General features: G+C 35.1%; 10 protein-coding genes and 3 long non-coding RNA genes across 19 annotated transcripts; 7 read left to right on the top strand and 6 right to left on the bottom strand.

Annotated features, from left to right (window-relative positions):
• Positions 1-4,731: 4,731 nt before the first annotated feature.
• Positions 4,732-8,616, bottom strand: LOC144562226 (receptor kinase-like protein Xa21). 2 transcript variants are annotated; one of them, XM_078311420.1, is made up of 3 exons: positions 5,854-8,616; positions 5,108-5,492; positions 4,732-4,861 (listed from the first exon to the last, which is right to left on the bottom strand). In XM_078311420.1, exons 1-2 carry the CDS (start codon positions 8,588-8,590, stop codon positions 5,140-5,142), a joined length of 3,090 nt encoding a protein of 1,029 aa, XP_078167546.1. In that variant the 5' UTR covers positions 8,591-8,616; the 3' UTR covers positions 4,732-4,861; positions 5,108-5,139. The 2 variants fall into 2 exon arrangements, with proteins under 2 accessions (XP_078167546.1, XP_078167538.1); XM_078311412.1 differs by lacking the exon at positions 4,732-4,861 and having other exon boundaries at positions 4,888-5,492.
• A 20,341-nt stretch (positions 8,617-28,957) lies between these two features.
• Positions 28,958-34,292, top strand: LOC144562205 (E3 ubiquitin-protein ligase RGLG1-like). Of its 3 annotated transcripts, none has more exons than XM_078311401.1 (10): positions 28,958-29,104; positions 29,302-29,386; positions 29,702-29,834; positions 30,174-30,287; positions 30,644-30,741; positions 31,060-31,130; positions 31,212-31,317; positions 32,245-32,472; positions 33,308-33,444; positions 34,020-34,292. In XM_078311401.1, the coding sequence occupies exons 2-10, from the start codon at positions 29,375-29,377 to the stop codon at positions 34,072-34,074; spliced, it is 954 nt and encodes a 317-aa protein (XP_078167527.1). In that variant the 5' UTR covers positions 28,958-29,104; positions 29,302-29,374; the 3' UTR covers positions 34,075-34,292. The 3 variants fall into 3 exon arrangements, with proteins under 3 accessions (XP_078167527.1, XP_078167513.1, XP_078167522.1); XM_078311387.1 differs by having other exon boundaries at positions 29,694-29,834; XM_078311396.1 differs by lacking the exon at positions 29,702-29,834.
• Positions 34,293-40,372: 6,080 nt separating this feature from the next.
• Positions 40,373-41,917, top strand: LOC144544254 (uncharacterized). The gene is made up of 3 exons (XR_013508194.1): positions 40,373-40,922; positions 41,099-41,304; positions 41,686-41,917. It is a non-coding gene; the product is annotated as an uncharacterized LOC144544254 (long non-coding RNA).
• Positions 41,918-42,498: 581 nt separating this feature from the next.
• On the top strand, positions 42,499-43,771 carry LOC144544210 (uncharacterized). The gene is made up of 3 exons (XR_013508179.1): positions 42,499-42,843; positions 43,077-43,170; positions 43,391-43,771. It is a non-coding gene; the product is annotated as an uncharacterized LOC144544210 (long non-coding RNA).
• Positions 43,772-75,205: 31,434 nt separating this feature from the next.
• LOC144544120 (uncharacterized) lies at positions 75,206-76,659 on the top strand. Its single transcript, XM_078292555.1, has 2 exons — positions 75,206-75,646; positions 75,954-76,659. The coding sequence occupies exons 1-2, from the start codon at positions 75,315-75,317 to the stop codon at positions 76,429-76,431; spliced, it is 810 nt and encodes a 269-aa protein (XP_078148681.1). The 5' UTR covers positions 75,206-75,314; the 3' UTR covers positions 76,432-76,659.
• Positions 76,660-77,291: 632 nt separating this feature from the next.
• Positions 77,292-78,841, bottom strand: LOC144544063 (uncharacterized). The gene is made up of 4 exons (XR_013508147.1): positions 78,667-78,841; positions 78,141-78,244; positions 77,889-78,047; positions 77,292-77,606 (listed from the first exon to the last, which is right to left on the bottom strand). It is a non-coding gene; the product is annotated as an uncharacterized LOC144544063 (long non-coding RNA).
• Positions 78,842-80,990: 2,149 nt separating this feature from the next.
• On the bottom strand, positions 80,991-92,214 carry CLUB (TRAPP II complex TRAPPC10/CLUB). The gene is made up of 21 exons (XM_078311201.1): positions 92,018-92,214; positions 91,693-91,922; positions 91,072-91,253; positions 90,493-90,676; positions 89,968-90,058; positions 89,425-89,585; positions 89,010-89,099; positions 88,164-88,325; positions 87,654-87,715; positions 87,458-87,548; positions 87,102-87,259; positions 86,513-86,714; positions 85,493-86,038; positions 84,570-84,782; positions 83,819-84,146; positions 83,338-83,428; positions 82,927-83,011; positions 82,448-82,631; positions 81,854-82,134; positions 81,490-81,580; positions 80,991-81,397 (listed from the first exon to the last, which is right to left on the bottom strand). The coding sequence occupies exons 1-21, from the start codon at positions 92,079-92,081 to the stop codon at positions 81,222-81,224; spliced, it is 3,672 nt and encodes a 1,223-aa protein (XP_078167327.1). The 5' UTR covers positions 92,082-92,214; the 3' UTR covers positions 80,991-81,221.
• Positions 92,215-97,369: 5,155 nt separating this feature from the next.
• On the top strand, positions 97,370-101,629 carry LOC144543966 (putative disease resistance protein RGA3). The gene is made up of 3 exons (XM_078292434.1): positions 97,370-101,027; positions 101,144-101,202; positions 101,363-101,629. The coding sequence occupies exon 1, from the start codon at positions 97,391-97,393 to the stop codon at positions 99,386-99,388; it is 1,998 nt and encodes a 665-aa protein (XP_078148560.1). The 5' UTR covers positions 97,370-97,390; the 3' UTR covers positions 99,389-101,027; positions 101,144-101,202; positions 101,363-101,629.
• Positions 99,408-101,015, top strand: LOC144569904 (putative disease resistance RPP13-like protein 1). The gene has a single exon (XM_078320399.1). It carries the CDS (start codon positions 99,408-99,410, stop codon positions 101,013-101,015), a length of 1,608 nt encoding a protein of 535 aa, XP_078176525.1.
• Positions 101,630-103,635: 2,006 nt separating the features above from the next.
• LOC144543883 (NDR1/HIN1-like protein 1) lies at positions 103,636-104,910 on the bottom strand. Its single transcript, XM_078292363.1, has 2 exons — positions 104,422-104,910; positions 103,636-104,067 (listed from the first exon to the last, which is right to left on the bottom strand). The coding sequence occupies exons 1-2, from the start codon at positions 104,803-104,805 to the stop codon at positions 103,798-103,800; spliced, it is 654 nt and encodes a 217-aa protein (XP_078148489.1). The 5' UTR covers positions 104,806-104,910; the 3' UTR covers positions 103,636-103,797.
• Positions 104,911-109,923: 5,013 nt separating this feature from the next.
• On the top strand, positions 109,924-122,647 carry LOC144562171 (MAP3K epsilon protein kinase 1-like). The gene is made up of 25 exons (XM_078311345.1): positions 109,924-110,233; positions 110,921-111,153; positions 111,241-111,375; positions 112,814-112,834; positions 112,955-113,028; positions 113,378-113,468; positions 113,650-113,733; positions 113,815-113,916; positions 114,125-114,256; positions 115,121-115,192; positions 115,517-115,620; positions 115,778-115,880; positions 116,139-116,495; positions 116,995-117,279; positions 117,370-117,414; positions 117,559-117,738; positions 118,081-118,164; positions 118,252-118,343; positions 118,488-118,571; positions 118,785-119,413; positions 119,855-120,267; positions 120,545-120,679; positions 120,966-121,372; positions 121,911-122,025; positions 122,205-122,647. The coding sequence occupies exons 2-25, from the start codon at positions 111,091-111,093 to the stop codon at positions 122,379-122,381; spliced, it is 3,984 nt and encodes a 1,327-aa protein (XP_078167471.1). The 5' UTR covers positions 109,924-110,233; positions 110,921-111,090; the 3' UTR covers positions 122,382-122,647.
• Positions 122,648-125,274: 2,627 nt separating this feature from the next.
• On the bottom strand, positions 125,275-131,967 carry LOC144562179 (chitin elicitor receptor kinase 1-like). 4 transcript variants are annotated; one of them, XM_078311366.1, is made up of 12 exons: positions 131,643-131,967; positions 130,657-131,059; positions 130,143-130,176; positions 129,591-129,748; positions 128,820-128,926; positions 128,409-128,498; positions 128,024-128,117; positions 127,434-127,585; positions 126,854-126,945; positions 126,494-126,692; positions 125,754-125,852; positions 125,275-125,618 (listed from the first exon to the last, which is right to left on the bottom strand). In XM_078311366.1, the coding sequence occupies exons 1-12, from the start codon at positions 131,874-131,876 to the stop codon at positions 125,511-125,513; spliced, it is 1,770 nt and encodes a 589-aa protein (XP_078167492.1). In that variant the 5' UTR covers positions 131,877-131,967; the 3' UTR covers positions 125,275-125,510. The 4 variants fall into 4 exon arrangements, with proteins under 4 accessions (XP_078167492.1, XP_078167487.1, XP_078167479.1 ...); XM_078311361.1 differs by having other exon boundaries at positions 128,820-128,956; positions 130,146-130,176; positions 131,643-131,966; XM_078311353.1 differs by having other exon boundaries at positions 128,820-128,956; positions 131,643-131,965.
• A 9,963-nt stretch (positions 131,968-141,930) lies between these two features.
• Positions 141,931-143,196, bottom strand: LOC144562056 (transcription factor IBH1-like). The gene has a single exon (XM_078311189.1). It carries the CDS (start codon positions 142,800-142,802, stop codon positions 142,320-142,322), a length of 483 nt encoding a protein of 160 aa, XP_078167315.1. The 5' UTR covers positions 142,803-143,196; the 3' UTR covers positions 141,931-142,319.
• Positions 143,197-144,179: the final 983 nt, after the last annotated feature.

Here is a 144,179-nt window from a genome sequence, read left to right as displayed (position 1 = left end):
TTAGGGGTGGTATATGTAAAACTACGAACAAAATAAAGCAGGAAAGAAATGCAAAAATAAGTACATATTTGGCTGAAGCAAGTTGGTTCCCTGATTCATCAGATCATTGCCATTTAGAGGTCCCGGATCGATGGTTCATCGCTGAATGTTGAACGACACTGGTACTGGCACTGGTACCGGCATTGGTACTGGCACTGGCTGTGTCTCTGAGCCTAGACATCTGTGCCTGATTATCCAAATTAAAAAAGAAGAAAGAATCAATCTCAAGTGTAAGTTAGTAGTTTTAATTATAGAAATAAATTAAAGATGATTTGTGTAATTTCATTTAAAATGTATGAACCTTCTTCTTTTCGATTAGGTAGATTGCAGTTTTGTAGGCAGCTTTCAGGAATTTCAATTGTTCTATGTACCTGTACATACAGAGAATTCACAAAAAAAAATGTTCAAATAATTAAGTATTTTCTTAACCACAGCTCTCCACTTTCAAGCAGAGGAGGTAAAAGTGGAGAGCGGAGGAGATTTCGGGTTTTACCATTTCGGGTTTGCAATTTTAATTGGAATAACTGTTTTTATTTATTTTTGGACCCGTTAAAGGAAAGCTACCGGTGGTGGGTTACGCAGAGGGAGAGACACGCACAGCGGGCAGCGGCACTGTAGAAAGTAGAAACAGAGACGATCTAGAAAGTGAGAAATGATAAATTTATTATGGGCTCTAATTTGGGCTTGGTCTGGGCCTTTTTGTTCTAGATTGAAGAGTAAATTATTTCTGTTGGCATCAAAATCTGTGCTCATTTCTGTGTAGATTGAAAATTGAATTGTTCCCGTCTTTACAGTAAATTACTATGCTATAAATCAAGCACTGTGGTCTCCATTTTCCTTTCCGTCATTAATTAATCGTTAAAGAAAGCCCAAATAAAATCCCATATCTTCCTTTCCTTTCTCTTGTATTTTTTTTTTTTTTTTTTTGAATTTCCGTCTCTTCATGAGGTTTTTTTTTTTTTTCTTTTTTTAATGTATTGATGGTATGACCTAACAAACTTCACACTTTGCAAATGACTGTTATATTTCTATTACATTTTTCATATTTTATGTTTTGTTTTAGAGTGAGTCTATGGTAATATGCATATCACGGGTTGTTACCGTTCTACGGCTCTATATTCGAGTTTTCAAATCTTAACGGTCGATCCGAACCGTTCATCTTGTTCTCCATATTAATATGTGTTTGGAGACGAAATTTTATATTTTTTGAAATTTTTTTACTATTTTTTTAGATATTTAGAAAATCACTTGATCTGAAAATTCTGGACCATCCAAAAACAGTGATTTTCAATAAATCTAAAAAAATAGTAAAAAAATTTCAAAAAATGTAAAATTTCGTCTCCAAATACATATTAATATGGAGAACAAGATGAACGGTTCGGATCGACCGTTAGAATTTGAAAACTCAAATATAGAGCCGTAGCACGGTAACAACCCGTGATATGCATATTACCATAGACTCACTCTTTGTTTTAATATAAACTCACAATATATAAGTGCTTTAGGTTTATTGCACTTCAAGAAAAATAAATTCATAAATTGAAAGAATATTGATATATAATTTATTGGATGTCCACAATTCTATGCTTATTCTAACGTTTTTTGGAAAAAAAAAATTTGAGATTTTGGAGAAAACTAATAAATGGACTACATAATAATATGGTGCCTCAGAGATCCATCACGGCCGCTTGGGTTGAGGCTCAGCAATTATCACCGTTGACATGTCTCTGTTACACCTCTTAACCACATAATGTTAGCATTAGTGGAAGGGGTGGAGGCAGAGATGGAGAAAAACGACGACAACCAAACTAGCATCTTTTTCCGAACAATTGATCGGAATAATTCTATGCTCCTCCTGCTCCTCCTTAGATAATCACATGTAGTTTCCTGACTGCAAGAAACTAGCATCTGTTTTCAACCGTTGCTATTTGTAGTTAATTGAGACTTCATTTCAAATCAAAAGATAATAAGATATACAAATACAAATAATTATTTTGTAAATATTATTGACAATTTGCTGAAATAACTTATTAATTTGTCCCAGGCATGGGAATGAATTTTCTTCGTGTGGCGCATCCTGAGCATACTTCATGATCTTCTTTAGCGCACCTTAATTTTATTTTAGAACTAGCGACTTACAATAAAAAAAAATTAACATTTTTATTATACACAAGATAACAATGGAAACATTTTTTAATTTAAATCTTGGTTAAACTAGATCAAATTTTTAATTCAATTAAACATTCTACAAAACAACTTTTATAAAGAAAGCAAGTTAATTATAAATATTAATAATGATGAAGAGAATTTAAGTTAAACTGCTCTTAATTAAAAATTAAGACAAGACATTAAGAATAATTAAGTTAAGAAATGTTGTCTTAATTTTATTTTAGTTGGACTTAAGAAAATGACAAAAATTTCATAAAGAAAGTTTGGTCCAAATTAATTAGGAGCGGAGTTATATTATATTATCAGTCAGGGGTGAAACATTTACTATAGCAGAGTTTTAATTAAAATTCAGTTGGCAACATATATATATATATGTGTTAGTGCATTATGTACGTACATAATATATATACCTGGAGCACTTTTACATATCATTGCATGTATAATAGCATTATTTGAGATGTAGATAGATATACCTGACCATCTGCAATTATAAGGAAAACATGGTATTGCCACCACTACTACTTTCAACAACTGTCGTTGCCATTTCAATTACTGGAGCAAAGGAAGTAGGACCTGTAGAATTAAACAGCACAAAATAATAATTAATATAAAATACATACAGAAACAATCAATCAATATATTTTTATTTTTTTGACAATATACCAGCTAATCGTATGTGCGGTATGATTCCGGTTTCGCTTTAGCGCCTCAGCGCGCAGTTCAAGGAAACAAACTGAAGGCTCTGCTGCTGTTATGGTGAATCTGGATGTGCCTTAGCCCTTAGTTTCATTTTTTAAAATATATTTTCTTAACATTTTTATTTGAATGGTGCCACAAATAAATAAAAGCAAAGAACCAAACTAATCAGACGGAAATTAAACAATGTCCATAGATAAAATAATCTTGTATCAGATAATTTAACATCTACTTGTTTTTGTATTTCTTGCAGTGTGACAACTCATCACTTGGTGTTTTCAAGGTTGATGATAGATTATTTTATTTGCTAACAGAAAAGATGGAGACGAGGTTTTGCATATATTTTTTTTTTTTTTCACAGACCCAATTTTCTTTTTCTTTTCCTTGTAAAGAAGACTAGGTGTAAGAGCAGGCTTCTTATTTGTAAGATACTGTCATATTCTGGTAAGATACTATAGTCAGGTTTTATTTCATGTATGCGAAGCGACAAAATTTCCATTGCTGGTGTTTATATTCTTCTCCAATTGGCACCACTAAGGTCAATCTAGTTTGACAATTGTCAAGCAAAAGTTTCCATTGCTATCCTTTGCGCAACCTAATAAATTGGTACTCTTTTAATTTTAAACATAGTAGGAATTATCGGTATCGGGATTGGGATCGGTCCTGGCCAATACCGATACGGGGTCGGGGTATCGGCCGGTATCGGTCAATTTGGATCAAAAAATCAGACTTTTTGGCTGGAAGCTTGTTTTACACTAAAAAAATAGAAAAAAATTGATAAGAAATTAATTTATTTGTCAATAATTTATGTTTAGATAAATGATTACAATCAAATAATCCACTAATACAATGTAATATAAGTATTAAAATTATAAACACACTCTTTCACTGCCAGAAACTATGTCGTGCTGGCTGGATCACTTTATCGTTGTTTGTATTATAATAAAAATGAGGATATTGTCGTCCGGAACAAAAAAAAAATATTGTAGAACCAAATGAAAGATTATTAATATCTTTAATCACGGGTTCATATTTCTCTATTTCAGCATAGTTGATACTTGATATTCTATTTAATCAATGAATGTGACGAGTTTTCAGCATGTGCATAGTTTATACTCTATCTAATCAATCACGGATTCAAGTTTTCAGATGAATAATGACCAAAATTGGACCAAAATAGCAGAAATTGGACGAAAAACAGAAATCCGTGAGTATCGGCTCAGTATCGGATCGGTGTCGGCCGATACCGATATGTATCGGCCGATAATTCCTACTATGGTTTTAAAAGCTATCTGTGATAATACTTGTGCAAATTGTACTTTTTCTCAAAAGATGGGACGGAATCCAAACATTGGAAAGCAGTATCTAAATTTAAAAGTTAGAGAGGAGGATCCAAATTTAGCAGCCTACTTGTCAAACTCAATTAAAAATCTCCAGCAATAATTTTTTATATATACAAAAAGAGAGTAAAAATATTATTCATATGGTGTCACCACGATAAATTAATGGTAAAACCAAGTAGTAGTCAGACCAATATACCATATATATATACCATTGGTTATAATAATATTAATTGAATAATTTAAAACCCTAAATAACCGTGCTACCTTGGTAACTGTAGGTCTATATAAGTGTAATATTTTTATTTGCCTCAAGGTAAAAACTTTCTTTACATTGATTACTTTTGTGTGCTGTTGGTTCAAGAGATCAGATAATCTGATCAGGCACAGTACTGAACAACTTTTATGTGACATCTGAACCTGGACTGGACATTGAGTACTATACTAAGTAGGGATATATATATATCACTGTTGGGTTTACCGGTAGCCGTCCATTATCAATTACTGTATCCAAATTTCCATCAATAGGTTCATATACAAATATAGACATCATTTGTGCATAACAGCAAGTTAATGTTAATAACAGTACTAAAGATGAATTCCATAGCTCGTGAACTCTTTTTTTTTTTTGAAACCTTGGCAGTGGCTGCTAAATATAATTTTTTATTAAATAAAAATAAAATTACATCCATCACCGCAACATCACAACATCATCACAATATTGTCTAAACAACATAACAAATATAAAACACACAACAACATCTAAAAAACACAACACAACCACTAACAACATAACAATAACATCTAACGAATCGACTTCAAGCGATCATCAATCTCCTCTCTCACCTTCATAGCTCGTGAACTCAGTTTTTCGATTTGTCACTTTTGATCCCTCTCATCTCAGTAGCTTCACTCGAGCCAAATTCAACTCCTTGGTAACTTCTTTGATCCCAATGCGCTCTTTTGGAGACATCATGGAGCACAGGAGACCGCATCGAATCACTGAAACCAAGCAACTGCGAACGTCCTCTGCATTTGCATTCTCTCCTCCATCATTGACTGGGAACAATTTGCAGTCGATAATCTCAGTAAAACGGTTAGAGAAAGCCATCTCAACATGTTTGTGGAGACTCAATCCGTCTCTGAATCTTTCATCAGTGGGGCTTATGCCAGTAAACATCTCAAGCAGAAGAATGCCAAAACTATATGCATCTCCTTCAACCGATGCCTGACCTCCCATGCCATATTCTAAAAAAATGACAAATTACAATCATACACTTCTACAAATTATGCAGCAAGATAAAAAATATAGTGTTGTTTTTCTTTTCAATTCAAACATACGAGCCGTGCCAAGGTTAATCATATGCATTGATTAAATTTGGCCTCCTGAAAGCTGGTGCTCACTTACTATTCACATATATCAATTTAGCAGCTACTAGGTTTGGTACCATGATATAGGGTAAAAGCAAATTATGTTGAAGCCATTCTTTCTGTACCATGCTACGGTAAAAAAAAGTTAAAATATATAATAAACAGAGACACTTCTGTAAACTGGTACTTAACTACTTACTAAATACAAAATTAATTTATAATAGGATTAAGTTTGAACCTGGGGGAATATAACCGATGGAACCTCTAAGTCCAACTGTACTGCCAGTCAACAGAGAAGACATAGAATCAGGTTGAACCAGAAATCTGGCAAGCCCGAAATCACCCACATGTGCAGTCATGTCATCATCCAAAAGCACATTGCTAGGTTTAAGATCACAATGTACAATTGGAGCTGGCCCATGGTTATGAAGATAGTCCAAAGCTGTGGCGACATCGATTGCTATATTCAGCCTCTGGATGAGGCTGAGACTCCTAAATGGCCTATTTGTACATGCGTCGGGATGGAACCATGTTTCTAAGCTTCCATTAGGCATGAACTCAAAAATCAAAGCTTTAAAATCATTACCATGGTGGTCTGTGCTAGAGCATGAACTCAAAACTTTGAGGAGATTTCTGTGTCTGACTTTTTTTAATACCTCACATTCAGAGAAGAAACTTCGAGAAGCACCATGTTGCTTGAGATTTAGCACTTTCACAGCAACAGTTGTCATGTTCTCAAATTTCATCGGGGCTTTGTAAACAACTCCAAAAGTACCACTTCCAATTAGATTCTCTGAGGAAAAATTATCTGTAGCCCTGAGAATATCATTGTATGATACTTTTTTATACTCAGATCTTTTGCCCACAAGTGGTAGGGGATTATTCTGAGATCCTTTTTTCCAACAATAATGGGCTATCAAAAACATGGTTATAAACCAGCATATAATACCACATATGCAACAAATTATTACAATGATAATTTTGGAATAGTGCTTCTTCTTTTGGTTATCTAAAACACATTTGGGTAGATGCATTTCAGGTACTCCGCCACAAAGTTCTGAATTTCCTCTTATGTCTACTGCACTAGCATTCCTGAAAACCCCATCTTTCGGCAATTCCCCCTCAAAATTGTTGAAAGAAATATTCAAATGCTGAAGTTTCATCTGACCAACAAATTCAGGTACTGGACCAGATAAAGCATTGTTAGAGATATCAAGATCTTGCAACCCTATCATGTTGTTCATAGAGAAGGGAATAGACCCATTCAACTGGTTTCCATCAAGATGAAATATTTGAAGTAGTTGGCAGCCGTCGATGGTGCTAGGAATTGGACCAGTTAATTTGTTATTTGATAGGTGAACTTTTTCTACATTGTTTAAATGACCAATTTGTAGTGGGATTGATCCATTCAAATAGTTATTTGACAAGTCAAGGCTGATAGAAAGTGAATGAAGATTGAAGAGTTTGTTTGGGATAGGGCCTATCAATTTATTATTTGAAAGATTCAAGGTATTTAGTACTTGCATATTGCTTAATTCCTCTGGTATACTTCCAGTGAATGCATTGTTATCGAGACGGAGCACATTCATCTGGATGAGATTACCTAAAGTTGATGGGATTTCACCTGATAACATGTTTCCCTCTAGGCCTAACCATCCCAAATTCCAAAGATTGCCGATTTCTTTTGGGATATTGCCTTCAATAGATGTTAGACCTAGTAGTAAGGTAGTAAGGTTGGTTAGTTTTCCTACCTCTGCAGGAATATTTCCTGAGATTGGATTCATGTCAAGTCCTAAATAGAAAAGACTAGTAGATAGATTTGCTATAGAACCAGGGAGCATGCCTTGGAGTTGGTTGTCCCCAAGATCCAATACTTGTAGAAATGTACAGTTGATTAGAGAATCAAAGAATCTCCAATTGTCACTGGTGGCCTTAATTTGATTTTCAGCCATGGTAATCCAAGAAAGGTTTTGTAAGGTTCCTATACTTTCTGGTATTGTGCCTCTGAAATTGTTTGAGCCTAACTCAATCTTAATCAGGGCTGAACAATTGGATATGGATATTGGAATCTGCCCATTAAGTTGATTTTTTGTCACCAATAGATACTCTAGATTCTGAAATGCATCACAAAAGTTAGAAGGAAGATTTCCATTAAGCTGATTTGCACTGAAACGCATCACAAGCAAGGCTGAGAGGTTGTAAATGGAATGTGGTATCTTGCCTGACAAATTGTTTTGACTGAGGGAAAGGTACTTGAGAGCCTTTAGTTGACCGAGTGAAGGCGGTATGAAACCATCCAAATTATTTTGAAAAAGATGAAGAAGATGTAGATGTGTAAGGTTGCCTAAGGTGCCTGGGATAGATTTTGTAAGATAATTTCTACTTAGTTCCAATACTTCGAGTAGTTCTAGGAAACCAAACTGTGGTGGTATGCCTCCTTCAAGAAAGTTATTTCTCAAATTGATAGTTATCAAGTGTTTACATTGCATTAGATTGGAAGGGATGGTTCCTTGGAGATGATTATTTCTCAGTGAAAGAAATTCTAAATTGGAACAATTACCAAGAGTTAATGGAATGTTTCCGACAAAGTTATTCACACTCAAATTGAGAAATTGCAATCTACTCAAATGACCAAGCTCTACTGGGATGTTTCCAGAAAGCTGGTTATCTGAAAGATTCAAACTTTTGAGAAATGTGAGGTTTGCCAAAGATGGTGATATACGACCTGACAAACTTAATGAAACCAGAGAGAGAGTAATTACTCTGTCAGGATGGCGATTTCCACACCTTACGCCTTGCCACTGACAATAATGAAGAGAATCATTCCATGATAATAATTCCCCATATGAGCCATTAGACACGAGAGACTTGAAGGAGAGAAGTGCAAACTTGTCAGTTTCATTTGTGGCAATGTTGTTCGATGGAAAATGGAAGGAGAAGAGGCATATGAGAAGTAAGAGATGTAAACCTCCCATTTTATTTTGATGGTGTGAAGTGTTGTGAGAGGATATCTCTAATTCATGGCTATTTTATATAATCCTATTTGAAAGAAGGGGGAATTTCACATATACCCCTCTAAAACCTCTAAATTACGTATTTTATCATCTAAAATTCATAATGTCATATTTATCCTTCGAAATCTTAAAAACTCACAAATTTAGTATTTTTTATTAAAATTCATTTTAATATATAAATTTATCAATATATTGTTTATTGAAAAATAAAACTGAGGATAATAGTAATTGGATAAATTTGTGAGTTTTTGAAAATAGTTGCATAAAGGATAATACTGAGGTTTCATATTTCTAAATTCAGACACAACATTTCAGACTTATCAAAATTTATCTTCAAACCTGATATATATGTCCAAAACCTACTAAAGCCCATTTTAAAAGATCCATTTTTTTCCTCCTCCCATTTAAAATCCGGCTATTTTAGTTTTGGTGGAAAGGAAAAAATAAACTATTGCAATTCTTAACTGGCCGTTTGGTCCCTCTAAAATTCTTCCTGCAAAAGGAGCACATCCGGTGGATCCTTTATCTTTCATTTCAGGTAAATGTTTCGTCTTGATTGATATGGTTGATTTGTTATTATTCTGACCAGATAGATCAAACCTACCCCACAAACTGATAACAGAGGCTAATCCAATCTGATTAGATTTCGTTGGCTACAATACAAACAATTCCAATTTCATTGTTTTTTTTTTTATACGTGTCCGGATAGCAAATTTCTGTAGCTCTTGGTCGTTGTCAATTTGGAAGTTCCCTCCTGTCTATTATTTTCCAAAGAAATTTCCTTTTCGCGACTACTTTTTTCTCTCCGTTTTCTACTGCTCGGTCGAACTTTAGCTATTAAAGTCCTGCCAGTGCCCACAGGGCTTGGAAAGGTTCCCTGCATTGGACGCGCGTCTCTAATTAATTTGAATTTCAAAAGTTTGATCACGATGTGACTTGATCACGGTCATGTTGTGATCGCTTACCGCGATTATTTCTGCTATTTTGGTCACACTGAAAATTAAATTTGATCACAATATAACATGTGATTCACGACGTGCCACAGCATGATACAAATTCACTTTAATTTCCCTATCGGCTGTGTCCAGACATTATTATTTTTCTTCTTTTTAAAATTAGTGTTTTTAAATACATACTTACAAATTTATTGATAAAAAACGTATTTACAATAAATTAAATGACTATATTCTTAAATCTACTGTTTTATTCTCATAAAATCATCTAAACTACTCTCATATTCTAATTCTATTGGTCATGTTTGGTTGTGGACTAAAGTTAATGAGGCCTAACTTACTTATTTCAACTTAAGTCGATCTAAATTATTCATGTTTGGTTGATATCTAAAGTTATAACTTGACTTAAATTATTTCTTGTTTGATAGGAATTTGATGACTTAAGGCATGATTTGATATTAATTACAAATTATTTTGTCCTACAAAATTTGTAATAACAAAAATAAAACTATTCTTTTTATTTTTTTTCTTTTCATTTTGATTGAAAGAAATTGTACAAGAAAACAAGTTACGTATAAATTAATTCTATATCTTAGAGAAGCATATTATATTTAATGAATCTTATTTAATTAAAGTTATGTGTACTAATTTATTTGTCAAAAATGTGTTAGGTTGATGAACAAAAAAAGTATTATTTTGTAGTATAATTTTAAAAATATTTTATTTAATTATTTTCTAGATTGCATATTTTGTTGATTTAAAAAGTTATGTCATTTTAAAAAAATATTAATTCTATAATTGATAAAGTTATAATTTTCCTTATACGTAAATGAAAAAAATTTGCTTATTTTATATTTCTTAAAAAGTAATTAAAAATAATAGAAATAATGAAAAGTTAGGCCTCATACTCAATTAAAATTAAACCACCTAGAAAGGGTTTAGTTTAGACCAATCTAGTCCGGCCTAAGTATCGGCTTATTCCGTCTTAGTCCAGCTCAATTAAACCACGTTTGGTGGAATAAGTGAGGCCTAAAGCCCTTATTCCACTCTTTAGTCCACAGCCAAACATGAACATTTATATTACTCTTAATCACTCTAATACCTTAATACCCATATCGCTCCACGACCGGATTCGCTTCTTCGACAGCCAACGTTCTCCAACAACCACCAAATCTACTCATCGTCACGTTCCAAAAAAGATGTTGATCAATCTAACACTATAATCGCCATCTCACTGCACGACCGGATCCGCTTCTTCGACTGTCGCCGCATTCCAACAACAATCAGATCTACTCACCATCACGCTCCAATCGAGATTTTGATCACCCTAACACTTTAATAGCTATTTCGCTCCATGACCAGATCCACTTCTTCGACTGCCGCCACACTCTGCCAACGACCAGATCTATCTAGTGGAAAAACTAGAATCAGGATTGGCCTATCTGGATCGGCTATATGAAACAACTGATCCTAATACCTATCTGGATCCTAAAAACTATTCAGATCGGGTTTTATGGTCAACTGATCCTAATTTATGAACTATTAGGATCGGTTCTCCCCTCTCTTAATTAGCGCAACAGCTATCTCGCCCTACATTAATTCAGCTATCTCGGCTCTCTTTTCTCCGGTATACTAATTGATTATTTTTTTTCTCAAGTTTGCTATTGATGGTCTTAATCAGTCTCCAAGCTGCTTATTTGGAACAAGTATCATAAGGGCATAATGGTCATATTTTAAATAAAAAGAAGGTAAAACTAAAAGTTACTCCAAAGTATTTCTTCTCTATTTTTTTCATGTTTTCTTGCAAAGGTGTTGCTAAGGGATCCGACTCAAGAGAATGTACGTAGTACTAGTGGTGGAGGAGTTTAGGAGAAGATTAACACTTTCTGCTGGCAAAATGATGCAGACGCCTCCGAAGAATATGGTTAGTGATTACCAACAACAAAATGCTTCTGTTTTCTGGTAATGATTATTTAGTCCTCAGTTCTCATTTTGTTGTTTGTAACTTTTAGGATTGCATTCTGTGCCCTACTGGATATGAGGTGAACATGGCATTCATGACAGATATGAGGTGAACATGGCATTCATGACAGCATTGGGAAGCATCGTCCCACTGTTGTCTCCACTTGAGAAGGCAACTGGAGGTGACAAGATAGCTATATTTTCTGACGAGAAGAATCATGCATTGATCATGGATGGCATGCGCTTAGCTGAGAGACACAGGGAGGTCAAAGTATTTGTTTTTGAAAAAAAAATCTAAGTCCTGATCATGAAATTAAGCCCATTTGTGACCCAATTTTGTCTTAGCAGAGTTATTAATTACCTTGTTCGTGATATTCACACAAGAAAAAAAATTGAATGTCCAATTCACACCAATTCCCAACAAATTAGCCTGAAAAAACTGTCAAATGTGCAATTAAATTTCATTTTAATTTAACAGAACTAGAAGTTACAGTTGTCAATTTGATTATATTTCTTAATACAATTATAAAAGCTTTAGGTAATTTCATTGTTTGATTCCGTTTGTGATATGTTATTTGAATGGAAAGGTCTAGTTGTTCACTTATAATATGTCCCCGTCGCAACGCACAGATACGATACTAGTATATATATATGTATAGACACAAACTCTTGTCCATTTTATTGAATATGTTACGAATCGAGTAAATGAATGCAAAACAAACCATTTAATTATGAAAATAACAGTATGTTGAAACATTAAACGCTGAGTTGTTGGGAATCTCCTTGACCTCCAAGTACACTGTTCAAGTCTTCCACATTTGTCAATTTGCCCATCGAAAAGGACATTAATTTGTTAATTAGCGCTGAAGTTCTTATCATAGCTAGTCAAATTATTTTCAATCAGTTTGAAACATTCAATGTTGTATATGGTTTTGTTCAGTTTTAAATTAATTTGACGAATTTAGATTTCAATTAATTGTGTGGGTTTTACAGTGACAAGTGGTCTAAATTCAATTGTGTGGGTTTTACAGTGACAAGTGGAGGTAAAATGAAGAGATAAAAGTAGGAGCTATATATATGAACACGTACTATATATGTACAACTAAGTGTTTCTTTAGTTCGAAATCCGAATGGAAGAAATTATTTGTTGTAATAACATGGGTATTAAATAGTGGGGTGACTTGATCTCAAAAATTTACTCAAAAAAATCAAATGTTTCTTTAGGTACAAATTCACAAAACAAGCACAATGGGAGGATTTTTTTGGAGATTATCCATGAGCATTTTGGTCCTTGCAGCCTCTAAGTTCAACGTTTGGCGCTCTTTTGTTTCATTGTTTTAGGTAGGTTTGTGTAGGAGTGTTTGATGTCTTTAGCTTGAATAATTACCATGTTTTGTAAGTAAACTTATATACTGCTGGCCATGTTTTGCTACCTTTATAGTTTATTCGGTACTGCGACTTGGTTATGATTGATTTCTAATAGAAATCGATAAATTTATTCCACTATTAAAAAAAATTAATAATAATAAAACTTTAAGTGGATTCAAGTCTGCTCATTTTTTCAAGAAAAGGAGCACTATCTTATTCTTCCATCCGAACTGTTCAAATGAAAGAATGAGAGAAGACAGAAATAGAGAGAAAGAGATTTTGTGATAGAATGAATAATGATTTCATTAACCTCAACAGTTTACAATCATCTGGTTTATATAGCCAGTGTACTCCTATGCTATCCACTATAAGAGACATAACATCACAGCAATGTAACTAACAGTCGGTTATCTTGTTCTATTAATTACACATATGACACTAAGTCATCTAACTAATCTGGAGATTCTAATACCCTCCCGCAAGCTGAGCCAGGGAGAGCATGTAGGGTCAGCTTGGATCTCAGGAACTCAAGTCGAGTAGAGGACATGGATTTGGTGAAGAGGTCGGCCAGCTGGTCCTTGGTGGAAATGAAGCGAACATCCAATTGCTTGTTTGCGACCTTTTCACGAACAAAGTGGAAATCAATTTCGATGTGCTTTGTGCGCGCATGAAACACTGGATTGGAGGCAAGAAACGTGGCACCCAAGTTGTCGCACCAAAGAATCGGATTGGAGGTTAGAGGCACATGAAGTTCTCGAAGAAGTTGCTGAAGCCAGACCAACTCGGTGCATGCACCTGCCATGCTGCGGTACTCAGCCTCTGTGCTGGACTTAGAGACAGTCGTTTGTTTCTTAGAGCCCCACGAAAGCAAGTTGGAGCCAAGGAATACGCAGAACCCTGAAGTAGAACGCCTGTCATCTGGGCAACCTGCCCAATCAGCGTCGGAATACGCATGGAGCTCAAAAGAGGAATGTGCTCGAATGGAAAGGCCATGAGATAAGGTACCTTTTAGGTACCTTAAAATGCGCTTGACGGCATTCCAATGCTCGTCAGTCGGAGCGTGCATGAATTGAGATGCTTTGTTGACGGCATACGAGATATCAGGTCGAGTGATCGTGGCATATTGGAGAGCACCAACTATGCTGCGGTATGTGTGAGGATCAGCCATAGGGTTGCCAGCAAATTTAGAAAGAGGATCACCAGGAGAGAAAGGAGTAGAGCACGGTTTGGCGCCATCCATCTTGGAGCGAATGAGGAGATCTCGAAGGTATTGAGGCTGAGAGAGATGAATGCCATCGGATTGAGGATTGACTTGGATACCCAAAAAGAAATGCAAGGGACCAAGGTCTTTGAGAGAGAATTGGGTGCCAAGAGAGGCAATGAGAGATGTCACAAGAGAGGCATCGGACCCTGTCACTATAATGTCATCAACATAAACTAATACGATAGTAATAGAGGAAGAATCACCACGTATAAAGAGTGAGGAATCCGATTGCGAGGCCTTGAAGTCAAGCTTGGTGAGAGCGGAAGCTAACTTGTGGAACCAAGCACGTGGAGCTTGCTTGAGGCCGTAAATAGCCTTTTTGAGAAGGCATACATGGTCCGGAAAAGAAGAATCCACGAAGCCCGGAGGTTGAGCCATAAAGACTTGCTCTTGAAGGTCACCATGAAGAAACGCGTTATTGACATCCAATTGGCGAATCGTCCAACATCGCGACGTGGCAAGAGAGAGAACGACACGAATGGTGGTTGGTTTGACAACAGGGCTAAATGTCTCATGATAGTCGATACCCGCCTCTTGATTGTAACCCTTAGCAACTAAACGAGCCTTATAACGTTCAATTGAACCATCGGACTTCCTCTTGATCTTAAAGATCCATTTGCATCCAATGACATTTTGGTCGGGAGTAGAAGGAACGAGGATCCATGTGCCGTTCTTAGCAAGAGCATTCAACTCGTGAGACATCGCTTCACGCCACTCGGGTTGTTTATTGGCCAATGTGAAGGAGGTCGGTTCATCACAAGAAATAGAAGGAAGGGGGTGTTTGGTGGTAAGAAGTATCGCATGATGTGAGGAATTGTTGACCCGACTTGCATGAGCACGTGTACGAGTTGTCATTGGATGAATAGAACCCGAGAGAGCAGGAAGTGTAGAAGGCGCTGATGGGCTCGGATCAGCAACACTGGAGGAAACAGTGTTGGGTCGGACTGTAGAGGCAGGAGGGCGCCGCTGATAGGTCTTCAAGGTTGGAGTAGGCTCGGGCTGTGAAGTGAAAACAGGCGGCCTGTGCTGGGAAGAATCAGCCAAAACGGGCTGTACAGTAGCTGGGCCTGTGGCACTAACTATTGGATCAGATAAAGGAGATGGGCCGTTGTCACAAGATGCTGGATCAGGTAAAGGTGAAGGAGGCCGAACAGGAGCAGAAGAGGAGTGTTGCGCTGAGGAGAGAAGTGGCAGAAAGGTAGGAAATTGGGAATCAGCTGTAGGCAGAGCCGAATTGAGGGTATTGGTTGAGGCAAAGGGAAAAGTTGTTTCATCGAATCGAACATTTCGACTAATGTAGATTTTGTTGGATGGGATATGAAGGCACTTGTACCCTTTTTGAGTTTGACAATAACCCAAGAACACACAAGGTAAGGATCTAAATTGGAGTTTGTGAGAGGTGTAAGGTCGAATCAAAGGATAGCAAAGACATCCAATAACTCGAAAGAACGTGTAATCGGGATTTTTGTTGAAGAGAAGAGTAAATGGAGACATATGAGGCGCGGAGGTGGGAGGAAGCCGATTTATGATGAAGACCACACTTTGAAAAATATGATCCCAATACTCAAGTGGAATGGAAGAATGTGAGAGAATGGCTAAGCTAAGTTCAATCACATGGCGATGCTTGCGTTCCGCTAAACCGTTTTGTTGTGGTGTGTATGGGCACGAAGTTTGATGAAGAATTTGAGGAAAGAGGCGAGTAATGGGTTTAAACTCCGTGCCACCATCCGTTTGTAGAATCTTGATGGTGGTATTGAAAAGATTCTCAACTTGGCATTTAAATTGAGTGAAGGCCTTCACAACTTCATCCTTTGTACAAAGAAAATAAATCCAAGAAAATCTCGAATACTCATCAATAAAGTGCACATAATAACGAAAACCGTTTTTAGAAACAATTGGGGATGGCCCCCACAAGTCCGAATGTACCACATGTAAAGGAGAAGTAGCATAAGATGTAGAGGGAGTAAAAGGCAAAACATGTGCCTTAGATTTACAACAATCATCACAAATTCCCAATTTATTTGAAGAAGTAGGTAAAAAATGAGAATGAATGATAAAACGGGTAGTTGAGGGAGAAGGATGCCCCAATCTCTTGTGCCATAGAGAAGCCGACACACGTTCTCCAATCAATGCTTGAGGGGAAGAAGTAAGAATGTAAAGACCATTAGTTTGGGTAGCTTGAAGAAGTGGCCGCTTCGTGCGGCGGTCCTTCACAATGCAAAACAATGGGTGAAATTCTAATATAACATCATTGTCTCGAGTCAATTTAGAGATGCTAATTAGATTCTTGGTTATATGTGGTACATGAAGGACACCATTCAAATTCAAAGAACCATTGGTAGAAGAGAGAGAGCAATGGCCTAGATTTTGAATAAGTAGGTGAGAGCCATTACCAACTTGGAGACGATCTTGACCCTCGTAGGCATGGTAGGAGGTAAGGTTGTTCAAATCGGACGTGACATGGTGAGTCGCGCCGGAGTCAAGAAACCAACCTTCATCCGGATTGGAAGTGGTGATGTTGACGAATGCTTGAGGTGGCGAAGCATAGGCCTCATTGTCGAACCGGTACCAACACTCAAGGGCTTCATGACCTCTCTTTTTGCAGATCTGACACTGGGGCTTGTCTCCATTGTATTGGGCTGACTGGGAATTTGTCACAACAGGGGCTGCTCGGCCAGAGAAGGTTGCAGAATTTCTGCTTTGAGTTGGGCCTGAAGTGGGACGATTTGGGCCCAAATTGGAGGAGCCACGGCCTGGAGTGGGAAGTAACGGTCCATGAGAAGGATTAGAGTGAACACCTGGAGAAGAATGTGGACCCCTGCCACGGCGCCCCTTTCCTCTACCACGCCCCGCATAGAAAGCCGTAGGATCAGCTGAGGTGGAGGAGAGTGTGGTCTGAGAAGTGAGCAGGGACTCGTGAGAGAGAAGAAACGCGTGTAGATCCACCAGAGAGACAGGAACGGCACGAGTGGTGATGGCAACGACAAAGGAGTTATACTCCGGACCAAGGCCAGTCAGAATCGAGCGAACGAGATCAGAATCCGGTACTGGATCACCGGCCGCCGCCAGTTGATCAGCCACCCGCTTCATGTGTTCAAAATACTCACCACACTTCTGATTGCCACGAATCGAGGTTTGGAGAGCTCGCCGTAACTCCATGATGCGTGCAGTAGAGATGGCAGAGAAGGTCTGATGAATAGCTTGCCAAAGTTCGCGAGAGGTTTGGCATTTGACGTGCTGAGAGAGAATACCTTCAGTGATGGTTGTGCGGAGCCAACCGAGCAAGAACCTGTCTTGCTTATACCATGCCGAGGAAAGAGGATTGATAGAGGAAACACCATTAACAAGCAGAATCTTCTCAGGAGGTGACACCGCGAGATCAAGAAACTGGGAGAGGCCAAATCCATCAAGGATTGGTTCGATCTGAGATCGCCACGTCAAGAAATTCTCACGTGTGAGCTTGGTGGAGACAGGTAATGTGATTTGAATCACTGGATCAATAGGGTTGGGAGGAGAGGGATTGGAAATGGCACTGGACGCCATTAGAGTTAGGGAAGTTTTGGATCAGCACTTGGATGCTCTGATACCATGAGAGAAGACAGAAATAGAGAGAAAGAGATTTTGTGATAGAATGAATAATGATTTCATTAACCTCAACAGTTTACAATCATCTGGTTTATATAGCCAGTGTACTCCTATGCTATCCACTATAAGAGACATAACATCAAACAGCAATGTAACTAACAGTCGGTTATCTTGTTCTATTAATTACACATATGACACTAAGTCATCTAACTAATCTGGAGATTCTAATAAAGAATAAACGGGTGCTCCTTGAATCCACTCAGAGTAAACTCCTATTGGTCTTCGCCGAGGAATGCTAGTGTAGTACTTGATTTGAGTTTTCAATGAAAATCGAGTAGGACAAATCAAGAACAGTAAATGAAAATATTGTTTTTGTCCTTATAAGAAATCAATTCTTCCTTGAAACAAATCAAATGCATGTACTCAGTCTAAGATTCTTAATTACCTACTAGAATTCTTCGTGTTCATATATCTACAGATTGTGAGAATGAAGTAGAGGTTTAATGGGCGGGCGGGTACGGGTACCCCGGGTATATCCGGGACGGGTACGGGTACGTCTCGGGTACGGGTACGTCTCGTGTACGGGTAGGACGGGTACAAGGGTATACGGGTACGGGTATGGTCGGGTATATTTTTCAAAAATCATACCCTACCCGTCCTATACCCGTACCCGTGTACCCTTGACGGGTAGGGCGGGTACGGGTACGGGTATTTATTTTTTATTTTTTGCTGTTTTTTTTTTTCTGGTTTTTTTTTTCTTTTTTTTTTTTCTGGTTTTTTTTTCTGGTTTTTTGTTGGTTTTTTTCTGGTTTTTTGTTGGTTTTTTCTGTTTTTTTTGGGAGGGAAAAACAGAATTTTTGAATTTTGAATTCGGATGAACAGTACTCGGGTATCGGGTACGGGTACTCGGGTACTAGGGTATGGGTATAGTCGGGTACGGGTAAACTCGGGTAGGGTATGGTCGGGTATTGGTCCAAAAAAACGGGTCCGGTCCGGTTTATGCCCGTACCCGCGTACCCGACCCATACCCGGGCTCGGGCACGGGTACCCCGGGCGGCGGGCACGGGCGGGTATGGTCGGGTATACCCGACCCGGGTATTGTTAATCCACTAGAATGAAGAATTGTCAAATTATTCTAGCTTAGAAAACTCACGGTATCTTTCATAATTTAAGAGCGCGCAACAAATTAATTAATAGCTACTTGAGAAGTATTTTTTCTCTGACCATTTAACATTAATTTTTCCCAATAAACTAAAAAAAAACGCTTCCAAAATGTACAATTAACTTGTAGTGCAGTGCCTTGATTAGTACTTAATTTTATTTTTGAGGAATTAAACAGGCTTAATTAAGACTACTAATTTTCATTAATAACCGAAAAAAATATTTACATCATAACTTAAGTGCAATTCTGAATTTACGACAAGGACCATTAAAAGAGAAAGAAACTAAATTACTACTATATTTTCAGTTTCGGAACATTTGGAAGTAACTAATTTTCTCTCTCTGTTACTTGATTATAATTTGTTGATTGTGTTGATAATTTATTCTTCTTTCGCTTGTGGTGCTAATTTTGCCCCTTTCTTTTTTACCCTCGAAATTGGCAGATAATTTCGATCTGAATTACGTCCTCTATACGCACATGACATGCATTTTTCTAGGTAAATCAAACAAATCAATTAATATTGGTTTAAATAATCGCTATTACCGACAAGCTTTAATCAATTTAGGCCACAATTATTATAATTTATTTACATATATTCTTTACATGTGCATAATTTTATTCAAGGTCAATCAAATATTTACAGAAAATATTATTTCGATAACTATGTAAAAATATGGTTATATTATATATATACATGTGTGCGTATTGATGTTTTTAATCAAGTTAATTAGACAACCTTTGTGATTTTAAGAAAGTTATAATTTCGTTTCATCCAACTTAAGAAAGTTCTTTCTTAATAAGTTAAAATAAATATTTAGTAAAACCTCAAAAATATGCTACAGATCGGGATTCAAATATGATGCTATTCTCTTTTTGTGAACAGTAATCTTGCTATTTTTGTTTTTTCAAATCTAGCTGTTCAATTTTTTTTTTATAAGGTATCTCAAAGCATTTTTTTTTAGAAATGTCCTATGAACGCATCTCAAAATAATTTGACCATTGAATTTTAAAAAACAGAGATAACAATGTTACTGTTCATGCACGGAAATAATAGTAAATTGAGCCCCCCGATGCCACGGAGAATCTTAAAATTAAGGTCATCGAACATAAGCCCTGCTGCGTCAGAAGTGGGACCCACTATGATATAACATAATATACCATTTTCCAGTACTGATGTATTATTTGGATGTTGAACTTAAAATCTCTTATAGAAAAGATATTATTTTTACTATTAGATTACCAAAAACTAATTCTTTATCAGAAGAAGAATTAAAAGAGAAAGAAACTAAATTAGTACTATATTTTCGGTTTTGGAAAATATATAAATTTTGCCCCATTCTTTTTACCCTCAATACAGTTTTCAGACGGACCATTAACTTAACATTTTAAGTTAGCTTATTTTTCATATAACATGCTTTTTTTTATATATATATTCCAATAAAATTATAGCAAGATACATATCTGCACAACAGGTTAAAAAACATATACAGTTAGCGGTCACATGCTACAAAATAAATTTTCAATTATATAATACAACCATATTTTAAAATTGAGTAATTATAATTTCCCCCACCTATTCATCCCCCATTTCATCCCCCAACTAACTTTCTATTTTAACTATAACTATAACTACTATTTTTAGCAACCTTTTATTTCTTTCCTCTTTCTCACTTTCTCTTCCACCTCCATTTTTCTCTTTCACCTCCGCCTCCGCCTCCCACATTCTTCTCCCATCTCCGCCTCCGCCTCCCGCCTCCCTCTCCCACCTCCGCCTCCTACACCTCACCTCACCTCCGCCTCTACCTCCCTCTCCCACCTCCACATCTCACATCCTCATCCGCCTCCGTTTTTCCTTCGATAAGCTCCCCTCCCTCTCCCACCTCGAAATGGTAAATACAATAAGCTCCCTCCCTCTTACACTTTCGCCTCGGTTTTTTCCCTCTACGCCTACTACTCCTGCTCCAGCGAACGTTCTGTCAGAGATCATCCGTCACTCCATCCCAATCAAGCACGCCTCTGCCAGGAATGAATACTTCAATGTATATGAATGAATACTTCAATGTGTATGAATGAATACTAGAGCACGTCTCTACCGGGTCAGATCCGTCACTGTCGATCGTATCAAAATAATTTTGTATATGTATATGCAATTAATCCCTTTCATGTTTATATTCTCCTTCCTCATGAAGTAGCGAGTTTTGCAAAGAACAAAGCTTTATTAATGGTGAATTAGGCCACTGCGTATTAAATAAATGACATAAAAACAAATTTTGAAAAAAAAATAGAGATATATGAATGAATACTTGATGTCTTAGAATGAATACTTCAATGTGTATAAATGAATACTTAATATCTTAGGTATGAATACTTGCGTGACAAGATATTAATACTTGTGCAACGGACAACTCGAAAGTATGTTATCATGGATCTCATTTGAAAGATAAAATTGTGTAGAAAACGTTTGTGGTTTTAGATTTGCAAAATTCTTCATAGATCGTTAGAAATATTGGTTAGATTGAACGAAGAAAAAAAATCCAGATCTAAAAACATGTAAAAGATGTATGAGTGATGTGTCCAGTTTTTATATTTGCATTTACACGACGATGATGAATACTTTCTCAATAAGAGATGAATACTTGTGCAACGGACAACTCGAAAGTATGTCATCATGTATCTCATTTGAAAGATAAAATTGTGTAGAAAACGTTCGTGGTTTTAGATTTGCAAAATTCTTCACAGATCATCATAAATATTGGTTAGATTGAACGGAGAAAAAAAACCACCTCTAAAAATGTGTAAAAGATGGATGAGTGATGTGTCCAGTTTTTATATTTGCACTTGCACGACGAGGATGAATACTTTCTCGATAAGGATGAATACTTGTACAACGGACAACTCGAAAGTATGTCATCATGGATCTCATTTTAAAGATAAAATTATGTCAAAAACATTTGTGGTTTTAGATTTGCAAAATTTCTCACCGATTGTCAGAAATATTGATTAGATTGAACGAATAAAAAAAATCCACCTCTAAAAACGTGTCCAGTTTTTTTTTTAAATACTTGATATATTAGGCATGAATACTTGATGTTTTATATATGAATACTTGATGCATTATAGATGAATACTAGCGCGCCAGTTGTAAAATCTTTCAAATATTATGTGGTCCCCAAATAGTAAGTGGTCCCCCTAAGTAGTTAGTAGTTATTGAAGTAGTTAATGACTGGGGGATGAAATGGGGGATTGTTACGGGGGGATAGCTAGGTGCTCCCTTTAAAATTTATTGCATGTTTTATACAGCTATCAGCAGTGGCTGTCAATGATGACTTTTTAACCATTTGCCATATCTATACCGTATTTGATAAGACAAGTGTGGCTAAAAAAAATTTCATTAACTTATCGGATATGAGTAAGAATTATTTTTCGTTAGCTAAACAGATAAAAGTATGGATAAAATCTATTTCACACCCAACACTAGAAGAAATTGGAGTTAATTAGTTGAATAGTTTACTAGGACAATCACTAGTACAAAAAATCCTTTCACTGACCCCAATCACCGACGGTTTTAACGTGTAACAGTCATTGTAGAGACTACGTGGTAAAATTGTAAATAAGAAGAATTTCAACATTGATTGTTAAATTGTAAAAAACCGTCAGTGAATCAACACTGACTGTTTTTTTTTTTATAACCGTCAGTGTTAATCACAGCCTACACCGACACTTTTATTAAAAAACAGTCAGTGTTGAGATGTACACCAACACTGACTGTTTTTTTTAATAAAAGGGTCAGTGTTGCCTCACTCTACAGTGACTGTTTTTTTTAATAAAAGGGTCAGTGTTGATAGTATATATACTCTATAATGACTGTTTTTTTTAATAAAAGAGTCAATGTTGCCTCACCCCAAAGACTATAAATTATACTCTCTCCCGCGCCTCTGACGGCGGGTCCAGTTCTTACCACATTTAATCAATTATATGACGAAATAATTACTAGGTTCTTAAGTATTGTTGTTCACAAGGCATATGGTTAGTTTCAATTTCTCTTCTCTCTTATTATACTGGTTGCCTTTTTATTTATTATTTGAATTTAAAACCGTCTCTTTTAATATATCATTAATATATTGATATATATTGTTGAATAATTGTTTTATTGTTGTACTTTTTTTTATGAAAATATATTATTTTGTATGAGAATATTTTTATTTATGTTTACTTATAATATGTCTCCGTTACAACACGCAGAAACGATACTAGTATTAATTGAAGCACAGTTGCACAATTTATGAATCTCTCAGCTCTCTCGATCGTGCATTTATTATATTTGTATCCTATAAAGAATGAGACTAGTTAATACAAATCGACAAAACCAAAAAAAAAAAATCTAGTATATTCCTTTAAAACAAACTACTTAACAAGTTTTTGTAACTTGTAATAAATAATTTACATATTGCAGTATCATTCTTAACATCAGTTTCAGTACCAATAATATTACACATTCTGCTACCAGTTTCAGTACCAATCTACATATTTCCCTTTTCCTTTTCGTCATTAATTAATCGTTTTTGAAAGCCCAAAATGAAAATCCCATGGAGCCCAGCCCATATATCCCTTTCCTTCCTCTTGCTTAATTAACTATCTCGCGACTCGTTTCAGTCTAATTAATACAGCTCAAATGTTTTAAAAACAATTCTAATAAAGTGGTGAAATGAAGTGTGTTCAAACTGTCAAAATCGATCCTAAGCCTAGAAGATAAATAGTATTTTTCATGGTTTGACCCTTCATGAGTTTTAGATGTTTTGTTACCTACTGATGGTATGACCTAACAAACTTGGCAAATGGTGGTTCTATATATTACTACTTCATTTTTTATTTTATTTTATGTTTTGTTTATATATACACTCACAATTAATAAGTGCTTTAGGTTTATTGAACGCAGAATTAGAAAGCAAGTCCATAAATAATCAATTATTTTTGTTGAAAGATTGATATATATATATTTGGTTGTCTACAAAAATATATGCTTATTCTAACATTTTTTGGAAATAAAAAAAAAAGTTGAGATTTTGGAGGAAACTAATTATTGGGCTATATTACTTAATTGAACAATTCTTATGTAGTTCTCACGCAGTCAGTATACCAGTACCAATGAGGGAGGGACAAGACAATTGCTGCAGCACCAACAGGCCTATCAGGTTGGAGTTTAGAGGAGGCGATGTCCCGATTTTTTTATTAATAGAAAATAAATAAATAAAATATCGAAATACAGCATAACTTTTGAATTTTGTCGAAAACTGAGTAGAACGGGTTGTGTAAACCCGTCCCACCGGACGGATCTAATTATCCCGTCCGGTTAATTAATAGTTAGCGTTAAACTCAGCGGAAGAAAGGAAAAAAAAACAAAAAAACAAAAAAACAAAAGAAAAACAAAATCCGGACGGTATGCTTCAACCCGTTCCAGATCAAAAAAAAAAAAAAAGAAGAAGAAGAAGAAATCCGGACGGGTTATGTAACCCCATCCAGGACTTGAAAGCTTTTTCTATATATTATATTATTATATTATATTATGATTTTATATATATTATATTATTTTTTGTTTTTTATATTATATTATATTTTTTGTTTTTTTATATTATATTATTATTAATATACTTATATATATATATTATGTTATGAATAGAATTAGTTTAGTTGTGCTTAAGCTCACCAAAGTGTTTGGTGAGCTTAACTCCAAAACTTATTAAATCGGTTTCAAATGACGAATCCAAACCGTTAGAACCTGCCTATCTTGCGAGTGATGCGTCTACATGTGAAAATTTTAAACATTTGAATTAATTTAGTATAAAGTCAATCGGTCAAAATTACAAGGTTAATAAATTAATTTTAGTGCATTTATTTTTTGAACGCTTTTTTACCGCTTGACTTTATACTAAATTAATTCGAACGTTTAAAATTTTCACATGTAGATGCATCACTCGTAAGATAGGCGGATTTCAACTGTTCGAATTTGTCATTTGAAACCGATTTGATGGATTTTGAAGTTAAGCTCACCAAACACTTTGGGGAGCTTAAGAACACCCTAGTTTTGTGAGCTTAACTTCAAAATCCATCAAATCGGTTTCAAATGACGAATTCGAACCGTTGAAATCCGCCTATCTTACAAGTGATGCACTACATGTGAAAATTTTAAACATTCTAATTAATTTAGTATAAAGTCAAGCGGTAAAAAAACGTTCAAAAAATAAATGCACTAAAATTAATTTATTAAGCTTTTAATTTTGACATATTGACTTTATACTAAATTAATTCAAATGTTTAAAATTTTCACATGTAGACGCATCACTCGCAAGATAGGCAGGTTCTAACGGTTTGGATTCGTCATTTGAAACCGATTTAATAAGTTTTGAAGTTAAGCTCACCAAACACTTTGGTGAGCTTAAGCACAACTAAACTAGTTCTATTCATAATATAATATATATATAAGTATATTAATATAATAATAAAATATAAAAAACAAAAAATATAATATATATAAAATCATAATATAATATAATATAATATAATATAAAAAATAATATAATATATATAAAATCATAATATAATAATATAATATAATATAATATAATATAATAATATAATATATGGAAAAAGATTTCAAATCCTGGACGGGGTTACATAACCCGTCCGGATTTTTTTTTTTTTTTCTGATCCGGGACGGGTTGAAGCATACCGTCCGGATTTTGTTTTTTTGTTTTTTTCTTTCCTTCGCTGAGTTTAACGCTAACTGATATCTCCATATTTGATCTATTGTTCCGACCAATTCTTGTACCAAAATCTGCTTTTTAAACCACCAAATCGCGTATTTTACATTGAATATCCATAGAATGTGGTACTGCTGCGATTTCATTCTTATGTTGCAGAAAACGGGCGAAATCAGGGAAGTTACTGAATTCTGAGACATCTGATGCGACCCTCATCACATCTGACGCGACCCTCATCACATCTGACGCGACCCTCATCAGGGTCGATGCGGGTAGCATCAGGGTCGATGCGGGTAGCATCAGGGTCGATGCGGGTAGCATCAGGGTCGATGCGGGTAGCATCAGACCTGACGCTGGTCGCATCGCGAGCTTCCAGAGCAGACAGCAAAGGCCCAATAAGGGCCCAGAATTGAAGCAAATGTTTTGAAAAGTCTATAAATAGCCCGCCTCGGTCACCAGAGAGGGAGTTCCGAAATTTGAAGATTCAAAGCCTCAAGAATTGGAGTGTTGATCAAGAAAGAGAGAAAGGAGGGAAGATCCTTGCAAGATTGCTTCAATTGGTTCTATCATGATCCTATCTCTTCTCTCTTCTTTTATGATGTTGTTTGAGTAGATCCTTCTTTGTTTCTAGGGTTGATGTAGTCTAAAGCTTTGATTGTGTGTATTTCACTTGAATTTGAGTTGTTCTTGTGATCAATTGATTGTGTATCTTTCTTTTAAAGCTTGATTGAGATTGTGTGATTGCATTTTGTTGACTATTGTTGAATGAATCTTTCATCTCTTCTAATATCTTGATCTAGATCTTTCTTGCAATTTAATCAAGCACTTGAGGTAGATTAGAAATCTGAAAAGATAGATCAATTGAACCGAAAGGTGAGATTTCCATTTATTGAGAGATAGTGGATACCTTTAGCAAACCGATCAATTGACTTAGATTGAATACAAATAAACGAGAGTTGAAAGTTGTAGATCTAAGAAGGTGAAATTGCAATTCCCTACTAGGTTACTGGTGCTAATAAACGAGAGTTGAGGCTCAGGAATCGTGGGTAGGGTCAGTAGAACCTTGCACAATCGAATAACTCAGAAACAGGTGAAATGCTGCATTCACTCGATGGCCATGCGAGTCGCATGAGAGACCATGCGGGTCGCATCACTAGGGTCGCATCAGAGATGATGCGAGTCGAGTGAAGGTCCAGAGAGGCAAAGCTGAGGATGAAATCTGAAACCCTGGAAACATCCTTTTAAACTTGACTGAAACAAACATTTACTTTCTTTTGCAATCTTTTGTTATTGAATTGAGAAATTGAAACGAATTCAAACCAAACCTTTCACACTTCTAGTACTTAACTCGGATTTGTAGAAATTTAGAATCGAATTAAACCGTCCCTGAGGATCGATACCTTATTATGCTATACGGATAGGGTTGTGCACTTGCAACCTTAGACGAGAGTAGATTCAAGGTTTAAACTGGTACAACTTGTTGTACCTGAGACTTTGTAGCATACCTTTGTAAGCGAACACTAACCATTAATTAACCGGACGGGATAATTAGACCCGTCCGGTGGGACGGGTTTACACAACCCGTTCTACTCAGTTTTCGACAAAATCCAAAAGTTACGTTATATTTCAATATTTTATTTTCTATTAATAAAAAAATCGGGGCGATGTCCTCCAATTCCTCATCGGATACCGGGACCTTTAAGCACATGATGGCCGTTTTAAAGTGTGCTGTGGACAGGCAATTATTCTGTGCGGTGTTCTGGAGCATGATGTCAGTATCTCCGTGCGGTCGGTCATAGAATCAGAGGAGGGCCGACAAAAGAACCACGGCTCTACAAAAGTATCAGATGAGCTATTCTTCCCTGCCTCTGGTGATGGGACCATCTTCCCCTAGGTTGACTGCTGACTGCAAAATGTGGCAACTTATTTGATCATTACCTCAAATTTAGGACTTTAATAGTGATCTCAGGAAATTAAAGGGAAATTATGAAATTTTTTGCACCAACATTAAAATTATTAAAATTATTCTGTGCAATTTAGAAAAGAAAAATCTAATTTGATAGTACCCAAGCTAAGGTACCTATCTCAATGATGCCTATCTGAGTCTGATGAGATTCTGATCACAATGGTATCATGAGAAGATGCCATCCTAAAAACGAAAGAAAACGAAAGCATCCGCTTTGCATATGAAAGAAAACTAAACCTTTTCGTTACTCGTCAACAAGAAAAAGAGAGAATGAGAGCATCAGAGTGTGTGTATATATATATAGATAGTAAGACTACCATGTTTTGCAAATTAAAGTGAGTGTTTTAATTTGTACTTATATCTTTAGTTTCAAAGTTAAAATAGTTAATTTGAATTTCTCAACATGTTCTTCATATTGAAATGTGCTGAGAGACCAAATTTTATATTTTTTCGAAATTTTTGACTAGTTTTTTAGAATTGTTCAAATTTAGTGTTTTTCTGAATTCTTTATTTATTTTTTATTTAATGAGAAACACTGATTTTGAAAAATTCTAAAAAAATAGTAAAAAAAAAAAATGTAAATTTTGGTCTCCAAATACATTTCAATAAGAAAAACATGTTGAGAAGTTCATATTAAAATTAATTAAAATATTGTCAGAGGGATAAGGGCATTAATTGAAACATTTTCAGTGGCAGAATTCGGATCTAATAAAGACGAGTAAACTAGCCTAGTAGCCTAGCATCTCTTTCCCTCTAATTGGAATTTGGATAACACGGTTTCTCCTACACAACTACACATTCCTTTCTTTGCCCTCCTTTATCTTTTATTTTATGTTTATATTTAATTAATTATCTTTATCTTTTATTTGTCTCCTCTCCAATTATATCAAATTCATTGGATGAACTCTGTCGGATCTCCACTGTCCATTTCGAACCTGACGTTCGAGATCAAACCTAATCAACTAATTGCGCTGTCCCCTGCCGAGTCCAGTTGCTTTAGAAGTTGTAGTTGGTGGGGACTTGGAGAAGAGAAAGACAGGGTCGGGATTTTCTATTAAAGTAACCCAAATTTTGAATTTGAATCCGGATCGTCAGATCAGAATCCGAGCCAATCCGATGGAATTCACGGTCCAGATCCAAACTCAAAATTTGGACTACTTTAGGTATCTGAAATTCGAGAGGGAAGAGGAGAGAAATCGCTTGGCGCGCAATGCCTTCTTTTCTATTAGATTGACCTCGCGATGATAGGGATGGAATGCTTTCACGCGCTTAGCTTCTTATTACTACGCTTTTATATACGGAGGAGGTATGATCCATTGCTTTCTTCTCAGCTAAGTATCATTCAGTTTCTTCTTTACTTGTGTTGATTTCAACTGACAATGAACTACTTTCTCAGGAACACACTACCTAGTAACCCATACTCCAGGATTCCGGATAATTACACAAGCCGGGAGCAGGTATTTGCTTCAATTTCTTTACTTACTTTGGATTTTGTTTTTTTCTTAATTGATTGAGATTTTTGAAATGATCACTGTTAGGGTTTTAATTAACCCCTAATTTGACCTGGTTTGTTAATTAGAGATTAATCAGATGATTAAAATTTGTTGTATGGATGCTTCTTCCTAAAACTTTTCTTCTTTGTTTTGCTTCCCAGGTGGTAGAGGCTTTGCAGAAAGCAAATCTGGAGTCATCAAATCTTATTATCGGCATTGATTTCACAAAGAGCAATGAGTGGACAGGTTGTTATCTTTTTTTTGCTTTTACTGGTTATCTCTTCAATTAATCTAAGATTACAATATGTGCCAGCTACCCTTGGCAAAATTTGGTGAAATATATCAAATTTGGTTAGGCTTATGAGATTCAATTGTGTATACTTATCTTAATTTAATAGAAATAAGCTAATTAACTCTCAATTGTTTAATAATCAAAGCATGCCTGATTTGCATTTGTCAGTTTTTGACCTGATTAGTATAGCAATCGTTGATTATATTACAATTGTTTTCATTTTATTTTATTTTGGATTAATTGGTACATTAAAATGGGCAGGAAAACAGTCATTTAATGGACTAAGCTTGCATCATATTGGCGAGACTAAAAACCCATATGAACAAGCAATATCTTGCATCGGTAACACCTTGTCGAATTTTGATGAAGACAACAAAATACCATGTTTCGGATTTGGAGATGGTATGTAAATGTCATATTTGGGGTTTTGCAATTTCGAAAATTTCTGTGTTCTTACTGTCATAGCAGATTCATTTGCTTTGATTTGATGGGGTAAAATTAAGAAAGGCAAGTCAATTGCATCTGAACACTGATCAACTGAGATACTTGATGAATATATATCAACTATAAGGGAAGTTCAAAGAAGAAGCAAAATTGGAATAAAAAATTATATTTGTAGTTTTTTTGCCATTGTGATGAACTCAAATCTTTTTGTGTGCTTTTTTTTTTTTTTTCAAATGCTTCATTCCACTATCTGTTAATATACTTTAAATTGATGTTGGTTTAATTTGTTGTTAACAGCATCAACAAAAGACAAAGATGTGTTCAGCTTTTATCAAGACGGCAGGGCTTGCAATGGGATTGGTGAAGTTAAGGCACGATATAGGGAGCTTGTACCTAATAAGAAGTTGTCTGGTAAATGCATTCACCAAAAAGACTATTATACCCATCCCTCTCAGGAATTGTTTATCCTGCTAGATTGGTTACTTATTGCCATAGTTCAATTTGTTTTATTTCTTTGTTGTTGATCCTTGCTTAGTTGATTGCTTAATCATGACTTTTTTTTTTTTGTGAGCTCAATTAAGGGATATATAAAGCTGTGGTAAAGTGTTTTTAAATACTGTAAGGCAAATAGAGATACCCATTTACACAAATTACTTGAAAATCAAAAGAATTAAATTCAAGTAAAATGCAACTTTTGTTTCAGTATTGCTAGCAATTTTATCATTATTTTACTTTAAAACCCATTGTTTTCCTTAATGTTCTTGTAGGGCCCACATCCTTCGCTCCTATAATAGACAAGGCTGTGGATATTGTTAGAAGGAGTGGATATCTCTACCATGTTTTACTTATAATTGCTGATGGACAGGTATATTGAAGCATTGCTACTTGGCATGCAGATATTGTATGACTGTATGTGTGTGTGTATATATATATATATATACTGTTGCGTGTTGTGTACCAGCCTTTGGGGACAAACTTTGGTTTTTTAATATTTAGGGTTTATTTTTTTATGGATAACCTTTCTACTTTATTTTATTTAAAAAATATTTTACTATGCTTCCTCCTTTTGTTTGAGAAAGTGGGGAAGGGATCAGTATTTTTAGATTTGTTGTGGATACATATATTCTGTAATTTTCTTGGGCTAGGGAATTAACTTTATACATATTTCTACTGACACACACAGGTCACTGCCAGTGGAAGTGAGAACTTAAGCTACCAAGAGGAATGTACAAAAGCGGCTATACAGAGGGCAAGGTAATTATTCTCAGTGATTGTTTTCATTAAAATTATGTTAATTTGGGTGAGGTTGTGTTATGTTCATTTTTATGTTTTCAGCAATTTCCCGCTGTCAATAGTACTAGTTGGAGTAGGTGATGGCCCCTGGGATCTTGCAAACAATTATGATAACATTTTACGTTCACGCCACTTTGATAATTTCCAGGTTTTGTACTACCTTCACATTTCTCTATGTTCTTAAAGCGAGAAATTTTAATTTATGTCGTTTTCAGCCTAAATTTAAGTGCTTGGTTGAATTGCAATTATTCAGTTACACCAATCTGATAAAGGTGTATGCCCTAAAATTGGGGGAGATGGTAAAAAACACCAACAGGTACCAAATTACCAGCATGTGCTGGTTGTGGTACAAAGCCGGTGCTGCAGCAGATCGCTGCCTTACAAGTGCAATTTTCTTTTTGTGTGCCTTTTGTTCTAGATTTACTAATCAATACTGAGTTGAGCGTCAACTGTTCTTGAAAGTCAAAGTAAAGATGCCAATACACCCCCTCCCCACCTCCAAACCCCTACTCCAAAAAGTTTTCCCTCGTAAACAAATAAATTGAAGGGTAAGAAAATAAAATTCTGGATTGATACAGTGATTTTTAGTTTAGCAAGATTGTGATCTTATTTCATAGTTTCGAGTGAGGCTATGGTACTATGCATAGTGTGGATTGGTCCATACTATGGATCAATATCTCTGCTTTCAAAAAGTCGATCTGAACCGTTTAACATGATCTCCATATAACAATGTATTTGTACATCACATTTTACATTTTTTTTCAATTTTTCTACTATTTTTTAGATAGGTAGAAAATCACTTGATCAATAAATTCTAGACAATTCAAAGTCGTGATTTTCTACCTATATAAAAAAATTGTAAAAAAAATTAAAAAAATGTAAATTTTTTTCAGGAAGTACATTTTCATATGGAGATTATGTTGAACGGTTCAGATCGACGAGTTGGACTTTGAAAACAAAGATATTCATCTGTAGTACAGACCAATCTGCGCTATGCATGGTACCATAGGCCATAGCCTCACTTTTCATAGTTCTTATGAACCTGTAATCACCAAGATCATGTTATTATTTTCAGTTTGTAAATTTCACTGAGATAATGTCAAGGAACATGCCTGATTCTGCAAAGGAGGCACAATTTGCTCTACAAGCACTCATGGAAATACCATTGCAGTATGCTGCAATTCAGGGACTCGGCATTTTAGGGACCCCACCTAGACGCTCCATTCCACAAATTTCTAGTGGGGCTGGCTTCGAATCAGTGGTCGAGACATTTGACCATCCCGTTGTGTATGATGCTAACCAGGTAAAGCTGTCTAACCAACTTATAATTTTGCACAAGTCAGGATAGCACTACTATGCATAGCGCATATGGGCCCGTACTATATATGGATAATTATCTTCGTTTAAAAGTTCAAATAGTTGATCAGGACCATTCAACACGACCTTTATATAGGAAAGTACTTTCAGACTAAATTTTACATGGTTTAGAATTTTTTTACTATATTTTAACTAAGTAGAAAATCACTGCTTTTGAATGGTCTAGAATCTTTAGATCAAGTGATTTTCTACCTATCTGAGCAAATAGTAAAAAAATTGTAAAAAATAGAAAATTTGATCTACAAGTACATTTTCATATGGAGATTATGTTGATTGATTTGGATTGATTGTTTGAACCTCAAAATTGAGATATCGATCCGTAGTACAGAGCAATATGTGCTATGCATAGTACCGTAGCCTCACTCTATAATTTTTCTGATAATTCATTAGTAGTCAGGTGTGATACTGGTATTGGTCAGATCCAAAAAAAAAAAAAAAAAATTTTGTTTTATAGTACTTGTCTTTTCTTGCTTGTTGACTGTTGTTTGAATGGTAGTTTCGGGCAATAACTAACCTCTGTTATTATCATTTTCAATTGTCATAGTTAACCATGATTAGATTATGTATCAGATCTGTGAAAGTCCAAAATCTTTAACAAACAACATTAATTCAAAATGCAGCAAATTAAAATCTTTAATCATCGCACTGAAAATACAGATAAATTAATTAAATATTTTAATCATCTCATATAAGTTTATATAGCACTGTATAGAAACACTAAATCACTAGATAATTAGTGTCGGTTATGTTGTGAATAATAGGAGATCAGGTCTATGCCACTACTTGCCCGCATACAAGGAGGCCTACACCGAGTACAAAGCAACCGGTTCAGGCAAGGATCTGGCAGGATATCCAGAGCAGTATATTCATTCTCTCGCTTGCTTGGCCTTAATTTCAGGTGTGGCATTTTTGTAGCATTCTTTTTAGATTTAATTAATCTTAATTAGGATATTAATTGTTTGTGCACAAATGCATTTTATAAATTTATTTCATTCATTTTCAACTGTTTTGTATTTAATGATTTGCAAATCCCAAAAACTCAAATAAATTAGTTTTTTTTTTGAAGGACAGTGTACCAAAGGCACTGTCAATTCATTGATATAAAAAAGTTATTTACATACAAATAAATTAGTTTATAATAGTAGTAGCTTAATTAATTATTACTGTTAGTGTAAATTTGTTTTATTATATTATTATATTATTTTCATTATATTTTTCTTTTGTGTAAATTTATACTCATTGTATTTTTCTTTTGGTAAATTTGCATGTTTGCATGCCTTTTTAAAGCAAATGACAGGGTAGATGTACTTATTTAAAAATTTGTTTATTATTTTATTATTTTTATAAAACCTGAAATATTATTTTATACTTTTAAAAAAAAAAAACTTGCATATAGACTTGAGAAGTTAATTTCTATGTTCAATTGTGAATAAAATGTTTCTGTTATGAGAGATTTGACATTTTGGTTTGTAGGTTCTTAGGTACGGAGACAAATGACTTAGAAGAGACTGATGAGTTGGAGAGATGACTCAGCTAGGATTTTTGTTGATGCCATGATTTTTATCCTTTTTTTTTTGTTAGGATCGTTTATTAATTTGTTCTAACAAGTACTGGTACTTTTGCATATTAGATTCATTCAAAATATAGATTCCTCTTTCATGGCTGTTGTATTCATTTATTTTATTTTGGTGACAAATATTATATGGATATTTTAATATTTTTTATTTAAATGGATGACTTATATTATTAGTTGGCTTATTTTGTTATTTGTGTTTTTTTAGCTTTCACATATATGATAAATTTTTAAGCTACGAAATTTGCTACAACATATAGTCAAGATCATTTCACTGTAATAATTTAAATGATTCGAACTAAGATATATATTTGAACAGAATATTTAGGAACAAAAATTATACATCTCACTCAAATTAGGCTTAAATACTGTTGATTCCTCAAAAATTTAGGCTTAAATAAACAAATTTTTTAACTTCAAAATATGTTAACTTCATATATCATTTACACGGCTATATCATTCCACCATAATGATTGAATTTGGATCTGGTTTAAAGGAATCTGGCTCCCTTTGAATTCGGTTTTGGTTTGATTGATTTCTAGGAGCTTCCTGGGTTTTAATTGAAATTCTTAGGGCTTACATTTGAGGTTCCATGATTTTTTTTTGGAATTTTTTTTGGTTTATTTGAACCATTTTGTGGAGCTTATAATGTTTATATAGATGTATTGGAATTAATTGAGCTTTAGAGGAAATTATTTGGATTTTCTGGGTTTTATAGGATTTATTTGGATTTATCTGAAGGTCAGAAGGGTATTTTTGGAATTGTAAAACCTTCTAAGGAGCTTGTAGGTAAGTTTCTGACGGGCAATAGCTAATCAAAGAGTTCTTTAGGGGTCAATTGGTCATTTTTCATCTCCTAAGGTCCTCTTCGCGAGGATTGTAAACCTAAAAGGTTTTATGTGCATATTTCAAGGAAAAAGAGCGGTTGACATTCTTAAAGTTTCTTGGGGTTATTTTGCAAACATTCCTTCTAAGATGAAATCGGATCTTTCCAAAACTTTTGTTTCTTGATGGACCTTAGGGTTGAGAACCCGATTAGGGATGAGATCCGATAACAGATATAATTGCCTTGTACCGGGGATTGGATTGGTATAGTCATAATATGATAATAAGGCCTCTTTTCCCGATTGAGCTGAGAATCAATTTCCCAATTTTAGCTAATTCCTTGTGCACAGAGTATCGTAAGGTCATGTAGAACGAATTACTGACATTAATTTCAAAAAATCACCATAATAAGAAAATCGAAAGTTAGAAGCTTTTATTGCTCTGATTTAAATTTTTTTTATTTTTTTCCCCATTAATTTTGTTCTAAATTTTTTCACTGTGAAACAAAAAGGAAACATTATATATGGATTGAACTCATCAAGGCTAACACAATGTTTAAATAAATTACACAAATCTCAATACACAGTATTAATCAATCAAATCTTACAAGTTTGGAAGAATAAAATAAAATAATATGAGCAAACCCATTAAAGAAACATCTCACATTTCAAATGAATATCTTTCCATTGTCTAATATTGAATAAATAATTGGGCTAGTGCATGCACATATGAAAAACCTTTAAATTATGACATCTTATAAAACATTTTGAATTTAATACAACTTGACTCTTATTTTAATTGCAATATGACAAATAGGACACTTTTCCAAGGTGTTGCCACAATTACAGCATGTCTAATTAAGAAAAAAAAACATAAAATCAAACTTGTTAGTGAAAATTACTTTCAATGTAAAGATATAAATCACCAAATAAATATTGCTCAATTTCACAAAACAGTGAAGTTATATATCTAGATGATTTATTTTGGATTAACATTCAAAGAGAGGCTAAGGCACTATGTATAGGCACAGATTGGTCTGTACTATGGATCAATATCTTTGTTTTAAAAGTTCAAACCGTCAATTTTATATTTTTTTAGAAATTTTGTACTAATTTTTAGATAGGTATAATATCACTCTTTTGAATGGTCTTGAATATTTAGATCGAGTGGTCTTCTACTTATTTAAAAAAAAAAATTAAAATATAAAATTCAGTCTGAAAATACATTTTCATATGGAGATCAGGTTGAACGGTTCATATCGATTTTTTGGAATTTCATAAAATCTTGATCCATAATATGGATCGATGTGTGCTACACATAGTACCATAGCCTCACTCATATTTGAATTCTAAGTCAAAATATTAAATGTTGATCTGATATGAGATTATGAGTTTATGACAGTAGATAAATTTGATAACATAAAAAGAACACAGAAGTACCTGGTGACCACATCCAAAAGCCATATCCTTTGGATTTACAAGGCAGATGGAACATACATTCTGTTGAATATTAATTAGCAAAACCAAACTAGATTAATGAAATATTATAATAAATTTTTTGAGAAACCAATTAAAATTAAATAGGAAATTCGGCACAGCGAGTTTATATTTTAATCAATTATACAAACCGGTATCACCCATGTGTCATTTTAATTTTTCCTTTCAAAAGTAGTGTCATTATTTTAAGTAGCATGTTTAGTATCTATCTTAATTTATAAAAGAAATTACCATCACCATGAGATACGCACAAATAATATTTGTAATAAGTTTGTGATGGCAATTGGCACGCATGATCAAGTGGTTGGATTTTGTATTTTCGATTTATAAATTCAGGCCTGTGAAAAAGCTTGCAATTGATGTGTGGGTTTTTGTGAAGCGGGTCAAGTGAAGGACCGAAGGACTTCAAGATTTCATGGACACAAACTTCCTTTCCTTTTTACTTGTGCCATTGGGTCAACTGATATTCTTATTCTTTTTCTTGATTTTTTTTTTTTGCATATCGAAAAATTAACGGTCCAACTCAATTTAGTATGTATCCTTAATTTATTTTATTTATATTAAAAATTATTATTTTTATTTTATTTATGTTTAAAATTAACGGTTCAACTCAAGCGATTTGTGATACATAACAATTCTGGGTGTATTTTGGGTACAAAGTAGAATAACGAAATAAAAGGTAAACCAGACTTGAATTCTTTTAGAAATGTTTGTTTCGATACCAGCTGTCGGATATAGATCATCAACTCAAAGACATTAGAAACAAAACCATGATCCGTGGACTACGATGTCGGCCAATGATATACCAATACCGCGACATGATCATACGCCATTTTTATTTATATCCAATATTAAATATATTTTACCACAAATAACCAAGATTTTGATTTTTTTTTTAAATACCCAAACCGCAAGAAATTCTTGCGATTTTGGGATTTTTTTTTTTTTAACTATAAAACACTGTTGCACTATATCTCTTTGAATTTTAAAAATAATAATAATTATCTTGTAAATGAGATATATTGAACAATCATAGTAATTTTAATGATCTTTGAATAATAAATGAAACCGTAATCCATTAAAAAAAAAAAAGCAAACGCACACAATAAATAGTAAATATATTTTAAAATAATTATACGGGTAATTCTTGAATAAACTCTTAGGCTTTTGAAAAAAACTAACCTCGGTCGTTGTATGTCTACCGTTGATAGAAAACTTAAACTGAATTTTTGAAGCACTAAATGATGTATTTTTGCAATTATGATTCCGTCGGATGCCCGGGGATCATGTCATACCCGAGCAAAATTCGGATCCGTATCTTCTCCCCCTTTCCAAATTGTGGTCATATGCGCAAATCTAACTTTCCTAGCCAAAGTTATGACTGTGTTAATGTTCTTTGAAAAAAAACGATGCTGCCGTGCAAAGACATCGATAACGCACCGATGCTTTATGCCCGGCTTAACGACAGCAGAAGTGTATCGATGTTTTATTGTCAAAACATCGATGACGCGCCCATACTCTCTAAACGGCCAAAAACATCGATAACGTCAAAACATCGATAACGCACCTATACAGATTGGCCATAACCGGTATTAATGTTTTTCAAAAGTCTAAGAGATTATTCAAGAATTACCCATATAATTATTTTAAAATTCATTTACTATTTATTGTATGTGTTTGCTTATTTTTTTTAATGGAATACGATTTCATTTATTATTCAAAGGTCATTAAAATGATCTATTTCAATATACGTCCTTTATATAATAATTTTTTTTTTTCAAAATTCAAAGAAATATAGTGCAACGGGATTTTTATAGTACAAAAAAAATTAAATCCCAAACCACAAGAATTTTGTGCAGTTTGAAATAAAAATTGCAAACAGCAAGAAATGGAATTTTTTAAAAAACTTCAAAACTTAAGTTTTGAATTATTTGTGATAAAATATGTTTAATATTGAATATAAATAAAAATGACGGCATGATCATCATCATTTATTGTTTTCATTTCGAGCGTAGCTGATCCCCTTCGAGAAGCTTAAGCTTCTGGCAACACCTGGCCCAGAGCCTCGTTTTAATTTGAATGAATATATACATCGATTGGGTCCCAGTTGTCTTCAGTGAAGATGAAGCATGTCCTGTACTCTTGGACCATCCACGATATTTCTTACCTCAGGTCCAGATCCAGTACGGATACAGATTTTAATTACCAGTGCTACATTTATAGTTTTTCATAAATCCATTAAACTTTCAAGCTTTTGTAGGAAAAGAAATTAAAAATAAGAGGTTAAGTGTTTCAAGATCATGAATTATTATGGAACGAGTTAGTATTGGTGAGAAAAATATTAAACAAGGTAAATATGATATAAGTTTTGTTTAATCCGGTGTCATAAAAAAAATGTAAGTAGATCCCTACTATACTATCGCAATCTATTTTAAAAAATGCAATGAATGTGAAAAAATATATGGACTTTAATGTACTTAATTATGTATCTTTTTGCATAATTATTTTGTCTATCTAGTTGTTATCAGTTTTTTTTATTGCTGCAAATTGTGTTTTTTTTTATAGTAAAATTCTAGTCGAAATCTTTTATTTCGTATTAACAATCAATAAATAATGAACGAAATAAAATTTCAGAACAACAGACTGGAATAATTTTTGAATTTTTTTGGGTTCAATTAGAAAAATATACTGACTTGAAGTCTTAAACTCAGAACGACTGAACAACCGAGTCTATTTATTTATCTTTCGATACGAATGAGAATCCAGATCAAGTGGAATGCACGTGTCAAAGCTGCAGCATATCGAACGGTGTAGATCTAAACTCAAAATTTCTTAAACCCTCACCCCTTCCTTTTTTTTCTCTCGATTCCATTCAGCTCATAATTTCTACCTCTTCTGAGTATATCGCCCCTTTCTTCCTCTCCAAGTTCGCCCCTTTCTTCCTCTCCAAGTTCCTCTCCAAGTTCATTAATTCGGTATCTCCATTATTCCGATCTTGCATCTTTTCCAACGGCTCTTTGTAGCCTAAAATTTCAGCCCTAGCTCTTTATAAAGCACTGTAATTTTCCACCCCTAGCTCTTTGTAACCAGTCGGAGAACGCCTCCCGACCCAGACCATAACCCTCCAGCGCCAGATGCAAAACCCTCTCCGCCTCAAGCCACACACCACGGCTTTCTCCCCTGCCTCCAACCCTCGATTCAATAATCACAACTCGCAACTCCGCTTGTTGCCATTTAGTAATTCAAGTACGCACGATCTTCCCTTTTCAGCGTTGTTTACTGCTCCGCTTCTAATTGGTACGCCTCCCGACCCAAATCCTAACCCTCCGGCGCCAGATGCAAAACCCTCTCCGCCTCGAGCCACACACCACGACTTTTCTCCTCCGTCCAGCCACGCCTTTCTCCCCTGCCTGCCTCCAATCCTCGATTCAATAATCACAGCTCGCAACTCCGCTTGTTGCCATTTAGTAATTCAGGTACGCACGATCTTCCCTTTTCAACGTTGTTTACTACTCCGCTTCTAATTGGTACAATAAGGATCTGTCACCTTTGTTTCTCAGGACTGTCAGTACAAGAAAACTTAGATATACTAGCGCTAAACAACTCTAATCAACCGGCGCTGAGTAAAAATGCCACCAGATGCTCCAGATCTTAATGGATCCTCCGATTGGTAAGTTTTTCCCAAATTGATGTGCCGTGACACTTCCTAGTAGGCATATTCTCTGTTGCCTTTCTTCAATCCTTGCATCACCTTCGTGTCGTAGGTCCATAATCGCTTCAATTTCATTCATTATTTTCGTTTGATTTTTAACTGGTGGCACCTCCAATTTAGCAGCTTACTGGTGTTATAACTGACAGTACCCCTGAGTTCTAGATTCTTTTTGTTAACTTGTAAGTCAATGTGTTTATGGTTCTAATCCTTTACATGTAGCATCAGACCACAGAGGGAGCTTTTCAATCCTGTCATGTCTAAAGAACTTGGAAGATACTTAATCATGATAAACAAATAAGTAGTATTAAACTAACTAATTCATGCCAGTACTGAATACTGTTGATATGGTAAAACCTTGTTTATTTGAGGAAAATACCTGTTGTTGCTATGGTATGAGAGCAATTGGAAAATAGGATTTTGGATTTTAGTACCCTAGTACTCAGTATCCTGAAAAAAGTTAAAGCCCAGAGAAGAACTTAAACATAAATTGTTCATTCTATATGGAGAAACAGTCATGAGCATCCAGAAGGTACTTCTATTCCCATTAATGCTTGTCATCTATTTGAGATAATATAAGTAAAAAAAAAATATATATATATATATACATATGCTGGATTAACTTTTTCGCTTCTTTTGTTACATAGTATTTTCAGCAAGAGTGAGGCTACGGTACTGAACACCATCTAGACAGTGGATCTAGTCTGTTACCGATTGCCTATTATTGCAAGTACATTATTCGGAAGTATGTTCATTCTTATCCCACTTACTAGGTGAGTTGCATATTCGGCCATCTTTGATTTTTGTTTGTTTATATTGCATTTTGTTTATATTCAATGTTATTTTAAAATAGCAAACTTAGTAGGGGGCTGTCATGGTAAAACACATTGTCTAGCATGTTTTCTTTTGTTATGATTATGATTATTTGCTTTTTTATTTTTCTTGACAGTCTCGTTAGGTTATGATTGACCTTTGTAAGTGTCCCTGGTATCGCTGGTACGATTTCTGTTACGGAAGTGTTGCTGAGGAGGACCAACAAAGATAGTCAACAGCATTGCTGATGGTACCGCTGAGCGGTTACTGGTACAAAAATATTTGCAAGGATGAACAACAAAAATAGGAACAACATTGGGCGGCTGAACCTGGCGCTACAAGGTTTCACTTGACTTCTGTTTTTAATTTGTGTATACTTATATCTTCATTTCACTTTTTGATGGTCAACTGTTTTTCATTGTCTTCTATTTCACTTCTAATTTGTGTTTTCTCCCAAGTGGTCACAGCATTATTACAAAAGAAAGAAAAGAAAAGGAAAGGAGTAATTTTGTCTATTATTTTTTTTAATTAGAATTCAATCAAGAGTTATTATAATTTAACTAGAGATAATTTAGAATTGATTAAGTGATGGGTAAATAAAAAATTATTGCAAGAGTTAAGGACGATATTAACAGATGGATCTATTATTCATACAAATACAAGGTCTAGTATTTTAATTGTCAATTTGTTAAATGAGATTATATTTTTGTTTTGTTCTTCTAGGCTTTCAGCTATCTTGACTACACTGCTCCTGAGAAGGTAATTAAATTGTAAAGGTCACGGGCTGCTCTTATCCTTCTGTAGATCAGGTGCTTTAATTGTAAACTCCTCTCTCTGATTCTTTAGACTTGACCTGAGCTCTCTCACTCCAGTAGCAGATTTCTTGTTTATTTGCAAAATAACAGTACTAGATTCAAAATTAAAAAATTACCTAAGTCCGATATCTATCTTAAAATAACAGTACTAGATTCATCTTATACCATAGTCGAGTTTTTTAATACTTCACTTAGGCAAACGTTTTGTAAGATATCGGACTAAGCTCTACCATTGCTTAAGTCACCTAATTTTATGAAACTGAGGTGAAGTTGTTTGTCTTTCAGCATTCTGCACAGTTTTGAATTTATTTGTCTCAAATTCCAGGGTCTTTCCAGGACAAATTAAGTACTGGGGACTGTTAGGACAGAATTTTGGTAAATTTTAGTGACTTTTCTGCAAATTTATGTGTTCTGACAGGGTTTAGAGGCTTATTTCTGTGTTTTGAACTCTTGTACTGAATTCAGGTAAAATTCAGGGGCTTTCCTGCAGGTTTCAGGGATCTTTATGTGAGGAAAAATCTTTTATGTCACACCCACAGTATGTTTTTCATTATATATGCCTAACACACCACAGATAAAAGGTGATTAGATTCATTGAATAAGCCATTTCTTCTGATTTTACAAGGTTTTTCTTGTTATTTCTTACCTTTGTTAATTCATGATTAGTAGTTAACATACTTACACTTCAGAGTTCCATATGAAGTGCAAAGATTTTCTCCTGAAATGCCAAATGATGTTCTTTATATAGCTTAATCTTGATCTACAAGTACATTTTCATATGGAGATCATTTGAACGGTTCAGATAGATTGTTTGGATATATTGATCTGTAGTATGGACCAATATGCACTATGCATACTAGCCTCACTCATGTTGCTATGTTTATTTGGTTGTACTTGATTAGGTTTTGGTATGTCCGATCCATTAAATTTGTATATTAATTTTCAGAAATTGACGGTGACTGGTTCTTTCTGTCAATGCTGCCAAGGATGCAACCGAACTTGTTGTAAAGCTTCGGGCTTACCACCACACTGCCCAAACAAAGGCTGATAAACAACATTATTCAAGGTTAATAATTCAATTTAAATGTTCTTCTTCCTTCTCATTAGAAAATTTCTTGCATGTTGGAGAAATTTGACTGTCGTAGTAAAAGTCTATATAACATTAAAATCTTTCCTTAAAATATTCTAACATGTGGAAAATTCATGAGTCAATCATTCCTATTTGAGTACTTTGATTTGTTGATGTTCGGGGAAACACTGATTTACCCATTATATTAAAATTTAAAATATTCTATGCAGCATGGGTCTTGATCTTATAAGAGGTACAATCTGCAACAACCTAGAAGCTGGAGTTATGGAGCCAGCTATTATGAGCAAAGTAAAAGTTATTCAGGTCGGTTTTCCTTCAGCTTTAATCTATCTTTTTTTTTTGGTGCAAACACATATCTATAGATTTCAATTTGGATGGTAGAGGACTATCAATTGGAGAAAGAAAATTGTAAATATACCATGCGGTAGAAATGTACTACTTAACATTTACTGGGACGTTTATGAAGAAAATTTTGAACTTAATTTTAGCTGTCTAATAATCCCCCTTTTCTTTGGTGACACAGTTTGCCACCGAAGCAGCCATAACAATTCTTAGGATAGATGATATGATCAAGCTTGCCAAGTAGGATCATGGTCCTGATGATAATAAGATATTACTAATTTACGGTTTGCATTTTTTTTTTTAAATCTTCGAATGGAATGTACCTCTTGATTTCGAAACAATATGATTTGCCTTTTTGAGAGGTTCTTATTTTAGCCTAGTTCAGAGTGCTTCTGTTTTGTTGCCCTTTTTGTGGTCTGAAGGCCATGTAGTTGTTCATTTTTATATTTGCTTTCTGTTTATAGTGGAATTTTGTACACTGCCATCTGTTTTAATTTATTCCTTTATCCTCTGACAGCAACTGGTAACATACATCAAGATTGTGATAACGTGGAAGTTTTTGAATCAGTCTGTTTGTGGAAGTATAGGATACTGGTACAGCATATTGCGTAAAACAACACTTAAGATCAAATCAGATAGAAATTCTGATTATAGGTTGAATTAAGCCAAGCCATTGCCCAGGCATATTGACAACACTTCCATGAACATCCCAGAACAATAATTTCCATTTTTTGTATTTTCTATGATATATAGCGAATTTTTGAATTTTTTTTTTTATTACCGAGCACTTTTGGCGGCGCTTTAGAAACGCTAAGAAAGGCATAATTTTTTTTTAAAAATGGCAAGACATTTATTACCCTGCTAACATGAGAAGTATATTCCACCAAATGGCCTTTTTTATTTGAAAAACCCTGATAATTATTTTCGTTATTTTGAAATAGAACCACATTTCTGACTATTTTTTTTCTTCTCTTGAAGCTGAAGGATGGAATGAATTCCACATGGATTGTTTGATGCCAATCGGCAAGAGCAACACTGATGACGTCGCAAGTGGGAGGGTAAGGCATCCGTCTTCTTGGGTTGTGTGAAGTTGAGTTTCCTTCTCTTTTATGCATCAAGTTGAGTTTCCTTCTCTTTTATTCTTAACTCGTGTTCTGGCTAGGTTTTTGTAACAAACAGGTTTCTTGGATGTTGGGACCCACCTAGCTTCTCTGTGTTCCTGTCTCTAAAGCATACCACAGAACAGAGATAAGCTTCAGAACCAGAGCATATACTCGAGATAAGTTTTCTGTTTATATTTTTCTTTTCCTAACCCTTCTAGTTAGATGACTTTGAATTTGAAACCATTCATGCTTCCTGCCTGTGCATATCATATTATGGCATGTATTGTTTGGAGTCTTGTTGTTCTCTCGAGAACTGAACTAAGTTAGCAAGTCTGTAGAGACCCATATTCTCATTGCGGTGCTACTCTGGATGCCATTTGGATAAATTAGTCATGATAAAGACTTTAGTTTCTTTAAATATGCCATACGTTGTATCAATTGGATAGTAAAATGGGCCACTCTGTTCTGAGTAGTGCGTACCTGCTAACTTTGTTGCATGCTAGCACGGGAAGTATATTGCACTAAATGGCTTCTTTTTCGCTGAAAAACCCTGATAATTAGTTTTGTTATTTTGAAATAAAACTACACTTCTGACCATTTATTTTTTCTTCTCTTGAAGCTAGAAGATGGAATGAATTCAACTTGGATTGGTTGATGCCAACGGGCAAGGGCAACTGTTGGGGTGTTATTTTGTGCTAGAAGAAGTGGGAAGGGAAGGCATCCTTCTTCTTCGGCTGCATTAAGTTAAGTTTTCTTCTCTTATCCAATCTGTTGGGGTGTTATTTTGTGCTAGAAGAATAATAGTTGGTATCATCAAGGTGCGTTGTCTATTGCTGAAAAGGTTCACATTAGCCACTCTGCTTCCGTCCCATGCATATAATATTCTGGTATGTATAGTTCGGAGTTTAATTGTTCTCTCGAACTGAATTGAGTTACCAAGTCTTCGTGATGATTAATTTGTCCAAGTGGCATCCGGAGTAGCACCGCATTGAGAACAAATTAATCACCATAAAGACTTTGGTTTCTTTAAATATGCCGTACCTTGTATCAATTGGATATTAATATGTTCCTATCTGTTCTGGGCAGCGCCTACCTAATAACTAAATAGCATGCTAACATGAGAAGTATATTCCACCAAATGGCCTTTTTTCTTTGAAAAACCCTGATAATTATTTTCGTTATTTTGAAATAGAACCACATTTCTGACTATTTTTTTTCTTCTCTTGAAGCTGAAGGATGAAATGAATTCCACATGGATTGTTTGATGCCAATCGGCAAGAGCAACACTGATGACGTCGCAAGTGGGAGGGTAAGTCCTCCGTCTTCTTGGGTTGTGTGAAGTTGAGTTTCCTTCTCTTTTATGCATCAAGTTGAGTTTCCTTCTCTTTTATTCTTAACTCGTGTTCTGGCTAGGTTTTTGTAACAACCAGGTTTCTTGGATGTTGGGACCCACCTAGCTTCTCTGCGTTGCTGTCTCTAAAGCATACCACAGAACAGAGATAAGCTTCAGAACCAGAGCATATACTCGAGATAAGTTTTCTGTTTATATTTTTCTTTTCCTAACCCTTCTAGTTAGATGACTTTGAATTTGAAACCATTCATGCTTCCTGCCTGTGCATATCATATTATGGCATGTATTGTTTGGAGTCTTGTTGTTCTCTCGAGAACTGAACTAAGTTAGCAAGTCTGTAGAGACCCATATTCTCATTGCGGTGCTACTCTGGATGCCATTTAGATAAATTAGTCATCATAAAGACTTTAGTTTCTTTAAATATGCCATACGTTGTATCAATTGGATAGTAAAATGGGCCACTCTGTTCTGAGTACTGCGTACCTGCTAACTTTGTTGCATGCTAGCACGGGAAGTATATTGCACTGAATGGCTTCTTTTTCGCTGAAAAACCCTGATAATTAGTTTTTGTTATTTTGAAATAAAACTACACTTCTGACCATTTATTTTTTCTTCTCTTGAAGCTAGAAGATGGAATGAATTCAACTTGGATTGGTTGATGCCAACGGGCAAGGGCAACTGTTGGGGTGTTATTTTGTGCTAGAAGAAGTGGGAAGGGAAGGCATCCTTCTTCTTGGGCTGCATTAAGTTAAGTTTTCTTCTCTTATCCAATCTGTTGGGGTGTTATTTTGTGCTAGAAGAATAATAGTTGGTATCATCAAGGTGCATTGTCTATTGCTGAAAAGGTTCACATTAGCCACTCTGCTTCCGTCCCATGCATATAATATTCTGGTATGTATAGTTCGGAGTTTAATTGTTCTCTCGAACTGAATTGAGTTACCAAGTCTTCGCGATGATTAATTTGTCCAAGTGGCATCCGGAGTAGCACCGCATTGAGAACAAATTAATCACCATAAAGACTTTGGTTTCTTTAAATATGCCGTACCTTGTATCAATTGGATATTAATATGTTCCTATCTGTTCTGGGCAGCGCCTACCTAATAACTAAATAGCATGCTAACATGAGAAGTATATTCCCCCAAATGGCCTTTTTTCTTTGAAAAACCCTGATAATTATTTTCGTTATTTTGAAATAAAACCACATTTCTGACTATTTTTTTTCTTCTCTTGAAGCTAAAGGATGGAATGAATTCCACATGGATTGTTTGATTGCAATCGGCAAGAGCAACACTGATGACGTCGCAAGTTCATCCGTCTTCTTGGGTTGTGTGAAGTTGAGTTTCCTTCTCTTTTATGCATCAAGTTGAGTTTCCTTCTCTTTTATTCTTAACTCGTGTTCTGGCTAGGTTTTTGTAACAAACAGGTTTCTTGGATGTTGGGACCCACCTAGCTTCTCTGTGTTGCTGTCTCTAAAGCATACCACAGAACAGAGATAAGCTTCAGAACCAGAGCATATACTCGAGATAAGTTTTCTGTTTATATTTTTCTTTTCCTAACCCTTCTAGTTAGATGACTTTGAATTTGAAACCATTCATGCTTCCTGCCTGTGCATATCATATTATGGCATGTATTGTTTCGAGTCTTGTTGTTCTCTCGAGAACTGAACTAAGTTAGCAAGTCTGTAGAGACCCATATTCTCAATGCGGTGCTACTCTGGATGCCATTCGGATAAATTAGTCATCATAAAGACTTTAGTTTCTTTAAATATGCCATACGTTGTATCAATTGGATAGTAAAATGGGCCACTCTGTTCTGAGTGGTGCGTACCTGCTAACTTTGTTGCATGCTAGCACGGGAAGTATATTGCAATGAATGGCTTCTTTTTCGCTGAAAAACCCTGATAATTAGTTTTGTTATTTTGAAATAAAACTACACTTCTGACCATTTTTTTTTTCTTCTCTTGAAGCTAGAAGATGGAATGAATTCAACTTGGATTGGTTGATGCCAACCGGCAAGAGCAACAGTTGGGGTGTTATTTTGTGGTAGAAGAAGTGGGAAGGGAAGGCATCCTTCTTCTTGGGTTGCATTAAGTTAAGTTTTCTTCTCTTATCCAATCTGTTGGGGTGTTATTTTGGGCTAGAAGAATAATAGTTGGTATCATCAAGGTGCATTGTCTATTGCTGAAAAGGTTCACATTAGCCACTCTGCTTCATTCCCATGCATATAATATTCTGCTATTTATAGTTCGGAGTTTAATTGTTCTCTCGAACTGAACTGAGTTACCAAGTCTTCGTGATGATTAATTTGTCCAAGTGGCATCCGGAGTAGCACCGCATTGAGAACAAATTAATCACCATAAAGACTTTGGTTTCTTTAAATATGCCGTACCTTGTATCAATTGGATATTAATATGTTCCTATCTGTTCTGGGCAGTGCCTACCTAATAACTAAATAGCATGCTAACATGAGAAGTATATTCCACCAAATGGCCTTTTTTCTTTGAAAAACCCTGATAATTATTTTCGTTATTTTGAAATAAAACCACATTTCTGACTATTTTTTTTCTTCTCTTGAAGCTAAAGGATGGAATGAATTCCACATGGATTGTTTGATGCCAATCGGCAAGAGCAACACTGATGACGTCGCAAGTGGGAGGGTAAGGCATCCGTCTTCTTGGGTTGTGTGAAGTTGAGTTTCCTTCTCTTTTATGCATCAAGTTGAGTTTCCTTCTCTTTTATTCTTAACTCGTGTTCTGGCTAGGTTTTTGTAACAAACAGGTTTCTTGGATGTTGGGACCCACCTAGCTTCTCTGTGTTGCTGTCTCTAAAGCATACCACAGAACAGAGATAAGCTTCAGAACCAGAGCATATACTCGAGATAAGTTTTCTGTTTATATTTTTCTTTTCGTAACCCTTCTAGTTAGATGACTTTGAATTTGAAACCATTCATGCTTCCTGCCTGTGCATATCATATTATGGCATGTATTGTTTGGAGTCTTGTTGTTCTCTCGAGAACTGAACTAAGTTAGCAAGTCTGTAGAGACCCATATTCTCAATGCGGTGCTACTCTGGATGCCATTTGGATAAATTAGTCATCATAAAGACTTTAGTTTCTTTAAATATGCCATACGTTGTATCAATGGGATAGTAAAATGGGCCACTCTGTTCTGAGTGGTGCGTACCTGCTAACTTTGTTGCATGCTAGCACGGGAAGTATATTGCAATGAATGGCTTCTTTTTCGCTGAAAAACCCTGATAATTAGTTTTGTTATTTTGAAATAAAACTACACTTCTGACCATTTTTTTTTTCTTCTCTTGAAGCTAGAAGATGGAATGAATTCAACTTGGATTGGTTGATGCCAACCGGCAAGAGCAACAGTTGGGGTGTTATTTTGTGGTAGAAGAAGTGGGAAGGGAAGGCATCCTTCTTCTTGGGTTGCATTAAGTTAAGTTTTCTTCTCTTATCCAATCTGTTGGGGTGTTATTTTGGGCTAGAAGAATAATAGTTGGTATCATCAAGGTGCATTGTCTATTGCTGAAAAGGTTCACATTAGCCACTCTGCTTCATTCCCATGCATATAATATTCTGCTATTTATAGTTCGGAGTTTAATTGTTCTCTCGAACTGAACTGAGTTACCAAGTCTTCGTGATGATTAATTTGTCCAAGTGGCATCCGGAGTAGCACCGCATTGAGAACAAATTAATCACCATAAAGACTTTGGTTTCTTTAAATATGCCGTACCTTGTATCAATTGGATATTAATATGTTCCTATCTGTTCTGGGCAGTGCCTACCTAATAACTAAATAGCATGCTAACATGAGAAGTATATTCCACCAAATGGCCTTTTTTCTTTGAAAAACCCTGATAATTATTTTCGTTATTTTGAAATAAAACCACATTTCTGACTATTTTTTTTCTTCTCTTGAAGCTAAAGGATGGAATGAATTCCACATGGATTGTTTGATGCCAATCGGCAAGAGCAACACTGATGACGTCGCAAGTGGGAGGGTAAGGCATCCGTCTTCTTGGGTTGTGTGAAGTTGAGTTTCCTTCTCTTTTATGCATCAAGTTGAGTTTCCTTCTCTTTTATTCTTAACTCGTGTTCTGGCTAGGTTTTTGTAACAAACAGGTTTCTTGGATGTTGGGACCCACCTAGCTTCTCTGTGTTGCTGTCTCTAAAGCATACCACAGAACAGAGATAAGCTTCAGAACCAGAGCATATACTCGAGATAAGTTTTCTGTTTATATTTTTCTTTTCCTAACCCTTCTAGTTAGATGACTTTGAATTTGAAACCATTCATGCTTCCTGCCTGTGCATATCATATTATGGCATGTATTGTTTGGAGTCTTGTTGTTCTCTCGAGAACTGAACTAAGTTAGCAAGTCTGTAGAGACCCATATTCTCAATGCGGTGCTACTCTGGATGCCATTTGGATAAATTAGTCATCATAAAGACTTTAGTTTCTTTAAATATGCCATACGTTGTATCAATGGGATAGTAAAATGGGCCACTCTGTTCTGAGTGGTGCGTACCTGCTAACTTTGTTGCATGCTAGCACGGGAAGTATATTGCAATGAATGGCTTCTTTTTCGCTGAAAAACCCTGATAATTAGTTTTGTTATTTTGAAATAAAACTACACTTCTGACCATTTTTTTTTCTTCTCTTGAAGCTAGAAGATGGAATGAATTCAACTTGGATTGGTTGATGCCAACCGGCAAGAGCAACAGTTGGGGTGTTATTTTGTGGTAGAAGAAGTGGGAAGGGAAGGCATCCTTCTTCTTGGGTTGCATTAAGTTAAGTTTTCTTCTCTTATCCAATCTGTTGGGGTGTTATTTTGGGCTAGAAGAATAATAGTTGGTATCATCAAGGTGCATTGTCTATTGTTGAAAAGGTTTACATTAGCCACTCTGCTTCATTCCCATGCATATAATATTCTGCTATTTATAGTTCGGAGTTTAATTGTTCTCTCGAACTGAACTGAGTTACCAAGTCTTCGTGATGATTAATTTGTCCAAGTGGCATCCGGAGTAGCACCGCATTGAGAACAAATTAATCACCATAAAGACTTTGGTTTCTTTAAATATGCCGTACCTTGTATCAATTGGATATTAATATGTTCCTATCTGTTCTGGGCAGTGCCTACCTAATAACTAAATAGCATGCTAACATGAGAAGTATATTCCACCAAATGGCCTTTTTTCTTTGAAAAACCCTGATAATTATTTTCGTTATTTTGAAATAAAACCACATTTCTGACTATTTTTTTTCTTCTCTTGAAGCTAAAGGATGGAATGAATTCCACATGGATTGTTTGATGCCAATCGGCAAGAGCAACACTGATGACGTCGCAAGTGGGAGGGTGAGGCATCCGTCTTCTTGGGTTGTGTGAAGTTGAGTTTCCTTCTCTTTTATGCATCAAGTTGAGTTTCCTTCTCTTTTATTCTTAACTGGTGTTCTGGCTAGGTTTTTGTAATGAACAGGTTTTTTGGATGTTGGGACCCACCTAGCTTGTCTGTGTTCCTGTCTCTAAAGCATACCACAGAACAGAGATGAGCTTCAGAACCAGAGCATATACTCGGGATAAGTTTTCTGTTTATATTTTTCTTTTTCTAACCCTTCTAGTTAGATGACTTTGAATTTGAAACCATTCATGCTTCCTGCCTGTGCATATCATATTATGGCATGTATTGTTTGGAGTCTTGTTGTTCTCTCGAGAACTGAACTAAGTTAGCAAGTCTGTAGAGACCCATATTCTCAATGCGGTGCTACTCTGGATGCCATTTGGATAAATTAGTCATCATAAAGACTTTAGTTTCTTTAAATATGCCATACGTTGTATCAATGGGATTGCGTACCTGCTAACTTTGTTGCATGCTAGCACGGGAAGTATATTGCAATGAATGGCTTCTTTTTCGCTGAAAAACCCTGATAATTAGTTTTGTTATTTTGAAATAAAACTACACTTCTGACCATTTATTTTTTCTTCTCTTGAAGCTAGAAGATGGAATGAATTCAACTTGGATTGGTTGATGCCAACGGGCAAGGGCAACTGTTGGGGTGTTATTTTGTGCTAGAAGAAGTGGGAAGGGAAGGCATCCTTCTTCTTCGGCTGCATTAAGTTAAGTTTTCTTCTCTTATCCAATCTGTTGGGGTGTTATTTTGTGCTAGAAGAATAATAGTTGGTATCATCAAGGTGCATTGTCTATTGCTGAAAAGGTTCACATTAGCCACTCTGCTTCCGTCCCATGCATATAATATTCTGGTATGTATAGTTCGGAGTTTAATTGTTCTCTCGAACTGAACTGAGTTACCAAGTCTTCGTGATGATTAATTTGTCCAAGTGGCATCCGGAGTAGCACCGCATTGAGAACAAATTAATCATCATAAAGACTGTGGTTTCTTTAAATATGCCGTACCTTGTATCAATTGGATTTTAATATGTTCCTCTCTGTTCTGGGCAGTGCCTACCTGCTAACTATATAGCATGCTAACATGAGAAGTATATTCCACCAAATGGCCTTTTTTATTTGAAAAACCCTGATAATTATTTTCGTTATTTTGAAATAAAACCACATTTCTGACTATTTTTTTTCTTCTCTTGAAGCTAAAGGATGGAATGAATTCCATATGGATTGTTTGATGCCAATCGGCAAGAGCAACACTGATGACGTCGCAAGTGGGAGGGTAAGGCATCCGTCTTCTTGGGTTGTGTGAAGTTGAGTTTCCTTCTCTTTTATGCATCAAGTTGAGTTTCCTTCTCTTTTATTCTTAACTTGTGTTCTGGCTAGGTTTTTGTAACGATCAGATTTTTTGGATGGTGGGACCCACCTAGCTTGTCTGTGTTCCTGTCTCTAAAGCATACCACAGAACAGAGATAAGCTTCAGAACCAGAGCATATACTCGGGATAAGTTTTCTGTTTATATTTTTCTTTTTCTAACCCTTCTAGTTAGATGACTTTGAATTTGAAACCATTCATGCTTCCTGCCTGTGCATATCATATTATGGCATGTATTGTTTGGAGTCTTGTTGTTCTCTCGAGAACTGAACTAAGTTAGCAAGTCTGTAGAGACCCATATTCTCAATGCGGTGCTACTCTGGATGCCATTTGGATAAATTAGTCATCATAAAGACTTTAGTTTCTTTAAATATGCCATACGTTGTATCAATGGGATAGTAAAATGGGCCACTCTGTTCTGAGTGGTGCGTACCTGCTAACTTTGTTGCATGCTAGCACGGGAAGTATATTGCAATGAATGGCTTCTTTTTCGCTGAAAAACCCTGATAATTAGTTTTGTTATTTTGAAATAAAACTACACTTCTGACCATTTATTTTTTCTTCTCTTGAAGCTAGAAGATGGAATGAATTCAACTTGGATTGGTTGATGCCAACGGGCAAGGGCAACTGTTGGGGTGTTATTTTGTGCTAGAAGAAGTGGGAAGGGAAGGCATCCTTCTTCTTGGGCTGCATTAAGTTAAGTTTTCTTCTCTTATCCAATCTGTTGGGGTGTTATTTTGTGCTAGAAGAATAATAGTTGGTATCATCAAGGTGCATTGTCTATTGCTGAAAAGGTTCACATTAGCCACTCTGCTTCCGTCCCATGCATATAATATTCTGGTATGTATAGTTCGGAGTTTAATTGTTCTCTCGAACTGAACTGAGTTACCAAGTCTTCGTGATGATTAATTTGTCCAAGTGGCATCCGGAGTAGCACCGCATTGAGAACAAATTAATCATCATAAAGACTGTGGTTTCTTTAAATATGCCGTACCTTGTATCAATTGGATTTTAATATGTTCCTCTCTGTTCTGGGCAGTGCCTACCTGCTAACTATATAGCATGCTAACATGAGAAGTATATTCCACCGAATGTCCTTTTTTCTTTCAAAATAATTAGTTTCGTTATTTTGAAATGAAACTACATTTCTAACTATTTTTTTCTTCTATTGAAGGTAAAGAAGGATGGAATGAATTCCACATGGATTGTTTGATTGCAATCGGCAAGAGCAACACTGATGACGTCGCAAGTGGGAGGGTAAGGCATCCGTCTTCTTGGGTTGTGTGAAGTTGAGTTTCCTTCTCTTTTATTCTTAACTTGTATTCTGGCTAGGTTTTTGTAACAGACAAGTTTCTTGGATGGTGGGACCCACCTAGCTTGTCTGTGTTCCTGTCTCTAAAGCATACCACCGAACAGAGATAAACTTCAGAACCAGAGCATATATTCGAGATATGTTTTCTGTTTATATTTTTCTTTTTCTAACCCTTCTAGTTAGATGACTTTGAATTTGAAACCATTCCTGCTTCCTTCCTGTGCATATCATATTATGGCATGTATTGTTTGGAGTCTAGTTGTTCTCTCGAGAACTGAACTAAGTTAGCAAGTCTGTAGAGACACATATTCTCAATGCGGTGCTACTCTGGATGCCGTTTGGATAAATTAGTCATGATAAAGACTTTAGTTTCTTTAAATATGCCATACGTTGTATCAATTGGATAGTAAAATGGGCCACTCTGTTCTGAGTAGTACGTACCTGCTAACTTTGTTGCATGCTAGCACGGGAAGTATATTGCAATGAATGGCTTCTTTTTCGCTAAAAAACCCTGATAATTAGTTTTGTTATTTTGAAATAAAACTACACTTCTGACCATTTATTTTTTCTTCTCTTGAAGCTAGAAGATGGAATGAATTCAACTTGGATTAGTTGATGCCAACTGGCAAGGGCAACTGTTGGGGTGTTATTTTGTGCTAGAAGAAGTGGGAAGGGAAGGCATCCTTCTTCTTGGGTTGCATTAAGTTAAGTTGTCTCTTCTCTTATCCAATCTGTTGGGGTGTTATTTTGTGCTAGAAGAATAATAGTTGGTATCATCAAGGTGCATTGTCTATTGCTGAAAAGGTTCACATTAGCCACTCTGCTTCCGTCCCATACATATAATATTTTGGTATGTATAGTTCGGAGTTTAATTGTTCTCTCGAACTGAACTGAGTTAACAAGTCTTCGTGATGATTAATTTTTCCAAGTGGCATCCGGAGTAGCACCGCATTGAGAACAAATTAATCATCATAAAGACTTTGGTTTCTTTAAATATGCTGTACCTTGTATCAATTGGATATTAATATGTTCCTATCTGTTCTGGGCAGTGCCTACCTTCTAACTAAATAGCATGCTAACATGAGAAGTATATTCCACGGAATGGCCTTTTTTCTTTGAAAAACCCTGATAATTAGTTTCGTTATTTTGAAATAAAACCACATTTCTGACTTTTTTTTTTTCTTCTCTTGAAGCTAAGGGATGGAATGAATTCAACATGGATTGTTTGATGCCAATCGACAAGAGCAACACTGATGACGTCGTAAGTGGGAGGGGAAGGCGTCCATCTTCTTGGGAATTCGGCACAGCCACCTACTAGTACCAGGATCAGTACTGTTTCTGGTATCAGTACCTGTACTGGTACCGATACTGGTACGGATGCAAGGCACATGGAGGAGGGAGATACCGCATGAGAGGGTCTACTGGTAGAAGGATGCTGATGAGAAAGGCTCGGATGAGACTGGGGCTAGTCAATCAAAAGGAAGTCATATTTTTAGGCACATTAAATCATTAAATCAGTTTTCATATGTTTTTTTGTTTAATGCTCAGCTGTTTGAGAGCTTTTATTTTGTAACTACACGTAATATAAACTGTACAAGGCACATCAGGAAAAGGTGGTAAAGGGTTCAGTTTTGGAAAGGCTGGCAGAAAAGGGGGCGTCTATTAATCTTCTGAATACTTCTCTGTAAAGGGTTCAGTTTTAGAGTTGCATACTTCCAATACTTCTTTGTAGACAGATTTTACCAGAGTGTCTAGGTTGTATGAGGTACACAGAATGTGCAGCTGTGAGATAGATACTCTTCTTTTCTCTTTTTTATATCAAGACTTCATGTACAGTTCACTGATTCTATAATCTATTGGCCTTCAAATGGTAGAATGTGAATAATGGAAAAGTCCTTGATATTCTTCTTTTCTTTTTCTTTGTATTAGGATGCTATCCTTGTAACAACGGAGATTGGAAATAATGATATTTTTCTCTTTTTATCTATAATCTATTGGCCTTCAAATGGTATGTACTTCAAGAAATCCTTCAAAATAAATATTAAATATCCAAATAGAAAAAAAATGCCTTGTTGATACGGTGAGATCATTAACATTTTTTGGACAACTTCACATATAAATCTATCAATGTATGAAATCCAAAATCTAACTGTTCCTTTCATGTTTACTTATTCAATTTTTTTCTTAACAAGTGCATCGGGCAAGTATGTTAAGATAATAATTGTCAATATTTGTAGAGATGCATACTTCTTTACATCCGTACACAAAGCACAAGAATAGTAAAACAAAGATGGCCATCAGCAATTCCACTTTTGCTAAGAAAACCACTGGTACAGAGGCAGCAAGCAATCCTACACCAGTATTTCAGTGGTACTTGTCAGTAGGAAACACAATTGGTACTTAACAAAGGAGCTTCTGCTGAGAACAATCCCCCTTTGACATAAAGCAATCCCCATGTGACAATCATACAACTAGAAACATCAAACATAAAACAAGACCATCTTACATGAAGCCCCCTGGATAAAAAAAAATCACCAACGGTAGCACAGGGTCCATTCATGTCTATTTCAGATATACCCCTGAAAATCAAAATTTTACCCTAAAGGCAGCCCCCATAGAACCTGAAATGAAACTTCTAAAACCACATCCCAACCAAACAACACACCAAAATCCATGCTGACACCGTGATATTAGGCATCCGAAAAACTTCCTCAAACACCCCTATATATTAACATAAACCTACATCGTGTTATACACATATCTACTAACTAATAGTTCACTGAATAATCAATCAATCAGTCACAACTAACTACACAAGAAATTAATAGTTTAGCACATCTCCTCAATTCCATAACATAACTGAAACAATTTATGACATTTTTGCCACCTCTATTAGATTTCAGCAGTCACCAGTGAGAGGGGTGTTAGGTCGAGGCTGAGATTAGTGCGAGGGGGTGGGAGGCGGGGATGGAGGAAAACGCCCGCATCCAGGCGGATACCGACGCACGGCGGAAACATAGTGACGCTTGGGTGGAGGAAAGTTGCTGCTGCCAGGGACCCACTGACGAACATCTAGGGGGACACGGTCAGCAGAGCGAGAGGGAGGAGGAACACTTCCGCATCCTGAGGGCCACCGTCGGACGGCTGATACATGCCGAGGCTTCAGATTGCACGCTGATGGGGCCTTCAGATTGCACGCTGATGTGGCTCAGGCTCACCATTGGGGCGTGCAGTTGACTGGCGCTTCTGGGGGCCCCACTCGGAGCTAGAGCAAACGGTCGCCAGATCAGAGAGGTTAGAGAAGAACCACTCTCGGGAGATTTCTTCAGAGAAGTGCGTGGGCTTGCTAGGGCTATTCTCCCCCAGCCCTGCCAGTCTGTCCGCAACTCGTCTGAAATAGCAGTTTATATAAATCAAATATCTGAAAACTTAGTGCTTGAAAAATATCGCAACATAATTTCATCAAGTTTGCTATTTGGATCCACTATCTGATTGTTATTTTGTTACTATATGTTATTAAGACAGGTTCTTCATATATATTATTTTGTTGTTATTATCAGTATAAATTCTGACAAAGTTCAGCAACTGCACTTGTAGGTAAAAGCTTTACCAAAAGCTAAAGTAATCACTTTATTATGTGTAATTGGACAAAAAATAACATGAAAAAATAAGTTACCATACTGTGGTTTGACTGGTACAGTAACCGTCATTTGGCTGTTGTTCGTGCAAGGCATTTGAGTATGTGCAAAATTGGGTCTGGTATATGTTGAAAATTGATCCAAAAATAGGAGCACGTTTTTCAGAATAACTGTTAGTAGTGCTAAGTTATTTTGAGGATATGTTTATAATAGCAAGGACATATTAGTGGGTGCTAAATTTAGAGTAGCCATAGTGGTTAGTTCTTTTTAGCCTGTTGTGTAGTGGGTGCTTAATTTAGGGAGTTGTGGGTGTCTATTTTAGAAACATTGTAATGTTATAAATATCGTAGAACTCTATGTAACTGAGTAAGAGAGAAAGGAAATAAAGCGTTGTTTCTATTCAGAAAAATATTCTTCTCTCTTCAATCTTTTGCATACTGGCACAAAGCAGTGCAGTATTGCTGAGTTTATCCCAACAAAATTGTATCAGAGCCGAAGGTTCGGTGGGCAAGCAATTGAAGACAGAGTCAAGTTGCAATTGATGGTAGAGTTGATTGTTGTGCAACCTTGAAGAATTGGGGCGTTTTCAATGGCAGAAAACAGCAGCAGCTTGGTGAATGTGACGCAACCAGCAATTCCTCTCTTCAAAGGCGAGAATTATGAGTTTTGGAGTATCAAGATGTCAACCTTGTTCAAGTCACATGGTCTATGGGACTTGATAGCAAATGGAGTTCCTAATCCAGATCCTAATCCGCAAGAAAATCAGAAAAGAGATGCAAGGGCGCTATTCTTCATCCAACAAACAGTGCATGACACCATCTTCTCGAAAATTGCAGTAGCCACCAATGCAAAGGAGGCGTGGACAACCCTGAAAACAGCATTTCAAGGGAGTACTCGAGTCATGGCAATAAAGCTTCAAGGCCTATGCAGGGACTTCGAAACATTGCAGATGAACAAGGAGGAATCCGTGCAAATTTTCCTCTCAAGAGTACAAGAGGTGGTCAACCAAATTCGATCATTTGGAGACACCATGGAAGAGAAGTCGGTGGTGATGAAGGTGTTAAGGAGCATAACACCCAAGTTTGATCATGTAGTTGCAGCAATTGAAGAATCAAACGATCTTTCAACCTATTCCTTTGATGAACTGATGGGATCACTGCAGACCCATGAAGCAAAGTTCAGATCAAAGGAGAAAGAAGATGAAAAGGCGTTCTACAGAAAGGGAGAGTCCTCTCAATGCAGAGGTGGACGTGGCCATTGTAGATTTGGCGGTTCTGAGTTTCAGCACGACAAAAAGATGTCTAGTGCTTCCAGCAGAATAGATCTGGATGTGTGCAAGCCGATTGTTTCAGAAAACAGAGGGAAGAACAGCAAGCATGCTGTGAAGAAGAAAAGAAAGAGCAATTCATGCTTTTCATGGCGTGTATAGAAGGTGGAAGGCAAAGATCCACAATCTTTGAAGAAGCAAGAGTGAACCCAATTTGTATGTTAAGAAGAGTGGAAAAGAAGAGTTGTTGATCGTGTGCTTGTATGTAGATGATATGATCTATATGAGCACAAGTGAGAAGTTGTTAACAGAATTTCGAGCAAGCATGAAAAAGGAGTTTGCAAGAGCATGGCAGCATCTTTGTCTCTCAAAGAAAGTATGAGTATGCAAAGGATTTGCTAAAGAAATTCGGTATGCATAGTTGCAATGCAGCAACTACACCCATGAATAATAATGAGAAGTTAACAAGAGATGATGGTACGGGTTTCTGTGATGAAACAAAGTTTAGAGGCCTAGTTGGAGGTTTGATTTACTTAACCCATACAAGACCAGATATATCCTATGCAGTTGGAGTGATATCTAGCTACATGCATAATTCGACCAAGCATCACTTTGGAGCAGCAAAGAGAGTATTGAAATACATCTCAGGTACAACAGATTTCGGGCTGTGGTATGGTAACACAAATTCCTTTTGAGTTATTTGGTTATAGTGACAGCGATTGGGCAGAATGTTCAAAAGATAGAAGAAGCACCTCAGGTCACATGTTCTCCCTTGGATAAAGTGCAATAAGTTGGAGCTCGAAGAAGCAAGAAACAGTGGCGCTTTCATCCTCAGAAACTGAATACATTGCGATCAATTTAGCCGCATGTCAAGCAGTGTGGCAGATGTTCTAACCAAGGCATTATCACTTGGCAAGTTTGAGAACATGAGGAAGAAGATTGGAGTAACCAATTTTGGATCAAGGGGGAGTGTTGAAAATTGATCCAAAAATAGGAGCACGTTTTTCAGAATAACTGTTAGTAGTGCTAAGTTATTTTGAGGATATGTTTATAATAGCAAGGACATATTAGTGGGTGCTAAATTTAGAGTAGCCATAGTGGTTAGTTCTTTTTAGCCTGTTGTGTAGTGGGTGCTTAATTTAGGGAGTTGTGGGTGTCTATTTTAGAAACATTGTAATGTTATAAATATCGTAGAACTCTATGTAACTGAGTAAGAGCGAAAGGAAATAAAGCGTTGTTTCTATTCAGAAAAATATTTTTCTCTCTTCAATCTTTTGCATACTGGCACAAAGCAGTGCAGTATTGCTGAGTTTATCCCAACAGTATAGGCCAGTAAGGTACCAGACCTAGTCCATAGTAACCTAGCAGCAAAAATGGACTAAAGTGCACCCAATTGTTTGAATTGAATACCCTGCGGAACTTTTTTATTGAATAATATCCAAATGTTAACAGTGGTTGATGAAAAGACGTATGACAATTCTGCATAATTTATAAATAACACCCTGTACCAATGGATAATGTGTAATTACCTCTTTTGTCGGCAGTCAGTACCAATTACTACAGCAGCAATAGGCATGTCAGGCTGGAGTTTAGAGGAGGCGGTGTCCTCCAAATCCCAAATCCTCTTCAGATGCCTGGACCTGCAACTCCATGAGTTCCTCATTGAAGCGTGCAGTGGACAGGCAATTCCGTGGAGTCCACTCCGTTCTAGAGCGTGACGCCGCAGAATCAGATGGGGGCCGTCAGAAAAACCACGGGGAGACATAAGTAGAGGTTCCTGTCTCTTCTTCGCCAAGCTGAGGTCCTTGTCTTTTCTTATTCAATGATGTCTCATCTGAGCCCGATGAGATGCTGCTCACGATGGTGTCCTGAGATGATGCCATCCTAAAAAGGAAAGAAAATGAATCTTTGCATATGAAAACAAAAGAAAATGAAAGCAAACTCTAGAACGAGAATGGGTAACAAACCTTAGAACGAGATAAATTCTTAAAATAAAATAAATAAAAATCAGAGAACGAAAGATAGCTAGCATACCGGAAATGGCTTAGGAGCGACAAGAGAAAAGAGAAACCAAAGCCTCAAGTTGGAGTCGAGGTCGGAGTAGAGAAGAGAGAGAGCTGGAGTGTCGGGGTGAGGGTATAGAATAGAGAATAGATAACAGAGAGCGGGGTCAGGGGAGGAAATGAAATCAAATGAAAGGGGGCGAGGGGGGAAAATAAAGGGAGGTGCTATATTAAGATCAATAATTTCAATAATGAGAGCAGAGATAAAATTTCTTATACTAATACTCAGTTTATCTTCTCTTTTAATACCATATAAGTAAGTAATTAATGAAAGACTAAAAAAGAAATGATTCAAATATCAAACTGAGCAAACAATATTCAAATATACCAAATAAATCAAAATAAACCGAACAATACTCAAACCTGCCAAATAAATTATAAGTTTATAACAAACCAAGTAAACCAAATACCACTCAAACATAAACCAAAATAGACCAACCGAACAATACCCAAACATATAAAATTAAATAAGCCAAAATAAAACAAGTAACCCAAACAATACTAAAACTTACCAAATAAACCAAAATAAACCAAATGAACCAAGCAAACCTAATAAACCAAACATCTCGTTTAATGATATAAAAACTATTTATAAACTTTATAATACATTATTAAGAAATAAAAGTTCATTGTAAGTGTCAAAGTTTAAACCAATTAATTAGAAAAGTTTCATGCTCTGTATCATTAGTGTATACTGTATATTGACTGACTAATTAAGATTTAACTATTAATAAAATACAAAATATTTTCAGATTAGACAACTTGCTATTTACAAGTGTGAAAAAAGCTAAAACATATGGCTATCATATATTGATTCTGTTTGGATATATGCACTCTGAAGTGAGTTATATTTCAATTTATTTAACATGAAGTATATATAGGAACTGATTTCAAACATTAAAAAAAAAATATTAGATAGAGTTCTATATATGGTTTCCATTCTATACGTACAAAAAGAGATGAAAGACATTTGAGATCCAAATAATTTCTATATTAGTTATTCAATAATTACGTACTCAGATATAGTATTAAAAGAAAATGGTATATTGGATATTAGTATAAAAAATTTCTCTCAGATCTCATTATTGAAATTATTGCCCTTAGAATAGCACCTCCCAAAAATAAATAGAAATAGAAACAGATAGGCGGTGGGTGGAGCGGGGGAGGGGAAAAATAGAGAGTGCGAATCCTCTGAGATATCTCAACTTTTGCGTGACCGACGTGTCCGGTGCCTATTCGGGGGTGATGTAGGGGGTCAGTATTACGTGTGCTTTGAGCAGAATGTATTTAAACAGTTGGGAATTTTCATAAAGTCACGCAAAGTTTGAGATATCTCAGAGGATAAGAATTCAAAAATAGAACGGGGAATTTCACGTATACCCCTCAAAAAATTCAATATTATACATTTCCCCTCTAAATTTAGAAATTACGTATTTTTTCTCTAAACTTCAAAAACTCACACATTTATTCATTTTATTATTTTTTATATTAAAACACATTCTAATTTTTTTTTTTAGGGTAAAAACACATTCTAATTTTATAAAATACCTATTTACCATTTTATTAAAAAGTATAAAACACCCATTTGACTCCAATTTGAATCTAAAAGTTCCTCTACCATCTGAATTGCTTTAAAATATGTGCGTGCTAGATCAACACAAATCTTGAAGTGAACACACACGAATATTGAAGAAGTGTGCACAGATTTTAATGTTATGCATGCGGAACAAAATTGCTTTGACGTCCGTGCGGGCTAGATTAGTACGAATCTTGCGAACACACAATAATCTTATTGCGATGCGCACGGGTCAGCGGTAGAGAATCCTTTAGATTTAAAATTGAGTTCAATTGGACGTTTTATACTTTTAATGAAGGGTAAAATATATATATTATAAATTTAGAATGTGTTTTAATATAAAAGACAATAAAATGGATAAATATGTGAGTTTTTAAAGTTTAGAGGGAAAAATACATAATTTCAAAAATTGGAGAGGTAATACGTAATATTGATGTTTTTGAGGGGTATACGTAAAAATTCTCCCAAAATAGAAAGTATCATTTTGGGGCAATTTCTAAATTAACTCGCATTTTGACTTTACATATGGACTGCTAAATTAACTCAATCAATTATTAAATAGAGGGCTTAAAAGTCATAACGTATTGGGATAATTCAATGGATCTGATATCTGTAATGTTCGGATCCAAAATTACTAATAGAGATAAATTGTATTTAGTTATAAAATAAAGATAAACAAGTATAAATAAGAATAAATAAGATAGAGAGAATATAAAATATTATAATCTATTTATTTATATATTTTTCATGTATACAATATAAGATTACAAATGTTCTATTTATAAGTTACAAATTGTGAATGAAAAATTATCTAAATTAATTATAATAATAAATGAGAAAATGAATTCTAATAACAGTGAGATATGAATTTCAATAATAGTGGAATAGTGAGAATAAATGTTGAAAATTATGGATATCTATATTAATAATTTATTCATAACATGTCCGGACTATTTTAATTTTTTTAATTCTTTACTCTCTACGGATCTGAAATGGACGATTCATATTAACTATAATAATGGTGTCTATTCACGGATGTCGAGGGGGCAGTATTATTTGTGCTCTGAGATGCGTGCCAAGATAAAAGAACAACCGAAATTTTTATTAATAGGAAATATATTAATTAAATATCGAGATTAGAGATCGTTTTTGCGTTTTTTCGAGATATAGGGAAACCGTGATGGTTAATCACGTCATCTGACCGTTATAGACTATCACGGCCAGATTTAGCACTAATCACAGCACTTCTTAAAAAAAAAAAAAAAATTCTGGCCGTGATTATCAATCACGGATAATCACGGCCAGACATGCATATAATATGGACAAACTCAGATCTCATTCTACACGGTCAGATATTGCACTGGATTTGAATTCTGGCTGTGATTATCAATCATGGCCAGGATTTTTTTTTTTTTTTAAGAAGTGCGGTGATTAGTGCTAAATCTGACCGTGATAGTCTATAACGGCCAGAGGACGTGATTAACCATCACGTTTTTCCTATATCTCGAAAAGAAGCAAAAACATTCTTCATTTTGGATATTTATTTAATTAATTTCCTATTAATAAAAATTTCGAAAAAGAACAATCTTGGGCCGTACATTCCTAATTTGCTTGAGTCAGGAACCTGGGGTGATCCGAATTTGCCCCAACATTTAAAAAAATACCAAAAAAAAACAAATTATTAATAATAACCAGGTTTTTGGAAAAGTTTTAAAAATGCCCAAACCGCCTCAAAATTCGGCGGTCCGGAATTTTTATTCCAAACCGCCTATTTTCCGGGCGGTCCGATATTTTTTTTTTTGCTCCGAACTGCCTAATTTATCGGCAGTCCGAGATTTTTTTTTTTTTTTTTTTTGCAAATCAAATTTTCATATCTGGTTAACATAGCAAAACATCTTCAAAAATCGTGAAAATTGACTGACATGCAGTCTTGACATCGTAGAACAGGACTGTGAAGTTTCATACAAAATCTCCGAACAGATCGTGAGATATCAGCTCTCAAAAATTACCCGAACTGCTGAATATTCCATTATGAGCCCAAATTTGCACATCTGGTTAACATAGCAAAACACCTTCAAAAATCATGAAAATTGAAAGACATGTAGTCTTGATATCGTAGAATAGGACTGTAAAGTTTCATAAAAAATCTCTGAACAAATCGAGAGATATCGGCTCTCAAACATTGCCCGAACTGCTGAATATTTCATTATGAGCCCAAATTTGCACATCTGGCTAACATAGCAAAACACCTTCAAAAATCATGAAAATTGATTGACATGCAGTTTTGACATCGTAGAACAGGACTGTGAAGTTTCATACAAAATCTCCGAACAAGTGCTATGTTTCATACAACGGTGGCTTACCAAACAATAAAATCAGAACCATACCGTTGGATAAGCGATTTTCAAAGTGGCTTGAAAAATAGTAAAAAAATTCCAAAAAATGTAAAATTTGGTCTCCGAGCACATTTCAATATGGAGATGACATCTAACGGTTTGGATCGATCATTTGGACTTTAAAAATTGAAAAATGACTTGGTTGCACGAGAGGCATGGTGCAATCGATTGTATATTAGCCTATCTCCTCTCTCTCTCTCTATATATATAGTAAGGCTACCATGCTTTGCAAATTAAAGTGAATGTTTTATTTTGCGCTCATATCTCTAGTTCCAAAGTTCAAATAGTTAATCCGAACTTCTCAACATGTTCTTCATAATGAAATGTCCTTGGAGACCAAATTTTTCATTTTTTGGAAATTTTTTACTATTTTTTTAGAATTTTTCAAAATCAGTATTTTTCAGAAAATTCTGGACCATAAAAAACAGTGATTTTCAAAAATTTCCAAAAAAATATAAAATTTGCTCTCCAAGCACAATTAATATGGATATCAACTTGAACGGTTCGGATTGACGTTTTGAACTTTGAAACTAGAGATATGAGTGCAAATTAAAACACCAACTTTAATTTGCAAAACAAGGTGGCCTTACTATATATATATAGAGAGAGAGAGAGTGGCTAATATGCTTTCGGTAGCACTTCGGCCGAAGTGCTACCGGTCCAATTTCTGATTTTTAAAATTCAAATGATTGATCCAAACCGTTCATCTTGTTCTCCATATTAATATGTGCTTGGAGACCAAATTTTACATTTTTGGGAATTTTTTTACTATTTATTAAGCCACTTTGAAAATCGCTGATCCAACGGTGGCTTACCAAACAGTAAAAATCAGAACTTACCGTTGGATCAACAATTTTCAAAGTGGCTTAATAAATAGTAAAAAATATCCAAAAAATGTAAAATTTGGTCTCCAAGCACATATTAATATGAAGAACAAGATGAACAGTTTGGATCGATCATTTGAATTTTGAAAATCGAAAATTGGACCGGTAGCACTTCGGCCGAAGTGCTACTGAAAGCATATTAGCCACTCTCTCTCTCTCTCTCTATATATATATATATATAGGAGTTGGCTACGGTGCTTCGCGTAACATAGAGGGCCTCCGTGAAATGGCTCAATATTTGATTTTTCAAAATCTTAACGGTCGATCCGAACCGTTCAATATGATCTCCATATGAATATGTACTTGCAAACCAAATTTTACATTTTTTAGAAATTTTTTACTATTTTTTTAGATAGGTACAAAATCACTTGATCTAAATGGTATAGAATTTTTAGATCAAGTGATTTTCTAACTATCTAAAAAAATAGTAAAAAAAATCTAAAAAATGTAAAATTTGGTTTGCAAGTACATATTTACATGGACATCATGTGAATGGTTCGAATCGATCATTAGAATTTTGAAAACTCAAATATTGAGCCATTGCACGGAGGCCCTCTATGCTACGTGATACATCCAAAGGGTATGTAAAAAGCTTCAGTACAATGAGATGTACCTTTTAACCCTAAATACACTTTCGGTTCAGATTGCAAGTATACAATCCTATCGTGTAGTATATTATCGGGTATCGATCCACAGGGAGTGTGTTTAATTACTATGCTTGAACTTTAGAAATAAATTTCAGAAAATAAAATAATGCAATAAAAGTAAATGGGGGGTTTGTTCTAACAATTCCTAAATTTGGGTTCAATACCCGAATAGAGAGTTTTAAACAATAAAAGTAAAAATATGAAAGAAAGATTGGTTTGCTTTCTAGATTAGGAGATCTAGGGGCATTTGGTCTACAATCACTTGCTAACTCTATCTATTCGGTATTTGTTTAAATTCATGTATGATTTGATGAGGTTTCTAACCTAAAGTGTTAAAAAGGGTCACGGTTGTGAATTAATAACGTGCCTAGATAATTTTGGACTTCACGGTCGTTCTTCACCCTAATTATCTAGATCCATTAAGCTCTTGTTAGCCTATATTGACTAATTATTGACACAAGTATTTTGGTAGGTTGGGTTAATGTTCCTTGAATTTTAGGTGTTGTCACCATCCTAAAGGGATATTTAACAATCACGTTTACACAAAATACGTATCAATACTTAATCAATCTAGGTGTCCTAAGTAGGGGTTTGACTTCACGGTCGTTCTTCACCAAACCCTTAATTTCTATAGTTCTGGTTATAGGTATCAAAGTACGGTCTCCTCTAACCCAAAACCTAAGATATTTGTGTTCATAATTTGGTACTCTCCTCTCATCCTACTTCTTTGGATCTTTTGCCTAACAAACCGATTCCAAAGCGGGACTACCGCGATTTCAAGTACTAAACTATGTAATCAACACAAATGATAAATCACAGAAATTAACAATCAAATCCCATAAAACAATCATAATAAAAACAAATAACCAAATAAGATATAATTAAATAAGTCCATGCATTGACCTAAACCCCTAGAGAGAGATCTACTCCCTCATGGAGAGATCCATTACAAAAGTTGGCAAAATAAGAAGAAATTATTACACCCTTTATTGAATCAAGAACCTCTATCTTGCCGAATCTTGCTCAGGAAACCCTTCTTCTCCTTGCTTGAAAGATTTCCTTACTTCAGAATTTATCGCTAAATATTGTGTATGTGGAGAGAGAGAATGAGATAATGGATGATAATGGATGTTGATCTTTGCGAAGAGATGCCTTGAATGGATAATGAACCCCCTCTTTTATAACTAAAGACCATGTCCACATTTGGCTGTAAAAACGTGTCATTGATGCGCCAAAAATAGAAACCATGTTGAAAATATGTAATTTTGGCTTTCTGCGAGTTTAGTGCGTCCTACTGATTCCAAATTTCCTTTTTTAGTTTCTCATGTTGTAGATCTTCTTGATAGCTTTCCAAAAAGTGGTCGCAAGCCTAAATCTGAGTTACGGGTCAAAAGTTATGGCAGTTTTAAGTTCAGGCTCCAGTTATGCGTTCTGCTACATTGCGGCCAGGCCACCCGCACTGGGCTTGGATTTTTCCTGTTCACCCAGATTTCATTTGTATCGATATCCGTGCGTCCGCACGGATTTTGACGAATAGCTTATTATACCTTTTTAAAATTGGCGTGCGTCCAGAAATCCATCTAAGTACTTAGTACGGCCGTATCGTAAACCGTGCGTCCGCACTGAGCATTTTTCTTCGATTTTCTTCATTTTTCTTCAGTTCCTACAAGTTAAAACAAAACAAACGCAATAACTTGATCCTAGATGTATTATATTAACTTTATATTCAAAATACAAGATATTTGGTGTTATTTCGTGATAAAAATCAGATCGAATATGTATATAATTTAGGCCTATCACTACGCGTAGCATATTAGCATTTTCCTATATGGAATATGCTAGCATGCTATGCATAACATAGAGCCCCTCCGTGCAACAGCTTGGATTTCGACTTTTCAAAATCCTAACGGTCGATCCGAACCATTCATCTTGTTCTCCATATTAATATGTGTTTGGAGACCAAATTTTACATTTTTTAGAATTTGTTTACTATTTCTTTAGATTTATTGAAAATCACTGTTTTCAGAAATCTGGACCATAAAAAAAACAGCAATTTTCAATAAATCTAAAGAAATAGTAAAAAAATTCCAAAAAATATAACATTTGGTCTCCAAACACATATTAATATGGAGAACAAGATGAACGGTTTGGATCGACCGTTAGGATTTTAAAAAGTCTAAATCCAAGTCGTTGCACCGAAGGGCTCTATGTTATGCATAACATGCTAGCATATTCCTTATATATATATATATATAGAGTAAGGCTTGGGTGCTATGAATAGCATAGAGGGCTACCGTGCTAAGGCTCAATATTTGAGTTTTTAAAATCTTAACGGTCGATCCGAACCGTTCATCTTGTTCTCCATATTAATATGTGTTTGGAGATCAAATTTTACATTTTTTGGAAATTTTTTACTATTTTTTTAGCTAGGTAGAAAATCACTTGATCTAAAAAATTCTGCACCATTCAGATATTTTATTTTCTACCTATCTAAAAAAATAGTAAAAAATCTCTAAAAAATGTAAAATTTGGTCTCCAAACACATATTAATATGGAGAACAAGATGAACGGTTCGGATCGACCGTTAGGATTTTAAAAACTCGAATATTGAGCCGTAGCACGGTGGCCCTGTATGCTATCCATAGCACCCAAGCCTTACTATATATATATAAAGTAAGGCTTGGGTGCTATGGATAGCATAGAGGGCCACCGTGCTACGGCTCAATATTCGAGTTTTTAAAATCCTAACGGTCGATCCGAACCGTTCATCTTGTTCTCCATATTAATAAGTGTTTGGAGACCAAATTTTATATTTTTTGAAAATTTTTACTATTTTTTAGCTAGGTAGAAAATCACTTGATCTAAAAAATTCTGCACCATTAAGATATTTGATTTTCTACCTATCTAAAAAAATAGTAAAAAAATTCAAAAAATGTAAAATTTGGTCTCCAGACACATATTAATATGGAGAAGAAGATGAACGGTTCGGATCGACCGTTTGGATTTTGAAAACTCGAATATTGAGCCGTAGCACGGTGGCCCTCTATGCTATCCATAGCACCCAAGCCTTACTCATATATATCTCCATTTTATTATTAAGCATGTTGGGTGTCCGATCCGCCAACGGCTACGATTGAAAGGTGAAACTTTGGATTTAATCTCAGCCCTTCAATTACATAATTTGTCTTCTTATGATTAAATGCATCTGTTTTATGTATAGAAGTCTAAATTTAGTTAAAAACATACCCACCACATGTGCTGCCACACGATACGTTACAATTAAAATTGAACAAATTCTGAAATTTAGTGATATATTTATCTGTTTCCTTATTTCTTTGTTTCCATATTTTTCTTCTTCAATTGAGAAGACTCCACCTTCCATTTTCTTATTTCTTTGTTTCCATATTTTTCTTCTTCAATTGAGAAGACTCCACCTTCCATTTTCTTATTTCTTTGTTTCCTTACTTCTTCTTCGTTTCTCTTTCTTAGTTTCTATACATATTGGTGTGGGCAATTTAGAATATATTTCCAATATAAAATATATCAATGTGTGTGTGTATATATATTCTATAAATTGGAAACAAATAAGAAGAATAATATATATTGGTATTGAATTGTTGTCTGATATTTAATATTAGATCTGAATCGAGCTATTATTTGATGCCATTGGTACTTAAAAATAAAGAATCATCACATCATTAAATTGTTATCAGAGGTTACGATTAAAGTTAATTAAAAATACATAATCATATAAATTTTCTATTAAGATGTGTTTTAATTTTTAAATAGTTATTAGTTTTATTGATATATTTGTTTCCTATAATATGTCATGTTGCAACGCATGGGTATGATACTAGTATATATATATATATATATATATATATATATATATATATATATATATATGGCACTGCTAAATTGCTGCCGGTAGCAGTTCAGCAGAGGTACTGTCGGGGCAATATCGTAAACTGTGATGTTCAAACAACAAATCCAAACCGTTAGATGTTTAATTTATATTATAATATACTTGGAGACCAAATTTTACATTTTTTGGAATTTTTTTACTATTTATTAAGCTGGTTTGAAAACCGCTGATTTCAGTAAATTTCTGCAGCATTGAAATCAGCGGTTTTCAAACCAGCTTAATAAATAGTAAAAAAAATTCCAAAAAATGTAAAATTTGGTCTCCAAGTATATTATAATATAGATTAAATATCTAACGGTTTAGATTTGTTGTTTGGACATCAGAAAATAAAAAAGCCCCGGCAGCACCTCTGGCTGAAATGCTGCCGGCAGCAATTTAGCCGTATATATATGTGTGAATTGGAAAAACTACCCAGGAAGAGTTGATTTTTATATGGGACAAATTTTGTTATTGTGATATGTGATTGTCTGGTGCCAAAAAAAAAATTGATCTTTATTTTTTTCTTATTTTTTATGGTCACATTTTTAATAAAGATTTCTGAGTTTGTTTTCTCAACCGAAATTATTTGAAAGAAAGAATTAATTAATTTTGTTTACACATTAAGTCCTATTGTACTTGTGTTACTTATGATGTGGCTTCCATGCATGAAATCCATGTTTTTCTATGAAATTTCAAATAGCCTATCTCAAATGTTTACTACGAAGTAGAGTAGATATTTTTTTTTACGGGGACAATTCACACTTCAATCTACAAAGAAATGAAATATTTAACCACCTCTAGTAAGAACTGTGCTTGTTTAATCTACAACCAAAAAGGCCCAACCCAAGCCCAAATCAGAGCCCATAATAAATTTATCATTTCTCACCCAGCACGAACCCTTCCAGATCGTCTCTGTTTCTACTTTCTACTGTGCGTCTCTCTCTCTCTATGCGGGCCCACCAGCAGAGAGAGAGACTACAAGCAGTCCTGCACAAGGTTTAACTAGATTTGATCAAAACCCAAAAATATATATATATATATATATATATATAGGAGGGTTAAAATGCATACTCCCTTTTGTGCTTCTAACGTGCACTCTCTTCTCATATCTTCATTTTCAAAGTTCAAATAGTCAATTCAAACCTTCCAACATGTTCTTTATATTAAAATGTGCTTCGAGACCAAATTTTACATTTTTTGAAAACTTTTTACTATTTTTTCAGAATTTTAGAAAATCATCACTTTGCTGAATTTTTTATTATAGTTTAGTTTAATAAAAAATTCTGAAAAAATAGTAAAAACTTTTCAAAAAATATAAAATTTGGTCTCAAAGCACATTTTAATATGAAGAACACGTTGGAAGGTTCGAATCGACTAATTGAACTTTGAAAATGAAAATATGAGGAGAGAGTGCACATTAGGAGCACAAAAAGATGGTGCATTTTAACATTAATAATGTACTTTTGTGTCCTAAACAAACAAAAAAAAACAAAATTCTCTTTTGTTGTAGTGAATTGATAAATTCTCTCTATTTGTTTTGAGATGAGTTACGGTGAGTTGCGAAGTAAAACGTATTTGTACTTCACGTCGTATTTTCATTTTGAAAGTCCAAACAACCGATCCGAACCGTTAGATATGATCTTCATATTGCAATATGGTTGAAGACCAAATTTTATATTTTTTGGAATTTTTTTACTATTTATTAAACAATTTTAAAAACTGTTGTTTTGCTGTGAACAGTAAAAACAGTATAAATTTCTGGACCATCGGATCAGCGATTTTCAAAATTACTTAATAAATAGTAAAAAAATTCCAAAAAATGTAAAATTTGGTCTCCAAGCATATTTCAATATGGAGATCATGTTGAGCAGTTTGGATCGATTGTTTGGATTTTCAAATCGCAAAATATGAGTGTGAAGTAAAATAGTAGCTTTACTTCGCAACTCACCGTAGCCCATCTCATTTGTTTTTATACACATCTCTCACAGGGTAATGTGTTGTACAGGAGAGGTTCTTCACATTATCGATCGAGTATCGGAGCATAAGATGCTCAATAAAGTAGGGTTAGGTATATTGTTAAGAATACATTTTGTGCTTTTAAAAAACAACGGCGATGTTTTCTGCGACGTGGTTTTTAAGACCAGGTTATTAAGGTACTTAGTGAAGATGATTTTGTTTGTCTAAGATTGTATGTACCTCATCGAACTCTTAAAATAAAGGGAGCACCTAGCTATCCCCCGTAACAATCCCCCATTTCATCCCCCAGTCATTAACTACTTCAATAACTACTAACTACTTAGGGGGACCACTTACTATTTGGGGACTACATAATATCTGAAAGATTTTACAACTGGCACGCTAGTATTCATCTATAATGCATCAAGTATTTAGACCTAATATATCAAGTATTTTAAAAAAAAAACTGGACACGTTTTTAGAGGTGAGATTTTTTTTCTTCGTTCAATCTAATCAATATTTCTGACAATCAGTGAGAAATTTTGCAAATCTAAAACCACAAATGTTTTTGACATAATTTTATCTTTAAAATGAGATCCATGATGACATACTTTCGAGTTGTCCGTTGTACAAGTATTCATCCTTATCGAGAAAATATTCATCCTCATCGTGCAAGTGCAAATATAAAAACTGGACACATCACTCATCCATCTTTTACACATTTTTAGAGGTGGTTTTTTTTCTCCGTTCAATCTAACCAATATTTATGATGATCTGTGGAGAATTTTGCAAATCTAAAATCACGAACGTTTTCTACACAATTTTATCTTTCAAATGAGATACATGATGACATACTTTCAAGTTGTCCGTTGCACAAGTATTCATCTCTTATCGAGAAAGTATTCATCATCGTCGTGTAAATGCAAATATAAAAACTGGACACATCACTTATACATCTTTTACACGTTTTTAGAGGTGGGTTTTTTTTTTCTCCGTTCAATCTAACCAATATTTCTAACGATCTATGAAGAATTTTGCAAATCTAAAACCACGAACGTTTTCTACACAATTTTATCTTTCAAATGAGATCCATGATGACATACTTTCGAGTTGTCCGTTGCACAAGTATTAATATCTTGTCACGCAAGTATTCATTTATACACATTGAAGTATTCATTCTAAGACATCAAGTATTCATTCATATATCTCTATTTTTTTTTTCAAAATTTATTTTTATGTCATTTATTTAATACGCAGTGGCCTAATTCACCATTAATAAAGCTTTGTTCTTTGCAAAACTTGCTACTTCATGAGGAAGGAGAATATAAATATGAAAGGGATTAATTGCATATACATATACAAAATTATTTTGATACGATCGACAGTGACGGATCTGACCCGGTAGAGACGTGCTCTAGTATTCATTCATACACATTGAAGTATTCATTCATACACAATGAAGTATTCATTCATATACATTGAAGTATTCATTCCTGGGCGTGCTTGATTGGGATGGAGTGACAGATGATCTCTGGCAGAACGTTCGCTAGAGCAGGAGTAGCAGGCGTAGAGGGAAAAAACCGAGGCGAAAGTGTAAGAGAGAGGGAGCTTATTGTATTTACCATTTCGAGGTGGGAGAGGGAGGGGAGCTTATCGAAGGAAAAACGGAGGCGGAGGAGGAGGTGGGATGCGGAGGTGGGAGAGGGAGGTAGAGGCGGAGGTGAGGTGAGGTGTAGGAGGCGGAGGTGAGAGAGGGAGGTGGGAGGCGGAGGTGGGAGAGGGAGGTGGGAGGCGGAGGCGGAGGTGGGAGAAGAATGTGGGAGAAGAAGATGGAGGTGAAAGAGAAAAATGGAGGTGGAAGAGAAAGGGAGAAAGAGGAAAAAAATAAAAGGTTGTTAGAAATAGTAGTTATAGTTATAGTTAAAATAGAAAGTTAGTTGAGGGATGAAATGGGGGATGGATAGGTGAGAGAAATTATAATTACCCTAAAATAAATTATATTTGCTTATAAATAGCGTGAGCATGCTTATTTTGGACGCCGCACATGTGTTTCTCTTTAGAAGAGAATGAAGTTGTAAACCAAAATCTCTTAGCTAGATTTTAGAAGTTAATTAGATGGTAAGAATTAGGAGATTAAAAAAAAATATATATATATGGAGGTTTTCGCGGTTTCGTTGCTCTCCAAAAGATAAGGACGGCTCAAGAAGCACAAATGTTCTGGTATGCTCTTTTTTTTATATTTTTTGTTATTTTCATGAAATTAATTTCCAATTATATTTGAGTTAGTTCTATGATTAAAAGAATTTTGATGAAGAAAATAAAATTTTTACTAATTGCATATAATTAGATGAAGAAAATTACAGTGGTTATGAGAGGTAACAGCAAATTAAGGGATAGGGAGATTGGAGAGCCCAAGTCGCTTGAAAGCAATTTCTCCATTAATGCTTGAAGATGATAAAGAAATAAGAAGAAAAAGAAGAAGTCGGTTAAATATTTTCTTGCAACAATTGGGATCACCCCAGGTACGACTCAAGCAAATTAGGAACGTACGGTCCAAGATTGTTCTTTTATCTTGGCACGCATCTCAGAGCACAAATAATACTGCCCCCCGCGACATCCGCGAATAGACACCATTATTAGTTAATCTGAGTCGTCCATTTCAGATCCGCGGAGAGCAGAGAATTGATTAAAACAATAAAATAGTCCGGATACAATTTATCTCTAGTAGTAATTTTGGATCCGAACATCGCGGATATCAAATCCGCTGAATTATCCAAATCCGTTTTGACTTTTAAGCCCAGTCCAGATGTAAAGTCAAACTGCGAGTAACTTTAGAAATTCCCAAGTAACATTTTCTATTTTTTCCCTCCCACGCTCCCTCCGCCGCGTCTCCCTTTCTATTTTTATTTCTATTTCTATTTATTTTCCCTCACGCTCCCCTTCATTTCATTTCATTTCTTTCTCTCCTCCAGCTCTCTGCTCTCTATTCTCTATTCTCTATTCTCTATTCTCTATTCTCTATTGTCTATTCTCTATTCTATACCACCAAGCCCTCGTCGCCCAGCGCCACTCTCTCTCGCTCTTCCATTTTTTGGTATGCTATTGCTACCTCTCTCTCGCTCGCTCTTCCATTTCTTCGCCTAATACGGTTAGTATTAGGTCACAGCAAACCTACAAAACAAAAATTAAGAATTAATTTTCTGCTAATTTGTCAGGTCAGCATTCAACATGCTACCTGAATTGAGCCCGTCAGAGCCATCTGACAGTCGCACTCCAGTTTCGTCAGACGCGGAGAATAGCCTCGGGAGACCCTACCAATCCAGTTTTGTCTCCCCATGGTTCTTCTGTCGGCCCCGATCTGATTCTGCGGTGTCATGCTCTAGAACAGAGTGGTCTCCACAGAATTGCCTGTCCGCTGCACGCTTCAATGAGGAACTCATGGGGTTGCAGGTCCAGGCATCTGAAGAGGATTTGGAGGACACCGCCTCCTCTAAACTCCAACCTGACAGTGACAGGCCTATTGCTGCTGCAGCAATTGGTACTGACTGCCGACAAAAGAGGTAATTACACATTATCCACTGCTACAGGGTGTTATTTATAAATTACGCAGAATTGTTATACGTCTTTTCATCAACCACTGTTAACATTTGGATATTATTCAATAAAATTTTGCTGCAGGGGATTCTATTCAAATAATTGGGTGAACTTTAGTCCATTTTTGCTGCTAGGTTACTATGGACTAGGTCTGGTAACAAAATAATAATCAGATAGTGGATCCAAATAGCAAACTTGATGAAATTATGTTGCGATATTTTTCAAGCACTAAGTTTTGAGATATTTGATTTATATAAACTGCTAATTTTTCAGACGAGTTGCAGACATACTGGCAGGGCTGGTCCCACACTCAGAGGTGGGGGAGAATAGCCCTGGCAAGCCCTCGCACTTCTCTGAAGAAATCTCCCGAGAGTGGTTCTTCTCTAACCTCTCTGATCTGGCGACCGTCTGCTCTAGCTCCAAGTGGGGCCCCCAGAAGTGCCAGTCAACTGCACGCCCCAATGGTGAGCCTGAGCCACAGCCCAAGCCACCGCGGCGAATCTCAGAGGCCCCATCAGCGCACAATCTGAAGCCTTGCCATGTATCGGCCGTCCGCCGGTGGCCCTCAGGATGCGGACGTGTTACTCCTCCCTCTCGCTCTGCTGACCGTGTCCCCCTAGATGTTCGTCAGTGGGTCCCTGGCAGCAACAACTTTCCTCCACCCAAGCGTCGCCATGTTTCTGCCGTGCGTCGGTATCCGCCTGGATGTGGGCGTTTTCCTCCATCCCCGCCTCCTACCCCCTCGCACTAATCTCAGCCTTGACCTAACACCCCTCTCACTGGTGACTGCTCAAATCTAATAGAGGTGGCAAAGATGTCATAAATTGTTTCAGTTATGTTATGGAGTTGAGGAGATGTGCTAAACTATTAATTTCTTGTGTAGTTAGTTGCTTGTCTATACTGTAGTTGTGACTGATTGATTGATTGTTCAGTGAACTATTAGTTATATTGCTCGTGTATTTAGCTGCTTGTTTATTTAGTTGTGCCTAGGCCTGCTAATGGGCCGGATCCAACTCAAAACCCAGCTCGGCTCAATTAACATTCATTAAAGGTTCGGCCCGAACTCGGCTCAAATATGAAGAAAATAGCCCGGCTCGACTCGGCTCATTCTCTTGGCTCGGCCCGAACTCGGATCGACCCGAAATGAGCTCGGCCCGAAACTCAGCTTAAATGCAGAGATTTGGATCAAAAGCTGAAATGAGCTCGGCCCGACACACATGAGGATTGAGGAGAGTTTTTATTGGCCCTTTGACTATTGATTGCATCTGATTCAAATGATTCTCTAAATTCGTTTTTTCTTGATTCAAATAACACTCTCAGCTATTCAATTTTCTTCAATTAAATTCATCACTTAACCTCTAATTATATGTCAGTACACTAATCTTAATTACTCTTTTTTCTTTCTTTAATAAACTCAAGGCGAGTCTTCATACCCTTCATACATAAATGACCAAAATATCCAATAAAATTAAATAACGTTTGAAATATCCTACTTGCAAATTTGTTACATAAATGAATAAATGCACAAATAAATAGATAAATAAATAAAATTAACAAATAAAAGTAATATATTTAGATTGATGAAACCCTTTGTCAGAATCAGTCACCTTTGTAGTTCCATAAACAAGGAAAGTAAAGAGCTTTAAGTAAAGTAATTCATCATTTTTGTATCAGATCTGAAAGAAATTCAAAATCATTTTGGTACAAGTCAAACAGCTTTTTCTCTCTGAGAAAATTGTCACTACAGTTCCTTTTATTTCTAAGCATGTGACTTCAAAAAGAAATCTTTACATCATTTTATCAAAAACCAAACAAAAATCAAAATTGAAGATTCAACTTCATCTCCTCAAGAGGTATCAGAATCTAAGGCCTTGAGAGTTGAGACCCTGTTCAGTGCATGCCTCTCTACTGCCACAAAATACAAACCTGACAAACAAACCATAAATTCAATTATTACTCTTGTACAGGTAACAGAAATGATTTGGTGAACTAATTAGATATTTATTTTTCACTTAGCCTCTAGTGACTTTACAGTTTGCTGGTAAACAAAGAAATTCAACAACTTTACTAAGTAACCTGTAACTTAGTAAAATTCAACAACTTAACAATTTTACTAAGAACCGTACCAATAACCTGTAACTGAAAGGGGTTCAGCCCACATGCCATTACAAGGCATAAACAAAGAAAATTAGAGAATTGGCACGTTACCAAAAAATTGTCTGATTTGTGCTTTGGAACCTCGCCTCTCGACAGGGACACAAGGAATCCTTAACGGGTTGTAAGCAAAAAATCTAAATGCAAGCAAGAAAGAATCTATTTTGTTGAATCAGCAGCTGTCTTGATGTCTTCAGAATCCTAAACTTTCAGCTATTCCAAATAGAAACACAAACTTCAATATACTTGATAAAGAAGTCCTCTGAAAATTGAATAAAAGTGTAAAGGTTTGTTGTTGTATGTTACCTGCATTGCATTAGTGCGGCTAGAATGCAATGATCGGCTCCTTTCTTCTTTGTGACAGGAATTACTATCTTTTCTTTGCTCATTCTTGAGTAAGAAGATGGACACTATAGTGCAAATTAAATAGAGTATAAGCAAGCCAGAAAATATGAGTTTTGCTTTCCTCATATATAACTATGGTTATGGTCATCATTTACTGTTAAAGTTTCAAGTTTCAACTCAAGTAGGAATACCAGTAGGAATACCTACTTGATGGGTTGCATTCAAATTACGAATAAATCACGAATATAGACCACTGTGCTTAATGGGTTGCTTCAAATCAACTCAAGTAGGAATAAATCACGAATATAGGCCACTGTGCTTAATGGGTTGCATTCAAATCAAGTAGAAATACCAGTTGGAGAGTGAGATACCAGTATAAGAAAAAATTGAAATAAATCACGAATATAGGCTACTGTGCTTAATGGGTTGCATTCAAATCAAGTAGAAAAAACTAAAATAAGAAAATCGAGCGCAATTAGTGAGATACCAGTTGAGAGAGAGAGCAAGGCCTGTGCGCGAGAGGGAGACGATGAGGAGGCTAGAAACTTGGGAACGAAGCGGTGGGAGACGGTGCGTGCGACGCCGCGACAGGGAGAAGATGTGGCGAGATCGGCGAGCTCGACAGGGAGGAGATCGGCGAGCTTGACAGAGAGACTCAATGGGCGAGCTCAACAGAGAAGAGAAGAAAGACCCAATGGGCGGCCCGGCTCGGATCAGATCGACTCGGTTAGGGAAACGCTCTTTAATTTCGAGTTCGAGCTGAGTTTGGACTCAACTCGAATTGAGCTCAGCTCAATTCGGCTCATTCAAGAGCCCAGCTCAAAGCCCATGAGCCGGCCCGGATCGTTTAGCAGGCCTAGTTGTGCCTGACTGTTCTTCATTTGGATTTTTACTTTTGGATAGTTAGTAGATATGTGTATAACACTATGTAGGTTTATGTTAATATATAGGGGTATTTGAGGAAATTTTTTGGATACCTAATATCATGGTGTCAGCATGGATTTTGGTGTATTGTTTGGTTCGGATGTGGTTTTAGATGTTTCATTTCAGGTTCTTTGGGGGCTGCCTTAAGGGTAAAATTTTGATTTTCAGGTATATCTGAAATTAGACATGAATGGACCATGTAGCTACCATTGGTGATTTTTTATTATCACAGGGGGCTTCATGTAAGATTGTCTTGTTTTATGTTTGATGTTTCTAGTTGTATGATTGTCACATGGGGATTGCTTTATGTCAAAGGGGGATTGTTCTCAGCAGAAGCTCCTTTGTTAAGTACCAATTGTGTTTCCTACTGACAAGTACCACTGAAATACTGGTGTAGGATTGCTTGCTGCCTCTGTACCAGTGGTTTTCTTAGCAAAAGTGGAATTGCTGATGGCCATCTTTGTTTTACTATTCTTGTGCTTTGTGTACAGCTGTAATTTGGTTTAATCTCTGTAGGCAGCAGGCGTAGCCATATTTGGATTTGCATTTTGTTGTTGTATGCAGAGAGCTCTTTTTCTTGACAAAGATGTAATGTTAAAACTGGTTTATAAAAGTCTTGTAGTTGTACCCAAAATAAAAAAATAAAAAATAAATGTTGTAATGTGATGTGATTGATTAGAAGAGCGACAATTCAGAAAATTGATTCTACGCACCCACAAATAGGCATTTGCTAAACCCGGAACGGGTAGAACCCGTTTTGCCCGGCCCGTACCCGTTACCCGTGGTACCCGTACCCGTTGCCCGGGTACAAACGGGTAGACGGGTACGGGTAATAAACGGACCGGATAACATGATTTAAAAAATAACCCGTTGTACCCGTACCCGTCTACCCGCCAACCCGTACCCGCCTACCCGTACCCATCTACCCGCATACCCGTACCCGTTACCCGTACCCATCTACCCGCATACCCGTACCCGTTACCTGTACCCGACCCGTTTCACTTCAAAAAAATTTGAATTTTTTTGAAAAAAACAGAAAAAAAAGGGAAAAAACAGAAAAAAAAAAAAAAAAAAAAACGGGCGGACCGGACCCGTACCCGTCAACCCGCAACGGGTACGGGTAATAAACGGACCGGATATAGGTTTTCGCCCAATTATCCGTCTACCCGTTACGGGTTTTACCCGTACCCGACCTACCCCTTTACCCGTAACGGGTAACCCGGAACGGGTCACGGGTTACCCGTTAGCAAATGTCTACCCACAAACAACATTCATTTATTTAATATATTTTTTTCTGAGAAAAATGATGCGATGGGATTGATTTATAAAAGGCCTTTTTTCCTTTGTAAAAGCTCCAATACAGATTCACTGTTGCAACATTCTTGACACATCTTTTTAGCACATAAAACATTAGCTGAACCTCAACTCACATCCAAAAATTACATTGACCCTCTAAGATCTCCAACTTGTTAATCACTTTCATAGTTTGAAAGTAAATTAAGTCTTCAATAAAGAATTTTGTTTATATGATTATCAGTTATCAGCATACTGCATTTCATAGTTTGAATGTACTATTGTACCTCCATTTTCATGCTTTACTTTTATAGCTTTGAAGGATATGGATAGCATGTCCTGGGTGAACAAAAACCTCCAAGTTGATCAGCCTTTTTTTTGTTTTTTGTATTTCAGTAGCCAATTATTTCGTTAAAGAAAGGAAAAAAATATATATATAAGCTTAGTTGCACGCAATTTTGTAACCAACTGTTCCCATCTTTTATACATGCTTAGTTTTGCTCAGGTGCTCATTTTGTACATCACTTGCTGATACTACGAACCAACCACATCATATAGCTACCCTTCTTAAAAGGACACTTGTCAAACACCAAATGGAAAAAAAAGGCTCAAAAACCATTTTATAATGACTCAAAACAAAACAGGGACCAAATGAGTAATTACAAGTTTACAACACAGATGGAAGAAAAAAATAGGGTATGTTTGGATGTAGCGAGAATAGCGAGAACAGCGAGAACAGCGAGAATAGTGCTGTTCCGATCCATCCAAACATCCAAAAAATAAAAGACAAGTCACATCATGAAAAAAGAAAAAGAAGAATGAAAATCAAGCTGGAATACAATATGAAGAGCTAAGTGTAGGAGGCAGGACGCATACAAGGTGGGGCCCAGCTGGATTGAAGCTGATATTTTGTTCTCCCACTTCCGGTAACCCCAGTTGCGGAGGGTGGACATACCCGGATACCAGTGGTATACAAGTCACTGTTATCTCTATCCTTGATCCTGTCATATATTAGAATGGATGTTAAAAAAGGAAAATAATTCATTTAGACCCTGTTAAAAGATGGAATTAGAATCTTGATAAATTAAGTTACCTTGTGCAGTGGACAAGGATACATGTCCCCTTTTCCTCCCCGCAACCATCCAGTTCTGAGGCTGTGCTTCTACTTCATATAATACCTCATCCTATCATACAAGTACATTAACCACAATTGAAATTGCATTTAAAAAATTGACAAAGAGAAAAAATGAATAAATTTAAGAAAGCTTAAGCAGCCATCTCTCTTCATCAGGATGCATCATGATTTATGCCTGTACATACTTTTTCTTATGTTGCTTTTTTTGTTTCCCTTTAATATAGCACAAAGTTTTTAAATTTATCATGCATGTACATATATGATGTCATAACTGAGTTTTATCAGAGCAGCATGCATTTCCCTATCGTTTTAGCAGTCTTACCCTGCATGAAGCAGAAATGTCGGTCTCTGGGTTCTTCAACCGCTCAATTCTCCATCTGACATTGACAAGCTGGCCCACCCTGAGGCAGTCTGACGAGAAGGGCAAGAACCCAACTGCCACGCAGGGATCGAGAACAGGCCTTTGCAATGCCAGTGCAACCTTGAATACCATCTCCTCGGAACCTTCTCCATTGGCCAGAATCGGTGCATGGGCGCCAACCGTTCTGTTTCCAGATATCCCGTACTTCAAGTTTAGTATACTATCTTGCTGTGGGGTCTCTTCTGAAAAAGTTAATACATATTAAAATTGAATTATGGTATTCATCAAAGATTACTAAATTGGAGATCGCAAGCAGATGTAAGAAGCCTAAGAGCAGATAAGTTAACAAAAGCAGCACATTTGAGAGGAATCTACAAACATGGAAATTGTATTTCTGAGGTTTCAAAAATAATGTAGCAATACAATTCGTTGGTCGATACAGTACAAAATTTATATGTTTCTTTCAAATAAAATCAAAGCTTCAAGAAGAACAAAGACAAGTGAGAAGTTCAATATCAAGAAAGTTTTGACTTTTTGAGAGAAATAAATGACCACCTTCAATGGTAGATAGAGAAACAGTGAACAAAATCCCGGCCTTAGAAGTGGGGGATATAACCAAGGGAAAAGTGCGGAATGTTGGCCGTCTGTCAGTCTTGGCGACATGCTCAAATCCATCTTGAAGGTCTAGCTGTGCATCATTTATGTTCAGAGCGGCCTTTACTTGGGATTGAAGCATCACCTATAGAAACAATTAAACAAAGAACAATGAGTGTCTTAAGGAAACAAATTTCTCAAGTGCCCATGCCTATAGAAACGTGGGGAGTATGAAAAAAGCACTGTCCCTCATGAAGTCTATTTCAAAAAAATATTGTTTGGGCATCTTCAAATAGAAATATAAATATTTTTACTTATTGTAGTGGTGCTTGTTAGTTCAACAGCCTCATTTATGATATCCAATTTCAATTCATGACGTGACACACAATTCAAATAAAAACCCCAAAGTGTATAAAATTGATTAGAGGAAGAAAAGACACCTGTAGAAGTAGAGTACCATCAGTGCTTTTATCTGTGAGGCGTGTGGTGACATGAAACGGATCAGTGAAGGTCACCGCAATAGTCCTGGACAAGAAAAAACAGTTGTAAGAACCTCATATTAGCCATGTTCCATTTATTGTCTTCCCTTTCCTTGTTTTGTTTAGTTGCACAAAAGGAAGGTAAAACTGAGGCTAATTGGATTTAATTAATCTTATATTAGGCTATTGCACAAAGTATGGCTTGATTGCATTTTTCAAGGTACCAGTACAATGCAAGTCCTGCTCCAAGTGATGATCAGTGGTGGTATGTAGAGGACAATATTTTTTAATACAAGCTAATCAACAACGTCTTAAAGAAGGCTAATATGTGAGTTAAACGATAGATAAAAATATCAAGAGAGAGAGAGATGCCTTTCAAAATTTTGGTTGCGGAAAGCTCCAAAGTCAAGTTTAAGTGCAATCATTCTCATGCCATCTACAATACTAGGCTTTTGCAGAAGTGCTGTATCAAGGCAGCAAAAGTAGGAATAATATCTTATAACAGAAGTAACAGATTCAAATAACAACTCTCATGTATCTTACTGGCAACAACCTTGGGGCTGCTTCTACCAACTTTTTTTTTTCTTTTTCTTTTTTTCCATTTTTTTTGTCTTCCTAGGGTATCATTTGATTGGATGGTCTCATTCTTTAAGTACAAGAACCAGAAAAGAAATGGACAGCTAAAAAGGCTAGCAGTACAACGACCCTATATGTGGTGACATATTATAAATAATCCAATCAGAAAGTATTTTAGAAGCGGGTTTAAAACGTATACATAACCAGCTTCATCGCCATTTGTTTCAGAGGCCCAAAAAAATTAACTAGTTAATTACTATATAGTTATTATTCTCACCTGAGGAAGTTCCTCTAGCAATGTTTTCATCAATAGCACGAACAGGAAACCACAAAATAGTAGTAACATCACTCGCCCAATCAGGCAACGCCACCTTACCTCCTTCAATCGGCACCTTTTCAAAACCTTCAGCTGGGTCATGACCCTCTATCTCAATCAAATGGGACTCTTCAATTTTGAGCCCTGGCCCTGCATCGATGTGTAGGATCCCACCTTTCAGAGAGTAGTCTAGAGGCTTTATGATTAAACCAATCCATTGAAGTTCGTTCATGAGTAGAGCTGACGATACTGCACAAGTGATGTCAACTAGAGGCCTCGGACTGAGCACCTAGAAAGTAAAAGATTAGTTAGGTTAGTCATAGAAATTTTCTTTGCTTTATTCCTTTTGTTTTTACTAAAATAAATACCTAATGAGACAAAAACAGATTAACCGTGGAAATCACTATCACAGGTCAGCACAAACGAAGGAAAATTGTACAAAAGATAGTACTACCATTTGTTACTCTTCACCACCACTGTCATTTAGTATAGTGTACATGAAATTTGGTCGAACTTGGAATTTTTTTGGCCATTCCATCAAAAATCAGTTAATAATAACCATTAAACTTTTCAAATCATTTGATGGATGGCCTAAGTACTTCAAATTACCCCAACTCCATTAGAACTGATCTAATAAATAATCAAGAACACATCTACAATTTCATTCCCCTTATAAGATCCATTAATCAGAATATGAACCACAAAAAATTACTTTCAGAACGGGGCGTGTTGGTTTCTCATAACTCATGAAATCATCACTATCAGCAGGGCCTGCCTTCGAGAAGCCATGTGACCTAAATTGTAAGTGGCCAATTTGACCAGTTAGAGCACCCAGCACATAGGAGCCCGGCTTTTGTGGTGGGAGATCCAGAGTAATTATGTTTTTACCAGGTTTCAATAGATGTTGCTCCGAACTCTTTATTGGCTGAAACAATGAAAGAAAGGTTAGAAGTATAAGGTTACACAATACAATTCCATAACCAGAACCACAAGAAAGGTGGTGCATCATGCAAGTGTATATAAAGAAACGGCCTTTTATCATAGAAACATAAACTACAGCTACCATATGTTATATGCAATTACTCCTGGACAGATCATGCTTCAGTCCTAGAAACTTGGGTAAAAAAAAATAATGATGGTAGATGCAAAACATTTTCCACACAGAAAATAAAGAGAATCAAGCTTGAGTGCTTTACAAGTTTACATTGCCCAAGAGCACTGGTACCAGATATAGTTGAGAAACTGTCTTAACCAAATTTGCAACTAACCCTACCAGATGCAATTAAGCTGATTAAGATAAAGTTTAACTAGACCTCAACTTTGAAATTAAGCTTCAATTGTCCGAAAAATAACCAAATTCAGCTTTCCAAGCAAATGCCAACAACCAAGATAAATGGAAAAAGGGTAAATGTTAGATCCAGGTGCCATGAGTGGTGCCTTGCGCCAGTGAGGTCAGATCCAGTTGGGTACTGCATGGGGTAGAATGAGATCTGAACCATTCTTTTAAATCTGGCATGAATCTTAAAGTGGACCCCCTATAATACCACTTGGCTGGGGGCTCATTAAGGTGCAGTACCGCAGGGCATATGCACCCCTGGCCCAGTACAAACCAAAAAACTAAAAAATAGCTGGTACCTTAACACCTTCATCTGCACCAAAGGAAGCCGATAGTGTCAAATTAAGATTCTCCAACACAATCTCATCAGGAAAGCCGCTCCACACAGTCACACGCAGCACACCAGGGTCTCCATCGCACAGTTCCAATGCGGGGCCTGCGGTCCCATAAAAGGTGATTAAGCTCGAGACATCGAGCGGAACTGGATGCTTCATCTCGCCATGAGCAAGCCTCACCAACTCTGATTGGAACAACTGCCTCTCTTTTGTCAAAAACAACCCGCTGTCAAGGGATAGTAACCGTACACACGAGGATAGGTAACCTGCTTCGTCATTTAGTATTTTTTGACACTCGGCTAGATTTGGGAGTATTTCAGCGAGTAACTCGTGCCATCCCTCGCCAGAGTACAAGGCACAGACTTTCTCATATGACTTTGCAGCCTGGTCGATTTCACCTTTTTTGAAGTGTAAGGCAGCAATTTCTCCGTCAAGTACCACCCCGTGCCTCTTCCACCAGGACTTGTGGTAGTTGTCTGCGGCACCTTTTGTTAGCTCCATGTATTTTTTCTGTGAATATAAAGAAGTGAAGCTAGAATTGGAATCTCAAAAAAAAAAAAAAAAAGTTACAGTGCATGGCACTGTTAAGTGCATATTAATAAAACAGTTGCCTTCTTAGAATTTGAATTCGTGACATGTCCATGTTCAACACAGCACCAACACTTGTGTCTCAACAGAAACTAAACCGAAAAATTAATTATCGTATATGTGCTACATAGGCTGTAAATGATTAAAAGAAACAAACATATTGCATGGGTGAGGTTGACTAATTGCTACTCCATATCAGTTTAAGCTACAAGTATTAGCAATGCCAGCTCATGTTTTAATACTTCATGGGAGCTACTCCTTATTAGAAAAAAAGAAAAGAAATGTGTGCCCCAGTGACAAAATCTGACAATAATGGACATTTAAGGTTCCAGCTAATGACTAGTTGATAGTATTACAAAGTCTGAATTGGGCACCATTACAAAAGCAACTTAGTACCTCAAACTCCTCTAGTGAAGAGAGGGAATTCAATAAATCTGGATCTGATACAGTCAGCTTCAAAGCATACTCTGCTGCAACATGAACTTCAGACAACGTCATTGGACGATCTCGACTCTCAGAGATTGTGGGCCCCGAGAAAGTACGAGACATGTAGCTAGGATTTTTAGAAGTTAATCTCGAATTTGCATCTGGACCTGAACTGTCAAGATGATAAGGAAACAAAGGGATTTAAAGAAGTCTAGACTTTTGAGTCAAGGATTGCCAAACATTTGACCAAAACTAATTATTTTTATCTATTTATCAACTGTTTGGACTTTAAAAATGAAGATATTGATCAATAGTAAGGAACAATATGCGCTATTCATTGTACCATAGCCTCACTCCCAAGGTTATATTGCACAATAGGAAGTTTATTTAAATTGAGGTCAGTCGAGGGCTTGAGACTTAACAGGTAAGTGACTTAAACCCAAGATGAACTGAAACAGAAATTGTGTTCTTGCCATCCAACATTTAGAACAAGCATTACATTTGTGATTGATTGACAATTAAACAAATCCAAATTAAAATCAGTGTTTGAGCACATTACCCATCATTAGCATGGCCTTCCAGAAGTTCAGACATGTTCCCCACAGAGAGGAAAGCACGGCGGCGGTTGGCTTCTCTGAGGAGGAGAGAAGGTTCAAGCGGGAGAACCTTTCTTTGTATATTGAAGTGCTTCTCTCTCGGTTTCGACTGAAGAATCATCTGCTTTTATTTGCAAGATAACATTATTTGTCATGCGACAGGCTTGATTTATCCTTTCCAGATCATAACATAACATATGAAGTATTAGTATACTTTTTAACCAAATCAGTCTGGGTTAATCACTACTGACCTATCCTTAAGTTAGCAAGAGATCAAAAGTTATAAGAGTAAATTCGGTATAAAACAAAAAATGCTTGCCTTCTCTTTTGCAAGAACTTCAGCTGAAGAATCTGGTGATAACGCAGGCCAGATAGGTGGCTTTGGCCAGGGAAGCATGCTCAGAGCAGCACTGCAAACCGATAAATATAGTTTGATCAAGCCAAATTCTAGTAGCAGATTATTCTTTTAAATGCTGGCAAAGTAACAAGTAGCAGCATAGGAGCTCAGGACGGACCTATTTGCCGGACTTCTCTCAATTTCATGTCCATATCCAATCAAATAAGCCAACCTCATAAACTTCAAAGACATCAAAGAAATATGTTAGTAGATTTCTTGAAGCAAGCACAGTTTATATAATAGAAATATAGAATGGATGAACTTACTAAAAATATCCAACAAAAAATGCAAATATTCAACAAAAAATGTCCAACAAAAAAATGGACAAATATCAAAGGAGTATGCAAATATCCAGCAAAAAATGGCACCTTGAACCTAAACTAAAAATACTGTACTGACCTGCTAGTTCCAAGCACACAATGGCATCTCTAACTTGAATTAAAAAGTAGACTACAAATCAGACTACAAATTCAGATAATATTTCCATGAATGATAAAATGATTTAGTATAATTAGACTACAAATCAGATAACCAAGACCAATGAAAAAGGATATTACAAACATATGTAAAAAAGTCTAGATTCAACAAATTTTGAAGGAAAAATGCAAAAAAAAAAAAAAACACTCACCTTAACACGGGAAAGGGAATATAGATCACCTTGAAGGCGGTAAAACTCTCTCTCAATGTCAGGTGACATGACACCACCATCATAGTGCGATGTAGTTGATTTGAGCAGAGCCAAGCAAGCTGTTATAACCCATACTTCTCGGAAGCAAAATGGCAAGGCATTCTATGAAAATGTGCAAGGAAGAAGAAATGTTGATTTTAAAATCCCAAACAAGAAAATTTCAGATAATAGATAATCTGACCAAGGGTAAGTCTGTAAAGAGACATTTCTAATAAAGTTCCAACAAAACTTATAAATTACATAGCTATAATTAAACCACCAAATTCTAATAGAAGCCAATTAAAGTTGAAAGGTAACGGTTCTGTCAGTGACTGATATTTACCTTCAAATACCAGCAATCAGCTGATATTACAATTGGGGTTTTAACATTACGTGGATATTATAAATTAGACAAACCAAACTAGATAACAAATAATGGTAATCATCTTGAAAAAACAACCATAGGATACATAATTACAGAATACTAATCAACCCAACCCTCACAACCCCCACAAACATTTAATGGAATTCAAACCCATCCTCTAACATCCAACTGCAAATAATGATAAACTCCGAAATCATCCTCTACAAAATAAGTCGTGTACCAGCCCCCCTCCCCCACCCCAACGAGTCCGTATCCCCTCAGGTACCAGACTGAGTACAATACTCCCAGCTGAGCCAAAAGTAATATGGTGCCTATTTAGATATAGGGGTCTGTTTTGAGATTCGTGTCAGATTAAAATTTATCCATTTCATCTGCACTGGAGCTTTTCCAGCACTTGAAAGAATAGGAAGAAATTCATGTACCTCATGCATGGCCAAAATCTTAGAGAAGCTGATGACGAATGAGTGGCCTCTAGCAGCAACCTCGAGCGGACGGCCCAGCTTAAACAAGAGCTTTACAAAGAGATCAAGAAAAATGATTTAAGAGCTATGCCCTCCTTCTCAAAGTAGAATGTTTGGATATAGCTATTTATTTGGACTGGTTAAACCATTAGTAGTACATACAATGAACTGGTTAAAACCATTAGTGGAGTTAATATAAGAAAATCAAGTTTACTTTAGTTGAGCAATAATCCTTGGTATTAATCTGCATCCAAAAACATCTGGTGCAAGTTGTACATATAAATATTAGAAATACATGGTCTTCTTGGCAAAATCTGTAAATCATAATTGTAATTGGAAATAATATAAGAAAAATGAAAAGAGATATGTTACCAACCTTAGCTTGACAAGCAAAGATATACTGCCTAAACTCAAACTCTCTAAAAGAATCGTCTTGGACAATAAGTGTTAACTGTTTAAAGCCGGGATTAAGCAAAGCAGCCTGATCGTCTCCATGATCTATCCCTCCGAAATCTCTGTGCTTCCCTGGTGTCCCAGCTGTGTATTTCAAGTAAGATACGAATGAGTAAATGAACCTATCATTCCGCTAGTAGGTTATAAACACAAAAGGGCAAACAGATGAAGGAATGCAATTCCAGCTATGATAACTTTTTTCTTTTTAAAAATAGAGTATGGTTAAAATGCCCCTTTGTTTTTGTGCCCAATCATACCTCACATTCTTATCTCCGTTTTCAATGTCCAAACAGTCGAATCAAACCGCTCAACATGATTCATATTAAAATGTGCTTGGAGACCAAATTTTTTGGATTTTTTTTAAACTATTTTTTAGATAGGTACAAAATCACTTTTTTTGGATGGTCCAGAATCTTCTGGAAAAGCAGTTATAGTAGTGGAAGAAATGTATTTGAAATCAAGAAACCTGTTTCAGAGTAGCAGAGCTCCAGTTCATCATATTCGCGTAAAGCATCTTCATGGAGGTTGGCCATCTCAAACATAAAAGCCACACTTTCCTAAAAATTCACCAAATTGCCACTTCAGAGTTCCGGATGGCATTATTGCAATTAAGGATTTGGAACTTCTCTGTGACTAAATTTCTGCTTGAACATACAAGCACAGGAGCTGGCCAGTAAGGTACTTGAATCCTAGTTATGCTACAGATCTCCAACTCAACACATTAAGAATCAATTGAAACCAATTTCGCTGCACTCAGTTAAACCTCAACAAACCTAAACTTAACCCATTAACCCTCACAATACGTCATTAGCAACATACAAGCCAAGAGAAACAAAACAAGGACGTCAAATTGGTGAACTTCCATGAAGTCTGATACATAGCATACTATTGGAGCAAGTGAGTTAACACTTAATGGTTAAGGACATGTCCTAAATAAAAAACACAACTCCAAAACTAACACCAAATACTGTTCAATTTAAAGAACTCATACTTTGAGAATAAAGAAGTTGCAAAAATTCCAGATAGGCATGAACCGCTGCTCAGTGAGTTTTCGAATCTCATCTTCATAGAACTGGACGCGCCTGTCCAGTGTATTCCTGATAGACTCCGCTAATTTCAAATCTAAATCCTCCCAAAAGCTTGCCTCAGGGCCATGCAAGTCATACTTGCAACACCTGTTCAAAATCCAATTGTGGAGTTGTAGAAATTAGGTAGAACATGAACATGTGGGGCTTGGAGGTCTAAATGGGCTACAAGACCCAGTGATTGGGGCCAATTTGGGTTGGTTATCTCTCCTACAACTTCAATTTTAATCCTCTTTTACCAAGTATCAAAATGTTCCAAAGGATTTCTTGTATGCCAATCCCCGTATGTGCAATTAATAACACGAAATAAAAATGCACTTATATACAACCCTCCGTACTTTAGCATCAATTGTATAAGAGTATTGTATCGAGCAACTTTGTCAAGGAATTGTGAACAGTACCAACATAAGTGAATTGTATGGTAATGCTAGCTACAGCTGATTAACCCAAGAGAAAAGTATTGCATTAAATGTAATGGAGTATACCTTTCTCTCTTCTTAGTGTTGAAATCAACCTCAAGCCGAGCATATACCTTTTTGGCCATCTTGGTCGCTTGGTCATTGCTAGGATCAGCCTTGGAAACAAAAACTATGAACCACTCTCTCTCCTCATTTTGCACTATCAACTTCAGCCGTGGCTTTAGAATTGTCTTGAACTCATCAAGGTCCTAATTCGAAAAAATATATATATATATAATAAAAGAAAAATGGGTAAAGTTTGTTGCAGGAATAGTACATTCACAACGCATATAGGGTATGTAACTATGATTTAATACTCCCCAAAATGCATCTTAGCATCTAAAGTTCAAAATTTAAGCTACTAACCAAACAAACCAGGCCATCCATACACCATGAGATCTTAATGAATCCTCAATAGATCTTCATTGTGTCCAGTCAAACCTCAATTAATCCTAAAGTGAGCTTTGGTAAATTCAATTAAGGTCATGACTTCCCAACTAAACTTGAACTATGAAATTTTTTCTTAAAAACTATATAATTTGCCCTGAATAATCTCATGTACTATTATGCCACTTCCACATTTTACTTAAAAAACTAATCTAAGCATTTTAATGCTCAAATTATATACAATTGATTTCATGAACCTACCTCACAAGAAACAAGTACAATAGTGGCATATGGCTCACGAAACCAGAACAGGTACTGTTCTTGAGGAAACCGGCTCCTGAGTCTCGCATCAGTAGTCAAAATAAACTCGGCCGGCAAATTTTCCACATGAACTGGGTTTCTCGTCCGGTTGTTAAGTGTAGCCTTCTTCAAGGGAAGACGTGCTTCCAACCCTTCCTTTATACTCGGCCACAAATCACTTACATCTTCGACTGAAGCATGTCAGAAATGGGTCCCACATGTTAGTGATTGATAAAATGAGGTAGTGTAAATAGCACAAATCTGGAAGAGTAATTGAGACGCTTACTAGAGACGACAAGGCGATCGCAGGAGCTCTTGATAGACTGGAACTGAGCGAGGTAGTTCGCCATTTTGTGAGGAGGCTGCGGTGGATCGGAATGAGAGGAGGATTAGATCTGTGGTATCGCCATTAGTGGAGCTTCTAGAGTCGGACTGAGATTTGATCTAGTTGAGACTTTAGACTAAGGCGACGAGTCGCCAACCAGAAGAGCTGCTTGTCTCAACTTCCTATGTTTATTTCTTCTTGGGCCGTGGGCCTTTCAGGGCCACGAATTTACAAATCTATATTATAGATATATAATTTTGAAACGAAGGATTGAATAAATGGATCTGTGGGTCGAATTGGGGCTGGTTAGTGATGTCTAGCTTTAGGGGCGAGGTTTTGTCTTCTAAATCCATTAACAATTGACGGCCCGGAGCAGCTAAATGGTTTGACGGTTTGGGTTAATTTCGAATTCTCACTAAATTGTGGTGTTTTGAGTTATTTTTATTTTTGTTATAGTATAAATAAAAATTTCGGGTATTCTTCTCTATATTCAGAAGCGGAGATAGCTTAATAAAATAGAGGTCAATTGTGGAGATAGCTTAATATATAAACTGATAATGAACTATGCTTTTGTTTTATAAATAAAGTAAAATGTTACATGTATAAGAAAATTGACCCTTATATTTATTTATAAAATTTTATACTATTGATCTCTATTACTTTTAAAAAAAAATTACTTGTGTACAATTTGAAAAAATTCTAGCATTTTAGAATATCTTTTAATCAAAAAGATCAAAATCTTACATGGATAGTCACGAGACAATTATTATTTTATGTTCTCTCTCTTATATATATTCGGATAAATTTCGTCGGAGGTCACTAAACTTTGTACTTTGTCACGAATTGGTTACTCAACTTTGATTTGTCCCAATCAAGTTACTCAACTTTTCATTTGTCTCAAATTGGTCACTCTATAACTTTTCCGTCCAAATCACTAACGGAATATGCCCATTCCGTCCAAAACGCTAATGAAATATACTCATTCTGTCCAAAATTCTAACGGAATAAGCATATTCTGTTAGCATTTTAGATGAAAAAGTTATACAGTGACCAATATGAGACACATGAAAAGTTGAATGACGACAAATCAAAATTGATGACTCCACTTATTGAAAAAAAATTATTGACCCTATTCGGTCAAATTCTACCTCCGCCCCTGTCTGTATCGAATAGTTTTTGTTATCACTCAAAGGCTGACTACAATTTGGAGAAGAATAGAATTGGGAGACAGGATCCGTGTTAGCATTTAACAATTTAGCAAGCAAATTAATCATGTTACCAAAGACAGCTCCAGTACGGTCCCATTTTAAAGCTTGATTCAAAGCTAGAAAAGAAAAAACGATGAAAAAGGAAAAGAGAAAAGGTGGCTGAGAAATAATTCATGTCCCCAAAATAAGTGAATCCATATCCTCTCCGGTACTGTATAAATGAATCTTTTACAATTACCATAATAACGGTCTAGATTACTTCTCAGTCAGTGTCTATTCGGGATGGTGCAGGGGGGCAGTAATTATTTGTGCATTGAGATTCATGCAAAGTTAAAAGAACGGTGCGGATCAACTAATTGTAAAAGAATCCTTTTTGTGGTAAATCTGAATTCAAAATAAGTTGCACAGTTTATTTAACATGGTGAATAGTTGTCACATCATATTCCGTTAGTATTTTAGACATAAATAGTAATAGAGTTTCAAATAAAAAAGTTTAATAGCTACTGAGAGATAAATTAAACTTGAATGACTAATTTGTGACAAAAAATAAACTTTAGTACTCTCCGATGAAATTTATTCCAAATTTGAAAAAAAAAAAAACGATAATAATTGAAAGAGAAGATAACTGAGACAAAAACAAAAAGATTTCTACATACATCTCTATGTATTATTAAGTTCAACAGTCTCTTGTTTAAGGCTACACCTCTCCATCACTTGTTGTTCTCCGGCCTATAAGCAAAAGGGGAAAAAAGACTCGAATAAGGAATTATTTTCCATCATTTTTCCATGGATTCTTTTAGTAATTTGATATATATATTACTATGAGACTATAAAATGAAAGGAGCTTTAGAAGCCACGGCCATGCTTTCAAAAATAAAAAAATAAAAAATGAATGTGGCTTCCCCTCCAAATTTTGCTGTGACCCCATATCCTTTGCAAAACATTTGAAAGGCCCTTGAGTGATCAATGGAGCAGTCAGGATTTTGATAAGGAGTAAGCAAACAAATTATTATTATTAATTTTTATTGGAATGAAATTGGTAAGTTGACAATGAAATAATATTGAGAAAACCGGTAGGAATCAGATCGGAAACTCGACTTTTTTTGAGAAATTATGTTAAGATAAAAAAAAATTTAACAATGAAGTATTAAATTTTATTTTGAAGCACATTTTATTCGACTATTCATAATTACTCTCCTCCTGTCATTATATTCTGAAACAAATTGATGAAAAAGTGTACCAAATTTGTAGCGATTCGGCCGATTTTACTGTGAACTGAGACTCAGTCAGGGGTATAGGCAAAATCCAAATTTGAGCCAACTATATATATACTGGTCTGTTATTGTTTATATGCTAAAGGCCGGCACCCTATCAAATTCTATGAATCTGATGAAGTTATGTAATATTTTTATTTTGTGTGAGTCTTTTCTAGGTTTCTAATAATTAAAAGTGGCAAAAGTAATGCATGAAACAATTAAATTGTTTGTTATGTTATGCACTGGAACAATGAAATTGTTTGTTATGTTATGCACTGGAACAATGAAATTGTTTGTCATTTTCAAATTTAATGTGAACTTGTCCTGTAACATGTTGTTTTCTATTTTTCTTTAGCAGTAGGTAATTAGGTTTTTTGTTTTCTGGATCAATATTGAAACTGTGTTTTTTTTTTTTTTTTTTTTTTTTTTTTTTTTAAGGATGCTATAACATGCTCTTTTAAGCATGCTATGATGTTGAAGGTCCATATGCAATGTTTTCATCAAGAGAGTCAATTAATTAAGTGAGCCCATATAAGATATTCAAAAATTGTCTAGAAACTATTAAATAAAAGAGGAGGGTTCAAATGCCTCCATTTTTTAAAACTTTAATAATTCAAAATTTAAAACTTAAAACTTAAAATAAAACCGTTGGATATGATCTACATCATTTTATTTATGCACGTGCAAAAAATTATGGCATTTCAATTTTATTTTGATTGTCATCAAGAGCTTGTAAAAAATGCACTAATGTGGATGATTTCTAGACGTTGATTTTTGAACTTATTGATTTACATAAAAACAAAATTGAAATGTGATAATTTTTTATGAGCATATAGAGAAAATAATATAGATCACATCTAACGGTTTTATTTTGACTTTTAAGTTTTAAATTTTGAGTTATTAAAGTTTTAAAAAATGGAGATATGATGGAGGCACAAAAAATGGAGGCATTTGAACCCTCCTCTAAATAAAATATCTTGTAATGTAGGATGTAGAAATATTTAGAGGAAGTTAAAAATATCGTAGTCTAGATGTTTCCTTAGCTCTCATGGAGCAAGTATAAATAGAGAGTCTTGGTTCCCACTTTGAACCAATCAAGCAAGTAGGAAAGCAAAGTAAAGAAAGAGAGAAAATAAGAGATCCAAAAAGAGTGTTGTAGACTTGTAGTAGTTTGGAGATTTAAAAAATATTTAGTAGTAGTGTGGTTGTAAGAATAGTTTGAGCGAGTAATAAAATTAGTTTTGAATATCATCTCTTTGTACTGGACAGTGGTATATATATCATACAACAAGGGTGCTTGCATGATGTGATGTGCTTGTTTTGGATGCTCGCCATCTATCTTCATGTATAGAGATGTCTTCTCATAAAGCTTGTCTAGCCATGAGCAGACCATAATTAAAAAAAAAAAAAAACGTTCAAAAAATAATGCATTAAAATTTATTTATATATCTTTTAATTTTGAGAGTTGAGTTCACAAAGGAGATTGGTGAACTTAAGAACACCCTAGTTCTACTGATCATTAGAGTGAACCGCTGCAGTTGAGGTAAACAGCAACGGTTTTATAGGTATACTTTCACAGATGTCAGCATAAGGATTGGATATAAACATTATTAAAAATATATATATAATATAGTTTGTGCTCTACTATGCTTATATAAACATATCCCCACATATGCTTATAACTCATTTTTGCATTTCCATATGCTTATATAAACATATCCGTTCATCTTGTTCCCCATATTAATATGTGCTTGAAGACCAAATTTTACATTTTTCTGAATTGTTTTGCTATTTATTAAGCCACTTTGAAAATCGCTGATCCGATGGTCCAGAAATTTTTACTGTTTTTTACTGTTCACAGCAAAACAGCAATTTTCAAAAATGCTTAATAAATAGTAAAAAAATTCCAAAAAATGTAAAATTTGGTCTCCAAGCACATTTCAATATGGATTAAATATCTAATGGTTCGGATCGGTCGTTTGGACATTGGAAATGCAAAAATGAGTTATAAGCATATGTGGGGATATGCTTATATAAGCATAGTAGCCAACCTCATATAGTCTTATGACTAAGTAATAATCCATCTCCATATATATCTTTATTATATAATTGAATCCGCATCCCATTCATGAATTATGATCAATTTAACTTAGATTGACGGAACTTTAATTTTGACGGAATATTAATTTATGAATGAGTGTGCCAATTGGTTTTCATAAAAAAAAAAAAAAAACCTTAATATATATTTAAATAATTTTCATTCATGAATTACTCGAATATATTTTTTTAATTGAAATATAAATATGTTTTAATGTAGGCTCAATACTCATATAATTAATTAATAATTGATACAGAATCAAAATTGATAAATCCTCACTAAACACAAGCACCAACTTTAATTTACATGAACTGGATTTGCAGAAAATTTCTAATTAGTCATTAGAGGCCAAGGAATTAATAATGAGAACGAGAAAGTTAAAAGGAAATATCATTTAGCAATTAGCATCATTCGTTGCTTTATTCTCCTTACTCCTTTTTCTCTTTATTCTCCTTACTCCTTTATTCTTGCACTCATTATTGTCTCTTTTTCCATATTCTTGCACTTAATACACGTCTCCTTTCTCCTTTCTAATATGTTTCATTGTTGCATGCCTTTATTTTCTTTCGTGTAATATATATAGCATTGCTATATATATTGATAGAACACTTGAGAAAAACTCGCCGTACGCTTATCATCACAGAGTTTGTTCCAGAAAAAGAAGATAATTAAAAGAATAACAAAGAAGAGAAACCTAGATCTCAACTTCTCTACTGCTTTCAAACATTTTCTCTTGATCTATTGTGCTTTCTCATTCAACGTAGACCAAGCAATGGCAAGCATACTGATATCAGGCCTGATACCTCTCCTTCAACAACCCGGATTGATGCCTGAGATGGAGAAAGAGTGCGAGAAGCTGCTCAACTTTTTCATGACTACCCAACCCATGCTGGCCGATGCCGAATTATGTGCTGAAGGTGATCCCAACGTCAGAAACTGGCTTGTTGAACTCAACTCAGTGGTGTATGATACTGACGACATAGTAGATGATTTCAGATATGCGAAGTTCCAGACAGAGGCTGAGGCTGAGGCCGACGACTTCCAGAATTGGAATGGTTGCAGAGTAAGAGCCGGTATCTTCCCCTTCTCTTGTTTTAAGAATAGTAGCATTGATGAACAGACCATGCCGAGTGGGGCACTGCAAGGAATTGAAAATAGAATTGGTAGTATTGTTAATAGAATTGATGGCCTTGTCGAAAGGATGGGAGCTCTCAACTTTCGAACGGGTCAGGAGTTAAATATAACAACTACAGAAAGGCAGCAACAACAGTTTATTCTCTCAAATCCGACAGAGATTCGAGACATTTTTGTCGGAAGAGATGAAGAAAAGGCAACTATTCGAGACATTTTTGGTGCTGGGGTCAGCATCTTCATTCAGGGTCCACATGGAATAGGCAAGACTGCCATTGCTCGATCGATATGTCTTTCTTCTGGCTACTATGTAGTATGGGTTGAGGTTGGTACTGAATTTAACATTGGTAAAGTCACAAAATCCATAATTGATCGTATAATAAAGAAAGATTGTTGCATATCCGAAGACCATACAGATTTGTTAGAGCTTCGCCTTAATCAAGAACTGAGTGGGGTTGTCCGCCTTACTGTTGTATTGGATGATGTGTGCACTGGCTTTGAACAACTGCTGCCAAAATTAAAGGACTGGCAGAAAATGGGTCGATGGGATATGAGGTTTTTAATAATTACAAGCAATTTTGATGAAATGCAGAAATACATTATTGTTGATAAAAAAAACCTCAACCCTATTATACTAGGACCTTTGATGCCTGATGATGGATGGAAGCTCTTTTGTAACAAAGCATTTTATGGTGATCCTAAATTAGAAACTTGTCCACAGAGATTAGAGAAGGGTAAGAAAATTACAGGCAGATGTGGAGGATCACCTCTAGCACTGAATATGATGGGTTCTCTGATGAGGTTTAAAAAAGAGCCTGAAGAATGGCAAGGAGTAATTGACCAATTGGAAAAGGAGATATTGTTGAATGATCATGTGGTACCTGTTGAGACAATTATCAAGGTGTGTTATGATAACTTGACTTCTCAAGTTAAGCAATGCTTTGCATTTTGTTCTCTCTTTCCTAAGGGACATTACATAGACAAGGAGGTTTTGATCAAACTCTGGATGGCCAATGGTTTATTATTGGCTTCGGACGGATCTGGATCGATGCCTCCGGAAGAAAATGGTAATCTCATTTTCAATGAGCTTGCCTCGAGGCACTTCTTTGAGAATATTAAACACGACCATGAAGGTTATTCATACGAAAGCAATTGTGGATACCATAATAGAGTAACATGCAAGATGCTGCACCTTATTCGTGAGCGGGCAGTAATTGCGGCGAAAGAATTCGCACTGCAAATAGTGCAAATCCCTGATCACCTACCTATTTCCGGTGATTCACGGGTAAATATTGATATCCCTCTGTTGTTAAAAACCAATCCAACCGTGCGTATTTTGCTGTCCCCTGATGATCCCTTTAGTAGAACTGTTAATTGTAGTGCAGTGCCCAAGGCAAACTCCCTGAGAGGGTTGCATTTACACTGTTCTTTATTTGAGAAGGATCTTTCGAATCTAAATGATATGAGACACTTGCGATATCTCGATCTATCTAGAAGTAGAATCCAAACATTACCTGAATCAACAGGCACATTATACTTCCTAGAAACTCTAAATCTCTCAAAATGTTTGCTCCTTTACCAGCTTCCAAAATATATATATGAAAAATATGAGGAGCTTGAGGCATCTCTATATCGATAAATGTCCTAGGTTAAAGAAAATGCCAGCACATCTCAGGCAGCTCAGCAACCTACAAACTCTTACAACATACATTGTTGGTGATGAATATGCCGGCACCGGCATTGATGAAATAAAGGGCATGCATCTCGGCGGATTGCTTGAGTTGTATAACTTGCGTAAGGTGAAAACACCAGCAATTGCAAAAGAGGCTGATTTGTTTTCAAAGACAAACTTGGATAGGCTGACTTTATGTTGGGGTAGTGAACAACTAGTTTTGTCAAAAGAAAATACTGATTTTTCAGTATTGGAGGATCTACGACCTCATTCCCGCTTGAAGGTGTTAAAAATACAACAATACGGGGGTCGTGAATTTGCATCTTGGCTTGTCAATCCATGGGCAGCGGGTTTGGTACATTTGGTTGAACTTCATTTGATTGGTTGCTCACAATGCGAAACCCTTCCTGCAGTGTGGAAGTTGTTGTCACTTAGAGTTCTTTGCTTGAAGCACATGCCGAGTTTGACTTGTATAATTCGTGTCGATAAGAAATATAGTTTGAAAGTTGACCGGTTGTTCCCGAGCCTCAAGAGACTGGTATTGGTTGGTTTGAAGAGGTTGGAAAGATGGCAAGGTGGAGCCGGAGCCACGTGTTCAAATCTGAAAACCACTTTTGAAGAAAAAGTCACATTCCGTGAGCTTTTTGAGGTGGAAATCAACAGCTGTCCAAACTTAAAAACCATGCCATGTTTGCCTTCACTTAAACGCATAACTGCCAGTATAGAAAACTATAGGTTGCTCCAGTCTATCACATATCTAATAATTAGAAAACAAATGCATGTTGAAGAAGCCAACATTGCAAAAGCAAGTAATGATGGTATTGAGCCATTTCCAACATTAGGAGCAGAGGGCCGTGACCATTACAGTAAGCTTAGAGTAATGCGAATGGATTCAACTAATAGTTTTTTCATGCCTACAACATTACCGCGTGCACTCAAGGGTTTTTGGTCAAGACTTATACAGCTTCGTTATTTGGATATTTTTAATTGCAACACCCTTGTTTTCTGGCCTCCCGAGTTTAAATACTTGAAATATTTGATACGGCTGTCAATCCGGAAATGCCCAAACCTAATTGGCATACTTCCTGCCGAGGAGGAAAAATATGAATTGTGCATGTCTAGGTTATTGAAGCTAGAATTATATGGATGTAGTTCTTTAAAACAACTTCCGCAATGCAGACGACTCTGTGTTTTGGAGCTAGACGAGTGTCCTGAAGTCAAGTCGGTTTCAAGCATATGGTTGCGCAAGTTAGAAAACGGGTTGGATATGTTGTATCTCTCGTGCACAAGTTGGACCTCTTTGCCGACCGATTTAGGAACCTTTGACAGGTTGGGTACTCTTTGGGTGTCTGAATGTTATAACCTAACATCCTTTCCAGACGAGTTGGCACATGTACAAATCGACACCTTGATCATTAACGAATGCTTGATGGTGAAGGAACTACCCGAAGGTCTCGACAGAATGCTCTCTTCTCTTAAAAAGCTTACGATTTCGAAGTGCCCTCAACTTGAAAAGTTCTGCAAAGAGGGACCCTACTCTGCTATAATCTCACAGATGGGCACAACTAGAGATGATTCACCATCCACTAATTAATGCTTCTTCAAGGTATATAAATAATTAAGCATATCATTTCCTTTCCACAAAAAAAGTGGATCGAGTCTTTAATTAATGATTGGTCTTATTAATTATCTCATTTAATCTATGTTAACATGCGTTGACAGGCTTGACCAGGAGCACACTGATTTGCTGGCATGGATGGTGCTTCTATAGTTATATATAGGTATACCAAACATGATAGGTTCCAATATTTAATGATTATTTTTCAGTAACACTTAACATTCTTTTACTGTTAATTTTTTTTTTCTTATTTCTTCAATAGATTCCTCAAATGAGTACATATTTGATCATATATATACTAATTAAGCCTGTACTAATCCTAGGTCCCTGATGGTACAAAAATTCAAGACTAATTTCTGTTAAGTCGCCTAAAGAGAATATTGCAGCTGTGTGCGTCCAGAAAGGGAATTTGTTTAATTATATATGTTCAGATTTCATTTGCTAAATTAAAGGGATATCATGTCTCAGTAATTTAATTATTTTGAGAACTTCTTTTTTTTTTTTTTTTGCCAAATTATTAGTTGCTTGGTTTGTAATAATGTCTGTCAATTTTTTTTTTTTTTTGTGTTTCTTATTAAAGCAACACTTTCATGCTATCAGTTGCTTGTTTTGGATGGAATTGATTAGGTCCAACTATGTCAATTGATTAGGAAATTTAGCAAATGACAAATTAAGTTGGACCTAATTGATGGAATAAAAGTTTCCATCAATCAAGATAAATCCTTACCAGTGTTGTAGAAAACGACCGATTAGTAATTGGCGGTGATAAAACCGTCACAAATTTTTCTGACTAATTGGCCTATTATTCTCGATTAATCAATTGGTGGTATCATGTCCTTCGGACGAGCACATACTGTTATTTATAATACTTATCCTTGCTATTAGAAAAGTAGTATGCTAAATGTTATTTTTACAGGAAAGTAAACAATATAAAATAAATCTTTACTATTCAAAATTTTTCTTTAAGTTTTAAATTTTTCGATATTCTTAGGTCCTCATCTGATCAGAAATTATAAGGGATTTTTCCAATTAATTAATTATTTTGCACAGTAGTATTCATTAGCCGTCTAGTAACAGTAACCGTATTAATTTTGATTAAGGAGTTAAAATCTACTGTACTACAAGTTATCTAGACTTTCAGAATGAAATGGGCTTTTTCAAGGCCCATTGAATAATTTTTAATAAAATGAGGGAGGAGCCTAGTGTGTGTAGCGCATTATTATCCTTATATTCAGATTTCAGTTTAATTGTTAATATTTTTTTAATAGACTTCAGACGATGAATTTAAACTAATATACTTTATGAGTTATGCTTTTATATATATATATTATATAGTATTAAATCAACCAGACAGAAAATTATTAAGTTAATTATTTTTTAAAAAAATTTCTATTTGCCAATTAAATAAAATGTCACTAGCATACAGCAAGGGAATCCGTTCGAGATTTTTTTTTTCCATTTTTTTATTTGCAAATAGAAAAATAGAGCATTATGTTTTCATATATTGTACACTTTCTTAATTATTTGATAATTAAAATTATAAGCGGAAAAGGAAATGCAAAATTTAGAATTTAAAAACTAAATATTCATTATCATTATATGCGAATTTATCTTTTTGTTCGCATGCAACTAATTAAATTTGCAGACAGCAATCCAACAAACTAAAAAAACTAAAAACAAAAAAAAACATTTCAGAATCTCAAATTATATACTTCTCCTTCTCTGCGTGTGAGTTTTAATGTTAAATTTAGTAAATTATATAAATTTGTTATTTTTAAAATTAAAAAATACAATATAAAATAATATTATCAATTTTAGGGAAAAAAAAATTTACATAAATTTTCAAAAAAACACTACTGTCTACTAATGATATATTATTCTCTTTTCTGTAAAAATAATTGAGTCGACAGTGTGTTTGGCAGCTTTTGTTCCCAAAAAAATGTACCATACAAACAAAAAATGGTTGTCGTTTTATTCATCTCGTCTCTGCTGCATATGCCATGCATGCATGCATTAATTCATGAATTCATGAATTCATGTGCCTATCCCAATCAATCCTTATCTCCACAAACACAACCCAACAAAATAGTACAATTAAAGTAATATAATAATAGAAGGTTAAAATGCACATGTGGTTTTTACTATTTTTAACGAGCCTTATCATACAGATACAGAGAACAGAATCTTTCCCATTTTGACAGCTAAATTATATTTTAATCGGTTCCATATACTTCCCCATCCTTCCAAGAGAGAAAAATATTATATAATCATCTCTCTCCCACAACTATTTAATGCACCTCTTCTACCAAAGTTACAATGCAATTAAATGAACAGTTAGATCCAAATTAATGACTCTGTACTTGGTTGACCTTACATTAATTAATTATTTACCATTTGCCAACTTTGTTTAATTTTATCCAACTTGTCATCCTTTCTTTGTACAACACCATTACACATGCAAGAAAAAGAAAAGATATTAATTTATACAGTATCTATTTTCTCATCATGTATATATGTAATAAATTATTGAATTTTGAAATTTAAAAGATTAATATGACATTATAAATTTCATATAAGGGAATACGTAATTTTGAAATTTTTGAGGGGTATACATGAAATTCTCCCTAGTTTAATTTTATCCAACATGTGATCCTTTGTACAACTCCATACATGCAACAAAGAAAAAGCAAAAACAAAAAAAAATAAGCAAAAATAAGAAGAAGAAAAAAAGATCTTGAAACAAACGGCACTTTTTTAACTACTCAATTTTGCAATCAGGATTAGAAAGCAACGGTACCGGACCAGAGATACCGGTTCTAGCTCCTACCAGCATGTTGCACCTGACATAAAGGGAGCCCCACCTGCCGTGAAACGGGCCCGGGTCGTACCTGATCCTACCAACCGCAATCAGACGCAACGGTACAACCCCGAACGACCGGTCTGCTACCAGTCCGTTTGCAACATCAGGTGACACTGGTACGGCGGGACCACCTAGTACCGGCGCAACAGCCACCGACGTGCCTTTGTCCTGTAATTAATTTGTGTTAATTAGCTACATGTCAGATCCATCACTAGCAAATTAACTAATTAAGTATATTGTTATTTTTTTGTACTATTGATTTGAAGTTCTCCCTCCTTGTATATTATGTAGGTTCTATAAAATTACTGAATAAAATGTGAACAATAAGAGAGTAAAATTAATGTTTTGTTTTTTCTAATAGGCACTAATGTTTTGTTATGTTTTTACATTGTGATGTTGTGATAATGTATTCTTGTATCATGATTCATATTAGTTAGCTACATGTCAGATCCATCACTAGCAAACAAATTAATTAAGCATATTAAAAAATGATAATAATACAAGTAGAGATGGAGAGCATACTAGAGTCAAAGGTGGAAGGAACACCGGAGAAGTGATCGGCGAATCACGATACGTGACATACATCTCAACTCGGTCATATCGGATCTTGGTACGTGAGTTCGGGTTCCGAATAATCAGCGTCGGCTGAACCGCAGTCGTGATGGTGTTGAACGGCGAAGATGAGTTGGAGAAGGTTACAATGGCAACTGATACGATTGAAAAATGGGGATGAGATGGCCGGTAGACGAGGTAGAGAACAAGAGCGGTTATTCCGATGATTATTACAAGTGCCAAGATGGCAAACACGATGACAATTCCGATTCCCCCACCGCCACCACCTCCCTTCGAGTCGTCGTCGGTGTCGTCGTCATGTACCTTGTGGGATGTTTCAGGTGATTCTCCCATGGATAGAGGTCTCTAGAGAGAGAGAGAGAGAGAGAGAGAGGAGAGCTTTTGTAGTGATAGATCTGCTTCTTTGGAGTAGAGAGTGTTGTACAGTACTGTTCAAATGGAAAGGGATAGATCAAGGTTGATTTTAATGCGCCGTTTTGCACAGTAGCTTCGAGCAGATGACACTGACGAGATGGTCCCACGTATAGCAAAACGTGATCCATTTCTGGATCTAAGTGTGGATCCTCTGAAGTAACGGAAGTTTTGAATTTAGATTGGAACCGTCTAATCAGAATCCACGTCCGCGATTAACTTTAATATTTTCGTGTCTAAGAAGATCGGACGGTGTAGATCTAAACAAAAAATTTGAGTTACTTTAGGGAATCCGAATTCTTATTATCAAGGTTGATTTAGTGCGCCTATTTCCATAGTCGTTCGAGGAGCAGAGTTACTGCAGGATGGTCCCACGTCTACAAAACAGAATCTCTGTCTTGACCTAATACCTAATCCGTTATCGGGGTCTGGGGAGCGACACAGGAAATCGTCACAGAGAAACACAACGCGACGGTCAATGAATCTCAATCTTCGTATTTCGCATCTCACATGGGGAAGGGACAGGGGAACATGAGAGGACACGTGTCACCTTGGCCCCCTCCTTCCTTTTTGTCGTTTGTCCAGGGAGAAGAACTAGTGAGATGCCGCTACCAGCTTTAGAGGTGCGTCCGGTTCTCGGAAGTAACTCAAAATTTGAGGTTAGATCCGGACCGTCTGATCAGAATTAATGTTAATCTGGTTTAAAGTGAAATGTACGGATGTCATCAGACGGTTCGTATTCAATCTTAAATTTTGGGTTGCTTCAGGGCATCTAAATTCTTTAGGTTTGCTTGTTAGTTATTACAGTCTGTATATATCTTGTGCTAATATTATGCAACTTGAATTGATGACTATTAAATTAAAAGTACGAATAAATATACATTGATAAAAAACGGCAAAATAAACTATAAATCTATTTTTAACAAAATTTAGTATATAATATTTATTAATTGTATATTTATGATTTGGTATGGATTAACTAATACACATGTAAAAGACAGTAAAAGGATACAAGTTTTGATAATAATCACAAATGTGACCTAAAATGATTGAAATTTTTTACTGTGTATATGTATTTTATTTAGTCTGGAATCTAAAATCGCAAAAATAATTTCCGGTTTTCTGAAACCGGGAATTTGTTCTGCGGTTTTGAAGGGACTAAAACCGTAGATTTAATTTGTGAAAAGTTGACCCAAAACCGTAAAATAAAATTGCAATTTTAATATTTTTTGAAATCTTACCGTGTAGAATTCAAAATTAATTATTTTTTTGGATATTAATAAAAATTTTGATTTTTGTGATTTTATGATCATAAATGTGGCTTAAAATTGATTCAAATTATCACCGAGATTTTTATTTTTACTCAAAAAAAATTTTATTTTATTATAAATAACCATAGTTTAGCAAAATTTATAAAAATGCCCAAACCGTACAGGATATTTACAGTCCGGATTTAAAATTCCGGACCGTATAGAATATTTATGGTCCAATTTTTTTTTGTTCGAATGGCCGAGGCAATTTTTGAGTGGTAATATCTCACAATCTGTTTGGAGATTTTGAATGAAATTTCACAGTCTTGTTCTACGATGTCAAAACTACATGTCGGTCAATTTTTATGATTTTTAAAGATGTTTTGTTATGTTAACTAGAGGTGCAAGATCGTGAGAATTGACTGACATGTAATCTTGACATCGTAGAACAAGACTGTAAAGTTTCATACAAAATCTCAAAACATATCGTGAGATATCATCTCCCAAAAATTGCTCGAATTGCTGAAGGAGTGCTTCTGAGTCCAACTTTGCACCTCTGGTTAACATAGCAAAATATCTTCAAAAATCATGAAAATTAACTGACATGTAGTCTTGACATCGTAGAACAAGACTGTGAAGTTTCATATAAAATCTCCAAACAGATCATGATATATCATCTCCCAAAAATTGCCCGAACTGCTGAAGGAGTACTTCTGAGTCCAACTTTGCACCTCTGGTTAACATAACAAAACATCTTCAAAAATTATGAAAATTGACCGACATGTAGTTTTGACATCGTAGAACAAGACTGTGAAGTTTCATTCAAAATCTCCAAACAGATTGTGAGATATCATCACTCAAAAATTGCCTTGCCCATTCGAAAAAAAAACAAACTGTAAATATTCTATACGGTCCAGAATTTTAAATTCGGACCTTAAATATTATGTACGGTTTGGGCATTTTATAAATTTTGCTAAACCGTAGTTATTTATAATAAAATATATTTTTTTGGATAAAAATAAAAATCTCGAAATTATCAACACATGCGCACCACGCACTATAAAATACATTTTAGAATAGCTTTATATAATCATTACATCTATGTGATTTAGCACGAATCATATTCAAGCACGTATATGTAAGTTAGAATTTTTATTTTACCAATTTTGTTGATTTTAGAATCCCTAAATATGGCTTGAATTATTTAAAACAATAACGACGCATAGAATGCGTTGTAAATTAACGCATGCATATTAGGATAATTCTATGTCTAGTATTTGCTCTATTTCTTTTATTGACGCAAAATATATTTAGGGTATTAATAAAAATGACCGTTAAAAACATCAACAAACACAACATACCATGAATAAATTTTGGAATAATTTTATGTGCAGTATAGTTATATTTGTTTTAATTTTGACGAAATAAATTTACACAGTATCTGAAAGAGATCTGAGTTCAAATTAACAATCGCATGATTGTTTTGATATTACGATAGTAAATATGGCCCAAATTAATTATAGATGGATAGATAGACATTTAATCAATAAAAGTGATAACAAATATTATATATATGTATATAAAGAAAATATCACATTTAACAATTTTATTTTAATATTTGAGTTTTAAATTTTTTTTTTTTTTTGGAAATCCTTGATAGTGCTATCAAGTTAACAATAAAATAAATGTATTTACAATATCCTAACTACCATCTTACAATCACTAAAATTATAAAATTTGAAATGTTCATCGAGTGAGTCTATGGTACTATGCATATTACGATTTGGCACCGTGCTACGGCTCTATGTTTGAGTTTCCAAATCCTAATAGTCGATCCGAACCGTTCATCTTGTTCTCCATATTAATATGTGTTTGGAGACCAAATTTTACATTTTTTGAAATTTTTTTACTATTTTTTTAGATTTATTAAAAATCACTGTTTTTTGATGGTCCAGAATTTTCAGATCAAGTGATTTTCTAAATATCTAAAAAAATAGTAAAAAAATTTCAAAAAAATGTAAAATTTGGTCTCCAAACACATATTAATATGGAGAACAAGATGAACGGTTCAGATTGACCGTTAAGATTTGAAAACTCAAATATAGAGCCGTAGTACGATAACAACCTGTGATATGCATAGTACCATGGACTCACTCAATGTTCATCTGCACACCAACAATAATTGGCACCTTGTTACCCTTGAAGCACGTGAGCTATAATTATGTTTCCTCTCTGATCTCCACAGCTAACAGGTGCGGTGGCATTCTGGCATCCCTTTTCTTCTGAACATGCACTTATTTCTTTGCTTCCGTGTCCCCCTAAAACACTCATAAAGCGCGTACGTAGCCAATACCTAGTGTGGGAAAAATGGGCACGACTCTTCCGTCACAGAACGGCATGGTTATGGTACGAAACGGTATGGCACGGCATATGTTATTGTTGTGTGCCGTGATTCGCGTGTCGCGTGCCGTGACCGTCCCTTGACATTTTAGTCACGGCACGTAATCATGCAAGTCACGTGTAATCAGGACCATTAGGTCTTAATCAAATAGTGAATCTTGAAGAAACTAACTTAAATTATGAAAAAATAGTTAAACGTGAGAAACCTGACCAGTTACGTTTGAACACGGCATGCGAGTCATAGTGTGACTCACGTGCCATGACCACTCCTTGAAATTTTGGTCACGGCACATGTCACTGTTCACTTAACCACGACACGAGATCAAAGTCACGGCGTGTTAATCACAGCACGACACGTTTTTTCCACTCTACTAATACTCTCTTAGAATTTAAGGTTATTAACGTTAAAATAAAATAAAGATATAATAAAGACACGAAAAATAAAAGTATTTTGAACTCTCTCATCTAACAATTTTACGTGATTGAGCATTAATTTAATTTATGCATATATATCCAACAATTTAGTAATTTTATGATTAAAAAAATAATCCGCACTGTATTTTATAGGGACAATTTAGTCAACAAACAGTACTTATCTTAGTTTCTTACCATTCTTCACAATGGAGGCGACCATTCTTTAGCTAACACTATAACATAGACGTACATATTAAATAACTAAATTTACTAAATCAATTCAATTTTATAAGTAATAATGAAATGATTTAAATAGTTAGGTCACATATAAAATATATTGGTGAATTGATGGATAAATACAAATAGGGAAATATTATATGTATGGTACCAATCCATTAACTAGCGTATTCTTATGCGTATCATTTTTTTTTTGGCCGATGTGGATATTAAAACCATTAAAACTAATTTATCGTATTAGCTTCAAACGAAACAAAATCGATTTATTTCACAAATAATATATATATATATACCATATTTGTAATTTTCCGAATTAATATAATATACACTGAACCGATAAACAAATAATAAAAAGTAGTGTATTAAGAAAAAATGATAAATGCATGGTCCATGAATATAGTTCAGTTTCAACAATTTTAATTTATCATTTGAATTCAATTCAATTAACTATAAAGTTCATTTGATTAACTAACTTGGTAAATTTAAAAACACATCAACTTTACTCTTTTAGTCTTTGTATAGATTCGATGATGAAGCTTCAGTTACCGCGCGCGGTAAATAATTTCACTGTTAACGCCTGACGTGGCAACAATGACTAGGCAGATTAACTTGCCATCTCAACCAAACGAGTCTAGATCCTCTGAAGTAACTCAAGTTTTTAAGTTTTATAAAAACCGTTGGATCAGAATCATATACAATCTGGTACATATCTGATGGTAGAGATCTAATCGCAAAAATTGAGTTACTTTAGGTGATATGTATTCCTCAAAGAACCTCTCCATCAAACAAATTTCTTTCTGTTTCGCCTTTTCTCTCTCTCCTCTCGAACCCGCTCTCCTCCTCTTTCTCCGACGGAGAGGCGACCAGGCAAGGCAACGCAAGGCAAGTCACGGCGAGGCACCTCACCGGACTGAGTCGCTGGTTCTCTCGATCCCTTTCTCACCCTCTTTTTTCTCTGCGAGAGAGGTCAGATCACCAAGACCAGATCTGTTACTCTCTCTCTCTCTCTCTCTCTGGCACGTATTCCTCTCTTCTCTGCACGATTACTGGTATCTATCTATCTATCTCTCTCCATGACTATGGATGAGCCCCTTAACTTTTGTTTTGACCTAAATTGTGTCAATTACGAACAAAATCTGGAAATTTAGTTCAGATTTTTACGTATTTGTACCTTTAGAAAACCCAAATTGTAAACCCTATATCAAATTTGTTCGTAGAACGCCCCAGATTTGGATTATCTCTTATTTTAGACCAGAATTAGCTTTCTACAGAAGCAAATTTGAAATCGTAATGGTCTTGCTAAGCACATTTAGGTTGTACCTTTGTGTTGCTCTAATTTGTTCAATTTGATTAAAACCCCAAATTTTCCTGTCATATTTGGTTGAAACCTTGTATCAGTTTGAAATACTCTAAATGTGCTCAAACCGGAACACAAGACTTAGAAGTTGATAACTTCTGAAAGTAATTTGGTTAAGGTTTCTCTGAAGACAGTACTCTGTGAATTGGTACCAGTAATGTATCGGTTCCTTAGTTTGGGTCTAAATTTTTGTGATTGGGCAGGCTATGATTTGTCTAGGATGCTTGAGTTTCATTCTTTTTCATTCCTTTGCCGTGACTGAAAGCCTAGTGGTCATCATGGTGTAACATTTTCTATGTTTTTATGGAAACTGGCAGTTGTGACCGGTTATTGTCAAAAAAAAAAATGACATAAATTTTCCTTTTCTCTGTTTGAATAGAAACTTGAGGGTTCTGATGGTGCTACACAAGTAGTTTTCATTTCAAAATCCTACAACCACAGTGGGAGGGGTGAAAGAATTTTCCAGCCGGGTTTCACCACCAATTTGGCAGGGACCAGATTCAAATGAGTGTCTGATCCAGATCTCGAGCTCACTTTGCTCTTACAAAGATGTCTCGCCATGTCAGCAGCACCCCACATTTCTCCAAGTCGAGGACCCTTGACGACAAATATGTAAGCCTAATGGCTCCAAGTGTAAATTTGTTTCTGGGATGGAATTCCAGTTGGACTTTGTTTTAATTTTTCTTTTTTCGAGAATAGATACTTGGAGACGAAATTGGGAAGGGAGCGTATGGACGTGTGTATAAGGGATTAGATTTGGCCAATGGGGATTTTGTCGCCATCAAGCAGGTCTCTTTGGAAAATATTCCCCAAGAGGATCTTAACATTATAATGGTATGTTTCTGAACTATCTTTTCGTACAAATTGCATTGTCCCTTATTTTGTACAAAATTGAGTAAAACTATTCTATAATTGGGTTTTTACTTCTCATTTATTTCAATTTAGCTTATCTAAGCCTTTGCTATTTGGATTACCTTCATTCTGTCATTGCAACTTGTCATTTCAATTTAGCTTATTACCAGAACCATATTATTTAAAACCAGTAATGGTAGAAAAAAGAAGAAGTGTTCAATACTTGTTTCTGGCAGTATTCCTCTTATGTGCTTGAAACTGTTAAATTTGCTCCATAATGTTTCCAACTTTGCATCTTTCAAAATGACAACCATGGAGGAAATTGTGAATACTGTCATTGCAACTTGTGTTCCTCTTTGTCTTTGCAATATTGGTGTTATTAAAATCGACTTATCATGTACTGATGTATATTTGAGGAAGTTAGCTTTTAGGAAGTGAGTTCGCTACGATGAATACCATTTTGTACCAATACAACACTTGTTCTTGATCTCTTTTGCTACGTGTCTTTCTGTTCTTCTTTCCATCTAAATCAGCATAAGTCGATCCTGGAAAGTATAATTTGATGCTTGAGTATGCAATTAAGCACGGAGCCTGTAAAAATTAAATAAAGCAAAAACAACATTTGGTATAAGCCCATGTGGGCCTCTGGGTCCATTTTGCATGGTATTTATGGGATGCCATGGGCATGGATAGGAATAACCAATTTGTGAGTACCCATGGAGACATAACCGCAGGGCATGTACGAAAATGAATTGTTCGGTTGTATCTTTGGAATACTTTGTAGAAACTTTTAAATTTGGATAGTTCATTGCACTTCCTTTCATTATTGTTTTTGTCTTTAGTATTTCCAATCATTAAAACTCCCAGAGTTTAATTAAGCTATGATATAATAAATATAACTATTTTATGTAATTTGATTTGGCAGAACTTAAAATTAATTTTGATTTGATCAATTTTAATTGCATAAATTTTTAAAAGCTACAGAAAATAGGGCATAAGAATACACTATAGAATACATAGTAGAAGAAGATGTGGAATGATAACCGAGGTTGTGGCTTTGTGGGAAAAAGAAAAAGAGGTTCAAGTGAATTTTAGATTTTCCATGGGATTGCTGATGTGGCATGGGTATAGCAAACCGATTTTCTATTTTTGATAACCAACCAAACACCTCTTTGGAATTGAATCCCATTGGGCTGAATTTGCATTGAATTCCCATGGGTAAGTGGTGGTCCGAAGCCCTTTAGGTTCTATTTATCTATATGGTTATCAATTCATTGGTGATACTATACTCTGTATAACTGGCCCAGGATTTCTTTTTGTCAAAGTGGCTTCTGCACGAACTATTATTGCTGACATTTATTGACTATATGCTTTTTTGTTCTTCTTTTGCAATACTTTTTTGGTGATTATCAAAACTCAGCAAGAAATTGATCTTCTGAAGGTATGCTTCTTTTGTGCCTGGTGGTTTGCATTTCTATTTTTATTTGCTACCATCAATAAGTTAGTTAGATGCACTGAACTATTTCCATATTGAAAATAAAATCGATATTGTTTCTTACAGAATCTGAACCACAAAAATATTGTGAAGTATCTCGGGTCACTGAAGACAAAGGCTCATCTACACATCATTCTTGAGTAATAATATATATCTTGTTTAACAAGTTTACTTGCAATATGCAATTTGACCATTCTCTCAATTTTTTCTTAATTGTGCCCTCAAAGCTTGTCATTTTGGTTTAATAGCACCTGGATGGTATCTGCTGTGGTGAAACTTGCCCATACTAAGATGTACCATAGACTGATATATTCTGGAATTATTGGAACACTACTGAACGGGCATTTTATTATATTAGAAATTGTTGGCATATTATACTAAACATGGAAAGATCGAGTTGCACACTGGTACAGGTTGTGATGAACTAATGAGATAATCCTTTGAATATATACACTCCTGTAAGAGATTATTTTTTTTGTGATGCTACAGGTATGTTGAGAATGGTTCACTTGCTAATATTATCAAGCCCAACAAATTTGGACCATTCCCAGAGTCTTTAGTGGCTGTTTATATAACTCAGGTCCGTATTATGTTTTGATTTTTGACTTGGTTACCCCTTTATTATTTTTCTTCCATTTTTTATTTTATTTTTAGACACTTCATATGCACCTAAAAAATAAGGTTTAAGTGTATAACTTGTCATTTTAGAAATTTGTCATAATTATACTTACTGTTGCCGAAAAACCTTCATTGATGACCAGGTACTGGAAGGGCTTGTATATCTTCATGAGCAAGGTGTCATTCATAGAGACATCAAGGGTGCCAATATTTTAACGACCAAGGAGGTGACTTCTAGTTTCTGTATGCGATGCAATTTCTTGCCTGTTCTACTTGTAATCTCACTGTAGTTTTATTTTGTTTGGCAGGGTCTAGTCAAGCTTGCCGACTTTGGAGTGGCAACCAAGTTGACTGAAGCTGATATTAACACTCATTCAGTGGTTGGAACCCCTTATTGGATGGCTCCTGAGGTAACCTTTTATTCTGGTATCAACACTTACTATCCATGTCAATACATTGCAATGAATGTTAATCTCTTCTTTTTTTGGCATTAAAGATGTTATTTTGTCAGTCTTCTTACAACTTCTGAACAGACGTTATAATCTAGTTCTTCTTCTTTTAACAATTGAGATTATGGTTTTATTTTCTAATGGAAACATGTATACATTGTAATAATAGGTAATTGAAATGTCTGGGGTTTGTGCGGCATCAGACATATGGAGTGTGGGCTGCACAGTCATTGAACTGCTAACATGTGTACCTCCTTATTATGACCTCCAGCCCATGCCTGCTCTCTTTCGCATTGTTCAGGTACACTTTTGCTTCTTGCCTTTGGAGAAGAAAAAAATATAGGACAATGTGATCTCTTAAAACTTGTAAGTGGCCTGAATGATGTAAAATGAGAGATGCCTTTTGTACCATTCAATCTGTTATTTTGAAAAATATCCAATAGTTGTTCTTTCTCACTCTGATAGAAATGGGGTTCGGATTAATTAGGGTTAGGTTTTGGCAAGGGAAAGAGGTCTGGGCAAGCTAAATAACAAAGAGAAGGTAAAGAGGGGTGCTAAGGATTTCCATAAGAAGGATAACTGAAACACTAGAATAAATTCATCATAAGCTGATTACAAATGAAATTGGGCTTGCAAATAATAGGCTTAACAGTTCTTGGGGATGAGGAAACTACCTAAAATTGAGAATTGGGACTGGAACTTTATAAAATCAAAACAAAGTAATAAGATAATGACTAGTTGACTAATTTGATTTTTTGATGAGCTACGTAGTTGTTCATGCTTATTTTTTTTTGGTAAGAAATCAGATCTTAGCTCAAACCATATTTGATCTGGTCAGATCTCATTTTGGACTCAGTTTTCGCCTATTTGTCAACCACCTCAACTAACCTAGACTAGACTTGGATTGGACCTGGACTTGACCGTGCAATTTTTAAATTGTATCACAACTCTTTTTTAAAGTAAAAGATGTAATGGGGGTTAAGTTTGTTTTGGAAATTAAGGCTGGGTATATTTCTCATTTATTGTAAGATAATGTTTAGCATTACGGAGCAGATTACAGCTGTTATCTGATTAAATATTTCAATTGGAACATACATTTTACTGTTTTAATTTCTACATGTTTTCTTTTTTAAAAGCATACTTGCTCAAACTTGGATTATTTCAGGATGAGAGTCCCCCAATACCTGAAGGATTGTCACCTGAGATTACTGATTTTCTTCGTCTGTGCTTTAAAAAGGTTATACTTCGTATTTTTTCCTATTGCTGTATTGGCTTGGATTAAAAAATTTACATATTAACAACCCACACATTATGAGCTGTAATGAACCCAAATGTTATAGTCAAAACCATCTTAGAGCCAATGTTGTGGGAGCTATTAGTATGGATTTGGTCATAGTTCAGTATCGGGCCTCAATGAAACCACAGCTGTTTTCTCAACCCTGAGTAAAAGAGGGAATAATAATGGATAAAATTGAGGTCCTAGATGGTAATTCCTGTTCATGGCCTTTCTGTTTACACTATGCTCGGATGTTCATGCTGACTTGTGGAAATATTACACCAGGATGCAATGCAAAGACCTGACGCAAAGACGTTACTCATGCACCCATGGATTCATAATTCAAGGCGGACCCCACCTTCATATCTTCGAGATGCTGGAGCTCTGAGGTAACTTTTTATATAGAAACTTTCTTTACTTTTTCACTACGGATGCATTTCTTTTACATGCAAAATTCTACTTATATGGAATATGACTTTATTACAGTAAGGGAGTTAGTTTATTATTTATCATTTAATTTTTTATCTTATGGCTTCAACATGAAAGAAACATTGAGGAAGTAGATGACGACTCAAGCAGGGCAAATCGAGACAGTGTTGATAGCCCAAAAGGGGAAAAGAGAGAGAGTGCTACTTCTCAAATTGAAAATGTAACTATCCTTTTATTTTGGCTATATGCTTGTGACCCTGCACTGTTTCTATTTTAGATATCTAAATCTTATTTTTGCGGATGTTCCTTTTTGCAATTATACCATACCTGTCAATCACAATAAATGCTCTCTCGTGTGAAATTTGGTAAGAACATAATGGCTACAGGAAATATATGTAACGCACTCAATGCTAATTTTATTTGTTGTCTTTTGAAAATCAAAGTGCATTTATTGTTCTTATCCATCGACCTCATTCAGGAAGATTCTGGAAAAAAGTTGTCAGACATTAATTCTCCCTTGGAGAGAGATAAATCTGCGCCAAAGCACACTGAAGGTTCAACCTCTAATGGCATTTTTGAGCATCCAAAGGATGGACAAGCTTCCATGAAAGAACCCCAGAAGCTTTCCTTACCATCTGATGGTAGAGATGAGATGGTGCATGAAACCCGACCCAGTTCATATGAAATCTCACCTGACCATGTACCGAATAATGGGGTGCAAGAGTTGCAAAAGGCAGATTTGAGAAATGAAGAACTTGGAGGGAGAAGATCTGGTGCTGAGGAGTCTGATGCCTTCTCGTTTGGTTCTGGGGGAAAAAATGCTAGTTTCAGACAGGTGCGCTCTGTTCTTTTCAGAGTAACTACAAACTTAATACTGCTCTAATATTGCCATAATTTAGCCTTAGCTATAACATGAATTTGATCCCGTGTGGGTAAAACAGCAGATAGGGATTGTTCATGCCTGGTGCTACAGCAAGCGAAAAAAAAAACTAGACATAAGTACCACAAGTTTTGGTAAAAATAGGGAAGAGAAAACACAAATGTACAGAAAGTGTACAATAATCCCTGCTTCAGCCCGAGAACCAGACAAAATCCAGATTAAGACCAAAACAATAGAAGAAAAAAAAAAAGAAAAAAGAAAGAAAAGTATAATCTTTTTTTCATTACCAGGTTCTTAAAGGAACCAGTGTTGACTCTGATGGACTATTACTGTCAGAGAGTACCAGTACTTTGCATGGACTGTAATTAAATGGTTCCAAAATTACCAAGAGTTCAAGTAGTTTTAGTTTGTTTGAGCTAACTTGTAGCTATTTTAAACAAATTGAATACAAAAGCTTGCTAAGTATTCAACACCCAAGGAAAAGACGGCAGTGGGAGATCTGAGCCGGTTCAGTGACTCTCCTAATGATGCAGTGCTGGATGACCTGTTTCATCCATTGGATCAGCGGGGCCAGGGTAATGAGGCATCAACATCTGTCACCAGCCGTGATAATGATCTTGCATCTGAACTGAAGAACAGGATGGCACAAAAACAAAAGGAAATTGAGCAGGTGGGGCCCAGAAGTGGTGGGCTCTTGAAGATGGTCATGGATATCCAGGACAGTGACATTGATCCATCGGTATGGGGAGATCAGTTCTTAAGTCTTTCGTATTTTCCTTTGCTATATATGGTGATGATTATTATGGTGATGATTATTATGGTCCTGTAGGTGTTTGATGAGAACATGCCGGCAGAGAGCATTTTTCCTTTGCAGGTTAGAGTTTTCCTCAGCTATTTTCTACTTCAACTGATCTTAGTTTAAGTGCACCTAGTACTCTTCTTGTGCTAAGTTTAAACAAAGTTTAAGTTTGATAATGGTGAGTACTTCTGGATGATGATTTTTATTTGTGAATTTTAGTCTGTGGAGTTCAACAAAGTTGTGGGATTTTTGAAGCCAGAGGAGTCGGAACAAGTGATTATACCGGCGTGCCAGAAGCTTACAGTTTTCTTCACGCGGCGTCCTGAGATAAAAGAGACCTTCATGTCGCAACATGGATTTCTCCAACTAATAGAACTACTTGACCTTAAGAAACCACAAGTACGTATATTTTATGCAAAAATTGGTGCTTCAGTTTGTTCTTGCTGACATGTAGAACTGAGCCTGATAAACTGGAATGTTTTTCAGGCTCAAACTAGACCTTGCCACACTAGTTTTGTTCAACAAATGAACCTATGTTTCCAAGGCTACTGGTACTGTTTATATTTTATTTTGTATTGGTAACCTGGATTTTTGTTAGCATAAATCCATTGAACATTACAGATGACCTTTGGTTCTACATGTATCCTATTCAGGTGTAATCTCAATGCACCTGTTACTATTCAACAAGCGATGATCACTGGCACTGATATCCCTTTTTTTTTTTTTACAATTTCCACACAGATTACTGTCCCGGTGCTCCAAATTATCAACCACTTGATCAAAGATAATATCACTTTCCAAGAGAATGCCTGCCTTGTTGGTCTTGTAAGATATATGTTCTAGATTTCAATTTATCATCTCAATGGAGGTTTAAGCTGCGGTAATTAAGTGCCCTCATTTTGTGGATTGTAGATTCCAGTAGTTATGAATCTGGCAACACCTAAAGAGCCTAGAGAGGTTCGAATGCAAGCAGCTTTCTTTTTTCAGCAGCTTTGTCAATCGAGGTTTTCTTCATTTGTATTTGATTTTGTAAAAGAATCTATGACTTTTTACTTTGGAGGCACTGCTTTCTGTACATTTTGGTTTCAGTGTATACATTTCTCAAGAGTTATAACTTGTTATTTTTGTTGAATATTTTCTTTTTACAGCACACAGACGTTGCAAATGTTCATAGCATGCAGAGGGATACCTACTTTGGTTAACTTACTTGAACCTGACTATGCCAAGTACAGGTTTGCTTTGAGCTGATCTATTTTATATGCTCCTTTAGTCTCTCTATTTGAGCTATTTTGTTAATTTCCATAATTTTGTTTTCAAACTTATCATGGTGCTTTAAACACTCCCAAGTGTTTAGAAAGTTCACTTTTTCAGAGAAATAATGACAAGCATAAATCCTTTCTTATATACTCCAGCTGTGATTTTGCAACTATTTTTATCTTAATCAGGGAAATGGTCCATTTGGCGATAGATGGGATATGGCAAGTGTTCAAGCTTCAGCAGAGCAACCTTAGAAAGGACTTCTGCCGTATTGCAGCAAAAAGTGGAATCTTTAATCGTCTAGTCATCACTCTGCACAGTCTCAACGAGGCAACCCGCCTTGCTGGGGTCTCAGGATCTGGCGTGCTGGCACTAACACAGAACGGCCTAAAACCACTGCCTAGACCACGGTCTGGACAGCTTGAGATTCAAACCCACTCTTCTCATTCTGGTCAACTTGATGTACAAAGGTCACTCAGGCCTGGTTCAGCCGATTTGGATGGTTCACCCAAGTTCAATGATACAGCGGCTGGTACAAACCCTAGAAGGAGCTCGATTGACAGGTCACCGAGACACAGTGAGCTCATGTCAAATGGTGGGTCTGGTCTGTTACTTCCTCATCAGTCTGATCATGTGAGGCCTTTGTTAAGCTTGTTAGAGAAGGAAATGCCGTCTCGGCAGGTGTCAGGTCAACTGGACTACATGCGGCACTTGTCTGGACTTGAAAGACATGAGAGCATCTTGCCATTGCTGCATGCTTCTACCACAGAGAGGAAGCCTAATGGTGAACTTGAATTATTGATGGCTGAATTTGCGGGTAGATTTTTTATTTTTTTTTCTTTATTTTGTTATGTAGGGTTGCTGATGTTTTATATTCACAGTGTTCAGTATCAGCTGTAGTGTTGCAGTTCTGATATTTAAGTTGCCAGTACATATTTCATTTAATGGGTCCAGATCCCCTAAAGTAACCAAAATTTTGAAGATGCGGACTGTCCAATCAGAATTCCGGCCAATCCGACCTAAGGTGGGATGCACGGGGCCCCTTTACTATTTGTGCCAGAGCAGATTGGATGATCCGAATCCAAACTCAAAATTTGAGCTCCTTTAGGGGATCCAAATTCTCAGTTAACTGTACCAAAGCCAGTTCCTTTCAACTATAATTTTTTTTTGGAATGAACTGGAGCAAAGTTGTTTACCAATAGCTGGTTAAGAATGCATGGTCTAGCTAAACTTATTCCATTGTAATCTAATGCTACAGAGGTATCCCGACAAGGTCGTGAGAATGGTAACCACCTGGAATCCAATACCATGAAGCATCCGCATAGAACCGCAAGCAAAAGCAACTACATGATCTCTGCAGTAACCCCCGGAGTCTCCAGCAATGAAGGTGCCTCCACATCTGGTATTGCCTCTCAAACTGTATCTGGAGTTCTTTCTGGTTCGGGTGTGTTGAATGCTAGACCCGGTAGCACAACCTCTTCTGGCATCCTGTCCCAGATGGTCTCTTCCATGAGTGCTGATGTTGCAAGGGAGTATCTAGAGAAGGCTGCTGATCTCTTGTTGGAATTTGCACAGGCTGATAGTGTCGTCAAAGGTTATCTCTGTGTTCAGAGTTTGATGATCAGGCTTTTCCAGATGTTTAACAAGATTGAACCCCTTATTTTATTGAAGGTAATGATACTCTTTGTATTATCTTGTGCAAAACTCTACATCACTTTTGTTTCTTTTATCACTAAGCTTTGTTGGAAAATCTGATTAAGTTGGTAGTGGATGCCTATATAGGCAATGGCTGTGATTCGATGGCCTTGATTCATACCAATGGCCTATACACGTATGGTGGTGGTTTGTACATATTGCTAGAGGCTGTATTATGTATTCATTGTGGTATTTATGTGATTTTGATGAGAAAACTTAACGTGGTTATCTTGGTTCTTTTTCATTGAATTAGATCTTAAAGTGTATCAACCATTTGTCGACCGATCCAAATTGCTTAGAGACTCTGCAGCGTTCAGATGCAATCAAACATTTGATTCCAAATCTCGAACTCCGAGATGGTCCCCTTGTTACTCAAATCCATAATGAGGTATTCCTTCATTTATTAATGTTTTTAATTTGTAGTTCTATTTTTTTTTTCCTATTTTTAATATTTTCACACTTAAGCTATCTAACCATACAATGCCCCATTCTATTAGAATCCAAAATGATTTTGTTGTAGTCCTCTATATTATACGGGTGAAGGTGATGAAATTATGGTTGATTTGTAAAACCAATCTTGAATGGAGAATTGTGGAATTGTTAGACAAAAATATCCCTAAATGTCTGTGTCTCATAATAAAGTAGCCGGATTGCTCTTTTTTTCTTCATTTCAGGTCCTGAATGCACTGTTCAACCTGTGTAAGATTAACAAAAGGCGGCAGGAACAAGCAGCTGAAAACGGTATCATCCCCCACTTGATGAACTTCATCATGTCAGATTCCCCATTGAAGCAATATGCACTGCCCCTCCTGTGCGACATGGCGCATGCTTCTAGAAACTCAAGGGAACAGTTGCGGGCCCACGGAGGCCTCGACGTGTACCTCAGCTTGTTGGAAGACGAGGCCTGGGCTGGAACAGCACTGGATTCTATCGCTGTCTGTCTGGCGCATGATAACGAGCTTAGGAAGGTTGAGCAAGCGCTGCTCAAGAAAGATGCAATTCAAAAGTTGGTGAAGTACTTCCAGAACTGCCCCGGGCAGTATTTCGTTAACATCCTTGAGCCTTTCTTGAAAATCATCACGTAAGTTGCTTTCTTCATTGTGATGTTTCTATTCTATTACTGTTGGAATGAGTAATTGCTCCAATTGATACCAGTCTTCGGGATCTTAGGGTATAGGCCATAATTAAAAAGGCTAGTATTTACAACCAAAATTATGGAGAAAAAAACAGTCAAATTTGCCCAAAGATTTTAGTTTGTTCGGTAGTGTTGTGGGAAGAGTCCGAATCTGCTGTAATCCCGGAAGGAATTACAGGCCTGAAATTCCAATATCAACCGTTCAAATATTTTCTGCACAGATCTCGAAAAAAAGTAAGTTTTCATGCACAAATCTCGAGAAAGACCAACGGTTCGGATTGGGATTACAGGTCCTGTAATTCCCCAAGAATTACAGCAGATTTATTTTCTTGTGGGAATAGTCTATTGGAGCTGATTACTTGGCTGCATGTTGTCAAAAATGAAAAATTTGAGATTTTTTGTGAGTTATTTCCTTGAATTGATGATTATCTCCCTCTTTTACTTGATATCTATGTAAATATTTAAGTATTTCATAAAAACACAGGAAATCGTCTCGTATAAATACTGCGATGGCAACAAGTGGCCTCACTACACTGCTAATAGCGAGACTTGACCATCAGGAAGCCATTGCTCGTCTGAATCTTCTAAAATTGATAAAGGTTTGTTTATTCTATATAACATTTCTCAACACGTTAGGTAGAAATTAGTTCCTCACAGGAACATAAATTGCCTACTATAATTTCATTAATAAATAGAAATACATTTGGTGTTAATTTACAGGACTTGAAATTTGAACAAAAATGTATGGTAAAATTGTTAAAATTTTAAACAATGGCAGGCTGTTTATGAGCACCACCCAAGACCAAAGCAGCTAATAGTGGAGAATGACCTCCCACAAAAGCTGACAAATCTGATCGAAGAAAGGCGTGATGGTCAGAGATCAGGTGGGCAGGTACTGGTAAAGCAAATGGCCACTGCTTTGCTCAAGGCTTTACATATAAACACAGTTTTGTGATCCTCCTCCAGGTTTTAGTTGCTTAGGTTTCCTTGTTATCTGTGAGCTTGTATTATATTTATATCTTGCTTTTCTTCCACAGAGGAAATGTAAGTTAATTTTGTAGGTTTTTTCTTTCTTGGTTATTTTTTTTTTAATTTATTTTTCATACAGCGTGGTGTTCGTAAATAGAGAGCAGCCTATGTAGAGAGCTATCCCCTTATTGATGGGATAGATCTCCATAATGTGATATTACTTGCGTTACTCACATGTATTTTATGAGAAAAGGAGTACCGATTGATTATAATTAGTATTGCACTGACGTACCGTTTCCTCTGGTACGATACATCATCTGAGGAACAACATTTGTTCTCTGAAACGCTGCTGTAAGTTTTCAGCAATGCCTAACAAGCTCACAACAAAATGAAACACCTGAAATAGCCCTCACTATACTATACTTAATTATTTCATCCAGATAGACTGTAACTAACCAATTATACAAGATGTAAAACATTCACAAATGCATATTTTAAGACCACAAGCACACATTTTAGCTTCAAGTTTATACAAAACAAGTATATACATTACTACAAAATGCGAAAAGACTTTTCATATGAAGTGCTTGCTGTTGTGTCATTGAGAGCATCCATAATGTCAAAAGTTATATAGCTCATACTTTTCATATGAAGTGCTTGCTGTTATGTCATTGAGAGCATGCATTTATTATTTTATATGATTTTTTTACTATTTTAACTCTAACAGTTAAGGCCAGGGAAAATACTATTTATGCCCAAATGGCTGCTACTTACCATCACAAACAAATTAAGTGCACAAATTATTAAAAAAGTTAAAGAATCTTTGATAATGTACCTTCTGTCAAACTTTAATTTGACAATACTTTCAGGAGTGAGTCTATGGAACTATGCATATCACGGGTTGTTACCGTGCTACGGCTCTATATTCGAGTTTTCAAATCCTAACGGTCGATCCGAACCGTTCATCTTGTTCTCCATATTAATATGTATTTGGAGACCAAATTTTACATTTTTTGAAAGTTTTTTACTATTTTTTTAGATATTTAGAAAATCACTTGATCTGAAAATTCTGGACCATCCAAAAACAGTGATTTTCAATAAATCTAAAAAAATAGTAAACAAATTTCAAAAAATGTAAAATTTAGTCTCCAAACACATATTAATATGGAGAACAAGATGAATGGTTCGGATCGACCGTTACGATTTAAAAAATCGAATATAGAGCCGTAACACGGTAACAAATTGTAATATGCATAGTACCATAGACTCACTCAAACAAGTATACACATTACTACAAAATGCGAAATATGTTGGCACACTCCATACAAGTTACGAACTTACCACCACATGCCAAAAGCAACAAAAATTCAGAAAGAGTAGGGACCACTATTGACAATGATTTTATATTCTGACAATTTTAACACTCTTTTTATAGAAAAAAGTTTAAATAAAATTAAAAAGTTAAAAGTAATTTATAGGTACACTATTACATATCTCATTATATTTTACATACATAATATAGATCAAAATAAAAAATTATCATCTCTCATTCAGAAACATACTTACCTAACATCAAATTAGTAGTAGAAATTATAATGGCCGGATCATGAGACCGGTAAGTAAGATCGCAAGGGGCAAACGGAGGGAGCAAGCGAGGGTTTTTGAGAATTTTTTTTCTTTTTATTTCTTCGGAAGGTGGCACGTACGTACTAGCCACTAGGGTTTTCGTTTATACTTTATAACCAGCGCACAAATATATTGGGCTGAAACGAATTGGGTTTATATTTAGATCATAATTAATTGGATCTTACAAGAGTAATGAGCCGATCGAACGAAAATTAGTGCCAAAAATATAACATTTAATTTAACCTCTCCTCTTTGCTAAAATATATATTTTAATTAGAGTTGTTTGGCAACCGGGGATTGAGGCTTAATCCATTTTCTTCCTTTCTATTTTTTTTAGTTATTTAATCTTGTTAAACACTGATTTTTTAGTGCGGATTAAGATTACATCATTTAGTCTCTTTTTACTTTGTTCAAATTTTCAGACACTTCTATCTTTTAACTTCCTTAGCTTTCATTCATAGACTAAAAAAACCAAGCATCGATTTCTTAGTGCTCCTTAAGTTTATAATCCTTCACGCTGAACGATTTTCTAAAGAACATAGACATTCCAATAAATATTGGATCAAATTCGGCCATATATCATGCAAGTGCTGTTTAAACTATATTAACATTTGTGTGAACATGTACACCTGGTAGTCGCTACCTGAATTTAAAAAGAAAAAAAGAAAAAAAAGAAAAAAAAGAAGAAGATTCGTGTGAACGATTTATGCTAAAATTCTACTAAAGGGCTGATAAGTGCATGCTGCATATCTTTAATTTGTACGATTAAGCAATCAAAGAGCAAAATATATACGTCTTTCCTAACGTAGAATGACAAGCGGTACGTATGTATTTCAGTTGAATGGTTGCTTTTAACTGTACATAATATTAATTGCATATAACAATTTCCATAGATAAGTTTCAGCTCATGATCGAAATTTTAATAAGCAATACTGATATTATAACATGAAATAGTGAAAAAGATAAATCAAGTTTATAAATTTCATATATAGAGTTGTTATCCTTTGTCACTTTAATTACATGGTTCAATTATTTTGAAATTTTTGTCAGGATGACAGAAGACTTAGAAATTAGAAAAAATAAATATTCCCGTTTTAAATCCCTTTTGTTTCATTATATTCTCCTTTAATATCTACCATCTTCATTATTACATTCAAAATTTCATTGAAAATATGGACAAAATTAGTCCTGATCATAACCGTTGGAGTTTGCTATTTCGTTTTGAAATATAGTTAACTTTAATAAAATATTACTTGCACATAAAAATAAACGCATATAAAGAGCAGTAACATTCAAAGATGTGAGAACCTCAACCCAAAAAAAAAAATTACAACTATAATTTAACAAAAATCATAAAATGACCACTAGAAAACCTTTTATTCTTCATTAAATATCCAGACTGAGAACAATATTTACAATTAATTTATGTGTACTCAGATGGAAATAAGTCGACCATGGAGGACCAAGATGCACAAGTTCAAGAGAATTATTAACCAGTGATGAGGTCGGCGACGGCCATGAGAGTCACTACCACAGATCTCATGCCCGGTCGCTTGTGAGGCTTGTACTGTGTGCATGCCTTTGCCAGCTGAGCCATCTGTTGCATTTTGTGAAATTCAGAAGGTATACTGGTATATATATTATTAGAAATGATTTGAGACCAAGAAAAAAGAACAGTGCAGAAGTTTGGCAGCTGAAATAATTTTGAAAAAAGTAATAACTATTTTGAGACCTTCATTAGGGACTCAATAGGGTAGTCATCGCCAAGTCTAGGATCAACTAGTTTTTTAAGGCTCTCTTTTGGATCTCCATCCATTAGCGCATCATCAAACTGCACAAAAAAACGAGAACACAGAGAATTTTGTGACAAATTTGCATAAATGTCCTAAACTAGCCAAAAATGAAGGCAGTGAAGCAACTTATTGCTTAAATTGCATTATAATTATGTATACAGAGAATCGAAGACCCTTTGTGAACTCAACTCTAAAACTCATCGGATTGGCTTCCAATGACGAATCCAAACCATTTAAAACCCTTCTACCTTGTGAGTGATGCGACTACTTGTGAAATTTTAAAGTTTCGATTTAATTTAGTATAAAGTAAAGTGATCAAAATTAGAAGATTTATAAATTAATTCTAATACATTCATTTTTGGATGTCTTTTGACCACTTGACTCTATACAAAATTAATTTAAAATTTTAAAATTTTCCCATGTACGCATCACTCGTATGGTAGAAGGATTTCAACAGTTTGGATTCGTCATTTGAAGTAAATCTGATAGATTTCATAGTTGAGTTCACAGAGTTTGATGAACTTAGGAACACCCTAGTTCTACGCTAGTAAATGTAATAGATCCCACTTGACTGGTACAGCATCAGTCTCCTGCATGGAGCTTCTTGCCCTTGGTAATACCCAACATGAGAGTATGTAAATAAAATTTCTCATGGAATAAAGGGCAAAAAATTTTGTACTTGTTTATTTGTAACTACTTGAGAAAGGTAGACAAAGCGGCATACCATGCCATCCAAACCCTTGGCATTGGCTTCAGAGGAAACATTGCTGGAAGGCTCGATGATGACGATGGCTCCTTTGGCTGATATAAGCTCATACAATACTACCCCAAATGCATAAACATCTATTTTCGGGGAAACCCTACCATATTGCCCATACCTGAGATTAAAACAGAAAACTTTATTGGTGGAAATTATACTTCAAGTTCACAGATAAAAGTAACGGTGCATGCGCTCCTATGCCCATGTTTTCAATAAAAAAAAAAAGTTGGTTCGGGCAATTTTGTGTCAGTTACGACCAGAGATAGAGAGAGAGATTACTCAGGAGACATATAGCCAATTGTGCCAACAGGCCCTGTAAGAAAAGACTTGCTTCCCACTTTTGCAAGTCTTGCCAGCCCAAAATCAGAAACCTAACAAAAAATTAACAAAAAATTATCATTACCACAACAAGGTGAGTACTGAGTAACCCATTTTTAACCTCTGAAACTTGCAAACATCCCACTTGCTATTACAAAAAGGAGAAATACTAATATACCAATTTGCTTTTTGATGGTGATATTTGGACTTCTCTCAGTAATACCCATTTTCCTTGATATCACCAAGTGAAATATTAGACCATAATTATTAGTTTTATTTCTTTATGAAAATATAAAATCCTCATGTAATTATTAGGCAAAACAACCTAACTCTACCCCATCATTGCAAAATGGCCCTCCCTCGAAGTTCTGTTCCAAAATACAATCATTGTCAAGTATCAGAATTTTGTATCCAGTACTGGAAGTCTGGAACTCAATTTTGATACTGCGAATCTGCTATACCAGATTTGGATTCTGATGTTCTATCACAATCAACATTAATGAAATTTCACAAAATATTAGCAGATTTGGCAAGTACAGACCTTTGCACGGCCTTTCTCGTCAATCAATATATTAGAAGATTTGATATCTCTGTGAATGTAAACTGGTACAGTGTGCTCGTGAATATACTCAAGGCCTCTCGCTGAGTCAAGAGCTATCTGCACTCTGTTAGCCCATGAAAGAGGGGACCAACCTGGAATAGGTATCAATTGGCAATGATTAACAAATGATTCAATCCAATTGAACATTTACCTATATATTCCCCAATTAGCAAATAAAAGTAGTCCCATATCTATGGTGGCATCTCAATAAAAACCAAATTAAACCTCATTCATTAAACCTCATTCTGAGCTTTTGTGTCATGCTTATTGGGTGTTATTATTAATGCTGGTAAAATCTGCCATAGCAAAGGAACGTATACATTCCACCCAGACCTCATCCAACCCAATTTTTTTAGAAAAATAATGACTTCAATAATGAACCGAACTTGACTGCCAGTATATTATCTCTAACTCATTGGTTGCTTAGGTCGATATGTCACCATTTCTATTCTTTGCACGATATCACAGAAACAAAACTCTGTTCCAAATAGCTTTCTATTGCATTTGCCTATTTCTAGTATAAATCTTACTTCCTGAGCGCAAGTGTTGACTCAAATCACCATTCTCAATGTACTCGTAGACAAGGAAAAGCGCACCCTCTATGCAATAACCTATCAATCGCACCTACCATGAAAAGGGAAAATCATACTTTTATTCTTTAATCCAGAAGTAATGACAGTATACTTCTATGAAACGACAGAAACAACCATAAAAATAGTCCTAACAACAATGGCTTTCATATAGTTTGAAGGTAATTACCATTATTTGTTTTGAGGCTGTTTTAATTTTCTGTTCATTCATGCAGGTGAAAGACATGACCTTGTAGTTAGATCTAATAAAATAAGTTGCCAAATAAAAAATTATTATGGGAAGATGTTTAAAAACGAAAAAAGAAAAATATCCATGAGAACTCACTAGATTCGAGTGGTGAACATGAGTCAAAACATTGAGTTCAGCAAGAAATAAACTAGAGGCCTGAGTTTCCATTTTCTTTATTGCAGTTTTCTACAAAATAAATCATGTGAAGTACAATCTTTCAAAACTGAAAAAGTTAGAAAGAAATACAAACCAAATGAGAGTAACCGGAAGAACTACAAAATGATGACCTATATATATATATATATTTTAGCCCTTCATGCATTATTGCCATTTTGGGTACTTCTTTGTACCAAAAAAGAATCTTTGCCCATCGTACTAAGCTAACATTCCATTGCTATTTCCAAATAAATGAATATGGGCATGTTGCATATATAAAAAATATTGGATGTCATTTTAATTTACAAAGTTTCCCAAGAACCAAAGGAGAAAGAATCTGATCCAACAAACCTCTCCACGGAGCACTGCATAGTAAACAGACCCGAATCCGCCTTGGCCAATCTTATTAGCCATGCTAAAATCATTAGTAGCTTTAGAGAGCTCTTCATAAGAGAACTCTACAGATTTGACAGCGGTAAGTCCAGAAACTGGAGAGGGAGTAATAGCCACCGAGGTGTATATATACAGATCGCAAAAAAGAGAACCAAAATTGTTAGTAAATTAAAGAAAATGAGAACATAAACCAGTGTTTACACAAAATTAAGCAGGAAATTGTTGAATCAACTTGACCAGGTTAAGGCCCAAGTGCCCAACATAATTTGCTATGAAGGCATTCAATTAAGTCAATAAGAAGGCAAGGGTAATTTAGTTAATTTTTGATGGATATTAATTTAGCTTCCATTGCACAAATTATACACCTATTTGTAGCCAAAAATGTGTTCAAGGTTAGACGTTAGTTCAGAAGCAGAAACTGTCAAGTGTCAACTGTCATTTGCATAAGATGAAGCGTAATATGTGAAAGATGTATTAAAATAGTAAGAAGATTTCCAGTATGTAATGCGATTAAGGGAGCAGAACTAAATTATAAATCAACAAACTGATCAGATTGAGTCAGGTTGGCTCAGCTCCAGGTTTCATTTTGGTTGGTTCAGTTATTGCAGGTTTTGCATTGCTCATTTGTTGGGGTTTAGATTTAGACCTGATTGTTTTTAACCCATGTTTAGGGGTTTACAATATAACAATTCAAAACGAAAGCAAAGAAGCATAAATTTCAAACAGTACCAAGAGGAAGTGGGCTCTCTCCAGACATTCGAGGAAGCACAGACGCCTTCTTAGCCTTCCTTCTCTTGTCCACCAAGCAGTAGGAAACAAGACCAATTGATAGCAGAATAGCTATTGCGCCTATTACAGTTCCTGCAATGGCTCCGCCTGATAAATTCCTGCCCAATTTCAGTATTTCAAAACATCAGCATTGACCCGGTTTCACCCAGTATATTCTGTTTGTACCCATTGTACCAATCATTCAACTCATATCAAATACAATAAGAGTTATGCAAAATACTTTACTCTCTCAATTCATTTTTTAATTTACTATATGCAACAGCATTTTAACCAGTACCGTGATTCATGTTTCTGCCTATTTTCCATGTACTCAGCCTGCCCATACCATCAGAGAAAATTTCATTCTCAGATTGTACACAAGAATCAAAGAAATTTACATTGACAAACCATACAAGCAATGTTACTTCTTTCTGATATTCTTGCTTGAACTCAACAGACCTAATCACCTAACTACTTTATATACGAATGTTAAAAACTAGTTAATATAATTACCACTTAATTAGAGCACGGTAGCTTCCATTAGGATCTGAAAAAAAATATACCAAACAAGGAAAATATTAAGTTGCAAATTACTGAATCAGAACAAAAGAAAAGATTAAAAAAAAAACACACACACACACACAGATTTATGAAAACTTAAATCTATCGCTCAACATTTAGTCAATAATTTCAGATTTGATCTCTTTAGTATGGTACCATCATACAAATCAGAAGTGCCCATAATTACAATTATCTTGAATATAAACCCAACTGGCTATTTACATCTAATACATATTTAGCTATGATATTAGCTACCAACTAAAGATTGACACACAATTACTTCCAGGTTGATGTTTCACCATTCTTAAATGGACCCACCTGGACTTTACTCGGCTACCAAGTATTTGAAAATAACTACTCAAACAAGTATATATCAATTATCATCTGGTGCAAGTACAAATACATCAAAATTACTGTCTCGTCTGCAAAAGGATCATAACAAAAAATGTCTAATGTAGAATCTTACCACGCGTGGGAACATACAGAATTGCACCCACTGAACTGAAATTTACACCGGGATTATACTCTTCAACTAGCTCTGCTGATATGTTATATGTGCTCGCAACAGAGCTTGCATTCTCACCAAACTGTAACGGATATGTCTCAAACAACCCGTACTGATCTGAAACTGACCGTTTCCCACATGAGCAGTTCACGGTGACATTCAAAGTAGCACCAGTTGGTACAGAATTGGCTGGGTCGTATGAGTTGAACTTCACAAGTGAGTATGTATTGGTTAGGTTGGCATAGTTATCTTTGGCGATTCTTTTGTATGCGTCGCCACTTTGCACGGTGTATTGGAAGGTGTGACCAAGAAACGAATTGTCTATACAGTCACAAGAAAAATTCACATTCACACGTTGCCCGGCCTAGATAAAAATAGTAATATCTTAAATTCAAAATTAAAAAATATATATATATATAGAGAGAGAGGGGTTGACTTGGGTGAGCTATGGCTCACCAAGCGTTTGTACTCCACGCCGTATTTTCATTTTGAAAGTTCAAACGACCGATCCGAACCGTTAGATGTGATTTCCATATTGAAATGTGCTTGGAGACCAAATTTGATATTTTTTGAAATTTTTTTTACTATTTATTAGGTATTTTTTAAAATTGCTGTTTTGCTCACTAAAATTTTCTTGACCATCGAATTAGCAATTTTAAAAAATGCTTAATAAATAGTAAAAAAATTTTAAAAAATGTAAAATTTGGTCTCCAAGCACATTTCAATATGGAGAACAAGATGAACGGTTCGGATCGGTTGTTAAAATGACTAAAATAAGTCATGGCTCACCAACGTGCTATGAGTCATAGCTCATTTTAGCCCAACTCTCTCTCTCTATATATATATATATATATATATATCTCTTCCTTGTAAACAATAATACGGATAAAGTAAAAATAGCAAAATGAGAAAGAAACGAAATTACTGGAGCAGTAGTACGTACTCACCTCGATATAATCATGATATGCGATTATTGGATTGTAAAGCAAAGCCTCCTCATGAGTCATTTGGAACAGAGAAGCTATATAGGTCAAACTGAAGTCACTAATAAAAACTGCTGAGCTTGAGACGTAGTATGAACCCAGTGCGAGATGGCATGTTTTGGGGCACTTGGATTCCAATCTACTAAAAAAACAGCTGGCTAAGATCGCTAAAACAAGTATGAATTTTGATTCAATCATTGCTTTTCCCCCTTCTCCCTTCTCTGTGATGAAATTAGGGGTGAAAATGGATCACAGAGATGAGAGAAGGGGGAAAAACCATGCATGATTGACTCTGATCCTAATTAGGTAATTAATACGAGTGAACACCGTGAGACTGTGAGTACTTTTCACTAACTCATCGATTCTTACTTTGCAACTCTCTCGTTTGAAACAACAACAACAAACAAAGTTTTTAGTTACGTGTTTGAATAGGCAAGGCCTATCACAACTTTTTTTTTTTTTTTTTTTTTCTAATTTGAGATAGACTGCGCGTAGGTGTTTCCTACACAGGCAAAGTTAATTTTTTATTTGTAACATTTAAAAGAATTAAAAATCAAAATGCAGCCTTCATTTCTTAAATCCTAGTTTGCGTGTCAGATGGCAGGCAGTCTGCGCGCGGGTATTTATTTTTATTTTTATTTTAAATTTAAAAAAATACATATTATTTGTCGTTGTATTTGAAAAATTACATATTAATATTCGTTAAAAATGATATGCAATATTATTTGTGGTTGTTAGTCGTTCAAAATAAAAAGAAAGTATTCAATAATATGGTAAATATCGTCAATATGAAGCATTACGAAGTAGTATGACCCATAAAAAAAGAAATAAATTATTTGTTAGATTCCATAATAATTTGTTGATAAATAATTTATACTGATAAAATAATTAATATTCCGCAAAAAAATACAATTGAAAATTCAAACTTCAAATATGCATAACTAGAAAACTCCGAACCAAAAAAGATCATATGAAGCCTAAAACGCTCAATTAAAGTTTCTGATCCTTGATATTTTGTTTTTAAATAATATTGCAGATAATTGAACAAATAACAATAAGAAATATTAGTACGTACATAACTTTTTCAATTACAACAGCAAATAATACTTGATGTTTTAAAAAGGAGGGTTTTGATATTTCATACCTCATCATACCTCATATTTTACATTTTAGTTTTTCAAATTTAAACTGCTGATTTGAACCACTCAACATGATATCCATACTAAAATATATTTGGAGTGAAAATTTATAATTTTTTTTTAAAAAATTACTACTTTTTTTAGATAGATAAAAAATCACCGTTAATAGCGAGACTTGACCATATACCATATATATATATATATATATATATGGTATATGGTCAAGTCCCGCTATTAACGGTGATTTTTTATCTATCTAAAAAAAAGTAGTAATTTTTAAAAAAAAAATTATAAATTTTCACTCCAAATATATTTTAGTATGGATATATATTATATATCGGATCCTGATAACAATCCCCGCAGTCTCAACCCCGCACTAACTGCCAAAAAAGTCATGGGGGGACCGCTCAATCATTAATACTCCGCAGAAACTATTAGTATTTAACTTGAAGCATCAAAGTATTTATCCTGAATTTGCAAAGTATTAATCCCTATGTAATGATCTCTATTTATGACTGAACAAATCAATCCATTAATTGTCCCCGCACAAAATTTCCTTTTTTTTGAATTTCCCCCGCACAACTGGGGACCATTAAATAAACAATCCCCTCATAAATACTTATCAGTTATCTCTGCACAAAATTTCTTTTTTTTTTGGATTGTCCCCGCACAACTAGGGACCATTAAATAAACAATCCCCTCATCCAATGATAAATACTTCTCAGACATAATGATAAATACTTTATGCTACATGGATAAATACTTTATGTTACATGGATAAAAACTTCTCAGACATAATTGCAACTTTCAGTAAAACATCAATAATAAATACTTTCCAGACATAATGATAAATACTTTATGTTACATAGATAAATACTTCTCAGACATAATTGCAACTTACAGTAAAATATTTCTCAGGCATAATGATAAATACTTTATGTTACATGGATAAATACGTCTCAGACATAATTGTAACTTACAGTAAAACGTCTGTGACAATGATAAATACTTCTCAGATATAATGGTAAATACTTGTCAGAACAATGATAAATACTTTCTTGAACTTTGTTCTTGAACTTGTCAATAAGTAATGTTTAATCAAATCAAAGTATTAATATGTTAGAGACAATGATAAATACTTCTTAGTTATAAGGATAAATACTTGTCCGAACAATGATAAATACTTTCTTGAACATCAATAAACAGATAAATAATTGTTAGCGGTGATTGTTATTAAAGGAAACTCTAATTAATGCGGGGATTGTTATTAGATGATAGTATAATTAATGCGAGGATTGTTAATAAAAGAGCAGTATAATTAATGCGGGGATTGTTATTAATCCATAGTAATTAATGCGGGGATAAATGAAAATTCTTAGTGGAATTAGTGGGGGGATAAAAGGTAGTTAAGGAAGTTAATTTGGAAAGAGAGAGAGTATGGGGATAAACGAGGGGACATGGATGGAGGGATTAGTATAATACTATAATTATTCATATATATCGGATGCCATTGCTCGTCTTGATAAAGGTTGGTTTATTTGTTGTTTCGTTTTTCTATATAACATTTGTTAGGTAGAAATTCGTTTATCACATGAATATGGTGGGATATTCGATCCTATATATATATGGGGAAACAAATCTGCAGAATCACAGGACCTGCTTTTTCAAATTTATCCATTTATTTGTTTTTAGATTTGTGCATATAAAACAACCGATTTTGAGATTTGTGCATTTAAAAAAATAGAGGGATAGATTTGGAAAAGCACGGTCCTGTAATTCCTTTGAGAATCGCAGCAGATTTATTTCCATATATATGGTGGGAAAATATTAACCCGAATTTTTTATTAATAGAAATAAAATAAATTAAATATTTTAAAAGAACACTACTTTTGAGTTTTTGCGAAAACTAAGTAGATCGGGCTCTGTAAACCCGTCCCACCGGACGGGTCCAATTGACCCGTCCCGGTTAATCGGATTAGCTGTTAACCAACATCACGGAAAAAAAAAAAAAAAAAAATTCCCGGACGGGTTTAAGCATCCCGTCCCGGGCCTGAGAAAAAAAAAAGAAAAAAAAAAGAAGAAAATCTGGACGGGTTAAGTAACCCCGTCCAGAATTTGAAAGATTATATTATATTATATTATTATATTATATTATATTATATTATATTATTATATTATATTATTTTTTGTTTTTTATATTATATTATATTATATTATGATTTTATATATATATATATTTTTTTTGTTTTTTATATTATATTATTATATTAATATACTTATATATATATATTATATTATGAATAGAACTAGTTTAGTTGTGCTTAAGTTCACCAAAGTGTTTGGTGAGCTTAACTCCAAAATTTATTAAATCAGTTTCAAATGACGAATCCAAACCGTTAGAACCTGCCTATCTTGCGAGTGATGCGTCTACATGTGAAAATTTTAAACATTTGAATTAATTTAGTATAAAGTCAATCAGTCAAGATTAAAAGATTAATAAATTAATTTTAGTGCATTTATTTTTTGAACCTTTTTTTACCGCTTGACTTTATACTAAATTAATTTGAACGTTTAAAATTTTCACATGTAGAGGCATCACTCGCAACATAGGCAGGTTCTAACGGTTTGGATTCGTCATTTGAAACCGATTTAATAAGTTTTGGAGTTAAGCTCACCAAATACTTTGGTGAACTTAAGCACAACTAAACTAGTTCTATTCATAATATAATATATATATATATAAGTATATTAATATAATAATATAATATAAAAAACAAAAAAAATATAATATATATAAAATCATAATATAATATAATATAATATAAAAAAAATAATATAATATAATATAAAAAAAAATAATATAATAATATAATATAATATAATCTTTCAAATTCTGGACGGGGTTACTTAACCCGTCCAGATTTTCTTTTCTTTTTTTTTTCTTTTTTTTTTTTTCTCAGGTCCGGGACGGGATGCTTAAACCCGTCCGGGAATTTTTTTTTTTTTTTTTTTTGTGATGTTAGTTAACGGCTAATCCGATTAACCGGAATGGGTCAATTGGACCCGTCCAGTGGGATGGGTTTACAGAGCCCGATCTACTTAGTTTTTGCAAAAACTCAAAAGTAGTGTTCTTTTTAAATATTTAATTTATTTTATTTCTATTAATAAAAAAACCGGAAATATTAACACCTATATACACGTGTCACTGTAAGATGCAACTGTACTCGCTTTCACTGTGAAAACATTTAATTGATCATTTCACAGTAAAATTAACACTTATACGTGTCACTGTACAGTTTACACGCAATTTATTTTAAGATAGCAACTGTACTAGAGCGTCTACCTTTTTTTTGTAATTATTAGAGTTTCGACAGTTTTTAATTCAGTTTTAAAAAAATATGAGAGAGTTTTTTATTTAAAAACTATTGAGTAAATTTTTTTATTAAGAAACTGTTTGTAAACTCCATACTAGTTAATTAAATGATTGGCTCAAACTATTTCTCATTTTTAATTTGTTACTAATGTGATTTAATAGAAATTCTTAAATTAATTTAAAAAAATAGAGTTAGAAACTTTAGAGATTTTAATTTTTAAAAAGTGATTAATAGTTATTTGGAAACTCATTGAGTTGATGGAATGTAAATGCTTTGTTATCCATGCAAATTTTAATAGTGATCGACAAAATTGCAAAATAATTGTAATTTAGAAAATTGCTTGATAAATTTGATTCAACTTTTTTACTCTTTCATTGTTATAATCAGTATTGCTGATTAGGGGTGATTAATGAGCGAGCATGAGCGAGTTAGGGTATGCTCATGCTCGCTCATTAAGTAAATGAGCGAGTTGTTAATGAGCGAGTTTAAATGAGCGGATAAATGAGCGAGTTGTAAATGAGCGAGCTTTTAATGAGCGAGTTATGAGCGGCTCACGAGTTATGACTTATCACTCATAACAAAATTATATAGTGTGCCCAAGCATAACAAAATTTGTTAAAAGTCATCATAACAAAATCCAACAAATTGTCATAATTCATTTAAATGAGTGAGTTGTTATGACTATTACTTGTTTTGGGATTTAGGCGGAGGTTTTGGTTCTGCCGATTTACAAAAAAAAATGAATATGAAACTATGAATATTAGTATATTACACACGATTAAATGTTACATTGTGCTCACTATATTACACAAGATCAAATATGAAACTATGCTTACTATTTATCAATCTTAATGAGACAAGGTTGATGTTACACAGAATTACATAGGATTAAATGTGGCAAGGATTAGATATGGCAAATGCTTAATGAGCGAGTTATGAGCGAGTTGGATCATGATCATGCTCGCTCATTAAGTAAATGAGCGAGTTGTTAATGAGCGAGTTTGAATGAGCGGATAAATGAGCGAGTTTAGACGAGCTTTTAATGAGCGAGTTATGAGCGGCTCACGAGTTATGAGCGATTTACTCACCCCTATTGCTGATTATAATTTCAATAATAGGTGGTTGTCTATAAAAGTTGCTATATGCAAATAATATTTTGTACAGCTAAAAGCAACCATTCAATCATACTACGCTAGGAAAGAGATACATATAGATATCTTTTGGGCCATTGATTGCTTGATTGTACAAAAGATATGACACTAATTTTGGGCCGGCCCATTTATCTTGTAAGATAAAATCAATTCTCATTTAAATAAAAACCCAAATCGTTTCAGCCCAATATATTTATGCGCTGGTTACAATGCATAAACGAAAACCCTAGTGCGTGCCACCTTCCCAATAAATAAATAAAAGAAAATATTTAAATTCCCGGGAAATAACTGTACTGTGAAAAAAATTAACACCTATTCTACTTTAAAAGGGAATTTACAGCGTTTCACATGTGAAAAAAATATCCCGTTTTAAATTCCCTTTTTATCTCATATATTTTACTTTAATATATACCGTCTTCATTATATATATACAATCTTGATCATCACCTTTAAGTAAAAGTGACTCATATATGTATACATATTTAGGATTTGGCTAATATGCTATGGGTAGCTAAGAAGCCTCCCGTGCTACGGCTCAATATTCGACTTTTGAAAATCCTAACGGTCGATCCGAACCGTTTATCTTGTTCTCCATATTAATATGTGTTGGAGACCAAATTTTACATTTTTTGGAAATTGTTTACTATTTTTTTAGATTTATTGAATATCGCTGTTTTTTATGGTCCAGATTTGTCTGAAAAACAGCGATTTTCAATAAATCTAAAAAAATAGTAAAATTTTTCCAAAAAATGTAAAATTTGGTCTCCAAGCACATATTAATATGGAGAACAAGATGAACGGTTCGGATCGACCGTTAGGATTTTGAAAAGTCGAATATTGAGCCGTAGCACGGGAGGCCTCTTAGCTACCCATAGCACCGTAGCCAAGTCCTACATATTTAATATAAATCATGCATGTTTCTTAATTAATAATTAATCAAACTTATGAGGAATGAGATTTAGGCAATACACAAATGAGAATTATGACTTAATTGAAGGTGCTATCAGGTCTTTTATACCCAAATTAGAGCATTCGGGTTTCAATTTTGAATAACATATTTCACACATTTTATTATTCAGTTGTGAGCAAAGATTTAGATATAGTAGCAATAAATAAATGCAAATGATGAACTCATATAATGAAATATAACAGGAGCGTGCATGCTATAACAGTTAGCTTGGCCGAATTATTTCACTTTAGTCAAAGTTCAACCCAAATTTAATTAGGGTTTCAATATGTTTCATCAGTGAGAATAAAATTGGTTAACAGTGTTTTGAATATGGTTTATCCGCGCGAATAAAATTAACTAAAAGAATATGTTTTATCAGTGAGAATAAAATTGGTTAACAGTGTTTTGAATAAAATTAACTACATGAATATGTTTTATCAGTGAGAATAAAATTGGTTAACAGTGCTTTGAATATGGTTTATCCGTGTAAATAAAATTAACTACAAGAATATATTTTCTCCGCAAGAATAAAATTGATTAACAATGTCGGGATCCTCATGGATCCTCTCTTCGAAATAATAATTTTTGTGGTGTTTACTTTCCGAAATAGTCATTTTTTTAAAAATTTTGCGGATAAAAGCATATATATTAGTTAATTAATTAATCTTAATATATGTCCAGCGTATATTAAAATATGATTCAATCCAACGGCATGAAATTATATATAGTCATGACCATCAAGTTGTACATTGCTGGTATCTATACAGAGTGCAGGAGAAAAAATATATGTTACCCGTATATATACACTAATAAAGCTTAATAATTAAGACGCTACCCCAAACGGACCTTTCTCAACAAAAATAAATAAATAAATAAAGTAATTAAGACGCTAGCTACCTTATAATGAAAGCCCTTGTGTTATTAATTGTACCTTACGCTAGCCATTTCAATATAACAGGAGTAATTATTTCACATACCAAACAATTAATAATTTCATAATTCGGAATTAAAGATTGATAAATAATTCTTCTTCTTCTTTAAAGCCTTTATTTTCAAACAAAGCAAGAGTAGGCTAGAAATGCAACCTAACCAGAACCAGCAACAAAACACAAGGACTTAATAATTAATTCACAGGAGGTCACCCATTCTAGTACTACACTTGTCCAATTCATGACGATTTTATTTCCATAACGAAGCAGTGTTTTTTTACCGCTGGCTCGTCAAGCTTATCATGAACCCCTTTTTTTTTTTTTCTAACTTGGATCAGACTTTGTAGAAACTACACAAGCGGAGTTAAAGATCCATAAATAATTCAATGTAAATAATTGTAAAGTAGAACTGAAAGACCCAGTTTGAAAAGTGAAAATACAGTTGAGCAAACTATATATGTGCAATGAAATTTTCTCACGGTTTAATTATTTTGATATATGTTAGTGTAAAAGGGGTAGTTAACTTAAAGAGTAATAATACATTTCTTTGATCAGTTATATATATGCTTCTTTATTTTATTTATTATCACTAAGCGCAAGTTCAACACAATCAATCTCTTAGAGAGTCGGACAAGCAATAATTCAATATTTTCAGTTATATATGTTTCTTTTAACGGTCCATTTGGATGAGGTAAAGAATAGTGCTAACTCGAATTAGCAATTATTTTGAACTATTATTTTACGTATGTTTGGATGTATTTAGATTAGCAAAAATAGATTATTATTTATTTGTCTTTTGTGGTTAGCATGCTATTCCATTAATCCAATCAAAAGTTAAATTAGCTCACTATCTTAAATTTGAATTAGTTTGTTATTGTCACTAACTCAAACATTCATTCAAACATGTTAGAGAGCTGGACGAACAATGCGTGCAGTTATATATCTTTCTCTATTTTATCCACTATCACTACTCACAGTCTCAACACAATCAATCTTTTAGGATGCGTTTGGATGCAATCTCAGTAATAGCAAAAAAATCACTAATCTAGAGTTAGCGCTATTCCATCGTTTAGATGGATTAGCAGGAACAACGCTAATCTCAGGATGAATAACTTTATTCTTAGAGTGATCCAAACATAGAATAGAGGAGAAAAATAGTCAGTAACACAAAAACTGTGCTAATCCCATACTATTCTTGACGATAGAGAACAGTGGTTTTAGTTTTGCTTCTCTATGTATCCATTATCACTAAGCACAAGACCAACACAGTAATTTTTTTAGAGAGCCAGACGAGTAACAATACAGTACTTTCAGTTATGCTTCTCTATTTAATTTACTCACTATCACTACACAGACCCAACACAATCAATGTTTTAAAGAGCCAAACGAACATTGCTTTCAATTATGCTTTTCTATTTTATCCACTATTACTATAGAGAGAACGAGTAGTAAATAATACATGATATACTTTCAGTTATGCATGCATGCTTGATGCTTCTCCATTTTACCCACTATCATTACATGCACACAAGTCCAACACAATCATGAATCTTTTAGATAGGGCTGCAAACGGATTGGATACGGATCAGATAGTGGTAAAATCATATCCGTATCCGCTTTTATTTTTTGAATATGGATATGAATACGGATACGGATATATGTCTTTTATAATAGTGAATAACATAAATTTTTTTATAATATATATTAAACTATATATATAGTATATATCTACTATTTGAATACGGATAATTAAAATTTATAACCATATCCGTATTCGTATCCATATCCGTATCCACACAGATATTCAGATATTGGATATCCGTATCTAATTTTAGAGAACCTGACGCTTTTCCCGTAAATTTATAAGCAATGTTTGGGCCTAAAAATAATATATGTTTGAATATTGTGGTACCAGAAAGGAACACAAATATGAATTAGTTAAAATTTACTGGTGGGTGGTTCTTCCAACTATCAAAATTAGACAGGCTTAGGAAAGGAACATCTTAACCAAAAGATAAGTTATATCCTCATTTTGAGGGACTAATAATTTGTTTCTGTTAGACATGTACTGCTTACTGATTGCATGCTAATTGCTTAATTTTTATCAAAAAGAAGAAGAAAAAAAAAAAACATTCATGCATGCAACTTTTGAAATAGTTTTATACTTAATACTGGTAGTGTATTTGTGCCTCATCCTGAACACACACACACACACACACAGAAAACTAATAATTAATAGATTTCCATTTGTACCTCAACTTTGATGCTTCCAGATATTCTAACCTCCATGCAGCATGTTACACAGAACTGGCACTAATTATGCAAAGCTAAAAGCGCCCTGGTCCTACCAAGTTCTTCTTATTAAATATTAATTAATAATTTATTAACAGTAATTATTCGTATGACAAATTATTTTATCTATGTTGGATATACATTCAAATTGAAGAATTACAAGACTTCTTGTTAATTCAAAGACCATATATACATTCACATCTTCTTCTTCAAAAAAAAAAAAATTAACTTCTTCAAAAATATATACATTCTCATAATATAATTAATGAATCACATAACCATCATGGATAACTTTCCTTTTAAAAGAAAACTAGTAGGGCATTAATTAGAAGATAGTTACTATACTGAAAAGCTGTTAAGCAATGTAAACTTGTTCATAAATCATACACCTACTGCTTATAATTAGAAAACTATAATTAAACCTGTTTTCTTGTTTCTCAAGAACTTCTCCACTGTTTCATGTAGGTTAATTATTTATATATCTGTACAAATTGATTATAATATAGAAGATCCCTAACATAAATAAACTTTAATAGGTATATCAATTGAGGAAATATATTCAATAACAAACAATCCATGTAATTATCTAAAAGATATAATCCTTTACACTAATTATAAATAATATATATATATATATATTCCCTGCATATATGCCTATATAATTGCCTAACTCTCTTAAAAAACTTTTCTCTATATAACCATCTCCTTCTCAACACACATCTAATTCCCGGTATACTATGTCTGTATATATATTTATTAATATCTTAATTACCTCTCATGAAGCAATTGTGTGATATAATGCACAAATCAAGAAGAGAAGGCATCAACAAGACTTTGCATAAGTTGCACCTGTGATCTCAGGCACTGCATATAATCTGCTGTCTCTTCTAATAAATTGCAATACTCCATACTTTTCCCACCCGGCACGAGCCGCCTCAGTGTCTCAGCCCTTGCCGGTTCTTCAGGCCGTGACATGGCAGGTGTCACGATACGAACTCTCCTCCGCACCGTTAACAATCTGAGTGACCGTAACCGTTGCCTTTGTCGTAGGCGGATAAGCAGTGCTCGACTCCAGTTATGCCTCGATCCGGATGTATACGCCATGGAAGCGTATGCAGCACGCCGTATCTGCTTGGTACGGCGTGAGGGTGTCGTCGGCTTTGGTGCCGCTCGATTGATCCTTGCTAGGGCTTGTATGAAACGAAGTGATTGCATGGAATTGTAATTGGGTGTATAATTAGGGTTAGGGTTTCGATGTGTATAATTCTTTCTGTCCATGAACTGATCCATAGAGAGAGAGAGAGTGGATGTCTAGAGAGAGAGAGAGATAGAGGGTGTAACTAACGAAGTAGATTGCCTTTTAAGGTACGGTTTATGGGACAAAATGATGAGAAGAAGGGATATATAGTGGATTGCTTTCTCTGATTTCTGACACAAAAGGGTCCTTCCTGATTATAGAGAGAGAAATAGGATACAGAGAGAGAGAGAGAGAGAGAGAGAGAGAGAGGATGGAAGAGGAGCAGGAAGGGGGGCAGCTCTGACACAACTGTCTAACAGAGAAAATGCATGCTATGTCTTATAAGGAGGGGTTGACAAAGGGGGACAGAGAACCAAAAAACAAAGGAGATATATGGTTAATGGTGCCCCATAACAACTAAGAAATTGCTATGCTAATTAAGAAATGGGGGTGATTAGAGAAAGATTAATTGGGAATAACTGAATGAATAAAGAGTTGAGCTTTTTGATTAAAAAGAAAAGAATATTTGTTAAAGCTAAGAGAGAGACGTGGGAATCAAGGGTCCGTTTTTACAACTAGTTGGGGATCTCATGTGGCTCTCTCTTCATCTATATTTCTTTCTTTATCAATGGCAGCTTATATATTGCATTTGCAAGAACAAGACTGACTGGAGTGTATATTCGGTGAGTTAATTAGAATAGATGTTAATTTTTGTTTTTTCTATATAATTTTTTGAATAATATTAAAAAGATTTTATTGTAAGAATACATGAATTGAAACTATTGATTTAGATATCAGTGATTTAAATAACGGTCATAGCTGCTTTAGTAGCATTATTTGATAGACATTGTGTTGCTAACTAAAATTGCACAATTTAGCATTTTAATCGATAATGGCTTAATAAGCATCATAACAAATTTTAGCAAAGATAGTGGACTTTTGCCCTAATTTAGCAATTTTTTTCTAAATATACTCCAATTTAAGTTTTTATTACCAAACCCTTGTTTTATTTTTCACTTACTAGTTTATCGTGATGATGACCATTTCTAAAATATATATGGTAAAATACTTATATTTTTATTATTCAATTAGTTTTTATGTAATGTAATGTTTAATATTTCAAAATTTCTATTAGATAATATTGACACATTTTTCATATTTAAATATGGTACTTTGAGATTTTATTTTGTTAGATTTATTGCCTATTATATCATATCTGATCTGATATTTAAATCTTTGATTTATACTCAACATTGAAGTGTATTCTTGAGCAAAATCCGAAGGCAATTCATAATTTTGCACATTAGGGGTGGATTTTATTCAAGTATAATTAATCTTAAAAAGTTCCTAATCAAAATAGAAATTAAGCTGTTGTCACTTGTAAGGGTGCAAACAAATGCTCTTGTATTCATCATAGTGATAAGATTCGC

This window comes from Carex rostrata, chromosome 1 (genome assembly GCF_964058835.1).
Source record: "Carex rostrata chromosome 1, lpCarRost1.2, whole genome shotgun sequence".
Lineage (NCBI taxonomy): Eukaryota > Viridiplantae > Streptophyta > Magnoliopsida > Poales > Cyperaceae > Carex > Carex rostrata.
This window is presented reverse-complemented; position numbering and strand designations above follow the sequence as displayed.

Excerpts from the sequence above, each read along its gene's own strand:
- LOC144543966 (XM_078292434.1), top strand. The coding sequence starts at position 97,391 with ATGGCAAGCATACTGATATCAGGCCTGATACCTCTCCTTCAACAACCC.
- LOC144562205 (XM_078311387.1), top strand. The coding sequence starts at position 29,027 with ATGAACTACTTTCTCAGGAACACACTACCTAGTAACCCATACTCCAGG. Across the intron at positions 29,835-30,173 it reads ATGTTTCGGATTTGGAGATG|CATCAACAAAAGACAAAGAT; the intron begins GTATGTAAATGT and ends TGTTGTTAACAG. Across the intron at positions 30,742-31,059 it reads TTATAATTGCTGATGGACAG|GTCACTGCCAGTGGAAGTGA; the intron begins GTATATTGAAGC and ends TGACACACACAG.
- LOC144543883 (XM_078292363.1), bottom strand. The coding sequence starts at position 104,805 with ATGGGAGAATCACCTGAAACATCCCACAAGGTACATGACGACGACACC. Across the intron at positions 104,068-104,421 it reads TCCTTCCACCTTTGACTCTA|GACAAAGGCACGTCGGTGGC; the intron begins GTATGCTCTCCA and ends AATTAATTACAG.
- LOC144562171 (XM_078311345.1), top strand. The coding sequence starts at position 111,091 with ATGTCTCGCCATGTCAGCAGCACCCCACATTTCTCCAAGTCGAGGACC. Across the intron at positions 111,376-112,813 it reads AGGATCTTAACATTATAATG|CAAGAAATTGATCTTCTGAA; the intron begins GTATGTTTCTGA and ends ATCAAAACTCAG. Across the intron at positions 113,469-113,649 it reads TGGCTGTTTATATAACTCAG|GTACTGGAAGGGCTTGTATA; the intron begins GTCCGTATTATG and ends ATTGATGACCAG.
- LOC144562226 (XM_078311420.1), bottom strand. The coding sequence starts at position 8,590 with ATGGGAGGTTTACATCTCTTACTTCTCATATGCCTCTTCTCCTTCCAT. Across the intron at positions 5,493-5,853 it reads CATCGGTTATATTCCCCCAG|AATATGGCATGGGAGGTCAG; the intron begins GTTCAAACTTAA and ends TCATTTTTTTAG.
- LOC144569904 (XM_078320399.1), top strand. The coding sequence starts at position 99,408 with ATGCCAGCACATCTCAGGCAGCTCAGCAACCTACAAACTCTTACAACA.
- LOC144544120 (XM_078292555.1), top strand. The coding sequence starts at position 75,315 with ATGCTACCTGAATTGAGCCCGTCAGAGCCATCTGACAGTCGCACTCCA. Across the intron at positions 75,647-75,953 it reads ACTGACTGCCGACAAAAGAG|ACGAGTTGCAGACATACTGG; the intron begins GTAATTACACAT and ends CTAATTTTTCAG.
- LOC144562056 (XM_078311189.1), bottom strand. The coding sequence starts at position 142,802 with ATGGATCAGTTCATGGACAGAAAGAATTATACACATCGAAACCCTAAC.
- LOC144562179 (XM_078311353.1), bottom strand. The coding sequence starts at position 131,876 with ATGATTGAATCAAAATTCATACTTGTTTTAGCGATCTTAGCCAGCTGT. Across the intron at positions 130,177-130,656 it reads TCTGTATGTTCCCACGCGTG|ATCCTAATGGAAGCTACCGT; the intron begins GTAAGATTCTAC and ends ATTTTTTTTCAG. Across the intron at positions 126,946-127,433 it reads ACGAGAAAGGCCGTGCAAAG|GTTTCTGATTTTGGGCTGGC; the intron begins GTCTGTACTTGC and ends ATTTTTTGTTAG.
- CLUB (XM_078311201.1), bottom strand. The coding sequence starts at position 92,081 with ATGGCGAACTACCTCGCTCAGTTCCAGTCTATCAAGAGCTCCTGCGAT. Across the intron at positions 86,039-86,512 it reads CTTCACTAGAGGAGTTTGAG|AAAAAATACATGGAGCTAAC; the intron begins GTACTAAGTTGC and ends TTATATTCACAG. Across the intron at positions 84,147-84,569 it reads CAACACGCCCCGTTCTGAAA|GTGCTCAGTCCGAGGCCTCT; the intron begins GTAATTTTTTGT and ends TTTACTTTCTAG.